Genomic DNA, 140,574 nt, shown 5'->3' with positions numbered 1-140,574 from the left:
TTCATATTTATCATATTCTTTCTTTTTTTGGTATGCAGGCTCCAAATGCACCAACCGCAGGAACACCGTGTTTTCCACAGCCTCTGACAACAACGGTAACAATTCACGTTACTCTTTTGGATCTACTTATGTTGTCTTCTACCTCCAACTTTGGATTCATTCTATTGTGAATAATATTACTGTTTTTTTTTTTTTACAAAATTGTGAATAATATTACTTACTCTACATATATATTCTCATATTTATTGCTCACAAAAATCATTCATTACTTATTTAATTTACTTATTTTTTTCAAAAATAATAAATATAAATAGAATTAATATACATGCAGAGATTCGTCTCTCCGGCTATTCCAGGCATTCCACCACCCCATGCGATGTACCAAGTAGATCCCGTTGTTCTCGTCCCTGGCGGTCAACAATCTCCTCCGCCTCTATTAGACTTCCATCCGGTAAATTTTCTTCTCTTAAAAAAAAATAATAATATCTACTATTAAATATGGTTACCTTTTTTCGTCAAAAAAAAATAGGCTTATCTTTCTAAACAAGATATAATTTTATGTGAACATGTACATTTTGTTAACCTTAATGATTAAGCCAACAATTTTTTTATTTTTTTGACAAAACCAACTTTTACTTGTTTCGTTTGTTATTTCCCTTTCCTTGAAAAACACACGGAAACGTACAAACAAAATTAAGGAATTTTATTTTCATATTATCCTTTAATGTAATTTGTACCATGTAGAAGTTTAGTTCAAGCTTTCTTAAAAAAAACTAAATGGCATGGAATTATGATATGAAGTAGTATATACTTGTAAGATATGAAGGAGTATATGGTTTAGTATAATTCCTATAATGCCCCTCTCTATCTCTCTCATCATGTCATATTTTTTTGGTCAAGTGTCATTTCTTCTTCTTATCTTTCTTTAATTTCTGCCTCTCTTTCACCAAAACACGCCGCATGCGTTCACAATTAATGCATTATTGTTCACCCGTGTCTATAAATACAAGTTTTTCTTTGTTGTTTTCGTATCTTTCTCACCACCAGTCAATTTCATGTTTTGGTAGTAACTTAGTCAAATTTCACAAAGAGAATAGTTTTGCTATTGCACCACCAACATAAATTACTTACATTTTATTTCAATTGATAAAACTTAGATGCAATGTTATAGGTGTTGATACTGTTCTTGTTCATCTCACGAAAAAACAGTTTTTTTTAATACGTTTTGAGAAGGCGTAAAAAATTGTCTTCTAAAAATAAAATTGTTTATTTGTGAGAGGAACAACATAAACAACACCTAGTTAAATATAATTAAAGTCAAATATTTTTATGATGAGCGACAAAAAAAAAATTACGCTGTTAAAATGATTATTGTCCACAAATTTCATCTCAACTGGCAGAATTACTGAAATTGATAGTGTCGGATGCTATGACCAAAGTTGGAACCCCGATTATTCTACTTTTATGTGTGTGAATTTTCAATGATTTCACTATCTACAATTAATGTTAACCGTATATATGTGTGTAACTAATGTGTTGTGTTTTGTTTGAACAGTCAAATGAGAGCATAGATGCAGCAATTAGTGATGTATTATCAAAACCATATTTACCATTGCCACTTGGCCTTAAAGCTCCAGCACTTGAAGGTGTGATGGGTGAATTACAGAGACAAGGAATTCCAAAAATTCCACCCTCTTGTGCTTGAACATATGCAAAAGGCAACGAAACCCTAATTCGTCGAATTTTCATATTCTCACTTCTTTTTGTCTGTTTGAGCAAAAAGAGTGAAGGACAATAATTAATATTATATATATAATGAAAACTTTCTTTGTTCATATTTCTATATCAAGCTAATAGACCAGCACAAAACGTTTAACTCGAGCTTTTGTTATATATTACTAAGCTAGTATATATAACCTAATGCCAAATGTGTGAGAGAGAGATTATAAGGCTGTAATTTTTGTATTGGCCAAGGAAGATGATATTATGAGATTAATAATAATGATATTATGAGACTAATATTATATAATGTTTCTTATTTCATAGACATTTTAGTAATTGATTTACATTTTAATTTCTTTAGTTTTATAAGATTAATATCATATAGATCATTTATGTTAAATTTTAAAAAAATCTAAAATTATTTGATATGTTATTGAGGCAAATCTTAACCGTTAATCTTGATTTGTCTCAATAACATATCAAACAATTTTAGATTTTTGTAAAATTTAATATAGATGATCTAATTACTAGTTAATTTTATTTTTATACATTCTGAAATCTAACTAATTAATTTTATTTTTATGCATTCTGAAATCTAACTTTTGAAATATAAAACAAAACATATATATCTTTTTTCTATTTCATTTTTTCCCTTAACCTTTTTCAAGAATGTTATTTAGTTTAATTACATATTTGGTGCCTTATTGTTTTTTTAATGTTTCAATTTGGTCTCTTAAGTTTAAAAAGTTTTAGTTTAGTCAAATTTTGGTTTAAATCGTCCATGTAGCTAACAAATTTGTATGCGTGAACAACTTAGGAGAGTGTTACATAAAAATTATATTTTAGACGAAATTAACTCAAAATTTAACAGAAAGTTATGCGAAATTAATTCAAAATTTATTAAAGTTGACATCAGTAACATAAGGGACCAAATTAAATCTTTTAAAACATAGATCGATGACCAACTTAAATCTAAAATAAAGATAAAGAACTAAATATACAATTAAGCCATGTTATTTCAAGCATGATTGATGGAGGCGCATTGGTGGGTGATGGGGGTGCAGGTAGCAAGGGACGTAACTGGGGGAGAGACATCCATGCGAGGGTATATGAGATAGTAGAAACTGTCAACATGTAATTGAGCACAAACTTTGGTGGTGTTACGATCAGATTTTTTTTTGTCATCCTACTCCATTTTTAACGCGCCCTACAAAATTATCAAAATATTCTTGTCCATTACTTAAGTAGCGGATTCTACATTTAAAATCTTGAAAATTTTATGGTAGGAATATGTTTTTTTTCAAAAATCTCATTTTTATAACGTCCTCTACTTAAGTAGCGGATGTTATAAAAATGAGAATTTTTCATGCTAGGGGGTATTTTTTTTCATCAAATTTCATATTTTTATAACGTCCGCTATTTAAGTAGAAAATTGGTAAAAATCTTGAATTTCATAAAGAGTGTTTTTTCTCAAAATTTCTTATTTTCATAACGTCCGCTACTTAAATAGTGAAATGGTAAAAATGAAAAGTCGTAAGAGGCACGAGAAACCAATAGGATGACAAAAATAAATTTCATTAACAAATGGATGATGGACGGATGGTTCAACATTACATTTGGAACATGGGCCTAATATCTAGAGTTTAATTAAGAGTATTATTTTTTGCACCGTTGAATTTCCAATTTTTACCCCTTTATAAATTAGGTATGTTGTTTGGAAATCAATAAACCGACCATGTATTTGATAATGTATTTTTTTCTTTATATGATCTCTTTCTTACTTTTAATTTTCTACACTTAAGCATATTTCAAAACTTCACATAAAAATCATTTGAAAACAAATTTGGACAACACATCATTTCTTAAAGGTACATATCAAAATATAACCAAATGAAATCTTGAAGGTACATTTGACGAAACAACTTAATCAAATATTTATTTATAAATTATTTTTAAAATTTAATTGAAAGTGAAACAAGGTGTAAAAATTATAAAGATGTCATAAACAATTGTTGGGAGGGGAGTCCGGGGAGCTCGGAAGAAAAATTGAGTCAAATGTTCTAAGATCAAAAAAGAGGGAGACGTCACATCTCAAAAAAAATAAAAATTTAAGATATTAGGTTAATAAGTTAATTATCTTATAAATCTAACATTCTTCTCATTCATGATCGATGTGAGACTTAATTACTGATACTTGAAATTCAACGATAATAAATAAACTCTAATCAAAGTCAAAATGTGCACCCACTCATCCCAAAAGGTATGTTCTTTAGCTACTTCTAAATGTTCCCATTGTGTTCTTTCAACTATTCTCCCGCCAATTATGCCACAGTCTCCAAAGCAGAAAAATGTTCCTTCAACATCACTCAAAAACAAATCAAATATCAAAAGTGCAAACGTGCTTTTAACTAATCATGCTGTTCATTGAGCTAACTTAACAATTTTCTTATGTTACTTTAATTGATAATCTAGAAGCCAAGAGGACCATGACTTTGTTTATTTTTTAAGCAAAATGTCTTAACCCCCTTCACATCAATTAAATGCCTTTTAAGCATTGGTGGTTACTTGCTAGCCCACAGTGAGTGTAACTAATTTTGCTTAATTAGAATAGTTAATAAATATTTAAACCTTGCTGGCAATAACTTGTCCAGTTCAACTAGTAAAAATACTGAAATTATAATGTTGGACATCGTGATTGGGGTTTAAACTTCGGCTCCTCCATTTATGTGTGTGTTTTCGATAACTATTGTCATTTAATCTTTTTTTTTTGGGGTACAAAACTATTGTCATTTAATCTACCTACAAGAAAGAAGAAAAAAAAAATGGTTGCACATATCCGTAAATCGTACCTCAATTGACGATGTTGATATTATTTGATTGAATGTCTTCATCTATTTTTTAACTTAAAGCTTATAATGTGTGCAAATTTTAATGATATTTACCCCTTCGTCTAGAAATAAAAATTACCGCAGCTTACAATGTAGTGCATTGCATGAACATTGCTCATCATTAAAATTAGACATGTGTGTTACACAATATACATACAATTATTTTCTGCTATAAGAGAGTCATGCATATGACAAAATTACCTAAGGTGGACTGTAAGATTAAAATTGAATGTTACATTTAATTTTGATAAATCAAATTCAAAATGCTCTATCAATCCCATAATAATCAACTTCTATAACAATTTAACATATGTTACCCAAAAACACTTAGATGAGATGACGTGGATCTCTTGCTTAACTAAGGTCCTAAGTTCGATCTCTGACTTGGGCATGTAATAATGTTAAAACTATTACAGAGAATTTGTCGTTCATTTGGGTCCCGCAAGACTCGAGAGATTAGTCATATAAGTTTCAACCAATAGAAGAGAGTATTTTAGAGTGTGTGTCAGAGAATGTGCTCTTAACATTATTCTTTTACAAATAGATCAATTATTATGAGACAGAGAAGCGCAAAATATTAAAAGTGAACAGTTCAATTTTAATAATCTAATAGTTGAAAATAGCTCTGCATAATTGTGTAATTGTACAAATCTGACAGTTCATAATTCACACTCCACTTACATTTGTCTTCCATTTTCTCCTCTTGATATGTTTTGGAACAAGCATTTACATTATAGTTACCTAACAAACTAAAAAGACAAAGAAATATGGTAGACCCTCCAAATAATTTTGAATTCACATAGCAAAAGAGTAACAAGTTAAAAAAGGAAAAAGCAAAAAAAAGAAGCATAAACTGTCATTTTTAGACCAAGACTTATGTTATGCATGCCCCTACATTGCCTATCTTTATGTCACCCATGCTGACCTTCCACATGCATATCATGACCTTATAACTCATTATTTTTCCTATATTATACCCCACATTCACTTACCCTTCCACAATCCTTGCATGATTAACCGGCCTTTAATCTATAAAAATGACCCTAACAATTTGATTCTCTCAACAGTCATAAACTCATTGTCTGTTCTATTCCATTCCATTCCGTTCTGTTATATTCTACGCAATGGCGTCTCTTGGAAACCAAATTTCTTTCTTATTGTTAGTACTTTTCCTCTCACCCCAAATTCAAGCAAGAGAAGGTAAATTCTTTAGTTTCTTTTCTCATTTCAAAACCACTCACAAAGTTGAAGATCCTCAATTACCAGCACCGACACCTGCACCGACAACAGCACCAACACCGGCACCGGCACCAGGACCAACACTAGCACAAGAGCCAGCATCAGCACCAGAAATTGGAACAACTACTATACCATCAGGACCAGCACCGGAACCCGAATTTTTAGTCGAAAAGGAGGGACATGGTTACGGTCTCTATGGCATTGATTCTAGCCAATATTCTTCAACCAAGGAAACTCCAAAAACTATAACAGACTTTGAAAATGAGCTTCTTAATGAAGATCTCAATGATAATAAGAGCTACAAAAAAGGATATCCTCAAACCAATCTCCACAACAACAATGAAGTTTACACAAAAAACTACAACAATGAAGAGTACAACAACAACAATGAAGAGTACAAGAACAATTACAACAACAACAACAATGAAGTGTACACAAAAAACTACAACGGCGAAGAGTACAAGAACAATTACAACAATAACAACAACAATGAAGTGTACACAAAAAACTACAACAATGAGGAATACAAGAGCAATTATGGCAATGGTTATGAGAGGAAAAGAGAAGGAATGAGTGACACAAGGTTTATGGAGAATGGAAAGTACTCTTACAATGTAGATAGTGAAAATGAGAATTATAATAAAGAAAATGGATATGAATCAGGGAGAGGAAGTACTGAAAATGAAGGTAACTATGAAAAAAACCAGTATCCAAATGAGTTTGAGACAATGGAAGAGTATGAGAGACAACAAGAAGCACAAGGTTACACATTCAGCAAACCATGATGAGTGTTCTGTTCTTTTTTTATATATATGACATACAAAACAAGAAAATATTAAGTAACGAGATAATTGTGATGCTTTATTTTCAAGTTTTATGCATCCATGATCTTGCACAGTTTCATGTTTTTCTGTGTGAGGTTCTATTCTATCTTCTTTGTGGAAACTATTTAACATTTTGTGTTAATGTATTTACTATTTAACAATCAGAAAGCACAAGCTTTTATCTTTGTTAATTAGTATGTTATCAAAATTCTGTTTTGGATTTCTTCATATCAATAGATTAGAAGCCTTGATTCATACCTAGTAGTAATTGAGTGTAATTACATGTGTTGATGACATTGGATATGCATTCGATCTGAAACGACCGTGCTAGATAGTATATCAAACAAAAATATTAGTGGCGTTAAAGGAGGAATATTGTTTAAGGTCTCATGTTCGAATCTTCCTGGTGCCACTTCCTGTGTTGGGTTGGTTCTATACAGAGGAAAAAAAAAAAAGGCTTTAAATAGGTACTCCCGCAAGTGGGCGGTGGGATTGGTGTCCCTCAAATTGGTCGGTCTTTGGATCGGATGCTGAGTCTTGGACTTTTTAAATCTCTCTATGTTAATCTTTTTTTCTGTCAAAATTAATTAATTTAATATAGAAAATTAAACTAACTAGAAAATAAATTGCAAAATGAGTGAGCAAAACCTAAATAAAATCTTAAGTTTGTTTCCTCCTTTCTTGGTGTGAAGGTAGAAAAACATGATTTATGTGTTTTTTTCTGTGATGATTAGAAGAAGAACAATCATGAACACTTGTAAGTTACATTTGTGCAAAAGGCATGAAACTAAAGCACTTATTATTTCAACAATTTGATGCAATCAAGCCAAGGTGGTCCAAAGTGCAATGTTTATAGCACAACTTGTGGGACCTCGATTGGGTGCAGTCAGCACCCTTGACTGCATGTGCAGTCAGTGAATTTAAAACAGTTGGATCCAGATTGGACGGCTTGTATTTAAAGATCAGAATTATTATATTTAAACTGCATTTAAATCTGAATCGTTTGATTTCAATCAGACGACTATGATGCACTGATTGCATCACAGTGAATGCACGGTATCCAAGTCTCAACTTGTGGATTAGTAAAAAAAAAAAAAAAACACAACTTGTGGAAAATACATATATTGAATAAATTGGAAAACACAACTTGTGGAAAATACATATATATTTAATAAAAGATAATCAAACTACGGGAATGGATTCTCTCAAGTGTGATTTACACTTGAGAGAATAAAGTGTAATCTAATACCATCTAAATTCATTTTCTCTAAATTTTTATATGTTTCTATCTCTTGATCAATGGTAAACCACACTTTATTCTCTCAAGTGTAAATTACACTTGAGAGAATCCATTCCCTCAAACTACTGTGAGATCACCAATAAAGAAGTGGTGCTTATCAAAAAAAAAACCAATAAAGAAGTGGCATTCCCCGACCATATTTAGCTAATCCTATAAAGCTATGGCAAAATTAAGGCAAGTTATTTTTTATGTTCCCATTTACTTTTCATGTACGCTATGGCAAGAAATTTTCTTCCACGAGTTGACGGCCGAATGCAAGGACTTGGATTCCACACGGTAGGAAAATCATGCAGTTACACGAAGTAGGCGATTTTAGTTGTTCTTTTATTATTTGGTTGGTCCAAATCACACATTAAGAAATTTAACCAAAGTATCAACTGTTGATTAAATAGGGTTATCTTTCCATATTTCTTTTTCCCAACGGCAGTCATACATAAAAACTCTATTATTTCTTTCATTTTTGTGAAGGTTGTGGGATATGTCAGTTTTGAACCACATATTTTCCTTGATTTAAAAGAGTGATAAGCTTTTGGTTTCTTAAACAATATCTAAACTGAATGAATATTACAGGATCAAATCCATGTAACCATATTTCTCCTGCTAGACAATAGGGCCTTTTGGGTAGGGAGTATGTTTGACTTTGAGAGCATACATAAATAAATATCACATTCATAGTAACGTTAACATTGTGAAGGCAAACCCGTAATGTCAGATTAATCAAACAGGATCAATGCCAAATCATTTAGATATGAAGAGTTAACTAATTCTAATTCATTGCGAGAAAAAACAAGAATAAGAAAAAGTTAACAATGCAGTAGATATAGCCAAGAATATCACAAGTTAATAGTAAGTTCTTTGCACTTTGCAGTGATGTACAATGCACAATTTGCCAATTTTCAAATGATACAAGTTTCATTAACTATGACATTTTGGTTAACCCCGCCTTTTTCGATCATCTTCTTCATCATCGTCAGAATCACCACTCTCCCGAAATCGTGGATTTTTTTCCTGCTACATCAGATCAAGTAATTGATTAAGAAATAAACATAAAGATGAGGAATACAAATAAAGCATAAGACTTCAGTTAAAGGAACAAGTTCCACGTGCTATGCAACACTATTAGACAGTGCAACTTCAACTTTTATAAATAATACTCTTAGAAATGAGTATTGGGCCTAACTCATCATTACAAAACCGGCTTGTAAGGTGAGGATTGCCTCTAGTATATAAACACTTATTCAGGCCATCCCATCTCTCAACTGATGTGGGACTTCTTAACAAATACTTCAAAAAAAAAAAAAAAAACTTTTGTATATAATTGAACAATACGACCAAAGCATCATCAAGATTTGTAGAGTTTACCGGTCTAGATTCATGGTCGGAGTTCCTCCGAGATTCATGATCTGATGATCTTTTTGAGGGCTCATTTGTGTGGTGGCGATCATCGTCTCTATATCTCTTCCTAGGGTAATCTATAATGCAAAAGAGACAAATGGAATTAAATCATTATTAACTTCAAAGGAAAATAATAAACAATACCCCAACGTTCTTCTTAAACATTTAAATTGATGGACAAAAGACATTGTGTTAAGATGAAACTACCTCTACCATGCCGACGAGAACCACCATGACCATAACCACCACCATGACCATGGCCACCACCATGTCTACCACCATCTGCAAGATTAAAATTTCAGAATCGTTAAATTTGCAGAGAATACAAGCTCATGTCAAATGAAAGAGAACTACCACAAATTTTACAATGTAAAAATAAATTAGATAGTAGAAAGGCAACCAAAAAAACAGAGGCTGGTTCACTATAAGACTAACACGTGTTGGTACTTTGGCCTGGCATACAATATTGAGATCATATGATATCTAACAAACTGAAGTCTAAAGACAATATTTAACTGAATCTTGAACCCAAATAAGATGCAGTGCAAGAGAAAATAGGCTAATTGAAAAAATGCACATAGTTGTAGGCTGCCTCATGTATTGTATAACACAGACATTGAGACATAGAAATATGCTAACTAACAATGTAAACTTAGGTATGGACAAATGAGTCGGTGAGAGTAGTCCTTAATTCGCTTTCTTTTCCAGTTTGTGTTGTTACTAATCATTCAATAAAAATCAAGCAGGTAAGGTAAATAAGTAAAATAGTAATAAAAACAATTACATAATATTTTTTTGTTATTAATAACAACTAAAATGTTGAGCCATGGTTGCTACTAGCAGCTAAAGATCCATATAAGATATAACAGTTCTGTTAAAAAAAAAAATATAACAGCCACTTACATGAAGGAATAACAGGCGGAAAAGATCCCAAAGAACCAGTGCCATAATCTACAAGATGCCTCTGTACTTCTAACTCTTTCTGAACCAACTTCCCATATCCACCTCTACGTATGAAGAATTAAGGGAAAAAAAAAAGAAAGGGGTGCATACGAGTAATTTTTGAAGTAACTTTTCGGTATAATCACTTGTTCAAGATCAAGTATAGGTATGCGAATATTCAATTTCAATTAGACCATGTAAAATCATAGTATATGTAATAAACTTGTTTGTTTGAACGTGTCAAATGTAACGTTCATTCTAGAATATTAAGAATCACACAATGATGTCAATTGCAGATAATTTATGTATAACAGTTAAAAGGATATCTGGATCATAATCAGTGCGATATTCATCACGGACCTGCAAAAATTAACAGCACCAGCCAATATTAGCCAAGAACAAAAGCAACCTTAGGAAACAAAGGCATAATAACTAGCAAATAAAGAAACAACATGGATACAATGCATAGATTAGGATATGGCAGGGAAATCTTAAAAACTATGGGTTACAACAAGATTATCATACAATATATAAAAGTCTTATATTGAAAGAAAAAAAAAACAATTCTTCAATCAAAAGACAGAACTGATATTTAAAAAAATTAGGAGGAGCCATTGTGATCAGAATAAAATAACATAACATTGAAACGAACATTATGGCAAAATATTCATGAGTTGAAATAGAGATATGATAGATATATGACAGAACATTATGGCGTCATTTGATTCATGTAGCCGACCCTACTTAATGGGATAAGGCTTGGTTGTTGTTGTTGTAAGCATTGTGTTATTATTATTCTCTTTTCTATTGGTGAAAATGCTGAAAACAAAAATTTGTAAAATACAACTAAAAATAACCAAATTGTCTACATAAACAATGGACTCGACTACTAGTTTAAAATATTCACATGCATAGTTAGTTACACAAAAGTTGTTACCTGGCCACCACTACGACCCCGACCCCATTGCCTTCCATCCTGAAATCCCCAGTCAAAATCAACACGAATAGGGCGATCATCCAGTATCGTTCCACTTATATATTTGCAGGCATCCTCAGTATCCTCGCGAGAGTAATATCTAGTAACAATTACATACAAACACATATTCATCAATCAGCACAGAATAACATTCCCAATGGCCAATAAATCACTGCAATTACCAATGCATAATTCTAACTACACTATTCAAACAGCTAAAGGTCTATTTATAAGGGAAAGGTAGTCCAACAAGTTGAACGAGGAAGATTATTTTTCCTCATAAAACAAAATCCCCCCAAAACGGAGGAACTTCAAAGCCTCAGGTTCAAACCCAGGTGAAGGCATCCAACCTAGCAATATCGGCATTTGCCAGTTGAGCTAGGACTTATAGACCAATTCTCACATCCTATGCAGGGTACAATTCAATCACTTTTGTTACAAATTAATAATAAACAAATGCATGCTGATATCTAGAACAAAAAAATAAATTAATTAACGAAATTAATATGATATGATTAGGTTTTATTAAGTTTGAATAAAAATTGTAACTTACGAAACGAAGGAAAAACCGCAAGGAGTTTTAGTGTTCTTATCCAAACCCATGATAATCTTCTTAATTTCACCAGCTCGTGAAAACAGTTCATAAATTTGTTCTTCCGTAGTGTAAAACGACATATTCCCAACATAAACGGTGGTTGAAGTAATCAACGCATGCTCAAACTCTTCTTGATTTCCAGGGAATCTTCTATCTCGATACGCCGAGATCTTCGCCGGATCCTAATTCGTTCACAAAGAAGAAGAAAATTGAATCAAATAATCGAATCGAATTAGGAAAAGATCGGTGTTGTGAAGAGTAGAGTAGTGTACCTTGAATAACGACGCCATTGCTCTGAGAAAGTGTTAACAGTTTATTGTTTCGATTTTCAGATACACGATTAGGGCAGTGAAGCTCGAGAAGACGAACACTCACGTGGATCTCTTTGACCCGAAATATAAGTCCGGTCCACAAAAGTGAAGTGAATTCTAAATTATACCCCTCTACCTAACCCTCATAACCTACAACTTTTTTCCGCAGTAGGAAACCAAGCGCTAAGGGCATCTCCAATGGGGGAACTTAGATGGGTGGCTTAAGTTACTTTTTGTGGACCCAAATTGCCATGTAGGATTTAAGAATTTGATAAGCAACTTTCACCAATTTTACTCCAATGGCATTAAAATAAGCAACTCATATTTGACCCCACCAATTTATATATATTTTTTATTTTCATTTAATTTTGATTTAAATTTTTTATATCAATTATTTTATTAATATATATGGTTAAATCCAATAAATGTTTAAAAAACATTAAAAATATATAATAAATACATAAAAATATAATAAATTTATTTTAAACGATGAGAAATACATAGCGACAATAACTAGCAAGTGACGAAAAATACGCAACAATAAGAAATACATAATAAAATAAAATACATAACAATAAATTATATAAATTAATTTTCGTTGTTCTCATGCCTGAAGTGTTCCCAAATATGCTCCACCAAATCTGCTTGAAGTTGATGATGAATTTGTTTTTCACGCATATGTGCTCGCCTTTGCATGTATGTTTCTAAAAAGAGTGGATGAGGACCATGAGATACTTTAGCCGATGGAGTGTCATTATCGACATGATCGTAATCAAAATTACCATCATGTATGTCACGTTCGTCTTCGACAATCATGTTATGCATTATGATGCATGCATACATGATATGTTTCATTGTATTCATGTGCCAAGAACGCGCCGGACCACGTACAATTGCAAATCGAGATTGGAGCACTCCAAATGCTCGTTCCACATCCTTTCTTACTGATTCTTGTCGTTTGGCAAATAATTTTCTCTTTTCTCCTTGTGGCATTGGGATGGTTTTGACAAATGTAGACCACTCGGGGTAAATTTCATCCGCTAGATAGTATCCCATATTATATGAGGTGGAATTCATTGAGTATTGTACCATGGGTGCTTCCCCTTCCAAAATGTCGAAAAACACGTTGGACGTGTTTAAAACATTGATGTCATTGTTTGAACCCGGAGTACCAAAAAAAGCATGCCAAATCCACAAGTCATAGGATGCAACGGCCTCAAGCATGATTGTTGGTTTGCCATGATCTCCTCGACAAAATTGCCCTTTCCACGCCACTGGACAATTTTTCCATTCCCAATGCATACAATCAATGGAACCTAACATACCTGGAAAGCCACGTGCCTCCCCTATTCGTAGTAGGCGTTCAGTATCTTCATTGTTAGGCCTTCTTAGGTATTGAGGCCCAAAAATTGTGTACACTCCAGTTACAAACCTCTCTAAACACTCCACCGTTGTACTTTCGCCAATTCGAACATAGTCATCCACATTGTCAGCAGGCACTCCATATGCCAATAAACGAATAGCAGCAGTGCACTTCTGCAATGGTGAAAGGCCTACTCTACGAACTGCGTCAACCCTTGTTTGGAAGTAGTTGTCATGATTTCCAAGGGCTTCAACAATTCGAAGAACACACATGCCTTCGCATTCTAAATCGTCGTCGGAATTGGTCGTCTGTGTAAATAGGATTTGAAGAGAAGTAATCATTGAATAATCGAGTATGTCCTTCTTCACGACTTCGATTTATCACCCTTCTTCTTTGTTTGGGCCTAATGTTGTTTCCAGCTTGTTGTGCTTCACGTATCAACCGTATCACATCTTCTGCAGGGTTGTCCTCACAAAATTCATCTATCATTTGATCCCATATTGCATCAGTGTTAGTGTTTGGATCCATTATGTGGAGGACGATATACGAAAACAAGAAATTTATAGAAGAGGTGAGGATGAGAGAAGTGGAGGAGCAAATTACAGGACAAATGTATGCAATATTGAAACTAGTGGAAAATGTATGCAAGATTGTTAAAAACAGTGGCTAGTTTTTATATAACGGTTAGTGGAACTGCATTTGATTTATAACGGCTAGATTTTATATAACGGCTAGTTTTTACCGGCTAGTTTTTATAACGGCTAGTTTTTTATAACGACTAGTTTTTACCGGCTAGTTTTTACCGGTTAGTTTTTTATAACAACTAGTTTTTACCGGCTAGTTTTTTATAACGGCTAGTTTTTACCAACTAAATTTTTATAAAGGCTAGTTTGTACCGGCTAGTTTTTTATAACGATTAGTTTTTACCGACTAATTATTTATAACGGCTAGTTTTTATCGACTCGTTTTTTATAACGGCTAGTTTTCCATAAATAATTAAAATTTAAAATTACAATACAATAAATAAAATTAAAATTACAATAGAATTAAATAAAATTACTTATTTCATTCCTAACTTCTCCCTAATATGATTACAATAAAATTCATGATCTTGAAGTTGCCTTTCATTCATAGTAGATGTATCCTTGAATAGGATTTCATACCACTTTGCCTCAGTCTCATCTTCCCTTGCCTTTGCTTCTGCCGCCCTTGCTTTTGCCTCTAATTCCCTTGCAGTGGCTTCCTTCTCCCTTGCGATGGCTTCCTTCTCCCTTGCCTCAGCTATCCTTAACATGATACCATTTCTTTCTGTTGCAACATTTTCCATAGTAGTTAAATCAACATTAATTGATGATGAAGTTTCTTTTAACACGCTCTTCCTTTTTGCAGCCTTTTGTCCCATTGGGCGGGCAATTGGTGATATTTGTTCATAGTCTGAAGAATCAATTGGTGTTCCCGGATTAGATGACGCGGTTGGTGTTCCCGGATTAGATGACGTGTATCCCCCACAACTAGAAACCTTTGATCTTTTTGAACAACTTTCAATTGCGGATCCCTTCCATTTTGGTTCATCTTTCAATAATCGCCATGCTTGCACCTCAACAAATTTCATTTTTGCATCTTGTGCATAAATCCTATGTGCCTCAATTAAAATATCATTCTCAGATTGTCCACTTTTATTTAGATTAGCAGCTGCTTTGTAGCAACCCGAAAATTGTTGGATACGACCATTCAACCGATGATATCGAGATTTTAGTTGACCCATTTCCCTCGGCCGAAGTTTATCGCGGTAATTGTTGTACCTTTGTGTGATTCTTAACCAAAAACCTTCAGCTTTTTGGTCGTTTCCCACAACTGAGTCCTTCGAGACATTGAGCCATGATTGAAGTAGAAGTGTGTCTTCCTCTTGTGTAAATCCTACACGAGGCTTTTTCTCGGTAGATTTTTTTTCTTCATCGATCGAAATACTTTCTAAACCAATTGGAGCAGAGAGTTGTGGTTCTGGACCAATTTGAGTGGAGTATTGTGGCACGTCCATACCACTGCTGGAACCCATTGGAGGCCTATACAACATATTGGAATTTGGTGGTGCTGGATATGATAAATATTGAGGATTATGAGAAGTGTTACTAGGTGCTGGTGGTGGTGGTTGATTTTGCAAAAGATTCATATAAGATTGGTAATGATATTGAGATGGATCCATTGAATACAAAATTCTGGCTTTATATGAAATTTTTTTGGCACAAATAGATGTTATGTTTCCGTTGATGTGCTTTGTTCAAAGCATATGGATTTTTTTAAACAGCCATTGGAAAGCCTTTAATTGATATTTATAATAAGAAAATATGTTTGTTGGATAAATTAATTTCCAATTCCTACCGTTGGAAAGCTTTAAATTGTTTTTAAAAAGTAAAACAATGTTTTTGGTTTGACACATAAATTCCAATCCTCCAATTTTTCAATAAAAATAATAACTATGGGATCCACTAATACCTATTAAAATAATGATTTTTATTGTTAAGCCACCCAAGTTAAGAGTTGCAATATGAAGTTCCATCCCCTATTTCTAAGCAACTTCCAATGCCATGTCATCCAACTCCAATGGTAAAAAAAAATAAGACATGGTTGCTTAGCCTTAAGAACTCAATAAGATACTTGCATTGGAGATGCCCTAATCCTATAACAAGAACATAAGTTTGCAAGCAAAAAATCTGTCAGATAAAGCCCTTGAATTCACCAGATTTTCAAAACCAGAAAGAAAAAGTAGATAATTTGGAATCCACAAAACTTATCTAGTTTAAAGAGTGGGGAAAAATAAAAATAACAAATCTATCGTAACATAAAATAACAAACATAGCTAACTAAAAATAAAAGATTTAGCTAAAAGATATAAAAGAAAATAACAAATCTAGTTAACTAGCTTAAAAAAATCATATTTTGAGTTTTTCAATTTTTTATAATAGGTTTGGCCTTGATCTAGGTTTGACTAAGGGCTCGTTTAAATTAGCTTATTTTTCAGCTTATATAATTTTTATGTATTATTATAAGGGCCCGTTTGGATTAACTTATTTTTGAGCTTATGCAAATAGCTTATGCAATATAAATTAGGTTTTATGTTATTTTATAAGTGTTATCTTGAATTTTTGACCATATGCATTTAATATTAATTTGGTGCACCATCTTAAATATGCCACTAAATTAAATGAATGAAAATCATAATTGGAATGTATTCATGACGGTCTAGAATGAATGTATTAAATAAGTTAATTAAAAATATGAAAATGTGATCAAATATCCTAATTAAGATTGTTTAAAGGTCTTAAATTCATAAAATGTCTTATTAATAAAGACTAGGTTCGAGCGACACTTGAAGCTAGGAGGCAGTTACTCTTTTCAAACGAGATCAAGAGATCATGGGATCATGGGTTTAGAGAGCTAACGAAGCATGTTGCACAAGCAGTTGTTCAATCTTGTGCCTATAAATAGTAGTTTCTTCAATTGGAATAAGGGTCACAATTCATATACAAAATTCACAAACCTAAAGTATTCATGCGTTCGAGAGAAAAGGGTGAAGTGAAGAAAATGTATGAATTTGTGAACCATTTCTTTTCTTTATAAACTTTTACATTTTTTATGCAATTTTAATCATTCTTTGGCAATTTATCTTTTCAAATTCTCATTCGAGTTTTTTTTTTATAAGCAAAAATTGAATGATAAGGAGTACAAGGGGTACTTAACCCTTACAATTCTTATAGCAACCATTACATGCTAATAATGCATTTTAATGGATCCTTACTGTCATACCCCAATTTTTGACCTAAGATCCCACGTCATTCACATTTTTGTCCGGAATAGTCTTTGTCTTTTCAAACGAAATTTCGGCAGAGAGGTATTTTAAAATACCTCATTTTCGTTTTGGTTCAGTACTACGAATACTTAGGGTGCTAATACCTTCCCTTTGTATAACTAACCCCCGAACCTTTTAATCTCTAAAAATTTAATTTTGGGTTTATTCGATCTTTTTCCCTTCCCTTGGATAAATTAAAGTTCGGTGGTGAATCATTTTTTTGAGAACCAAAGCTAACCAATAGCTTGGCGTCCGAAAATCACCACGACACTTACACCAATCTGAAAAAACACAAAAGACCTACTAGTTATTTTACCTATAAACCAAAACCATGAAATATAAATAATCTTGTCTTCTAAGGCTTTCCAATTAATAGCTTCTCCTCTAAAAATCACATTGTTACGCGCACGCCATATACACCAAGTGGTGGCCAACCAAATAATGTGACGAGCTTTTTCATATTTCTTATTATTCAATAAAGCTCCAAAAGAGGAAAAATGTTTCCACCCGTCATCAAAAGAGATGAAATCCACATTCATCCATTTAAAAATCCGCTTCCACAACTTTTGATAAAAAGAACAATTAAAGAGCACATGATATAATTCCTCTTGTTCTTCAAATCAAAAAATGCAACATTGCTGATGCGGATTAACAAGGATAAATTTTCTTGCCAAGGTCATTCGAGTTGGAAGTCTTGATAATAATAACCTCCATCCAAAAATGCTTACTTTGGATGGAACATCATTTAACCATAATTGTTGTAAAGCTTTCACTACATTTTCATCAATACCCACAACAACTTCGCAAGAGTGAAAGAACTCGTAAGTCGAATTCACCGAAAAAATACCTGACTGAGTAAGCCCCCATCGTATGCTATCTGTGCCATTGCTCACATTAGTCCTGAACCACGCATCATTCTCAATACCCCCAATCTTCATAATATCACGCCACCACAAAGATTGACCTTTGACATTGCTAAGATTAGAGTGCAAAAAATTACCAGCTAAGCTCCCATATCTATGCTCTAATAGTTTGGTCCATAAGGTATTATGATCCCACAAACCTCTCCACTTCCGTTTACAAAGTAAAGTTTGGTTGAAATAATTTAGATTCTTTATACCCAAACCACCTTTATCTTTTGGGAGGCAAATTGTGTCCCACTAACCCAACAAATCTTCTTAATATCAGAACATCCTCCCTAAAGAAATCTCCTTTGGATACTAATCAATTCTTGTAACACACACATCGGTACCTAGAAAAAAGAGAAAAAAATATAATGGGAGACTAGAGAGTACCGAATTAATGACTGTAACTCTTCCGCCAAATGATAAATTTCGACCACTCCAAGTATTAAGTTGTTTCTTCATAGCTCTATAGGATTCCAAGTGACCTTTCTCCTTAAGTTAGCTCCAACTGGAATTCCTAGAAAACGAAAAGGGATCGATTATACTTCACAGTGTAAAAAGGAGGACGCTGCTAACAAAAAATTATCATCAAGATTAATGCCATAGAGCTTACTTTTGTAAAAATTAACCTTCAGTCCCGATACTAATTCGAAACTTCTCAACACAGTTTTAAGCGACCACAAATTCTCCCACTTCCCTTCACCTACTAGAACGGTATCATCTGCAAATTGAAGAGTGTGAAACTGTAAGTCATCACGAACTTTAAAACCATGATAATTGCCATTGTCAACAAGCTTATGCATTAAGCGAGTGAGACCTTCCGCAACTATCAAGAAAAAAAAGGGAGATAACGGATCCCCTTGTCCCAGCCCTTTACCAACAACAAAATCCGTCGTAGGACTACCATTTACAAGCACATACATTGAGCTAGTAAAAATACAGGCTCTCATCCACTTCAGCCACCTCTGCGCAAATCCCATTCTCCGCATCATATACTCCAAAAAATTCCAATTTACCGTATCGTACGCCCTCTCAAAATCTACCTTCAATAATAAACAGTTGTCTTTTCTTCTCTTGGCAAAATCAATCAGTTCATTCACTACCAAAACTCCATCCAGAATCTGACAATTAGGAACAAAGGCCGTTTGACAATCTGAGATCAATTTACCGATAACTTTTTTTAGACGAGCCGCCAACACCTTTGAAAGGATTTTATACAAACAACCAACAAGGCAAATGGGTCTATAATCTGATAATACCTGAGGATGATCCTTTTTTGGTACTAGTGTCAAGAAAGATGCAGTGATCGTCTTTGGAAGGGAAGCACTACTGTGAAATTCGTTCAGAAACTCCATAACATCTGTTTTTAGGATGTCCCAACAAGTCAAATTCTCATTTGAGTGAATCTTGTTTAATTTACATCGTCTTTTGTAAATTGTTCTTTCAAACTGGTTTACGAAATGTTTATTTCAATGATGAACATTAAAATCTATACACAAATCACGTCCTAAGATTTACTAGTTGGTCCTGCAAGTAATTAAACTAAACTAGCGGTTGTTTACGAAAAACCAGCATAAACAATAAGTTCAAATGAAAATTATATTTTTATAAGTTATTTTATCATAAACTACTTTGACAAATTTATAATAATACATAAAAATTGCATAAACTGACATAAACGGTTTGCATAACCTCAAAAATAAGCTAATACAATGGGTATAATGTTGAATTATTTTTAGTGAAGACCAAAGTTTGGGCTTAAGCCCCAACTATATTATGCCCGTTTTTTACATTCTAGCCCATCATCTCAAGCTGGGTTTTAGTTTGGTAGAATCCCGAACCGTTGAGTGTGCAGAAACTACACAAACCCTAGAAACGTTTCCGATAACGAAATGGCATCCGTCGCCGGAAACGCCGCGAGATCGATATTCCGATCATCCTCCGCCTGCCGCACCGCGTTCCGTATCGGTGCAGAAGCTAAAGCAGCTCGTTCTCCTTTCCGAATCGCCTCCAATAAGCCAATATCGCAATCCACATTCAGGTAATTCACTACAATTTTTCAAAGAAAACTGAAATTACTCCTTCTATATCATTTTTACGAATCAATAGTAGTTTTTAACATGATTATTAGTGCTGAATTTAGTGTTAGTTCAATTGCAATTTGGTTAATTTATTTAACTGGAAATGAGTGAATTTGATCATATTTTGTGTGGAATTGTTTGTGTATGAAGGTCACCTGTTGAATTGAGCTTCTGTTTGGAATCTATGTTACCGTTCCATACGGTAACTGCTTCGGCGTTGATGACATCAAAGTTAGTAGTTTCTCAACGCAGCTATGCTTGGCTCCCAGAAGGTATTGTCTCTGTCTCTCTGATACTCAATTATCATTTGTTACTCAAAAGTTTCAAATTTTCAGCATTTCAAAGAGTTTTGTTTAGTTGCATTATTATTGTTTTTTGAAGGTTTGTCTGCAAACATTATATAATATAATTTAGCATTTTATTAGTTGAAAGTCAATATTATTATTGTAAAAATGGAATGATTGGGCTCAAGTGGTTTATGAGTTCCCCATAAGGCGGATTGTTTGCGAGATCCTGAGTTCGATTGGATTATTGGAAGGAACAATTTTGGCTAGGTTTTACTTACCTCTTGGCCAAACTCTAGATTATTGCCCCCCCCCTCTATCCTAGAACCAGAGGGTTAACACCAAAAAAATTATATTATTATCGTAATTATATTTAATTTAATATCTTGCAAATGGCATGTAAACATCTGCCTTTTCTTCATCCCTTGTTTGCTGGTTGGGACTTGGGAGTTTAGTGAGAGTTGTTTGAAGAAAAGAGGGTTTTCTTTCAGAAGATATTTTACAGCTTTTTCGGACTTAGAGTAGTATTATGTTATTGTAGTCCCACTCTATGGGTCACTGGTGATCATTTTTAATGCCTGACGTATGGGTTTTACTTTTGAATTAGGTAGCTAAACATCTGTAGGATTCCTTGTGTTCTTTCTTCAATTTATTTTTCTGGTAAGTTGGTGTCTCTTTTTTGAATTTTTGGGTTAAACTTAATGGAGTCTTTTTGCTGTTGATATGCAATGCATTCAAAATAGAAATAAAAATACACATATTATTGGGAAAAAAAGTGGTTGATATACCTAATATGTATAATGTATCTTTCTATAACTATTAATCTTGTAGCAAAGATTGATAGATTAAGTTTTTCATTGAGTCTTCTGCTTTCCCTACTCTCAAGCAACTCAATCTTTTAGTGAAGCTACATGCTCCTTTTGTTTGTAGGCAAAGAAGAGACTATTTGAAGATCAAGAAGCAAGGTTGGGATGACATGGACCTCTTATGATGTTGGGCTTTAAACAAAAAGAAAATCGGATTAAGAAAATATGCTAGATATCTATCACTAATTATTTTATACATTTAGAGCAATTGTGTCTGCTCATGGATTAGTGAATATCATTAAGCTGGATTCTCGGTTTACTTTGTTTTAGGAAATAATTATTTCTTTGTTTTTATCAATCATAATGTTCAAATTTTTATGCATCTTGAGTACAATTGTCGGGACTTTGAATATATGATAGTGGGTCTTTTTATCATATTCAAAGTCCTAACTATATTTCTTCTTATTCTAAAACATACTGTATAACGTCAACGAATACGAATACATTACATTCTAGTTAGAGTTTCGCTTGAATTCATTTTATTTCCTGTGTTTGTTATGTTTGATTATTTGAAATATTATATTCATCTATTTTGTGTGACTTAGCTGCTAATATCATATCTTGAAATCCATAACTGATTCAATTTATAGGATTAATTGATAATAAAGGTATATGCTGATCTCTTTTGTTTAATCAGATTGCAATGATGATGTGTGATAAATGTTCTGAAGATCGAAGCAATCTTTTATGTACTATCTACTTTGTGAGAGTATCTTGACTGAGCCATTGGCGGGTCAAATTGAGTCCAAAGGCTGAAAGGAACTTTTGAAAAGCTAGATCACCTGTAACTTTGTTGTTTCTTTTCTAGTCTAGATTCATAAAAACCTACTAAATCCACCAGGATTTTAGTGTCTAAAGTCATTAAACTGAAATTGTATTGCACAATGTTGGATAAGTTGTCTTTTTGACCCTGTTCTTTAGAAATTCCATATTGAATCAGCTAGGTGATGTTTTAATGAATGTAAAATTGGAATATTTAGCAACTTTTATTTGATAATTTTTTACAAGGCCATTTCCTCTATGGCTGGTTTAGATTTACTTTCTCCTTATCAATTAATATGTCTAATGAATTTTGGTTGTGCTCCGTGTGAATTTTGCATACGGGTATCTTTAGGCTAAAATATCATTAACATATAAATTTTCTGTCTTTGAATTACTTTCATTTTTATCTTTTTTGCGTACGTGTGTAGTAGTTTGTCAATTTTCTCATTTGTCTTGTCTTTTTTAACTTTCAGAAGAAGAGGGTTCATGATGTGATAACTACAGAGTGCTATTCAGATTATGCTCTCAAAAGTTGGATTGATATTTGATAATTGTACCCCAAAAATAAGTTGGATTGATAATGTAGTGCACTTAGTAAAATACTATGAGCTTTGGATACTTGACCATTATTTGTTGGCCATGCCTCCCCTCCATATGATTTTGGTGTTTTGCATGTTTTCTTGAGTGGCTTATAAATGAAACTCGAGCTTTGGGAGTTATGGTTTTATTATTATCACTTAAATTTCCAAAAAGCCATCCTTATATGATATTAGGGGTCATTTTTCAATCAGTCGTCTCAATCTTCCTAAACATTATACTTTAATATTGAAATTTACAACCAAAACTTTGGACTCAAGTAGTTGATGAATTCATCGTTCGGGAGAATCTGAATTAAGAATCAGTGTTTTTTCCCATTTTAATTAGTAAGTTTGGAAGGGTTTGATTTTAAAAAAAATAAAAAAAATGAGGATAAAAGTATATACTGTATTTTTTTTTTTACTTAATATTTAAACTATTTGAAGTTCCTCAAACAAATAATATAAATAACTACTCTGATGACTTAAATTAGTTAACTCTATTAGAGGAAATAGGCAACTTAATGTGTAATCATCGTTTAATTTAGTTACTGAAAACAGAATAGCTTGCGTATTAGTTTTGCATTAGTGTAGCGTGATATCACTCTTCTCTTCTTAGATTGATCTTTACACTTAATAAACAGTCTAATCAAAAGTCTTAATTTGATCTACTGTGAATTAGGATTAACACAAAGAAATAAGAGGTCAATAAAGAAAATAGATGTTACTTAATTAAATATTCAACTAATCACCACATTAGTATTGTAAATATGTCGTTACAAATAATTCAGTCAAAGTAATAGGAATTAGACCTTTCATCCATATGCTAACTTCAAATGTTACCTAATTGAAGTGACGTTAATCGATGGTATGAGAATCAGGGTCAACCCCGACTATTTTGAAGTCTTATTGGTATTAGATATGAATTAATTATTTTGTGTGTTGATTGTTAACACAAACCTCTCTCTACCTTAAACAGCCATAAAAATACCTACCTTTTTTCTCTTCATTTCACGTGAATACCAAAAAAAAGAACATTCAACTTTTAATATTTTTTTTTTCTTCAAAACTATTTGGTTAAATTGCACTTTTGGCCCCCTAAGTTTCAGAAACTTGCAATTTTGGCCCCTTATGTTTCAAAATAGCACTTCTAGCCCCTTAAGTTTCAGAAAGTTGCGATTTTGTCCCCCTATGTTTCAAAATAGCAATTTTGGCCCCCTAAGTTTCAGTAGTTGCGATTTTGGCCCCCTATATTTCAAAATAGCACTTTTGACCCCTTATCTTTACCCATTTTGCAAAAGGTCAATTTTGATCGAGTCAAAGTTGATGTGGCAAGTCACTTAAGTGACTCAGCTGCCACGTCAGCATTTTTTTGTCATCTTATAATTAAAAAAACTAAAAGACTAAAAAAATAAAAGGAAGAAGTCACGTGCTTTAAATTTATTTTTTCACTAACACACATATAATCTCAAATCCTAAAGAATTAACCTAATCCTTCGTGACGTTTATTCAAAAGGATTTCTCACTATACGTAAAAAAAATAACCTAATCCCAAATCCAAAAATAGGAAACAATGGAAATTGGAAACCCTTCGTGCTTTTTATTATGTCATTTTGATTATGTTATTTTGATTATGTAATGACTTCTTATATGTAATGACTTGATTTGTTATGTCATTTTGATTTAGAAAAGTGTCTTGAACTTCTATTTTGAATGTAATTTCTTATATGTAATAAGTTTGACTTGTTATGTCATTTTAATTATGTTATTTTGCCTCTGCAGTTTATGCTTAACAGATTTATATATTATTATGCCACATCAATTTTGACTTGGTCAAAATTAACTTTTTGCAAAAAGGGTAAAGATAGGGGGTCAAAAGTGCTATTTTGAAACATAGGGGGTCAAAATTGCAACTTTCTGAAACTTAGGGGGCCAAAAATGCTATTTTAAAACATAAGGGGTCAAAATCGCAACTTTTTGAAATTTAAGGGGCCAAAAGTGCTATTTTGAAACATAAGGGGCCAAAATTGCAAGTTTCTGAAACTTAGGGGGCCAAAAGTGCAATTTAGCCAAACTATTTTCTTCTACTTCATTCTTAATCTACAACAACACTGAACAATTTTCATATTTTTGTGTTTTTTTTTTCCTCGACCGCCTCGGGTGCCGCGGTCACTTCATTCTAAAAATATTCGTTAGTCGTTACCAAATTAATTTCATTTAAAATCAAGTGTCTATCGAGGCTAGAGGTGGGAATAGGCTAGGCCGAGCTAGGCTTTGCCAAGCCTGAGCCTGGCCTGTCAAAAAATCGAAGGTCTGAGCCTGGCCTGTGGCCTATCATAGGCTTAAATTCTAGGCCTGAGCCTGGCCTTTTGAAAGTCTGATGTGGTCTGTTAGCCTGTTTAAAAGCCTATTTCATATGAACATATTTAAATAAATAATTATATTTATTTTGAAATATACTTATGAACTAATAAAATAATGTTCCATTTGATATTTTAGAGAATTTGACTATATATGTCATCATATTTCAATTCTAGTTTATAATAATACATTTATATATGTTAAAAACTAATGTAGATTAATAAATTTAAATTACTTAAAAAGTTAATAGATTTATAATTTAATCAAAGTATAAATTTTAATATATAAATAATAATCGTAATAAAAATATTATTCATGTTAACTTAAATAGGCCGGCCTAGTAGGCCTCAAAGGCTTTTTTAATGGCCTGCGGCCTGGCCTTTTTAGCTAAATAGGCTTATAAAAAAGCATTGGCCTGCTCTATTTAAAGAAATAGGCTGGCCTGGCCTGAGCCTATGTAGGCTAGGCCTTAAGGCCATGTAGGCCGGCCTGGCCTGTTCCCACCTCTAATCGAGGCATCCAAACACACATTTGGTGCCTTCAATGTCGTAATAGAATTAGAATATAGATGATGCTAATGCTAAGGAACAAAAAAAAAATAAATTATATTGAAAAAAATAAATTACTTTTAAGACTTTTAAATCACTGACTATACAACTTTTAACACAATTTTACTATTTAAATTCTTAACAAGTGCCTAGACAACATTTTCCAAAAAATAATACTAGTATATATACAACAAATGATTTTACCCAATACCAACATTTTAGTAAAAATACAAGTAACTTCTATATAACACAATTGTTTGTTTATTACACACTCAATTGATTAAAACATCCTAACTAAACACTTTACTTCAAGCTCAATACCAAATCAATTTTTGAAAATCAATTCTATTGAAAACAGTAGCACATGCTACCTTCAAAAATGCATTTGGAAACCTATAGTAATTTGCTCAAAGAGAACTGTATAAACTTTGAATTCATATGGAAAATATTTAACAATATTTATGGTTGCATCATATATAAGCACAAGGGTTATCAATTTTCAAAAATGACCTGAAATGCAAATCTTAGCATCAACCACAGCAATCTTAAGACTAAAAATAAGCAAAGACTGCACCATATTCTGCACAGCAGTATTGTTCAATGATCAAACTAAGAATTGGAACCTGTCGAAAAACTCAAAAGATTTCACTTCAAAGCTACAACCATTTTTCATCAACGTACCGAATATCTATCTAATGAAAGATTGTTATCCTTTCTAACTTTAAAATTTGCAGGTTCTGTGACCTCTATATCTCCCCCCTCCCACTTGTCAACTACCAGCCTCATAGATCCCCTGAACATGTCAATCTTGGCATTTTCCAGAATCACTGTTGCACCAGGTTTCATGATGTCCACTGCATTAAAATAAACAGACTAATCATTGTTATAATACAACTGAGCCAAACTGATTTTTCTTCCAAAACAAGCAAGAAACTATTAAACAAAGCACAAATGTGTTAAGGAATATAAAACGTAACACCCAGGGCTAATTACGATACACTAACATTTAATCACTGTATAGGAATTTACTGATACCATCCAATGAATTTGGTAATTCTATGGATGCATCATTGCAATGCTGCAGCTGGGATATATCATATGGCTTCCGATGTTGTTAATCCCAGATAGAATCGCGTAGCACCGACCCCCTAAAATGTTATAGCAGTATAGCGGATAGTGGGAAAGCCGCTACTGCAAAGACTAAAATACAGAGTAAATGGTCAAAAACAGAAAACTACACAATTAAAGAGACCATCATACTTAATAATTAAAGAACCTAAAGTACAAAGCAATAAAACTTAAACAAGGAAGAAGAACATAACAGACGGGCAACCTCTATTACTGGCGGTGGCTCGCAGGGTAAAAGCATCACGCCGAACCCTACCACCGCTATGTTATTCTGCTATAGCAGCATTATGGACAATATAGATGGGATCCATAAGTTATGATGTTTCTACAAAGCTTATTCAGGAAAACTACAGTTAGGTCACTGACTCTTGAATATTGTTAGAAACCATAAGATAGTATCACTTTAACATGACACCTCTCATCCTGTTAATATACTTGAATGCATTAATATCTCACAATCCACAATATGCATAAAACCAGGTCCCCAAGTTTAAATTCTCTGACGCTGAGACAATAAAACCATATAAAATCAACAATTTTTAAATCAAAGTAATATTTCCATCATTGACACAATCAGTGAACAACAAAAACTCAAAAAGTTTTCATTGAAGTAAGATAGGTTCTTTCACATGCCTTAAAAACAATTTCAAGTCCTAAGTGCTTAGAAATGGAACTTAAGACTGAAAGTAATTCTATCTTCAAGTCAACAACATTACATATCCAATAACACTTAAATTGTACACAAACATATAAACACAACGCAACGGTTAAACAGAAAACACACACAAAAGATCATACCCTGTTCGTTGCGAGCAGTGAAGATTATGGTTCCAGTTTCGTCTCCAACAAGGCATTCGGCTGTGCAGGACACCAATTCATCGCTATCGCTGTAGATAGTCTTCACCAGTTCAGAGCTAAGAACCTTAACCGTTAGAGTGTATCTATCAGTTCCCGGTCTCAGATCCATTACTCGGTCTTGAGAATCTCTCTCTTTTGATTCAAACTCCTGCACTAGGTCATCAAGTTGCTTCTCTTTAGACTCAAGTTCTTTAACTTGTTCTTTCAATTGCCTCTCTTTTGATTCGAGCTCCTCCTTCTGGCTTTCAAAGTGCTTCTTTATAGATTCCATCACCTTCTCTTTTGACTCAAACTCCTCCATTCGGAAGTTGAAAAGCTTCTTTTTCAATACAAACGCCTTCCTTTGGCTTTCATATTCCCTCACTTTTGATATAAACTTTTCTCTTTGGCCTACAAATTGGTAATATTGTGACTCTAACTCCTTTGCTTGGTTTTCAAAGTGCTTCTTTATAGATTCTAGCTCCTTCACTCGATCTTCAACTTCTCTCTTTTTTGATTCATGCTCCTTCACCTGGTCTTCATGTTGCTTCTCTTTTGACTCAACCTCCTTCATTCGGCTTTCGTAATGCTTCTGTTGTGATGCCAAATCATTCACCAGCTCCATCATTTGGCTTTCAAAGCGCTTCTTTTTAGATTCTAGCTCCTTCACCTGACTTTCAAATTCTCTCTTTTTTGATTCATGCTCCTTCACCTGACCTTCATGTTGCTTCTCTTTTGACTCAAACTCCTCCATTCGGAATTTGAAAAGCTTCTTTTTCAATACAAACGCCTTCCTTTGGCTTTCATATTCCCTCACTTTTGATATAAACTTTTCTCTTTGGCCTACAAATTGGTAATATTGTGACTCTAACTCCTTTGCCTGGTTTTCAAAGTGCTTCTTTATAGATTCTAGCTCCTTCACTCGATCTTCAACTTCTCTCTTTTTTGATTCATGCTCCTTCACCTGGTCTTCATGTTGCTTCTCTTGTGACTCAACCTCCTTCATTCGGCTTTCATAATGCTTCTGTTGTGATGCCAAATCATTCACCAGCTCCGTCATTTGGCTTTCAAAGTTCTTCTTTTTAGATTCTAGCTCCTTCACTTGACTGTCAAATTCTCTCGTTTTCGATTCATGCTCCTTCACCTGGTCTTCATGTTGCTTCTCTTTTGACTCAACCTCCTTCATTCGGCTTTCAAAGTGCTTCTGTTGTGATACCAAATCACTCACCAGCTCCATCACTTGGCTTTCAAAGTGTTTCTCTTTAGATTCTAGCTCCCTCATTTGACCTTCAAATTCTCTCGTCTTCGATTCATGCTCCTTCACCTGGTCTTCATGTTGCATCTCTTTTAACTCAAACTCCTTCATTCGGCTTTCGAAATGCTTCTGTTGTGATAACAAATCACTCACCAGCTCCGTCACTCGGCCTTCAAATTCTCTCTTTTTTAATTCATGCTCCTTCACCTGGTCTTCATGTTGCTTCTCTTTTAACTCAAGCTCCTTCATTCGGCTTTCGATATACTTCTCTTTTGTCTTAACTTCTTGCACGCGCTCTCCAATCAAGCCCTCCGTCAAACAAATCCCCCCGTCCTTCGCTACAAAATCCTCGACACATTCTTCAATTCTGCCCTGCATTTTCTCACGCACTTTGTTAGTTCTTTCAACACAAAGTCCTTCATATTCAAGATTAACTCGGTACCCCTTAATCATAATATGAGACGCGAAACGTCTACTCAAATTTAACTCCACACATATTCGCGCGAATTTGTGTAAACAACGTAACCTATCATCAACCTTCAACATTACTCCCAAAGTTGATCCAATCCTCCAAAGAAAACTTGGATTACAAAGTTCCATAGGAAGCTTGAGTATTCTAATCCAAACAACAACCCTTTTTTCATTGGTTAGCGAAAAAAGCGGCCTCCAACGCTGCAGCACTAGATAGCAATCATCAGCCACCTTCCAAGGTCCTTCAAAGAGGACATAATTGTAATCATCTTCAGCTGTGAAATTCACAGAAATGAAACCATCTTCCATATCTGTTACTTTGATAGTTCCATTTCTGATCCAAGAACGTTGAAGATGATTTTCTAATGCTTGAAAGCTAACATTTTCCTTACCAATGATTTTCACGATGAGAGTGTGTTTCCATGGATTTGACCAGAGAGAGATTTCTTCGTCGGTGATCGGAATATCCGGACCTGCATCATCGTTGATTGCGCCGGCAGCATTGATTTCGTTCTCGAGGGTGAGAAACCCTAACAGAGGGTTTACGTTGTTGCCCATTTTTTTTTCCCTCTTTTGAATCCTCTCTATTCAGAGTTCAAATTTCAAACCTAATTTTGGTATTAAGAAATTGAAATATTTGAATTTTTTTTACTGTATTATTCATTTTTGTCTTCAAATTTGTTTTTAGATTGTTAATTTAGTTTTTAGAAGTATTTTTCGTTAGTCAATTTAATCCATAAAATTACTCACGAAAGAGACACTAACGATACACTTGCAATCTTGATATATTTAAGTACCAATGTGACAGCTAATTACACTTTTAATAACTAAAATGGTGTTTTGACTATTTTTTTTATGAAAGATCTATTTAAAATTTTGAACTAGTTGAGTTCAAAATTTATAACCATATGAAGCTCTAAGACCCTTACTATTTGTTAATCAATCAAAATTCATCATTTATATGATTTTTGAAATAAATTTAATATGTATATATGCTTGTCTGTAAGCTAATCAATCGGCATACTATACCGCCTTTTATCATGAGTCGTACTTACAATACCTTAAAGGAAAATGTTACTCCCTCCCGTCCTTATTATAAAAAAAAGTTTGTTCTCTAGATTAATAGAATATTTGATGTACCTAGTTCATAATATGATCTAGATACATAAAATATTCTATTAATCTAAAACGCAAATTTTTTCTTATAATAAGAACCGGAGGAAGTAATTAGTAAGAAATTTCTTTTGCAAGAAAGAGAAGAATCTTATGTGGCATCATGTCACTCTTCCAAATGATAACGACACACTACCCATTGTATGATCGGCTAAAATCTAATTGGTCAAATTCCCTAAATTTGTGAATTCTTCTCTTTGTTGTTTAAATTATTCTTACTAAATAGCATTGCTCTATCGTTTTTGAAGAAGCTAAATTTGTCCACCCAAATTGACACCAGTAAGAATCGAACCTGAAACCTTATGAGGAGGACACTCCCAACTCCCAAGTCAATACCATACTAACTAAGAACTTAGATTGTAAATGAATTTAAAAATTATAAATACATCCATATCCATAGAAAACTGATTTTAAAAATGCACCATTGTTAATTCTCTTGCTAAGATGCCGATAATAAATTAATCTAAAGTCTAAAGACGCATTTCTGCAGCTTGAAATCTATTTGACTAGATTTGGTTATGATTCCAAACATCAGGTTACCGGTAAGTGCAAAAAATTGCATGTACCCGAAAATTTAACACTAAATTGTAAATTCTACAAACTTGAATTTTCAAAAATAAACCACTTCGTTCAAAAAATACTAGTTACCAAATCAATTTCATTTAAAATCAACTGTCTATCAAGGCATCCAAACACATACTTGATGCCTTCAAAAATGCGTTTGCTGGGAAAGCCTAGTGGTTTGCTCAAAGAGAACTGTAAATATTTATGGTTGCGTCATATATAAGAACAAGGATTATCAATTTTCAAAAATGGCCTGAAATGTCAATCTTAGCATCAACCACAGCAATCTTAAGACTAAAAATAAGCAAAGATTGTACCATATAATAACCTGCACATCAGTCAATTGTTCAATGATCAAACTAAAAACTGGAACTTGTTGAAAAATTCGAAAGATTTCGCTTCAGAAGCTACAGCCCGTACCACTTATCATTTATCATCAATGTACCAAAATATCTATCTAATGAAAGATTGTTATCCTCTCTAACTTCAAAATTTGCAGGTTTTGCGACCTCTATATCTCCCCGCCTGTCAACTACCAGCCTCATACGTCCCTTGAACATGTCAATCTTAGCATTATCCAGAATTACTGTTGCACCAGGTTTCATGAGGTCCACTGCATAAAAGTAAACAGACTAATCATCGTTATTATACAACTAAGCCAGAGATATTTTCTTCCAAAACAAGCAAGAAACTATTGAACAAAGCACAATAAGATGTGTTAAGGAATATAAAATGTAACACCCAGGGCCACTTACTATACACTAACTTTTACGTGGCGTGCAAATACACTATTTGAATCACTGTATAGGAATTTACTGATACCATTCAATGAATTTGGTATCTCTATGGATGCATCATTGCAACGCTGCAGCTGGGATATATCATATGGCTTCCTATGTTGTTAATCCCAGATAATGTCGCATAGCACCGACCCCCTAAATTATAGCGGTATAGTGGGAATGTGGGATAGCCACTGTTGGAAAGACTAAAATAAAGTGTAAATGCTCAAAAACAGAAAAAAGCATTGCGCCAAACCCTACCACCGCTATGTTATTCTGACATGGCGGCATTATGGACAATATAGATGGGCTCCAAAAGTTATGATGTTTCTACAAAGCTTATTCAGGAAAACTTCAATTATGGCACTGAGTCTTGAATATTGTTAGAAACCATAAGATAGTATCACTTTCACCTAATTCCTCTCATCCTGTTAATATACTTGAATGTGTATTAATATCTCACAATCCACAATATTCATAAAACCAGGTCCCCAAGTTTAAATTCTTTACCGACAGACAATAAAACCATATAAAATCAACAAGTTTTAAATCAAAGTAATCTATTTCCATCATCGAGACAAACAGTGAACAACAAAAAGTTTTCATTGAAGTAAGATAGGTTCTTTCACATGCCTTAAAAACAATTTCAAGTCCTAAGTGCTTGGAAATCGAACTTAAGACTGAAAGTAATTCTATCTACAAGTCAACAACATTACATATCCAATAGCACTTAAATCGTACACAAACACATAAACACAATGCAACGTTAAACAGAAAACACACACAAAAGATCGTACCCTGTTCGTTGCGAGCAGTGAAGATTATGGTTCCAGTTTCGTCTCCAACAAGGCATTCAGCGGTGCGGGACAACAATTCACCGCTATTGCTGCTGTAGATAGTCTTCACAAGTTCAGAGCTGACAACCTTCACCGTTAGAGTGTGTCCATCGGTTTCCGGTCTCAGATCCATCACTCGGCCTTGAGAATCTCTCGTTTTTGATTCGAACTACTTCACTCGGTCATCAAGTTGCTTCTCTTTAGACTCAAGTTCTTTAACTTGTTCTTTCAATTGCCTCTCTTTTGATTCGAGCTCCTCCACCTGGCTTTCAAAGTGCTTCTTTATAGATTCCAGCAGCTTCTCTTTTGACTCAAGCGCCTTCATTCGGATTTTGAAACGCTTCTTTTTCAATACCAACATCTTCATTTGGCTTTCATATTCTCTCACTTTTGATATAAACTTTTCTCTTTGGCCTACAAATTGGCAATATTTTGACTCTACCTCCTTTGCTTGGTTTACAATGTGCTTCTTTATAGATTCTAACCCCTTCACTCTATCTTCAGTTTCTCTCTTTTTTGATTCATGCTCCTTCACCTGGTCTTCATGTTGCTTCTCTTTTGACTCAACCTCCTTCATTCGGCTTTCGAAATGCTTCTGTTGTGATGCCAAATCATTCACCAGCTCCGTCATTTGGCTTTCAAAGTTCTTCTTTTTAGATTCTAGCTCCTTCACTTGACCTTCAAATTCCCTCGTTTTCAATTCATGCTCCTTCATTTGGCCATCAAATTCTCTCGTTTTCAATTCATGCTCTTTCACCTGGTCTTCATGTTGCTTCTCTTTTGACTCAACCTCCTTCATTCGGCTTTCGAAATGCTTCTGTTGTGATACCAAATCACTCACCAGCTCCATCACTTGGCTTTCAAAGTGCTTCTTTTTAGATTCTAGCTCCCTCATTTGACCTTCGAATTCTCTCGTTTTCGATTCATGCTCCTTCACCTGGTCTTCATGTTGCATCTCTTTTAACTCAAACTCCTTCATCCAGCTTTCGAAATTCTTCTGTTGTGATAACAAATCACTCACCAGCTCATTCACTTGACCTTCAAATTCTCTTTTTTTCGATTCATGCTTCTTCACTCGGTCTTCATGTTGCTTCTCTTTTGACTCAAGTTCCTTCATTCGGCTTTGGAGATACTTCTGTTTCAATACCAAATCATTCTTCAGCTCCATCACGTGACAAAGTTCTAACTCTTTTGTCTTAACTTCTTGCATGCACTCTCCATTCAAGTCCTCCATTAAACAAATTTGCCCTTCCTTCGCGACAAATTCTTCAATTCTCCCCTGCATTTTCTCACGCGCTTCGTTAATTCTTTCACCACCAATTCCTTCATATTCAAGATTAACTCGGTACCCCCTAATCATAATATGAGACGCGAAACGTCTACTCAAATTTAACTCCACACATATTCGCGCGAATTTGTATAAACAACTTAACCTAACATCAACCTTCAACATTACTCCCAAAGTTGATCCAATCCTCCAAAGAAAACTTGGATTACAAAGTTCCATAGGAAGCTTGAGTATTCTAATCCAAACAACAACCCTTTTTTCATCGGTTACGAAAAAAGCGGTCTCCAACGTTGTAGCACTAGATAGCAATCTTCAGCCACCTTCCGAGGTCCCTCAAAAAGGACATAATTGTAATCATCTTCAGCTGTCAAATCCACTGAAATGAAACCATCTTCCATATTTGTTACTTTGATAGTTCCATTTCTGGTCCAAGAACGTTGAAGATGATTTTCTAATGCTCGAAAGCTAACATTTTCCTTACCAATGATTTTCACGATGAGAGTGTGCTTCCATGGATTTGACCATTGAGAGATTTCTTCGTCGGTGAACGGAATATCAGGACCTGCATCGTCGTCACAATGTTCCACCTCGCCGTCGTTGATTGCGCCGGCAGCGTTGATTTCGTTCTGGAGGGTTAGAAACCCTAACAGAGGGTTTACGTTATTGGCCATTTTTTGTTCCCTCTTTTCAATCCTCTCTGTTCAGGAGTTCAAATTCAAATTTCGTATCTAATTTGGGTACAAAGAAATTAAGGCATACATTGCATTTTTGTCGGTAATTCATGAATGAATGTATTAAAGCAAAGTAAAAATTGTGGAAGAGATTGTAAGATTTTTGAAAAATGATACTACTAGTTTTTTTTTTTTTTTCCTTAAATATGAAAATGGTATTTGCAAATTTTGATTTTGGTCTTTATGTTTTATTTTAGTCCTAGGAATATGTTAAAGTTCAAATTAGTTCTTATAAAAATATGTTAAAATATGTTAAAGTTCAAGGTTGTGACATACTCCCTCCGTCCCAAATTATAAGGGAAAAAACTCCATTTTTTTTGTCCCAAATTATAAGGGAAAAATCATTTTCAAGAATGTTTTTTTCCTTAATCTCGTAAAATTAAATGCAAATTGCATTTAATTTTCTCTCTCTCCCCTTTTCTCAATAAACAACAACCAATAAAAATCATTTTTACATCTCCCAGACAACTTATTCCAAGAAAAACTCACAAAAACATATTTCAAATTATCATGTTTTACTTTTTCTTAATAAGTGTGATTTTTGTTTTTTCCCTTATAATTTGGGACGGAGGGAGTAGTAAAATGATAAAGATTAGGAGAATGGATTTTTCACATTTCTGGATTTTAAATTTGGTTTTAGCAATTGAACAAGTTTTGGTTTTTATCCCTTTAATTTGTGCGAATTTTGATTTTTGTTTCTGCAATTTGTCAAATTTGCACCCTCTGATCACGTGGCAGTGGTCCAGTTAGTAGATTCTGACCATATCGGCGTTTTTATGTGATATGGTCACATTTAGGACTAAAATCAAAGTAATTTAAAATTACAGGGATAAAATGAAAGGATTTTTTTTGCGACTAAAACTCAAATTCACTAACATTACAAATCTGGAGGCATGAATATTCCAGACACTAGTAAAGTCAAATTTTTATGTGGTTAAATATAATATTGAAAACAAATATGTGGAAGTTGGCAGATATAGAATTGTTGCTACCATTATAAAAATAAAATAAAAAAATGTTGCTACCCGGAAGTATTATAGAAAAAATTAAACTTATTCCTCCACCTTGTATGGAAGATGGTCCTGATATGCGGTCCTGGATAAGTGATCCGAAAGGCAACTTTACCATATCAATTGCCTACAAGATGATATGTGGATTTCACATTATGGAAGCTGCACCTATAAGACAATTTGGAAACTCAGTGTACCGGAAAGAGTCAGGTGCTTTGCGTGGCAGGATTTCGCATGGTCGATTACCTACTAACAAAATGATCAGTAGATGGGCAAACAATGCACTGTATTATTTTTACTGCACAAATACTGAAGAATCAATCTTGCATGTGCTAAGAGATTGCAAACTACCTTCTATGTTGTGGACTCACTTGCTTCACATAGAGGCAAGAAATTTGTTCTTTGTTGGAGACTTTAAAGATCGGGTGAGTGTTAACCTCATTACTACTGGATGGAAAATAGAGCAATTAGAATGGAAGAATGTTTAGGCTACAACATATTATTTCCTTTGGCAATGGAGGAATAAGGTTGTCCATGATGATACATATCAAAGATCTTTTCATCCAGTTAGCCAAAAATACAATATGTTCAAGACTATCAAGTTTGTGCCATAAATGGAGTTCAAACAGAAGCAAGTCAACGTGTTGCAGTTCAGGTTCGATGGATGTGCCCGCAACAAGGATATCTAAGTTTGAATACTGATGGAGCTGTGAAAAATGGATGTCTTGGGTATGTGATTTTGCGAAAGCCTTGGGTCCATGTAGCGCATTTGTTGCAGAATTATGGGGAATTCTTGAAGGAATAAATATAGCAAAAGATAGAAATATAATGAGGATCGAGGTTCAAGTTGATTCTAAGGTACTGCGATGTTTGACAAGTTCAAAGAATGACATCATCCGCAGTAGAAGATTGGTGCAAAAGATTCGGGAGTTAATCGAGCAAGGCATTGAAGTTCAATTCAAGCATGTGTATAGAGAAGCAAATAGGGTTGCAGACTGGTTAGCAAACCTTGGATGCAATCCGGCCAAGTACTTATGATAAGTGTGTAATCTCCTTCTTTGGGCTTCTTAAGCACCTTTCAATCCAAAAAAAAAAATTGAAAACATTACATATTTATTTCGACTTATCTAACTCAATCATCGTTGTAAAAACATTGTTAGAACTAGACTAGATTGAGCTAGGTATTTTTATCGGTTAAACCATTGACTCAAAATCTTGTCGTGGTTCAATTTATTACTGAAATCCTAATAGATTTGATTGAATAGGCAACTTGGTGCCTAAATTGTTACCCATTTTTCAGTTAGTCCCTATTTTTAAAAAATAGCAAAACAGTCCCTAAGGTTACTACATGCCAGCCCAATTTCAACCTCCTGTTAGCTTTAGACGTTACTCATGACTACATGCAACATTTAAAATCGACTCTGCATATACAAAGCCTTAATTTCCATCAAGCCAATATATTCGCTAACTTTATTTTTCTTTACAATCTCAGCCATTAGATTAAGGCAAGAGAGGTGACAGGTCAAATTAAGGCAGAAGAGGATACAAACTCCCTATTTTTCTTTACCGCGATTGATTTTAATTAATAATAAAACTTATAAAAGTATAATTTATACAACTTTTAAAACACACCTTACTTCAAGCTTAATTGGAAACAAATCAATTTTAAAAATCATGTTTGTCAAACTCTCTTCCTCCAACCAAAACTTGACTTATTTTATGCTACGATTAAAAATAGTGTCATTTACGAGAACAATAACACATGCCCTTCACAAATGCATTTGTAGAGAAAGCCTGGTGATTTTCTCAAAGAGAACTGTATACACTTTAACTTAGTAAGTAAATATTTAACAATATTTACGGTTGCATCATAAGCACAAGCATCATCGATTATAAAGATTACCTAAAATGAAAATCTTAGCATTAACCACAGCAATGTTAAGACTAAATAAGAAAGACTGTACCATATAAGAATCTGCACAGCAGTCAATTGTTCAATGGTCAAACTAAAAAAATTGGAACCCCTTGAAATTCGAAAGATTTACTTCAGAAGCTAAAATCACTCCTCAACGACATTGACCAATTCATATTCAATCAATGAAAGATTGTTATCCTCTCTAACTTCAAAATTTGCAGGTTCTGTGACCTCTATACGTCCCCACTTATCAACTGCCAGCCTCATCGATCCCTTGAACATGTCAATCTTGGCATTACGCAGAATTATAGTTGCACCAGGGTTCATGAGGTCCACTGCATAAAAATAAATGGATTAATGATCATTATAATACAACTGCGCCAAACTGTTATCCTCATCCAAAACAAGCACAAGGTGTGCAAAGAATGTATCAACTTGATAACTTCAATAATTAATTAAATTACTATACCCTTTGAACATGCTGAACTGATATCATCTTCGAAAAAATAGAGCATGAAACAAGAGCAGTTAAACAAAGCTCAAAAAGATGTGCAAAGAATAGAGCAAAAGAGCTCAAAAAGATGTGCAAAGAATAGAGCAAAAGAGTATAGTAACAATACAACCATAACACACGAGAACGGACCAAAATCAGAGAATACCAAACAAAAACAAGTGTTTCTACTGTCTACCGTTCTTGCTATATAGACTTCAAATGACAGTAACATCACATGCACAAAACTCAAGGCCAACCATATTGTCTACACATTTTTGTTCCTCCTCCAATCATAACCAAGTGATGTCATGGACAAATCAGACAGCAAAGAATATTTATAAACTTTCACCAAATGCCAAACACATCGTAACACCATAGGTTTAACACTTGAATAGGGATTTATCCATACCATCAATCAAATTTGGGCAACACAAGGACCGGCCAAAGGGTAAGGCTACTAAAGCCCTTGCTATAAGCCTCCAACAACAACAAAAAAATTGTAAAACAAAAAGGCTTCATACTCGGACAAAAAGACCTTTTATGATCAAGTTTGCTTTAGGCCCCACTCATTATTGGGTCAGCCCAATGGTATTGGTAAGGCTACTAAAGCCCTTACATTTTAGGCATCCACAAAAAAAATTGTAAAACAAAAAGGCCTCGTATAATAAAGTTTGCTTTAGGCCCCACTCACTATTGAAAATTATAGGGCCAACTCGATGCATCATTACAAAACTAGGATACATATGGGATCCAAAAAGTATAATGTTTCAACAAAGACAGTCGATCGTTTACATAAAGCTTATTCGGGAAGCTTCAGTTAGGGCACCGAGTGCTAACATTGGCAGAAACCATAAGACAATACAATATCACTTTAACCTCATTCCTCACATCTATCGATAGACTTGAATACAATCTAATATCAATCCACAATATACATACAATCAGGTATCCAAGATTAAATTCTCTAACAGACATTAAACTATGACACGCCTCGGATTAGGCGTGTCCTGGTGTCACCGACACGACACCCACATTTATGATTACATTGAATTATTCAAATTATTATTGATGCCAACCTGTCCGGTGTCCGTGATTCATAGTAAAACTCGAAAAGAAAAAATGGAACTTAAGAGATCAAAATAATCTACTTTCAAAACAATCTACTTTCAAGTTCCAACATTTACAGAATCAGAGATCAAAAAAACGCAATCATCCAAGTCCTAAGTGCTTACTGCTATGAAATGGAACTTAAGAGTTGAGACTGAAAGCAAGAAATGTACCCTGTTCATTGCGAGCGGTGAAGATTATGCTTCCAGTTTCATCTCCAACAAGGCATTCAGCGATACGCGTTGGGCGAGAAGCTATCAGAGACGATCGACCACCGCGGTTAGGGACAGTCTTCACCGGAGAAGAATTAACCACCTTCACAGTCAGAGTGTGTCCATTTGTTCCAGGTTTCAGCTGATCAACCTTCACGAACACTGGTTTTCGCTTTTGTGTCGCCATTGATTCGCAGATTACGTTTCAGCCTCGTGTTTGAAAGAATCAATCGATCGAAGCTGATTGTACGAATCAACTTGGAAAAAACCCTAACCCTAGTTTCTATTAGCTTTTGATTTTGGATTTGGGGATTTAATAATTGGGCCTAATAATTGGGCTTAGTTAAGCTTGTTGAAACACGTGTTCTAGCAAACTCAATTTAAATTGTTGAAACATAACATTATACTTCCTCGATTTAAGAATAATTATTGAAACCAAATTTTTATTTGAAACTTTTATAAAAAAAAATTTTGTAAAATTGTTTTATATAAAATTATTTAACAATACAAGAATCTATTTAAAAAAAATCTATAACAAACAAGCCTGTTTGTTTCAGCTTTAAAAAAATAGATTTTTTCTTTGTATTTTTTAAAATAGATTTTCAAAATATTACAACTTTTTTTATATTTATTTTTTCTAAATTGAAACACTAATTTTGACATCATATAATCTAAACACACATTATTGAAGATCAAAACATAGTCAAAATCACAATTTTTTCAAAAAGTTGTATTTCAAAAATGATTTTTATGAAAATCTATTTGAAATAGCTTCAAAATTAAGTGATTTTTCAAAATTTTGATATCCAATTTATTTTTTTTTTCATAAAATGATCAAATACCTAAAATAACATTTGAAGAATAACTATTCAAACTAAATTTTCATTTGAAGCTTTTATAAAAAGTTTCTTTGTAAAATTGTTTTTACACAAAATTATGTAACACTACAAGAATCTATTTTAAAAAAATCTAAAACAAACAGACACATAATAAGATACTATAACACATGATAAAATTGTGTTGGAGAGATAATATATTTTATATTTGAAAATAAAATGAGTATTTTTTGTATTTTTTTTATAGTTGTCTCGTGGTTTATTTAAGGACAAAAATTCTAACATTTGTTCCGTCTCTTACTACATATTTTTTCCAATTTCTTAATCAATTTTCTAAATCAAACAGCATAAATAAAAGTTGTCCCGTATCCTAATTTTTAGCGTATCAAAATCACTTCATTACGTTGATCACTTTATGTTTCTTTCTCTTTTTTCATCACAGGATTTTTTATTATTCTCCAACATGCTTTATTATTTTTCATACATTGTTTTTTCATACATTGTATTACAAATGAAGAAGGCATTGAAGATCTCATTTATTTTTTAAATTAATATTAGTAGCATACTCGTGCATCACAACTTTGAGATTGTGGAATCGAAAAACCATAAGAAGAAAGTATTGAAGTAATTTTTTTTTATATTTGAAATTATCTTTATAAAATAGTTTGTACCAACAAAAATATGATTAGAGAATGTTAGTGAGGGTAAAAGCATATTTAATAAGAGTATTATAAAAGTTTCTTAACAATAAAATATTAACTTGACATGTCACGTAAGATTTTTGGTTCCATAGACTTAGCAAAATTGTTGAATTAATTTTTTTTAAAAGCGAGTACCGTAGAATTAAAATATTAATTTCATGAATTGACAGTGTAAAAATGAGAGAGAATATGAAATACGGATAAGGCTAACGATGATCCGAGTCAACTCGTGAATAATTATAAAGTTCGATTTGATGATTGACTCATTGAACTTGGTCAATGAACAAAATTAATTAAACTTAAGTTAAAAATTAAGTTCGTTAAATAAACGAGCCAAACATAAACTATACATAGTTCGACTAGTTAAATCATACACGTAAATGATCTTTTCAATTCCCTTTAAACCTATAAATAGCTTGATACCTTGCATTTTAATTTTTTTTTTTAAACTTTGTAGTACGTATTTATTCATTATACACATGTGATGAATTATTTTCATTTAACATTTTCTGTTTCTTTTTTTAAAAAATAGTTTGTCAGGTTAAAAATATATTTTTCAAATTTTGATTAAAAAAATTGACTTTAAAATCATTTGTTTATCAATATTATCTCAGAGTTTAGTCTAGGGGATAAAGATTTGGGTCAGTGTAAAGTGTAAAAATTAAGAGTTATGATTAACCTTTGATTTAATAATTAACCGTTAATATTATTTATTTTACATTTTAAAGTGAATCGTTTTTTTTTGGAGGAGGCGGATATCCGGGATAATTAAGGAAGGTAGAGCAACAAATCCCAACTCATGTGTCCTTCTATGAGACTAGTTTCAAAGACGCTAATATACAGTAATTTGAGTTTAAACTTGAAATTTCACACTTTTTTCAAATGTGAGTTTAAGTACTAAACTATTAGACCAAACAAAAATTACTTGAAGTTAGATTAAAATTATAATTTTTCTTCAGAAAATTATCCTAAAGAATTTTTTCCAAAATAATCCACTTTCCTTTTGTTAAAATACCCGTTACATAATACTAATGAATAACTTTTATAAAAAAAAGAAAAGAAGTAATAATAACAATTAATTGAGAAGTTTAAGGAGTGATGATGCTATAAAATTGGTGCACGTTAAGGACTAGGTGACAAGTGAAACAATGTAAAACAAGATTAACACAAATCAACAGAAACACAACTCATGTGTAGACCAAGTAAAAGTCAATTTAGCACATTTTCTTTAAAGCATTAAAAATATCTTCTAAATTAAAATCAATTAAAAATGAAAACAATAGAGAAATAATTATGAAACACATTATAATTCAAATTTTTGAAATATACTCAAAATTTACAACACATCCTACACATAATCACTTTAGAGTGCCTATTCTTTCGGACAACCAAGAATTTCCTTCATGGTAAAACTGATCAGAGGTTGTTATCTATAATTTTACACATGACTAATTATAGAGTGAAAAAAAAAGTATTATTTAAACACATGCATCTCCTAAAGAAAATTAAGTTGTGACCAATTAATATCACAAACTAAATATCACCAACTTCATATATATTATCATTTTTAACAATGGCAAAGACAATGTTGGTTGTGTTTCTTAGTGCTCTTTTAATTTGTACATTTTTTACTCAAGATGTTGAGGCTAAAAAATTTATCGGTTATGGAGCAATTGGACGTGACATTAGTCCTGGATGCAGCCCAAAACATCCTGAACTTTGCAAATTCCATCCAGCTAATCCATATCGCAGAGGTTGTGAGGCAGAAATGAGGTGTCGCGGAGGTCCATCGGCCGAAAAGGAGGAAGAAGAAGTAGAAGAAGATTCAGATCATTCTCATATTCCAATTCCAGACTTACCAAGAAAAATGCTTCCTTGATACAAGTTGTTGCTAAGATTCATTTTCCTCTAAAATAAAACGTTCACCTATGTGTACGTCTAATGTAATCTTTGCCATTCATCAATAAATCACTTATATATTGATTATTTCATTTTATATTTGTGTAAAATTTTATATGCGACTAATTATAAGTTTTCAGTCTGATGGTAAAAATATATAGTTTGCAAAATTATGTGACTTGACATTGTCACACAAAAAATGTGAAGTCTCGCATTACTTACAGAAGTGAAAGGAACTCAATGTTATATATAGAAATCTCTTTATTTCAACACACCTAAAAACACTTAAAGTTTATATTTTTTTTTCTCTTATGATTTTGTTTTAGAATGGGGTGAGACTGAAGTCTATATGTTATAACAATTTTCACATAATGTTTATTTTTCAGTTGTCGATTTTGATAACTGTCGAGATTTTCTCCTCCGATTTTGAAATTTCCACATTACATTCTTGTATTGAGATTATGTTTTTTTTATTTTCTCTACGCCTATTTTTTTCCAACAACGTGCCATTTAAATTTTATCGTATGAGTAATAGAGTAGATTATAACATGTCGAATATTAAGATAATGCAACATAAATATAACATGCCGAATAACATTTTAATTTTTATTTACACTTTTTCTATTAAGATAATGCAAAAAAATTAATAGAGTAAATTTAATGTGTCGAATATTTATAAAAAACTCATATTAGTTATTCATAAAAAATATTATTTATTCATAAAAATTCATATTTAATTCATCGCTAAATAAAAAGAGAGATTTTTCTATAATGTATTAAAGATGACAGCGGAAAAAATTCAAAAATTTTAAGCACAAAAAAATATAATAATTGATATTTTCATCCATTTTTAAAATAAGTTAAAATATTGCTAGAGAGACTTCTATAATGTACTAAACATGACATCAGAATTTTTTATAAAATTTTTTGAATGATAAACATGAGTTGATTTAAAAGCATGGACCAAAAGTTTAAGTTGTGACGAAAATTATTAGGAGGATTAAAATTTGCTAAAAAAATATAGGAATAAAGATGAAATTTGAGATATTTATTTCAAAATATTTGACCTACTCACTTTTTAATACAATTTTTTACAATATAGTACCATCTAATTATTACTACTTTCACAACTCTCAATTCAACATTTTGTAGTATTTATGACACCAATACTTTATAAATGTACTATCTTTTAATAGTAAAAAGAAGGTTGAGTTGCTCACAAACAAGCATTGTGATGATGTGACACTCTATAAGAAAAGTTTACGATATCTATTAAAATCTTTTCATATTTCATATAATAGAGTTACTCTAATAATAAATAATAAACAATAATAATATATTAAAAAAAAAAACTAACACAATTTATTGTTGTTGAATTGAGACAAAAATGAATTGCAAGCAACGAAAGGTGGAACGATGCATCATATTATTGTTTTAATTGCATTGCAATATATTATTAAAATATATATATTGTATGCAATTTCCTATTAATGCAATTGAAAACAAAGATGTGAATCATTATTCATTCAAATTACATTTATAGCAACCGAAAATTATGTAATGTCCTAGCTAGTGGGATAAGGATCTTTTTATATGGAATTGTTGTTTGTAGTGATTTCATCTTCTGTGCTAAAGTGATAATGAAGGAAACAGTTTGTGTTTAATTAATAGTTCATCATTAGTCTACGAGTTATCATTAAATATTTTAGAGTATCTATCTAAAATGTCCATTAAGTCTATACATTTCAATATCATTTCTTAAAGATACAGGATATAATCTGTTCTTTATACATCTTAATTTGCACCCTCACGTTTTGCGGTTATTTTTGACAGACGGATTCTTCTGACAATTGGGAACAGTAAACAACTCTATTCTTAAGACGATCAGGCAGGATACCAAATCAAAATAAGTGGCACTGAAGCTCCAGTAGTTTCTGAGAAATTCTCAAAGGACTTATCGGTATGTAATTCAAATATTTCGGGTGTAAAACACTTGTGAAACGTTCCATGAGCTTAAGTTTTTGTTGGTGCAATATTTGACATGTACATATATATAGAATTTTCATTTTGTGCATTATATTATTCAATAGAATACTACATTTTTCTGAGTTGATCTTAAGGTTATTGTTGTTTCTTGTGTTTAACAAGTTATGTTCCATTTTCTTTTATGGATTATCTACAGATCAAAGTTCCATGTGGTCTCTCAACACAATTTGTGTTAACATGCTCAAATGGATCTTCTCATCCTCTAAGCACATATAGCGTCCGGTAAGGTTTTAAATTGCGGTTGCGGTCGTGGATGTGGTTGCGGTTGTAGGTGTTGCGATTGCGGCTAACGCGGACACTGCATGAAATTGCGGCCGTTGCGGCGTGAAATAATTTTTTATCCGCACAAACACAATTTCATCACTCAATTCTTTTATTAAAAGTAAAATATATCCTCAGATCCATAATTTTCATCTTCACATAGCCAAACACAATATGAGTGAAGGGAAGGGAAGAGTTACATAATACATACCTTGGCATAGAGGAAAGGATCAAAGGAAGCTGAAATTGATGAATATTGATATTCGGTGAAACAACTAATTGAACTCACACAACAACTCATCTAGTCATCTCCTCGACAACTCATTGAGACATAAGAAGATAGAAACTCTAAAATGAAAGGACATAAAGGAAAAAATAAAGGTGAGATTCTCGGAATTTTTACGAAAAGGAATATTGGATAGAACCGTTGCGGTAATTACATTTCCTGGGTTTCACTTTCATGTCGAATTACATGATAGGTCCCTTGTAAATCACTTAAAATATTTGATGCTCGTAATAATATATATGAGTATAAATATAGGTTTAATAGAAATTATCAGAAAATAAACCATTTTAACATATGAGTGCCAATTCTTTCGGACAACCAAGAATCTCCTTCACGGTAAAACTGTTTAGAGGATGTTATCTTCGCAGATAATTTGGACTATATTTAGTTAGTAGCTATAATTTTACAAATGACTAATTATAGAGTGAAAAAACTATTATTTAAACGCATGCATATCCTAAAGAAAATTAAGTTGTGACCAACTAATATCACAAACTTCATATATATTATCATTTTTAACAATGGCAAAGACAATGTTGGTTGTGTTTCTTAGTGCTCTTTTGATTTGTACATCTTTTACTCAAGATGTTGAGGCTAAAAAATTTATCGGTTATGGAGCAATTGGACGTGACAGAGGTGTTGGATGCAGCCCAAGAACCCCTGAACTTTGCAAATTACATCCAGCTAATCCATATCGCAGAGGTTGTGAGGCAGAAATGAGGTGTCGCGGAGGTCCATCGGCCGAAAAGGAGGAGGAAGAAGAAGTAGAAGAAGATCCAGATCATTCTCATATTCTAATTCCAGACTTACCAAGAAAAATGCTTCCTTGATACAACGTTGTTGCTAAGATTCATTTTCCTCTAAAATAAAACGTTCACCTATGTGTACGTCTAATGTAATCTTTGCCATTCATCAATAAATCACTTATATATTGATTATTCCATTTTATATTTGTGTAAAATTTTATATGCGACTAATTATAAGTTTTCAGTCTGATGGTAAAAATATATAGTTTGCAAAATTATGTCACTTGACAGTTGTCACACAAAAAATGTGAAGTCTTACATTACTTAGAGCATCTCCAATAAGGATATCTAAGAGAGTTTCATAGACTAATGATACGGTACCTTAATTTTTTTATCATTGGAGTTCCATGACGTGGCACAAAGGGTTTCAAATAGGGTTGGGAATAGGCCAGGCGGCCTACAGGGGCCTTCGGCCTGACCTGTATAAGCCTGGCCTGGCCTGGTTATTAAAAATGTCAGGCTTATGCTTTGAAAACGGCCTGTTTACATAAATAGGCCAGACTTAGGTTTCTAAAAAGACCTACGAAGCCTGATAGGCCGGCTTGTTTATAATAATTATTATTTATATAATATTATTATTTATATCTTATAAAAAAATATTATTTATAATAATAATTATTTTTCGTAATCGTATTTGTTATTTTATTAGTTTTTAATTATTGTGTTAATCATATTATTAGCTTTTTCTTAATGTTGTAGAAATTATAAAAATTTAAATGTGAACTTTTTAAGGTCTGTTTAGCCTATTTAAAAAAACTATATAGAGAAGTTTTAATGTAACACATGCTTTTAAACAGGCTACAAGGCCAGGCCAGACTTTTAAAAGGCTCAGGTCAGACAAAAAAAAAACATTTGATAGGCTGCAAGCCAGGCTCAGGCCTGAAAAAAAATCGTAGGCCAGGCTTAGGCCTGTCAAGGCCTGGCCTGGCCTGTTCCCAACCCTAGTTTCAAATTAAAGAAAATTAAAGAAAATTATACATCCCCACATCGTATCAACTTCAAAATCGATTTTAGTAAACGTAGAAGCTCCAATTTGTAGCTTTGGCCAGAATCAAGTCTAGGAGGCAAAATTGATTTTCATTCATTTTCCCAAACATGTTGCAGAAGATTGAAATCGCGTCTGAGAGGGTGAAACGCGCGTTCAAGCCTTCCCAACGTCAAACCAAACACACACTCAGTGTTATATATATAGAAACCTCTTTATTTCAACACACCTAAAAACACTTGAAGTTTATATTTGTATTTTTTTTCTCTTATGCTTTTGTTTTACAGTATTTGATATGTAGTTCAAATATTTATTTTGGAGTGCGTGTGTATTGAGGTCATGGGGTGAGACTGAAGTTTATATGTTATAATAATTTACATAATGTTTATTTTTCAGTTGTCGATTTTGACAACTGTCAAGATTTTTTCCTCCGATTTTGAAATTTTCACGTTATATTCTTATATTGAGATTATGTTCTTTTTATTTTCTCTACGCATATTTTTTCCAACAACATGCCATTTAAATTTTATCATATGAGTAATAGAGTATATTATAACATGTCGAATATTAAGATAATGCAACATAAATATAACATGCCGAATAACATTTTAATTTTTATTTACATTTTTTCTATTAAGATAATGCAAAAAAATTAATAGAGTAAATTTAATATGTCGAATATTTATAAAAAATTCATATTAGTTATTCATAAAAATTCATATTTAATTCATCGCTAAATAAAAAGAGAGATTTTTCTATAATCTATTAAAGATGACACCGGAAAAAATTCAAAAATTTTAAGCACAAAAAATATAATAATTGATATTTTCATCCATTTTTAAACATGACATCAGAATTTTTTTAAAATTTTTTTGAATGATAAACATGAGTTGATTTAAAAACATGGACCAAAAGTTTAAGTTGTGACGAAAATTATTAGGAAGATTGAAATTTGCTAAAAAAATATAGGAATAAAGATGAAATTTGAGATATCTATTTTAAAATATTTGGCCTACTCACTTTTTAATACAATTTTTTACAATATAGTACCATCTAATTATTACTACTTTCAGAACTCTCAATTCAATATTTTGTAGTATTTATGACACTAATACTTTATAAATGTACTATGAATATAAATATAAGCCTAGTAGAAATAAAAAAAAAATAGAAAATTTTATTCATATATGAGTAAAATAATATGTCCCATAGGAATCACTAAACAAATAGACATCTTTTTTTTTTTAATTATTAAAGAAGGCTTTTTTTTTAACTCGTTACGGTTTCACCCGATTTAAAAATAAAGTTCTTAGCGTTCACAAATTTTAAGCTAATTAGCGCTAGCTTTTGGATACATATTTAGCTTCAGCTTTAGCGTCCATTTTTGTTAATTCTAATTCTAATTGGTGTCAACATGAACGCTAGTGTTTAGCATTAAAACTTTTACTCTTGGTAATTTTTTGGACGGTAAATTGATGCTAAAATACTCTTAGCGTCCAAAATTTGTCTTTTAGCGTCTGTTTTTCATGGAATTTAAAACAAGTACATAAATCTAAAATGAAAAAATAAAATGATTAAGAGAAAATACATGAACACAACATACTCCGTAGTATTTTAAGATAACATTATTAAAAAGTGTGAAATAAAAGATATAATGATAGAATAATGATTTAGTTACACTCTAAACCGCATGTTAAACTATTATTAGGTAATTAATTTTCACTTTGCCAAGAAAACACTTGTGACCAATTAATTAGAATCTCCTTGAATTTCTATGATTAGAGGTTGTTGTCTTTGCACATAATTTGGACTATTTTTAGTTAGTAGCTATAATTTTACAAATGACTAATTATAGAGTGATAAAAAAAGTATTATTTAAACGCATACATCTCCTAAAGAAAATTAAGTTGTCACCAATAAATATTACTAACTTCACCTTAGACTACTTAATAAAAAAAATAAAAATATCACCAACTTCATATATATTATTTTTAGCAAAATGGCAAAGAAAATGTTGGTTCTGTTTCTTAGTGCTCTTATGATTTCCTCACTATTTACTCAACATGTTGAGGCCAAAGAGATTGGTTATGGAGCAATGGGACGTGACAGAGGTCCTGGATGCAGCCCAACACATCCTGAAAACTGCAAAGATAAACCAGCTAATCCATATACAAGAGGTTGTGAGAAAGAAAACAAGTGTCGCGGCGGTGCGGCAGCTGAAAATTAAGGAGGAAAACATATAATCTTCTCTAAATCCAAATTTACCAAGAAAAGTGCTTCTCTAATACAAGTTGCTAAGATCATGCATGTACCTCTAAAATCAAACGTACACCTATATAAGGTGAACGTCTGATGTATATTTTTACCATTGTTAAATATGATTTTGGTCTCCATAAAATGAGGATCTTCTAAATTTATCTCTAACTAATAAGTAATCATGAAAAGAAAAGAAAAAAACATTTTCACTTTAAAAATTCGTTTTCTCATAAACTTGTAAACAAAACTCTTATAACTCTTATTCCAAATTTCTTTTATATATCTAACATTGTTTAGCCATGACTAATCAACGTGAGTATATTAGACACGCGAGATGGATTTTATCTCGCATACTAACAATATTTTCTACTCATGCAAGAGGAATTCGTCGAGAACCAAAGATATATTTTCTCACTCCGTATCGCCTGTGATCGAACCACCAACCCACATTAACTCTCTTTTTTTGAATCTGAGTTAAGTATTACTAAGGTAGTGTTTGACCTGACTTTTTTTCAACTTATAATCACTTAAAAGAAGAAGTAGGGCCAAACACTATTTCAAATAAGTACTACAATTAATAAGCAATTTATTTTTACAGATGAAAATTGAATAAAAAGTAGATATTTGAAAAGTTAAAAATACCAACTTAATTTCAAACACGCCTGACTTATTTTCCTTATCCCCACCAATTGTATGTATTTCCTTTTATTTTAATTTTTTCTGACTTTGTTTCTTGCCATTTACTGTGTACCACTATCATTGGATTGTTTCTTTATCCTAGCATGGGCTTGCAGTACATTACTTTTTAGCTAATTGCTACCATTTATTTTCTAAAGGTGCTACCTTTTTTTTTTTTTTTTTAATGAAACGTATTAATTGGAGTATTTGGTTACGTTATACTTTTGTTTTTTTGGTTACATGTTACTAGGGGTATTTACGGTTCGGTTTGGATCGGTTTTGAGGCAAAAACCCATCCAATCCAAAACTAAATTTATTTGCGGCTCGGTTCGGTTTTGGATAACAAATAAAAAAATCCAATTCGATCAGATCCAATTTTATGCGGTTTAATTTGAATCGGTTTTTGGATATCCAAATTATAACTTGTAATTTTTTTGACGTTTTTGACGAAATAAATATTAAGATATAACATATAATATATTAAAAATTAATATTTTGGAACGACAATTGTCAATTATATTAGAAACATATCGAAAGGTAAAAAATAAAATAAATTAAACTAACAAACAATATTAACAAAATTTAAAATAAACAAAAAATAGGGAAATGCATTATATATTCATACTAATAAAAAGATAAATAAGGATTAAAATATATGTATGCGGTTTAGTTCGATTTTGATCGGTTTTGGAAAATCAATCCGAAGTTCGATCCGATCCAGCGGTTTTCACAAAAGAAAATCCAAACACATCCAAAAATATTCGATTTTTTGCGGTTTTCGATTTTTTTGGATTGGTTTGCGATTTTTATTTGGATTGGTTTGGATTTGAGCATTCCTACATGTTACATTTTATTTTTATTAACAAATGAAATGTTAATATTTAAATAGCAGTATAAAATTGACAATAAATAAAACGAAATGGTAGTATTTAAATAATATTTTACTTATAAGTGTATTAATACTTGATTATTATGACCCTTTTAAAAAATTAAAAGATTGTTGCATTTAATAATATTTAAAGGTGTTTACTAACTATTTATTTAATGCCAAACAACTTTAACTTTATCTTTTAAGTCAATATTTTCAACTGTAACTTTAAGTTTTTTAAGTTCAAAAAAAGTCGGGCCAAATTGAGTTTCCTTTTCTTCTGTTTCCACCACATTCTTTTTGATGTTCCTTCTCACCACCTACTTGTGCTTCTCCATCTTGTAATTGCTCCACAAATTCCCTCATTTTTAAAATTCTCCAAATTTATTATTCAAATGAGGAATTTATACAAAAGCATTTGCATTCCCTAAAACAATTCCATGACCTCAAAACATTTTCTCATCCAAACACACTGTTATGAAAGCTACTCAGTCTCAATTTATTCACTTGAGGAAAATGAAAGCTATGTTCCATTGATCCTTATTCCATTGCTACAATTTGCTCAACTCCAGAAAACTCTATCTCAAGCATTTCAAGATGTCCAAGATTTTTCAATAGCAGCAACTTATTTTCCGGTATATAATAGTTAATTTTAATTTTTATAAACGACATTTTATTCTTTGTATAATATTTGTTTTTTTTAAAAAATTATTAATGACAACTTGTCTAGTGTATATTAGTTATTCATAAAAATATGTATTAGTTATTATGAGTGATATTTTGTTTAGTGTATATTAGTTATTCATAAAAATTCATATTTAATTCATCCCTAAATAAGATGACCACGAAAAAAATTCAAAATTTTTAAACTCAAAAATATAAAAATTCATATTTAATTCATCCATTTTTAAAATAAGTTAAAATGTTGTAAAAAAGATTTCTATAATGTACTAACCAGGACAACGAAAAAAAAAATTAAAATTTCAAATGATACATATGAGTTGATTGTTGCTAGAGAGATTTCTATAATATACTCCCTCCGTCCCAAAATATAAGCAAAAATTGGTCAATGAAAGTTAATGTATTTGGTTTAAAATTTAGTCCAGATACATTCACTTTTGTTGACCTCCTTTTGCTTATATTTTGGGACGGAGTAGTACTAAACATGACAGTGAAAAAATTTAAAATTCTGAAGGATACAAATGACTTGATTTAAAAGCATGGACCAAAAGTTGTGACGAAAATTATTTGGAAGATTAAAATTTTCTAAAAAAAATTATAGGGATTAAAGACGAAATTTGAGATATCTATTTCAAAATATTTGACCAACTCAATTTTTAATACAATTTTTACAATAGCACTATCTACTTTCAACCGATCGTTGGTTGGTCAAGTGCTGATTGTCGCTGAACTTGATAGGGAGAACCACAGTTTGACCCCCCGCATTTGTGATCGAGAGGGGGCTGAAACCACTTGATGCTAGAACTGACGCTCGAACCAAATTAGGCGGTCAAGTGGGCCGAATACTGGTGGTGAAAAAAATTAATTTTTTATTTTATTAATTTCAGAACTTTCAATTCAAGATTTCGCACTTAGTATTCATGACACCAGTATTTTATAAATGTACTATGAATATAAATATAAGCCTAGTAGAAATTAACAAAAAATAGACAATTTTATTCATACATGAGTAAAATGATAGGTCCCTTGTAAATCACTAAAAATATTTGATGCTCGTAATAATATATATGAGTATAAATACAGGTTTAACAGAAATCATCAGAAAATAAACCATTTTATTAACATATGAGTGCCAATTCTTTCGGACAACCAAGAATCTCCTTCACGGTAAAACTGTTTAGAGAATGTTATCTTTGCAGATAATTTGGACTATATTTAGTTAGTAGCTATAATTTTACAAATGACTAATTATAGAGTGAAAAAACTATTATTTAAACGCATGCATATCCTAAAGAAAATTAAGTTGTGACCACCTAATATCACCAACTTCGTATATATTATTTTTAGCAATGGCAAAGACAATGTTGGTTGTGTTTCTTAGTGCTCTTTTGATTTGTACATTTTTTAAGCAAGATGTTGAGGCAAAACATATCGGTTATGGAGCAATTGGACGTGACATTAATCCTGGATGCAGCCCAAAACATCCTGAACTTTGCAAATTACATCCAGCTAATCCATATCACAGAGGTTGTGAGGCAGCATTGAGGTGTCGCGGAGGTCCATCGGCCGAAAAGGAGGAAGAAGAAGAAAAAGAATTTGTTCGTTTTCCAATTCCAGTTCCAAACTTACCAAGAAAATTGCATGCCTGATACAAGTTGTTGCCAAAATCATGTTCCTCTAAAATAAACGTTCACCTATGTATACGTCTAATGTAATCTTTGCCATTCATAAATAAATCACTTATATATTGATTCATTTAATGTAATCACATTCCTCTAAAAAACATTTTCATTTTAAAAATTCGTTTAATGTAATCATTTTCACCGTATACAGAACTCTTATAACTCTCATTCCAAATTTCTTTTATATATCTAAAATTGCTTAGCCATGACTAATCAACGTCAGTATATTAGACACACGAGATGAATTTTATCTCGTATACCAACAATAATATTTTCTCCTCATGCAAGAGGAATTAATCGGGAACAAAAGACATATTCTCTCACTCCGTACCGCTGCCTTGTGATCGAACCACCAACTCATATTAACTCTCCTTTTTTGAATCTGAGTTAAGTACCACTAATGCTAGTTGAGTTTCCTTTTCTTCTGTTTCCGCTGCCACCACTGATTCTTTTTGTTGTTCCTTCTCACCACCTACTTGTGCTTCTCCATCTTGTAATTGCTGCACAACATGTTGCTTTAAGTATCTGAATAATACCAGCAACATAAAAGCTGCAAGCAAAATCATATCATAAGAATCAACCATTACAAACTTTCTAAATCCATATAAATATCACAAAGGTTCTAAATTCATATATGCAAAATTAGTTGTCCATAAATAAATAACTAGGATTTTACGATTCATAGTGGCAGTAACCACCCCTCGGTTGCAACATAATGATGATGAAACTTGGGAAATTGCAGAATATATTTCAACACAAATATGTAACATCAAAACAAATATATAACACATTGTCTTATATTGAGGAAATCAAGAACGTCGTAGCGCAAAAAATAAGAAGTTGAACAGAAATTTGTGCTAGGAGCGCCTTGTGCTAAGAGAGTATCAGGTGTTAGTTAAATAAATGAGATCATAATGTGTGGCAGAAGAGAAAAACATGGTTATCTTTGCTTGCACTAAATAACAACTAACTAGGACATTTTTGCAGAATGCTGTGAAATAGTATAAATTATATCCGAGTTTATTATGTTATAATTGCTTATGCATATATTACCTGTAAAGATTCGAGTTTTGATTGAAGATAGATTCCAGAATGTCAAGAGTATGAATGTCATCACTTTCTTCTTGTGAGTGCAAGCACACCATGTATCCAACAGCAATAATTTCAAACCTTCAGCTGCATATGCATAAAACACAAGCTTTCAACTATTGAGCACAAAATGTGGATAGACAGATACCTACAAAAGTTCCAATAAGTCGGCGTACTCATGAAGTCATACATACCTCTCTTGTCTATCTGACTAGTGTAGCAAGAATAAAGTTTTGGGACAGTGAAGCTGACAAAAAAACCTGTTTGTATGTATATGTATTAGCATTTTAACTATGAAAAGAACTGAACTACAATGGAAATCGGCTTTTCAAAGAAAAGGTTATATAGATGATAGAGTTCATGATGTCCTTACCAATGGCACATAGCCTTCTGATTGTAATTAAGTGGCCAAACTCAGCTCCTAGTAGAAGGAAAGGAATTACCTGCAACCAGAAAATGATTTAAGCAATTTGTTAGCAATTATTATATGGATCTGATTAGATAAAATAAATTTCAGAATCAGAACTTTGTGGATTACTTTAAGGGTCATTGAGGGTTCTCCTGAAAACAGAACTCTAGTCTTTGAAATTGCAAAATTTAAAGCGGGGAGAATCAATCTTGCAAGACGCAAAACATCATCTTCTTTAAGCTTGACATAACACTTCTCTTCAACAGTTTCACTGAAATACAAACAGAAAATCATACACTAACACTCAATAAAAGAGATAGTTTAGAGAATAATTACATTACAGCACCATCTATTGAAACAAAATAGTACCTTTGAGAAATTGAATTTGACAAAAACGAAACACCCAAAATGAGAATCGCCAATTGTGACATGGCCGATACAATGCTGAAATATCAAGTATGAACACCTCAGATCAAAATGATTAAAGAAAAAACAGTTAACATTCAATTCCGTCCCTAAACTATCAAGCTTCCTCCTATTTAGTCTCTGAACAATAGGAATCTATAAATATACTCTCTAAACTAGTCCCTCCCTGTCACTATTATAAACAAAGTTCACTTTTTAAGATCAATGAATAACGGGTATAACTATGGTCCGTTTGGATATGACTTATTTTTAAGCTTATGAAAATAGTTTATGCAAATAAATAAACTTTATGTTAATTCATAAGATTTTAGTAACAAAAATTGTATTTTTATAAGTTGTTTTCTCATAAACTACATTGAAAAGCTTGTAATAATATATAAAAACTTATTTATTTGCATAAGCTCAAACATAAGTCAATCCAATTGGGCCCCTAGTCTATAGGAGGGAGAATTCTAAATGTATTAAGTCAGCCCTAAAATTATCGGTCTCTTCTATTTTAAACGACCAAATAAGAGAGAAAATGATAATTTAACGATGAAATTGAAGGTTAACTAAAATAAATTAAAAGGTTATAAGAAAAATTGCAATACCTAAAATTGAAACCTTGAGAAAAGCATGAAGATAAGAGACAAAGAGAACCAATCCCAAACCAAAATGTTGATTTGGAAACATCTTTCCACATAACCAAATCACTCACCAGCTGCCCAATTCGGTCGAAATCAACTCCATTCTCTTCTTCAATTCCTACACACACAAAAAATAAATAAATTAGGGTTTCATTGAAACAAAATCAAAATCAAAGATAGTTAATTTCAAATTCGAATAAGCATAGCCTCATGGGAAATATTATGCATACTTGGAGATGAGATTGAAGGTTGAACCAAATTAGGTTTTTCCTTCTTAGGTCGACCTTTTCTCTTTCTAGGTTTTCCAATTTCTTCAATCAATCCAGTTACAGCAACAGCATCTTTATTATTCTCTTCTCGAATCTCAGCTTCGGATGATCTTGGTTTCCTTGGTTTTCTAGCATTGTTGATTTGAGTGGTTCTGGTTCTGCCACGGCGTTTTACTGCGGATGGTTCCGGAGACTCGTCGGTAGCCATTTCAAGACGGTCGGATAGGCGTGTTCTTGATTTCTTCAGAGGAGAAGGTGATGGGGATGGTGATGGGGATTCGATGGGGGTGAGAGGAAGAGGGTTTTGGATTGGTTTAACGGTGGTGATGATGGGAAGCGGTGAAGATGATGAATCCATTAGTGGTGGAAGAAGTGAAGAGTGTTTATGAGATGAGAAACGAAGGAGAAGCTTTCAGAGAGTGGTGATTGTTCCTTCAATTTGAATCCATTTTTGGGTTTACTAGCCGTTGGAGAAATCAATGATGTACTGGTTTTGTTTATTTTTCCTTTTTAATTAATTAATTTTTTAATTAGTTTATAACTGTTTTTGTTAATATTAAAATTAAATATACCAAACAATGAATTGGTCCAATCGATTTCTAGTTCATGTGTATCGAGAAAATTCGGCTGAGAGAAGATAATCTACCCTTGTGTGCCCTACATGTTTTCTGATCGAGATTAATCATTACTAACAATGGTGAAAATTTCGTGTCAATGTCATGGTAACAAAAATAAAATAAATAAAGTACTTCTTCATTCAATTGAAATTCAAATATTAATTTCCTATATTATTGTGAGTTTAATCTCTTCCGTTCACGCTTGTTGTAACGAGATCAAATCTAGCATGGTAATTTTTTCCAATAAAAAGTTGGGAGCTCTCTTTGAATTTGCACTGATAGTGTCTAACTACAATTTTATTTTATTAATTTTTTTTCTCAAATAGCCTAGTAGCAAGCATAACACACCATAAGCACGAAGAAACGTAGATTCAAATTGGAACTCCAACATAACAAATGTTCTATTAATTATCTTGAAACAGATCGTAATTTTTTTTTTTTTAAAAAAAACCCTCTATTTAAGGCGAATTCTGCCGTGAACCACCTTCATATAGTCTACGATAAACCAGTATTTAAAAATCCTTAGAAAATCTAACCACATTCAACGACGTTTCATTTTTAAGACTACGATGATAGCATGATTTATGCTAGTTCAATACAATTAAGTTATCTCAATCACGAAATGAGAAAAAAATTATGTAAAGTATTACTTTTATAAATTTAAGCATGAATGATTAATTATACATTGGTTAAGAATGAGCTAAAATGAGTGATAAACAAAAGAGGTGATCTGTATATTCAATATCGTAAGGATTTGATTAGGTCTTAGAGATCGTAAGGATTTGATTAGGTTTAATGGTTTTGAGCTCTTACAATAGGGACCAGAATCATCGGCGGTAGAAAATGTAACAGTTGCACACTATAATGGATCTAAACCATTGATTTGGGGATCAAACAGTTTACATTATACCTTCATAAAATAAGTAGTAAACAATCTCTACCATTCATTTAAGATCGGACGACTTATATTCAGTACAACAGACACTCAGCGTAATATTCAAATCCCTTACAATTGGGCAGGGCATTTGACTTGTTGTTTGGTATAGGTTGCAAATATCATCAGTCATATTTATGAGAGTTGTATCATACTTGTACTTGATGGAAAGAACTCAAAGTGTGAGTTATTAGTCTCACATTCGGATTAAAAATGAGTCAAATAGACACCTTATTACTTTGAAGGTTTAGATAGAGACGCCGAGGGGCGTACCTACCAAATCATAAGACCTATTAACTAATTGCATGCCGAAGGCTGAATGCTTTTAACCTGCTAAGGCCCTCTTCAAGATCAGAAGGGTCAACAGCAAGACTAATCCGAAGCCAATTCTTTAGTCCAACAGTAACGCCTGTACAAATATTATATATACACATCAATAATCATGACTTTTTGTTTATGAAATCAACAATTCCGAGATTCTGATGAAGATGACTAGAAAACTTTTTCTTACATACCCGGAAGAAGAATTACAGATTCCTCTTTGGCCAATTTGACACAGAAATCCACATCATCAATAATGCCTTTAACTTGAGAAAAATTAATCTCTACCTGCTCATTCAATTTACTCTTAACAGTTTTAGAGGTCTCAACAATGACATCACAACTGCAATTGCGGCCTCATTTGTATGCATGAGACCACAATATAAAGGTTTACAACGTAACTGCAACGGCAATTTAAAATCATTGTCACTTACCATAGCAGCCATGGCTCCTTCTGGTTTGTGAGGGCATGTCAAGCAAGGAATCTCCTTACATACATCATCAAATATGTCTGCAGCTTCCCTCATCATATTAAGATTTTTTAAATGGAATTCAGCTTTTGTTTTCTCAAGAATTTGAGGTACTGCTGCCTGCAAATTTCTAATGAATTAGTTTCTGTAATTATACATGTATTAAGAAACAAACTTTATAACACTATTTTTTTGTTACTCTTTGTATTTTGCTTATGCTAGAAAATTGGTTACCTGCATAAAGGTTAGAGGGTCAGAAGTGATCTCCAAATAGCTGATGATATTTCTCACTATCTGGTAAAGAACAAAAACAATTCTGAAAGTTAACGAGCCAAAATCGCAAATTTGTGAAAGTTAGGGGGCTAAAAGTGCATTTTAGCCAATAAATCACTAACCCCAGTTTTTTGGAAAATTTTGTTGGGGTCACATGTGGCTATCCAACCAGTTCTCCAACCAGGAACTAACCATCTTTTTGACAAGGAACCAATTGTAATAACCGGAACTATCGATGAAAACACTCCCATGGGAACAAATGGATTGTTTCCAAACGCCACGTGAGCATAAACTTCGTCAGAAATTACACAAATTCCAAGTTTCTTTGCGGTCTCAGCAACCTACAACAGTCCTGAACAATGTTCACATTTTGATTCCAACTCTAAGGAGATTGTAGATTATATACTAAATTACTATATTGAGTAGATGAACATTTTGTTCCTTTAAATTGTGCAAGCATCGAGCAATTTAATCTTTCGAATTTATGAAAACTCTAAAATTCGAATATATTACTATGTCTATACATGTATACCTTTTCTAAATGTTGATATGTGAACACATTCCCACATGGATTGCTAGGATTTATGAGGACCATGGCAACAGTGTTATCATCTGTCATAGCTTCAAGGGAATCAAGGTCAACTTCCCAACCTTTCTGAGGAAGAAGATCGAAGTAGCGAACTTCAAGTTGACAACAAGCGGCACGAGAATCATATTGTGGGTAGCCTGGTCTTGGAAGGAGAATGTTGGCCCCAGGACGTGCAAGAACAGGTAAGATTATATCTATAGCTTGTGTTCCGCCAACAGTGAGAAAAACATCTTCTGGTGATAACTGGTATGGAAGATCAGAAGAAAGATAATTTGCAATAGCCCTGTGTTTTTGGAAGTTTAGAATGTTACCAAATCAATACAAACCTGTTAAAAAGATTAGTATTGCAAGGAATGTAGTATAGTATACTCTCCAATTTAGCTTAAAAACTGGATGTCCTTCACTACATGGTGGTCTTAATTAGTTCGGATATGATCATTTGCATCCACTACGTTGCTGCCACTATGGAGTTGCAATGCGGTTTTTTTCCATGATTACTGATGACACCCAGTCATATGATGTTTTTAGGGCCATTTTTGTGTCGTTTTTAATTACTTTTAAGTCAATTCGAGTCATTTAGACAGGCTTTAGGTGATTTTGCAAGAAGTTGAAGAATTAAATGCATAATTCAGAAAAACAGGTATTTCAAGCCAATTATATGAAGAATTTCAAAGAAAATTGAAAGATTCCTAACACTGCTGCCCGAGCCTAGCGCAGGGTGTACTGCGCCTTGTGCGGAATGAAGCAAAAAGCGAGATTTCAAGTCTGTTGCCTGCGCCTAGTGCAAGATATGTTGCACCTCGTGCAGCTTCGCAACACCAGATCAGCACAATTTACATCAATTACCAATCACACTACAATTGTGGCCCAACGCAGTTGCAAACACTGCCACAACCATAGTATTGCAGGTGCATCATGTGATGCGGTCTGCAATTTAAATCCTTGAGGCGGGTACTTGGCTGCACGGATGATAACTTTTCATGGTTTTCGTCGGCATCTAGAGATTGGACTAACTAGTACTACTCTCGTTACTAAATCTACATTTCTACTTTATACATGTTAGAAGTCCCACATTGGTTAGAGATATGGCATAGATAACTTTTACAAGGGTAGTGCAATCCTCCATTGCCATATCTCTAGCCAGTGTAGGACTTCTAACAATACATGCTCAAACAATCTAAGATGAAATTCAACTATATCTTTTCTACTGTGATACTATCCCAATTTTCTCTCTAAAATTTTACTTCTTTGTCCTAGTATGTATAAGCTATTTCTATGACAAAAAGTACAACAAAGTATTTCCATCATGACGAATTTATGGAAATATCATAAACCTGATTAAGCTCTCGCAAACAATCTCACAAGTGTTTATATCAGTAAATAAGCTGAAACAGTCATTATTTCACTAACCTTTTTGCATCAGGTAAGCCAACAGTGGGAGGGTAACAATTGAAGTTAAAAGATTGAGCTGCAGCAGCAATAGCTTCATGAGCTACTGGAGTAGTTCTAAAAAGTGGATTATCTGTGGGATCTACACGACAGAGACGAATCAAGGTTTTGTTGTTATCATTATTGTTGATAGAGTCCATAAGCATGTTATAGACCCCTCTAACAGAAACAGATGTAGTATTCAACCCTTTGTTCCCTTGAAACTTCCACTTCTCACCATTTTCTTTCTCCATTTGAGATTGGTCAACAAGTGATGAAGAAGGAGTTAAGTGATTGAGTAGAGAAGAAAAATGGCAATTGGCTAGTGTGAATGAATAAAGACAAACTCCACTTGTGTTTTATCACTTTACGTAAATGTTTGGTATGTTGTTAGAATCACGGCGGTCTACTGTAATTTTGCATAAACTATAAAGTGTGACACATCTTATAAACACGTAATTTTACGTCGCTTCTACAAAATTACAATTAGTTTTTATGATTATGAGTGCTCTTGTCACTTTTTGTTTTCTTCCTCTTTGAAAACAAGGAATGTGTATACTTTTAAAACATGCTTTTTAAAAATTAAAATAATAAAGTTATAGTCTTGTAAGTACAACTCTCAAGGATATATATGCATGTGTCGATTGACTCAGTTCCAATATGAGATTTTTCATTTTTCTACTTTAAAGTGCATAATCTTAGACTATTTGATAAAAAATAATAATACAGTTATATTTTTAAAATAAATACATTTCCTTTTCTCTCATTTTACAAGCAGTAATATTGATAAACTTTATGACTAAAAAATTAGTGACCATAGAATAGAAGTCTAGAATGTAAAAATAGTACCATCAATCATATCAATAATTGCAAAGAAAATAATCATAATAGTCCTTTGATATGTGTCAATGTCACCAATAAGAGGTGTATTAGAAGAGTTGATAATGTGATTTTCTTTCGAAAAAAGAATTCAATTGATTGATGAAATTGTCTATTTAGAAGGTAGTTTAGTTTGGTAAAAAAAAATACTAGATGTTCTATTGTCGATTTAATGATTAGTCTCACAGCGGGTTCAAAACCTTGAGCCCTTGAGGCACTTATTCGGGGTCAAAGATTAGAAGAAGAAGAAAAAAGAGAAAAAGGAAAGATCCATGTAAAATAAATTTGAGGTTAATAAATTTATTCGGAATATTTAATAAATTTAAGGATGAAAATAATTTTATTCAAGGTTAATAAATTTATTCATGAAAATAATTTTTTCGGAATATTTTTTGACGGAATTTTTCCGAAATATAAGGATGAAACTTTAAAGTGGAGGAAAACCCAAATTCGAATTCAAACTCAATCAATTAGATTTTTTTTTTGGTCAAATTTGAGATGAAACAGACGTGAGACGTATACCCGCATCTATAAGTTATATTGTCATTCTTGATTAGCATGACCCAATTTTTTTAAGCAAACTTATAAATGAAGGCATATTCTCATTCACACAAAGTATATGCTCATTCACTATACATTGAGTTTTTATATCAAATAAAATATTATTAAAAAGTATTTTACTTCCATTTTTTTGTCAATTAATCCAATGATTAGAATTTCAATTTTTATGATAAATAAGTGAATGTTTTTTCATATGTTAGAATATAAAAAAAAGTGAATGTAAGAAGGTTCGAATTGTTTGATTGTTCAAACAAAGTTTGAATTTTATCAACTGATCTATGCTCATGATACATTTTTAAATAATCAATAAATACTTTTATACCAATCGATCCTTTTTAAAATGTTATAAAATTCAATATGTAAAATATAATTTCAAATAGTTCAATATTAACTAAATTATTAACTAATTTTTTTTAATAGTACCTTCGGTGATTAATATAAGAGATACTTTACTTTTTACTTTTTAGATTAATTGAAAATCTAATATATCTAGTTCATTATAGATTAAATACATTAAATTATCAATAAATTTAAAAAATAAAATCTCTTTCATATTAAGAATCGAAAGGAATACAGCTTCATCATCGTAAATAAAATATTACTAATTGAATTGAATGTTAAAATGAAAAAGTCAAATAATTTATAAAAAAAGGAAAGTAAAATTGGTATGGGTGGGTCCAGGTGCTCGAAAAACCCAAAGCCCAAAGGAAACGAAAGCAGCCATTGACGCAAACCATCTGAATCTGAGAAACACGCGTAATCCATAATCATCATAATCATCATTTACACATAGGTATGCGAACGCATAATCCATTTCAGATGCTGTGTTGTTATCACAATCCAAATTCAATTGCACTCAATTTTCTGTAATTTCTTTTTCGTTCACCAACTTTGCATACATTCTTCCAATTTCATTCATATACGTTTAGGTTAATCATCACGACTTTACTGTTAATTTTATTTCCATTCTTATTACAACGTTTCAGTTTTGCAAATTTGCAATTAGGAATTAATTTATATGAGCACTGAAATAGTTCATCTTGTAATTCATTGATTATTAACCAAGTTTAATTTGGAATTTTACGATCTATGCTGAATTTTTTTTAGCCTTAGCTTAGATTAGGCTATGAACGATTTTCATGTGTTAAGCTTTGGTGTTAAATTGTGCATGAATCTCATCATTTCGTTCTATGTTAAATTGTGCATGAATCTCATCATTTCCTTCAGCTTTAGTTTAATTAGCTTTAGATAGAGTGTTATTCGCGTGCTGAATTTGTTTATAGCATTTTGCTGTTATAAATAAGTCAAGAATAGAATGGCATCTAAGCATTTATTGGATAAGCTATTTCTTATAATAAAAGAGAAAATATTGTTAAACTGTTTTCGTATACGTTATTCTGGAGACCATATTGGAATAAGTTGAAAACAACTTTTCATATAAGCTATTCGCTATAAGCCGGTCCACCATAAGCCAACATATCGGTTATCTGTTATGTTTTGCCAAACAGAGCCTATGTCATAACTCATATATAATATAACTATATAAGCCCAAATAAAGTGTTCATAAGTCAATCGAAACACAGGCTTAATATGCTAATGTTGGCTACTTATTGAGCTGCTCGGTTTGTTTTTCATCTTTGGTGATATGCTTCTCTGGTTCTATTTTTCATGACATCATGATTTATGTTCAAATCTGATTTTTTATTTATTTTTATCTCCTTGTTGCTTGCAGAGTATGACTGTTTGAGATTTTTTCAAAATTGTTCTCTTTGAGCACTGCAATGGAGGTGTAGAGGATATCTATCTATCTATCCATAATTAGATGCTCAGAATTTGACAATGAAGCGTTATGTTTACATCGACGATGATGAATCATCTCATGATCTTTACTGTGATAATCGAATATCAAATAGAAAATATACTTTATTGAACTTTCTTCCAAAAAATTTATGGGAACAGTTCAGGTAAACTCTCTGCTGATGCTTCTTATTACTCATTGTCATTATACATTGCAAGTTTGATGGCATTGATGCACCCACATTAGCATTTCTGCACACCTTCAAGGGTCTCCATCACGATATCATTTCCTGTCGTCTTTGATACTAAATAACCAGGGCTTAGTTACAAGGAGGGAAAATTAATTTTATTGGATCCTCTGTTTGTACATGTATCATATATTCATATAGTTTGCACTAGGGAAACATAATTTAAAAGAGTGAAGGAGATGTAGGTCAAAAATAAAACATAGCTGCAATTTTTAATGTGGAGGATTGAAACAGTTTTAATTTGACATTAATAGGGATTCAGCCTTCTTTTTGTATACTGTCCAAGCTTCCTCAAGTGTTATGAAAGATTATGGAATGTATTTTCCTTAAGGCAAAATGATTTTTTCTTGGGTGGGAAATGTGTGTCAAATTTCTAATGAAATTTAAATATCCATTAACACATGATTTTCCCCCTTTTTTCAGCCGGTTCATGAATCAGTACTTTTTGCTGATAGCTTGCCTGCAGTTATGGCCTCTCATTACTCCAGTAAATCCTGCCAGTACATGGGGTCCACTTTTATTTATATTTGCAGTCTCTGCATCAAAAGAGGCATGGGATGATTACAATAGATATCTTTCAGACAAAAAGGCTAATCAGAAGGAAGTGTGGGTTGTTAGGAAGGGCGTCAAGAAACTTGTAAGAAGCATATTTTATTTTTTAAAAATATTTTTGTTCTGTGTTTCTTAGCTCAATCCAGTAAATATATTTTAGTTAAGTGCAGAGCAACCCAGCAGTAAAACAAGTTAAAAAAGAACTTAGCTTACAGTTTCATGCAGTTGGTCATCATTTCAATAACTATCCTTCATTTTGTTTTTTAGTTTATAAAGGAGTATAATCTGTTGGTTTTTTTTTGAAGATATTGTCACTCTTGCATTTTGGTATGATTTACTTCGATTTTAATTAAAATCATTTGCATAAGCTACCTGTTAGTGGTTTTGATATATAAGGAATTATTTATGAATGTTTTTCTGTATCAATGTTGTAGGTAGTAAGGGTTATGTGAGTTTTCTCATTTTAAATGAGAAAGTGTTCCTATTTTTTCCGGTAAATCTAATTTGTATTTGGGGGTGGTTTCATTGATGGCGTTGCAGATTCAAGCACAGGATATTCATGTGGGTAATATAATATGGTTACGTGAAAATGATGAAGTTCCTTGTGACCTTGTTTTGATTGGCACGTCTGATCCCCAAGGAGTTTGCTATGTAGAGGTAATTAAGTCATGAGTCATGCTAAAACTGGTCCTCTACCTGTGTGTGGCATTGCAGTAAACATAATTCCGTTATTCTCCTTTTTCTTTTTCCCTCTTTTTGGGTGGAAAGAACAACACAATTCATTACGTCTATTTCAAGGACCTTATGGTATGATATTATGTTCAGACTTCTGCACTGGATGGTGAAACTGATCTAAAGACACGGGTCATACCTCCTGCTTGCATGGGAATCGACGTGGAACTATTACACAAAATTAAGGCAAGATTTTATCTATTGTATTAGTAACTACAGTTTGTAGAACAATTTGAAGTTTACTGTCAATAGTAATTATGCATGAAAACTTATTACTTACTCTTGTTCTTTGTGTGTGTGTCTGTCTAGGGTGTAATAGAGTGTCCCAGTCCAGATAAAGACGTCAGAAGATTTGATGCAAACATGCGTTTGTACCCCCCATTTATTGATAATGATATATGCCCTTTAACCATTAAAAACACAATTCTTCAGTCATGTTACTTGCGAAATACTGAGTGGGCATGTGGAGTTGCTATCTATACAGGCAAGTCCATGTATAACACATTAAACACTTAGAAGTTAGAACCCTATACTTTTTCAGCAAGTTTGAATTTTATCTGTTATGTTGTTTGCTTCAGGTAACGAAACCAAATTGGGCATGAGTAGGGGTATCCCAGAACCAAAGCTCACTGCCATGGATGCCATGATCGACAAGTTGACTGGTGCTATATTTGTATTCCAAATTGTTGTTGTTATGGTTCTTGGCATAGCGGGTAATGTTTGGAAGGACACAGAAGCAAGGAAAGTATGTCATGATTTGGAACTTAGTTTCTTATGCACCTATAATTGTGTCAAATCCTATACCTGTCAGGAGTTGTTTTTGTGGTCTTTGTATTGCTATTTTGTCCTTTCATTTAGTTGTTCTTCCATGGAGGGAGCTCACATCCTTTGCAATTTTTGTTTTTGTTTCTAGTAAGACTAGGTTGGCTTGTTTGTTGCTTCCTTTCAGTTTCACGCCGACTCTTTACTCAATTTTATTCTAGATGAAGGTCTTTGGTTTATTTTAGGATATAACTATCATAATCTTTTGCATCATTTTGCTATTGTATCCCCCCCCCCCCCAACATTTTACGCATGTTTAATCTTTTGACATGTTTCAACGCCTTGCCTGTGATTATTCTCTCGAAATTCCCATGTTTTGAAATGTTATGTTATAGGTTCATGGAGGTGAACCCTCATGTTTTTTTCTTTGTTTTTGTTCCAGCAATGGTATGTTCTTTACCCTCTTGAAGGCCCTTGGTATGAATTATTAATAATCCCTTTGCGGTTTGAGCTTCTTTGTTCCATCATGATACCCATTTCAATCAAGGTGAGCCAGTGGTATGGGTTTTGGCATTACATTCCATTATATAATTCAACGTGTTTTTCATTTATATTCTCATTTAAAAACAACTGTAGTAAAAAAATTGAGAGGTAGTGGTAATCTTTTGCTTGAAGAAGGGATGATCATATGAACTTATTGAAAGGATGCCATTAAAACTTATGTTCTTACAGAATTTATTATTCTGGACTGATAATTATAGTGCTAATACCAGTTATTATTTAATCTTGGATTATTTTAAGTTTGGCCATATCTAAGGTTGATACAGGCAATCATTCCATCTCTGGCAGGTATCTCTGGATTTAGTGAAGAGCATTTATGCAAAGTTTATTGATTGGGACCATCAAATGATTGACCTAGAGACTAGCATTCCATCCCATGCAACAAAGTGAGTAGTTGAAGGATCCTGATTACCAACTACTTTGATGAATTAGAACTTTAACACATTTTTTGATGAATCATGTTTGTCATATGTGACAGTACAGCGATAAGCGAGGACCTTGGACAAGTTGAGTACATATTGACGGACAAAACAGGCACCCTGACTGAGAATAAGATGATATTTAGAAGATGTTGTATTAGTGGCATTTCCTATGGAAATGAGAATGGAGATGCATTGAAAGGTGTGGTTGATTTGTGAAAGTCTTCATTTGTGTTGGTTACGTAATTACTGTATTAAAACCTTTTTCTTAATTCAATTGCAAGTTACCATGCCTGATTAATTACATCCTGTGATATGCAGATGTAGAGCTTCTTAATGCTGTTTCCAGTGGCTCCTATGATGTTGTACGATTTCTTACAGTTATGGCAATATGTAATACTGTCGTACCCACACGCAGGTGATTCTGCCTTCACCCTTGCTAGGACACATATATGAAAACTGTTAAAACCAACATATTTCTTAATTATGACATTTTTATTAAACCTTGAGGATAACCATTTTAACTTTCACACTTGTTTCTTGTACTGTTGTACATAGCAAAACTGGAGATATCTTGTATAAGGCACAGTCTCAGGATGAAGATGCTCTAGTTCAAGCTGCTGCTCAGCTGCATATGGTTTTCTTCAATAAGAATGGAAACATCCTCGGTACATTGTACTTGCTATTTCTTTTGGAAGCATGGCTAATTAGTTGGCTACTTGGGCTCATATATTCATGTTCTTCAATAATATTTCAGAAGTCAAGTTCAACACTGCTATACTTCAGTATGAAGTCTTGGAAACCTTAGAGTTCACCTCTGATAGGAAAAGAATGTCAGTAGTGTTGAAAGATTGCCAAAATGGAAAGATCCTTCTCCTGTCAAAAGGAGCAGATGAGGCTATTCTTCCACATGCTCGTGCTGGTTAGTTTATTTGTTTTTTGCTTATTTGTATTTTAACAAAATCAAGTATTACTTTCATAGGATTTCTCTTTCATTTTTTTTTTCACGACTGTTTGCCAGTACCTTATCCTCAAAGTCCAACTTCATTATACTTTTTCTTCTTTTCATATGAATTGGCCTGCTACTGGCTTAGAACCAGTTGAAATGATTTCAGACGAGTAGGAAGCAAGCTATAGAGATTTAACTCGCATGACTTATTGTTAGAACTTGCAACCATTTTGTTATATCCTTTCCCTTTTATTCCCTTTCAATCTGACCTACATTACCTGTGTTAAAAAAAAAAACTGACATATTACATGTACAGTCCTTTTTGGTTCATGTTCATTCTATCTGACCTTACATGGACTGGGACAAATCAATCCAATCTGATCTAAGTCCAACCAAACCTAATGTTATAATTAAGATGAATTAGATGGCTTCAAAGCTGACTTAACTGATCATGGAGCAATATGGCTGATAAAACTGAACTGTAACAACTGATGGATTACCCAGAATGTGATTGCTTTGATACCTGCATTTGTTGAGCAGTAATTTGGTTGTACGATTGACACCATTACTTACTGCAGGGCAGCAAACCCGGAATTTCATTGAAGCTGTGGAGCAATATGCTCACTTGGGATTACGTACACTATGTCTGGCATGGCGTGAGTTGAAGAAAGATGAATATCAGGATTGGTCTTTGATGTTTAAGGAAGCCAGTAGCACTTTGGTTGATAGGGAGGTAAAGGGCACACTTGTTACTGATTTTATTTTATATAATGTTAAGAACTTGCCTTCTTAGTTTAATATGTTTCACAGTGGAGAGTAGCTGAGGTCTGCCAAAGAGTAGAACATGACTTGGAAATTCTTGGTGTTACAGCAATAGAGGATCGTTTACAGGTGAATATGCTGAGAGAAATCTATTTTAGATACTCCTTACCTAGCGGGAAATGACTTGACTGTTGTAATCTGATTTAAGATAGAATTTTTAAAACCTTCTAATAGTACTGAATTACTGATTTTAGATAGTTAATTAAAGGGATAAAGGGGAAAAGAAATTAAAAGGACCTTCCCTTGTGTGTTTATGTGATGAATGACCATCCATTCTTTTTTATTTGATACTTTTCAGGATGGAGTTCCTGAAACAATAGAAACACTAAGGAAAGCTGGAATAAATTTTTGGATGCTAACAGGAGACAAGCAGAATACTGCAATACAAATTGCCTTGTCATGTAATTTTATTTCCCCAGGTAGTGCACATTTGAGATCATGCAAAATATCGTAGTTTTATTCTGTGTCGTGTAAATAGTACCCTTTTTGTGTTTGTGTTTGTTCAAAGAATTAAGCTACATAAAGAGTCTCAATATGATCCATGGTTGCCCTACCATTCTCTTTGTTTATGTAGAAACAGATGGACTTATCTGTGTGTTTACGTCACAGATCTCTTCTCTTTCTCTATGTCTCATTTATTTGAGAAGAAGCGTACTAGTTCCTTTGATTGATCTTGATTACAAAAAGGCTCCAGTTAAATATTTCACAGCTTTTCTTTATTCACTCTACCCCTTTACACCTATTGGATATGTGCTTTTTACTTGTCATCGTTATTTGTTTGTTTATTATTCTGAGGGATAATTTAATATTCAAAACAACAATTAGTTTTTTGAGATATGTGTTTTATTTTATTTTTTTTTGGGACCAAATCTGATTAAAAAACTGAGATGAGTGTTGAAGTTTTAAAGGATCTGGGATATGAAACAGGTGAGTTATGCTGTACTAAGCATCATAAAACAGTTTTTGTGTCGGTATGAATTTAAGAACAAGTGTCCAGCTCATAGCCAGGAAAAAGATACATTTGTACCCTTCATTCAAACTATCTACACCACTTCGATAATTTCAACTGCATAAAAGCTTAAAATTAGAAAGTATCTAGAAAACCTTTGTTTTGAAACTATCTCAAATCCTATCATAAATTGATGTTTCTGGCACACAGCTTAGGTTATCAACATAGATAAACACAATAGGCTCAACCGTAATTTACCTAAACTGCTGTGCTTGTAGTCCCATTTTTGAAGAGCTCGAATATGTGAAGATGTTCATAATTTTATTGTTCGATTGTTTATGCATTCTTCTTTGGAAGGTTTTTAATTTATGGCGGTAATACTTAATAGCCTTTTTCAATTACCTCCCCTCTAAATTCATAGAACCAAAGGGACAGCTTCTACTAATTGATGGCAAAACAGAGGATGAGGTATGTAGAAGTTTAGAGAGAGTGCTTCGTACAATGCGGATAACTACCTCAGAACCCAAGGTATGCTTACTTACTATCAAATTAAAATCCATTGATTGGGAAGCTTCGCTTACTTGATGTTCTTTTTCTTGTTCATTATGGTTTTTGAATTTTTTGGTTTCTTTTGGACTCTGAAGGATATCTTATTTGCTCGTGGAAGTTTTTGTCTTTCTCTTATTTACTATTTTCTTTCCTATCTAAAGTAATAACAAAATTTAGTTTTAGACTGCTTTTATTGTATGCATACATTGGATGTTCGTACTAGATCATTCTTTTTAGTAAATAAGTATAATTCGGATCAGGATAAAGGTTTTGAAGTTAATCTTTTCATTGTTCTTCTCCATCAAACAGGATGTGGCTTTTGTTGTTGATGGCTGGGCTCTTGAGATTGCACTTAACCACTACCGTAAAGCTTTCACTGAGCTGGCAGTATTGTCAAGGACTGCTATATGCTGTCGTGTGACACCATCTCAAAAAGCACAGGTGTTTTTTGACAACATTATTTGTGTATAAACTTATGTTGACTTGTTTTAAGAAGCTATGTTTTTTACATTCATTTTCTCGGTTTCTCTTCTCCTTTTTATATTATAGGCTTGTCCTATCTTGTTTTTTTTAATTAACTTATCAGAAGACACGATAAGACCAAATATCTTGTGCCTCCTCGTTGTGGAACATAATACTGCAGTCGTATTGTTTCTGTTAATGCATGGCACTGGTGTGACTTGTATACCACTACTTGCTGCAGCTTGTACAGATCTTAAAATCATGTGATTATAGAACATTGGCAATTGGAGATGGAGGCAATGATGTAAGGATGATACAACAAGCAGATATTGGTGTGGGCATCAGTGGCAGAGAAGGATTGCAGGCAGCAAGAGCAGCTGATTACAGCATCGGAAGTAAGATGTTGTATAACTTTCTCATTTGACATGATAATATGTATTCTAGTTTTTAGATAGTTTTCCATGTATCTTTTTAGTTTCTCCAATTTAAAATTTATTACATTATTTTCAGCAATCATAATTTGATTCAACAATCTTTTGAAGGTTTATATTTTTCTGTGGTTTGAAATATGAGGTAGATATTAGGTTTCTCATTCTTGTTTTATCTGCAATACTATCAGATCTCAATTATGATTCTTTTGCTAATTCGCAGAGTTTAGATTCCTAAAGAGACTAATTCTGGTTCATGGCCGGTATTCATACAACCGTACAGCATTTCTTTCCCAGTATTCTTTCTACAAGTCCTTATTGATATGCTTCATTCAAATCTTGTGAGTTTTCTACCAACAGTGGTCTTCCTTTTTCTTTTCTTCATTAAGAAGTAAACTATTTTGAATATAGATGCCTGTAGAAAAATATTTTGTTTATTATTTCAATTTGTGTTAAGAGTACAAACACTAATGTGTCAATATAAAGACAGGCTCTAACTAATGGGGCTAATACAAAAAATATACTCCCTCCGTCTCATAAAAAGTGTCTCATTTGCATTTTTCCTGTCTCAAAATAATTGTCACTTTTGAATACCAATGCAACATTATTATTTTTTTCCACTAATTATACCCTTATTTATTGAATTTCACTCCACTTAACTACATTAACAACAATCAATAAGGGTATTTTAAGTAAATGATACTAATTTTACCATTAAAATCAACACAACTGATCATTTTCTTAATAACAGTGCACAACCTAAATAGGACACTTTTATGAACTGGAGGTAGTAATAAGACATATTTACAAAAATGCCCTTGCAAGTAATAAGACATATTTACAAAAATGCCCTCACAAGTAGCTGAGGAAAAAAGGAAACATTAACAGGGTGTTTTTCTTTTCTCCCTATCTTTTTGTGGTTGTTTTGTTTGAGTTTTTTGTGGTTATTGTTAATGATTATGATTGTTGCATTGCAAGAGAAGTACCTTTCAATTTCTTTCTAGTCTTAAATTGTTAAGGTGCTGACAAATTGTTGCATTTCAGTTTTTCATTTATTTCAGGCGTCTCTGGAACCAGCCTCTTCAATTCTGTTAGCTTGATGGCTTATAATGTTTTCTATACTAGTGTTCCTGTTCTAGTTAGCGTGCTTGACAAAGATCTTAGTGAGGAAACTGTGCTCAGGCATCCTCAAATTTTATTCTACTGCCAAGCGGGAAGGTTTGCCATTTTTGCTGCTATTTTGGTTTTTTTTTTTTAAATGCTATCAAGTTTTCTCATGTTTTGCAGAGATTCCAGTTCAGTACAACTGAACTTTCTTTTAATATCTATAAGTTTTTATGACAACAATCAAAATTTATTACAACTGAAGATCTTTTTTTTTTTGACAAAAAATGAAGATCCTTTTTTAACAAACCAAAATTTAAAAATGTTGAACTTGCACTGGAAACAACTTCATAGGTGAACATCAAATTGACTTTTGATATTGAAACAGGCTTCTAAATCCTAGTACATTTGCCGGATGGTTTGGGCGATCCCTCTTTCATGTAAGTGTTGTTTATATATTTATACATTACTGATTCGTAGGAAGCTTATCATCTTGAGCTGTAATGTATTCCATGAGAAACAGAAACAAGTTCTGCTCTAAATCTATTATTTAATTACGGGAATATTTTATGTCTGCACAGTTCCTAATTTTTTATTGGTTGTCATTTACAGGCAATAGTTGTATTTATAATAAGCATACATTCATATGCCTATGATAAGAGTGAAATGGAGGAGGTTTCAATGGTTGCACTTTCTGGTTGTATATGGTTGCAGGCTTTTGTAATAACAATGGAGACCAAGTAAGCTTAAATATTATTAATGCTTCATATAATGCAACATCACTTTGATTCTTCAACTTTAGATGCTTTTCTGTTAGTAATGAGTTAACAAAACTATAGCTTGTTGTTTAGTTTCCATTCTTAAATGAAAATGACTTATTTTGTTGGCCATTTTTTCCTGGTAAATTACACTTCCCTCCCCTGACCTCCATCTAATTTTAAAATTTACACTCTCCTCACCGGGGAGATGAATATGTATCACAGTTTAGCCCGTCTTAATACAAGATATTTTTCTCTTTGTAATTCTCAGCATCATGTGTAACTTAGTTTTGAACTCATACTATTGACTTTGGGACTTTGAAAAATATAACAAGGAATTTGAGCGAATGTTTAATGCTGGGTATTTATAACTTCATTTCATCTTTTTAAGTCCTAAAATCAATGTTAGGATATTCAAAATTAGTCACTGGTAACACTAAGTTGTAGAGAAAAGAAAAATGTCTTGAGAGGCTTGTTCACATTTGTTTACATCCACATATTGATTAATTTATATTTAAATGGACTAACTGTAATCCTTTTTATCTCACAAGTGAGGGGAATGTAATTTTCAAAATTACAAAGTAGTATAATGTAATTTTAAAAAATAGAGGTAGTGTAATTTAAGCATCTCAAGATAGGGAAGTATACTTTTCTTTTGCTTGGTTGTGATGGTAGTTTAATTGGTAACAGAACTGGGAAAAGATCACTTAGTTTTGAAGTACTTGTTAGTAGCTTGAACCTACTGGAAAAAATTATATGGTTTGATATCCGACCTATCTTTTTTATGGCTGCAGTTCCTTTACAATATTCCAACATCTTGCTATATGGGGTAACTTGGCTGCCTTTTATGTCATCAACTGGATCTTTAGTGCCATTCCTTCATCAGGGATGTATACAATTATGTTCCGGTTGTGTCGACAACCATCATACTGGATAACAATTTTTGTAAGTACCGCTCTTCCTTTTCTTCCTTCACGAGATATGCGTACATGATTATTTTGTTTTTATTATTTCCTTTATAAATTTTTGTAAACAAAAGCAAAGGGAAAAGTATAGTGACATTTTTGTAACTATCAGTAAAATATAACAACTGAAAATGCAAACAAACATACCAAACATAATCCCATTATTTCCTTGTTTTTTCCTTTGTTAGTTCATGAGATGAGATTTCACAATTAAATCTTGTACCAAAATGTTATACTTGATAGCATATTCATCTGAATTCTTTCTTTCTTTTTTTATAAAATAATTCAATTATTTGTTCCTTTATGGAATAAACTAACAAAGATCATGCGACCCTAGTGAGGAACTTAGTTCATACACATTTTATTTTGGATAAGCATGTTATTTATTCATTGCATTGATTATGTTTTGATGGGAACTATAAATCCATACAGCTCATGACGGCCGCCGGGATGGGTCCAATTCTAGCCCTCAAGTACTTTAGATATACATATAAATCAAGCAAAATCAATTTACTTCAGCAGGCTGAACGCCTAGGGGGACCAATTTTGTCTCTTGCCACCATTGAGCCTCAGCTCAGATCTATGGAGAAAGATGTTTCTACCTTATCAATAGCTCAACCCAAAAACAGAAATCCTGTATTTGAACCTCTGCTCTCGGATTCTCCAAATTCCACGAGAAGATCTTTTGGAGCAGGATCACCATTTGATTTTTTTCAGCCACAGTCGAGACTATCGCTGTCTAACAACTACGCAAGAAATAGCAAGGACAAGTAGAATCAACAAGCAGTTGGAAGAGCTCCATATGCCGCAACTTAATTTGTATATCCCTTTTTGATAGAAACTAACAAAGTACATTGTTTGTTCATTGTATACTGATATTTTTTTTGTAAATTGGCTCCTTTAAAGTGCCATAATATATAACTGCTTACATAAAGTTAGAAGTAAATAAATGCTCACATATCTATAGATTCTATCTGACTAACTTTACTATTATTTAGATTTCCTTTCTAATGTTTTCTATTTTCCCACGGGAGACATTTAACTGTTTCAGACTCCAATAAATCAGTAAAACTTTTCCTTTTCTATCTTTGGAAACTGGAATTATGTTTCTTTTATGGAAAGAGCAGTATAATACAACTTTTAAGCCTTTCAATTTCAAGAACAATGCAAAGGTTAAGGGCAGCCCTTTGAATGCAAAGTTTGTTGTCATTATCTTCTAAGGAAGCATCTGAGGCATGGTAATTTGTGCAGATATGTCAACATACGAATCTGCAGATGCATATAGAGTTAATTTACTGACCATTTGAATGCTGCCATGGAAGAGGAGAACCTAATCCACTAGGACCATGTCCTCTTCAACTGCATATTGCATGGCAAGGTAGCATCGATTGAATTAACCACATGTCATGCTGAGACTTGAGAGTCTGTCGGTAGTTGTGTAAGCATTCTGCATGCATATGCATAAATTTAGCCTATCACCAAAAATTTATTCACAGGTGCCAGCAGTGTACCTACTCATTCACGGGCAAGAATATCACAAGCATTATGTATGGGCTCAATGTCCCACATAATTATAAGCTTAAATGTATACATTTGATTCTGTATTTTAAGTGAATGAAGGGGAATGAATTAACTGGCATTGAAGGGGACCTCAAACGTTTTTACTCAAAGGGGGTCCTCAAACTTGAACACTAGTACACAATTGATCGTTTTTGCATTGGGCAGTTTGTTTCCTCATTGAACACCATTTCCTTTCGTCTGAGTTTATCCGAACCTTACCAACCAGTGTGTCCAGTGGAATTATTTACTTCAAATACCTACTGCCCTAGTTGTCTAACTACCCTATAGTTGTCTATCTGTCCTTTTAAGGAGGGATATTAAGTTTCCAACATGCATCAGTTCAATCATAGCCCCATGCATTTAGGATTTATAAGCGAAAAATATTCGTCACATAGAAATTCATAAGTGAAAGTGGGGTTGTTTGTCCTTTCTGGCCTAATACCATTCAACGTTTTCACTTGACTCATCATTTCTGACTCGGAGTCCGAGTGTTCCTTGAGCTATGTTTGAATTGATAAAATAAGATGGATTAAATGAAAAAAGATGAAATAAAATAATGTTCTATACCATTATTTACCTTTAATTTTGTCCCCTCTCCCAATTTGAGAATTAAGGGATGAAATGTAAATTTTGTTTGCTCCATCATAAAATATCCTAAATAATGGAAGATTTTTTCGACTCTATTCGACTTTCCTCCAATCCATTATATTCCACTGATCCAATCAGAGTTTTATGGAAATGGATTACATTGCAGTATGTAATCAGGTGCAGCTATGCATTCATAGAGGTTGTGGACATCCGATTAAAATCGGAAGGTCTAGAAAAAGCAAATTTAATTTTTATTTATTAATTTTAAAAATATTTTGTTTAAATTAGGATTGTCCAATCCCGATGCATGAATGTGTGACAACACTTAATCTGCATCATAAATGTTTACTTATCCTTTTGTACATTTTACCTTGAGTATTAGGTACTGTCCAATATGAACTATAATGGACTGTACTTAAACTTGTTTAAAACTTTGAAGTTTTGGTCCTTCGTGGCCTTGCAGCTAAGACAAATGTTCTTATCGGTTTTGATTAAATAAAAACCAGCAATAATGAATATAAGTTGAATTTTGAGACAGTGATATTATTTTTCTTGTTTTTTTCTTAATCGGCGAGGACAAATTATACTGAGTTTCTAATTACCACGAGAGTATTGTTAATCGTTGTTAAGTAAAACTGTCTTAATATTATGGTGTCTTGTCTTTTAAGGTATCCCTAGCTTCTGTCCAACGGAGGAGGGACCATGAGGGACCACCACAGGTACAGGTCGATATGGACCTCTCTAACACCATCAAACAATGACTAGCCTAAAGTATAAGAAGCAACGATAACAACAAACTTGAAAATATTCTTCAACAAATTTCACTTTTTTTTTCTTCCTTTCATAATTATTCAAATTAAACAATTAAACTTCTCAATCTTTCTTACTAGTACTTTAGAGATATGGATTCCTAGCCGTAGGGAATGCCACAGTTACATGCAATAATTAATGCATACTATAGTCGTTGATTTGAGATCGAACGGTCTAAATCAAATATTTAAAAATCAATCTTAATCGTTGATTATGATCGGATCGACGAAAACAGTTACGACGCAGTACTACAACATAAGTACATCCTTTCCATTTCAAACACAAACAACCTTATAAAATAATTGGAGATGGAGGGCAAAATGTACTCCAATCTATTTTCTTATTTTTCTAACAGAAAAATCAATGAAAAATGTATCGATCTTAGGTTGCTAACTTGCTAATAAAGTGTCTTAAAAAAAAAAAAACTTGCTAATCAAGTCTCATACGAAAGCTCGCCTATGCTGCATGGCCACGTCAAATCAAATAAATGTGATGACAATACTTATAATGTACTATGACATAATCAACTGTGCATGAGGGACCGAGCCAATTAAATTTGTAAATCAGACAATTAGTAAGAATTTTATGGGTGCGTTTGATCTGCTAAAAAATAAGGGACAGGACAAGACAACTTATGTTGTACCGTGTTTGATTTAAAATCTGTTCCTGGTGCTGGACAAACTATGAGCCAAGGGACATGACAAAAACTGAAATTTTTGTCCCCACAGAACCTCGGGACAACTTTTTGTCCTCAGCACAACTTGTCTATGGTACCAAAATAATCTTTTGTCCACCAAAATCGTACGACACAAAGTTTGTTCAATACCTTAAACGTTTGCTCTGTGCTGTACTGTTCTGTCCAGTATTTATATTTTGCAGATAAAAAAGACCTAATATCCATTAGATAAAAAAGACCTAATATCCATTTCATGCAATTGTATTCATAATATAATAGTACTATTATATTGCCCTCCAGTTTCATGGAGGAAAGAGGAGTGCTAGCAACACACTCTTTAACAAACACACTCTAACACACTCTCTTTTATTGGTTAAAATTTATATGGGTCCCATAAAAGTTATATGGGTCCACATTTTTTTATGGGACCCATGTGAATTTCAACCAATAAAAGAGAGTGTGTTGGAGTGTGTTTGTTAAAGAGTGTGTTGCTAGCATTATTAGAATTTGGCTGAAGATAAATAAAATTGATTGACATTGGTTCCTAAAGTAAAAACTTGTTCTTTTTATTTGTAATGCTTGAGAGAACGATTTGGTCGATATATTTATCATGTGATGCTTGTGCACGCTAATGTTTTATAAAAAAAAAAGATTTGGTCGATATATAATTTGAAGAAAAAATGCTCATTACATTAAAATCAACTTATTTGTTTTATCTACTTTTATCAAATTGACACCGATCAAACCACTATCTCGGTCCTACTATGGAATTAGATATGACTTTAACTTTTAGTTTTAGAAGAACACATTATTGCTAATATTTTTAGATACCAATCCACATGAATCACATCATATAGAACTTTTTTTTGGTCGGCAAAATAATTTTATTAGGCACAAGCAAAGTACAAGGTGTACTAAGTGGCACAAAAAAGAAGCATACAATCAGCATTTTGTATATAATTATGAGACCAAACCCTTCAAAAAGATAGAAGTCCTCGATCTTTACTCGATTGAAAATATGATTGGACAACATAGATAGTAATATAGGCATCTCTATTCTGGTTTTATTGGAGTGTTTACTAGTGAACCAAATAGCTTTGAAACGTACACTACTAGTATAACATGTGTCGATTTAAATTCAGCAAAAGTTATCATATCCAAATGAACTCTATTAACTTTGAAACAAATGAGCTGTGATAACGATTAACTTATCATGATCATGATCATGATATAAGTGGTTCAAGTGGATTGGTTGGTATCTAAAAATTGTATAAAATAAGAAATGAAATTACTTTGTGAACGAAGTTGAACTTTGCAAAGTTTAATGCCTTTAATTTATTTTTATGAGTCTTGTGATTTTAAGGTTTCATTACAAATTTTGCTTTAGACCTTTACATCGGTTGGATTGGCCCCGATCCTCATCATTGACATAAATTATCCAAATCATCATAAATCATTTGAAAAGTGCCTTCAGTCGATAAAGAGTCAACTCATATACCGTAAAAGTGTGAGTTCAACTTTCAATGTTAACCATGAAGACCTAACAGACTATCTGTAAATATCTTTTTAGACGTTTCTTGAACTTCGAGGTCTATAGCTTGAATAGGTGAATGCAAAATGTTCAACTCGCTTAAGTTTTTATTTTTTATTTTTTTTTTAAAAAAAGGAAAATGTACATAATAACATTTGTCCAAAAAAGTATAAAATACATAATAGAGTGTATTAAATAAAAATTATTTAAGTTTTTTTAAAGGCATTTATTTAATTTTAGACTATGAAGTTATGAATGAGATGTTTAAGATAACTTCAATCAATATAGTATAGACTTAATATTAAGTCGATGAAGACAAAGGGGTCAAAAACCAAAAGACAAATTAGCAAAACAAATGTACTACATTAAATTGATGCATTGCATGCATACCTCATTATGTATGTATGTACTATTGTATAATAATAAATAAATAAATAATAAATAAACATACATATCGTGATCTAGAATTTTCATGTCACCCTATGATGGCACACATATATTTCTGAATATAGAACTTGTAATTGAATTACACATAGCCAAAACAAGTGACCCTAATGAATTAAGAAACTGCCACATACCCTCTTTTGCATGTTACTCTCAAATTCTACTTAGCCACGCACCCCCCTTCTCACCCCATATTCCCATCCTTGTCACCATCCTTTCTAAATTTTCTCTTTCTCTCCCTATATAATAACTCTTTCACCTCTTCTTTCCCTTCACAACATAACACACATCACACTCTCTCTTTACTATTTCTACTATTTCCACCTCCTCTTTCATTTTTTCACACTTCTTTTCTATTTGCACCTCGCTATATCCCAAAATGACTACTATTTGTGCTGAGCAACAACAACACAAGTTTCATTCTTCTTACCAACCCCTCTCCCCCAAAAAATCCTTAAGAGAAATTGATATCCCACCAAGAAAACTCCTCACCCGCCGTAGCACCACCGCTGCCGACATGTTTTCCGACGACACCATCCTTCAAAAGTTCCTTCCACATAATGATTCTGACTCTGATTCGGACGATCCTTACTCGTCCGATCATTTTCGTATGTACGAATTCAAAGTCCGCCGGTGCACTCGTAGCCGGAGTCACGACTGGACAGACTGTCCATTCGCACACCCAGGTGAAAAAGCTCGCCGCCGTGATCCACGGCGGTTTCATTACTCAGGAACAGTATGTCCTGAGTATCGTCGCGGTAGCTGTAACCGCGGTGATTCTTGTGAATTTGCTCATGGAGTTTTTGAATGCTGGCTTCATCCTGCTAGATACAGAACAGAAGCTTGCAAAGATGGTAAAAATTGTAAGAGAAAAGTTTGTTTCTTTGCACACACTCCTCGTCAATTAAGAATCCTTCCGGTAACTTCTTCATCTTCTTCAAATGAACATTTTTCATGCAACAAGAAAAATAATAAGATTTTGAATAACCATGTTGCTTCAAAATCAAACAATTGCTGTTTGTATTGTCATTGTGGTGGTAATGGTGCTAATGACTCTCCAACTTCAACACTTTTTGGTATGTCTCATTTTTCTTCGCCGCCGGCGTCACCTCCTATGTCTCCGATGAAGCCAAGAAATGGTGTTTCATCTCTCTCACGCTATGGCTCTTCGATTAATAGTAACAATCTTCGTTACAGAGACATGCTTATTGATCTTTTGGGTTCATTTGATGGTTTAAATTTCAATGAAGGTTCATCTTCTTCTTCTTCTTCCCCTGTTTCTGGTGCTAAAGCACTTCAGAATCAGATACAGAACAATATGAACATGGGTTATCTTGATATTCCTCTTAACTCTGAGGAACATATTCAGAATCAGAATCAGTTTATTGTTTCACCTTCTTCTTTTGATAATCAACAGCAACATTTCAATATTCTTTCACCAATTCATCAGAATTTGACAGTACCAAGTTTCAATGATATTGATGACAATAACATGGTTAATAACAGAATGATGTTTTTGGGAAATAATGAGAATAATAAGGTTGTTGTTGGTGGTGGTGATGCTCCTGATCTTGGATGGGTTAATGAGCTTCTGATGTAGAAGAGTGTTGAATTTGAAGATGATGAATGAGAGTTTTGGATTAATTTCTGAGATTTTCTCAATGGAGTGAAGTGTAAATATGAAGAATTAAGTGATATTACATATTTATCCCTGCAATTGTCAAAAATAAAACTAAGCATATTATGTTGTTTAATAATTTAAGGTTATTTTTGTAATGTTTTTTCATTTAAAATTAAAATGTTATTATTTGTTTTTCTTGAATTTGAGGTTGTAGTACTATGTAAGTTATGCATTTGGATTTGATGTTCGATTTTGTATAAAATGGAATATTTTGATACATGTGTTTTTGTGCTTTAATTTTGATTGGTGACTATTACTATGTTACGTGGTAAAAATCTAGGGCTTATAGAGAGTGGAGAAGTTCTTGGGATTGGGTATTTTTTGGATGAAATGAATAAAGGAATATTAGGACACATGGCCATCATGCAATGTTTGTCGTGGTCGTGGCAATTTACATTGCAGAGCCAGATTTCATGATATCTTACAATATTTTATACCAGAAATAGGTAAAGAGAATATAGTACTATCAGAAAAAAGGTAAAGATATAATCTCAATCAAGTTTACTATAATTAGTGTCCAATCGGCAAATAGATATATAACATCCCACAATTAGTAATTTTAGAGATAACACGGATTTGGATTTAACTGTTGGGTCATGCTAACCGGTGCCCCTGGGGCACTGGTTAAGGAAACCAAAATTAGAAAGTTTTGAAAAGAAAATAACACTTTTTAAACTTTCGAGAAGTTGACTGCACAAATTCCAATGCCAAATTACTATTTTTGCATCCTTAACTAGTGCCCCGGGGGCACTGTTTAGCATTTTCCTTAACTGTTTAGCAATGATGAAGGGTTGAGATTATATTAGTATGAAACTGTTAAATCTGTACTGCTTTTTATGCGAGTTTATTGGGGTTATACATGCAATTGATAGGACTACGAAATGATCTCAATTTGTTGAGAGCGTAACCACGTCAATTGGACTATCATTTCATAGTTTCATGTGTAATAAATTTAGGCTGTTGTTGGACGGTTTAAGTTACTTGCATAGTAAAACAATCTTAACCGTCTAATCAGATCAGGATCAGCTGTCACGCAGTCTATTCAGATCGAGAGCTGTAACCGCGTGACGCATAAATCCGCAATTTATACCTTCGAAATAGGTAGGTTGGATATCTACAACAAAAAATTGCTTCCTTCCTTAAATTACAAAGTAATTGTTTTGTTTGCAGGGATTTGATTCTCTCGTGCTTCTGATTTTATATGTTAGAGTTTACTATTGTTTTTGTTGATGTATTTTAAAGTTCATTGTTCACTTTAGTTCTTTTTTCCTTCATCATGATTTTATTTCATTAGATTTTTCTGATAAAGTTTTTAACTAAGTATGTTTATGTTTTGTTGGTCAAATGATCTGGTAGCTAGAATTTCATCTCATAAGATAAATAACTGGAAGTACCAGAATTTAGGGTTCGAAACCACAATTTCTACATATTACCTGCAACGCCTCTGACAACTGAGTTATATTCACCAGGACTATATATTATTTATGTTGATTATTTATATTGAGCTTTTGCATAATCTTCTCAATATTTATAATTTCTCTTATTTTTCCTTAAGTTAATTTTAAGTAACATTTTTTTGTCAGGTAGCCAAGTGATTAGAAATTCCACCTTTTTAAGATGGATAAGTGGAGTGTCCGGGATTCGAACCTCAGCACGTACATATAAAATACTGATGTCCTTACCAACTGAGCTAAGCTCACATGAACATTTTATTAACAAAAAAATGTGTATAATATAATACTATATATGAATTATAATGAGGGAGCGTAAAAAAAATGGGAAAAAAAGTTTAAGAAAATTAACTCTATTTTAAAATTATGGTTCAACTGCTAAACAAGTGAAGTGGTTGAACCTCACAAATAAGATGTGATTCACATACTCATGAAGTGAGGAAAGGTAAGAGAAATCATGAATCCTCCATAATTCAAGGTAGTTACTAGTCAATAAGAAGTGTTTAAATCAAGATATTTTTTCATCAATTAATGATTTTAGGCATATATCCACCATCATCCTGCTCTATTCTCTCTAGACCAGAAATAATTGAATTAATCAAACATTATTGATGATGAAAACTATATAACTGAAAACTGTTACACTTTATCGACACAAAACCCATAGACAAGCTGAAGTTTAGGTGAAATGCACTTATGAAAGTAAGAACCTTTTCATATCCCCAAGACCCCAACCCAACCTCAATTATCATCGCTAACTCCATGAATTAATTAATGCGTCCCAAAATAAATGACATATTTTTGACTTTGTGTACTATTTTCATATGACCTATTTTGATCATATTTTTTTACTAATGTATAAATGCAAATATTAGCATATGAAATATTTGATTTGTCTCGGTAAGTATTTTCAAAATATATAATTTTATAATTTTTAATAGAATATAATTTAAGATATTAACTATTAAAGTTGTACATTAACAAACGTGACAGTGGTCAACTAGATCATTTATTTTCGGACGTAGGGAGTATATTATTGAGATAATGTCACTTCTTCTTTTTTTTTTTTTTGATAAAGATGAGGGCCTAAGCCCAAAATTCACCTTTTTATGGTCAAATATATCTAAAAGTTCTTTAAGTTTTGCGTTTGTAATAGTTAGGTTATTTAAGTTTTTTAGGTAATAAATAAATCTTTTAAATTTTTTAGCTAACAAATCGATCCTTTAAGTTTCTAAATTTTTGCACTATAACCCTTTTCCAGCTATCCTTCCTTCTAGTTGGGCCTCAAATGTCTTGGGCTCATGGTTCACATCAGATTGAACCTCAAATTCATCATGGTTAACATTAGAATTAAGGATCACATCAACATTTTTGTAAACGTAGGATAACTCGAAGGGTAATAATGCAACAAATTAGAAACTTAAAATACATATTTTTTTACCTTAAAAACTTAAAAGATCTAGCGGTTACAAACATTAAACTTAAAATATCTTTTGACCTATATTTATTATGTAATGAACTAAAAAAAAGTGAATTTTGGTTTAACATCAAATTACTTTAATATATCACAATAGCTCGTAGTGTCTTCTTTTATTGACCAACAATAGCTTGATATAGGAAAGAAGATTAACAAGTATAGAAAAAATAAAATGTATTTCATTAATTACTCATTTTAAACCCTTTATTTTATTTTTCACACCTCCCATTTTCCACCAAGTACACCTCCATTCAGTGATTAATCCTGCGGAAAGACAAAACTCTCATTAATAATTAACATAATAAACAAAGTGAATATAAAAGAGATGATAGTGTATTGGAAAAATATTTAATTACTTGGTACAATTCATATTGAAAATAGGCAAAGATTTTGGTTCATGACATTTGTTTGGAAGATCATTAATACGAGAAAGATCAAAACGGATATCTAAATCATTTGCCAAATTCTCAATACACTCACAAATAGTTTCAACATCCTTATTCAGTTTAGCTACAGTTTTGCAACAACGTGATGTTGGATCAGTTTCATAAGTTGCAAGGTACCTAAGACATGTTACAAATTCCCAATACACGTTATCACAAGATATTGATGAAGAAATTGGACACATTGTTATGAGAAAAAGAGTAATGAAAGCTACAAGGTGAGCCATATTGTAAAATAAATATTGTTTGTCTAGTTGAGTACTTTGGCTATGATATATAATAATGTCTTTGAAGATATTTATATATCTCATACAAAGTATATAAATCAAGCACGTATTGTAGATATTTTTTATATAATTTTTTATGTACCTAAGAAATGTGCAAGTTTCATCATGGACACATGAATTATGGAAAGTTGTTAAGAATTTTTTACTAGAAAAATTTCCAACACTAATCCAATTTTAGTGAATTGATTCATTCAATTTATTATGCAGAGGTAGGTAGCCTCTAAACATGTTTATATTTGGCAGTGAATATTCCTTTTTCCATGTTGGAAGGAAGCTCATACGTGGCATTTTATACATGTGGCAAAGACATGTGTGCGCGCGCACACACACTGATATTGTCGTCGTGTGACACATGTTCCTTACCAAGAATGTAATAAAAATGACACAAACCAACAAGTTGCTCGCTAAGAAAACATGAGAAAACCAACATAGAATGTAACACAAGTGGTAGATACTTGAATCCCTTAACTATTTGGTCCTCGCTTAAAAAAAAACAAACTATTTGGTCCTGAGTTTGATCTTCGGCTAGTGCGTATGTAAAACACTTGTTGGGAGAAATCAACTCCTTAAATGAATCTCAATTACCGCAATTGCGCGGAAGATACATTTGGTTTACCAAAAAAAGTTACAATCCATCATACATTCAAAACACTAATTTTGAAACACTTAAATTTCATCTGATAATTAACACTAAAAATTCTATGAAACTGAAATTATAACCAATATTTTAGGAAGTATATATCTCTAAAACTTATTGAGCATATCACAATGGTAGGATAACTTATGGTATTTAGTATACTATAGAATAACTTTATTCACTATTATGAGGTGCAACTAGGAAAAAAGACTTGAGGCAACTGGTCTTTTGTATTTTCTGTACACACACAAGAAGTTCATTCCATTGTTGTCCATCTCAAACACCTGCCAACCAAACCAAATACTATAATGCCCTCCTAGACCTTCCTCTTGTATGCCAGAATCTGCAACGAGGGAAAAAAAAGCTTTTCATTTACATAGCACCGAAACTTCTGACACATGTACTTATATTGAATTAGTTTATTTTCTCAAATTTATTATCAGTGTCGACGTGTCATTGTTTGTGCTTCATAGGGGAGGGGAAGAAACACCTTAATACTCACCAAATGGCCCCTTTTAGATATGCTTTTGGATCTAATCTCTGCCACAGTTTCATGAGCTTGCAAAACTTCTAGTTCATCTTTTTGTGGATCTATAACCAGTGATGTTAGCTCATCACAATCCGGGAGTGAATTCTCATCAGTTGACTTGTCACAATTTACACCGCTGCATCCTTTAACTGCCAGTATCTCAACTTCTTCAGCTTTCAAAGGTGTCTGACTAGCAACATACTATGAATAAAATACAAAAAGATTAGACAATCAATCTTAAGAAAATAAACACCAGTTCATTGACAAAGCATATTATATAACCACTTTTATCGAAAGAGTTAAACAGAGCTAATATATTGACAAAGCATTATGGTGGAGGCATAGATTAAAGTTGATAAAAAACTATCACTGCCAAAAAAACGAGTACAAAGTTCGATTCCTACTCATCAAAAAAACTATCACTGCCAAAAAGTAGAGATCAAAGAAAAAGAGGATCTCACTTCATAAAGGTTCTTGACAGACAAAGTTGGTCGGCAACTCAGGTGAAGCTTCTCCAAACTTGGTGTAGTTTCTTTGTCCGGAGAAATAAACATGAGATGAACTTCAAACTGTAAACAAAAATATAGCATCTATTTGTAAATTCAACAAAAATAAGAATACAAGTATAATAAAGAAACAATTAGTAACATATTTCATCGGTCCATTACAGGGGGAAAAGGATAATAATCTATACCTCAGCAATGTTTTCATCCAAGTTTTTGAGATGGTCAACCAACTTAGACATTCGACCACTGCGGGAATTTTTGCTGTTACTACCACCACCACTTCCATATCTCGTGTTGCTCCGAAAACCACCCCTACCCCAAGTAAGCTTTCTAGGTTTTGTCACCTGCCTTGAAGTTCCTCGATTTTCTCTATTTATATCCGTATCACTTTCTACGCTTCCACCATCAGGACTTGCCAGTGATGATGAGGGCTGAGAGGGGCGAACCCTGGTCCATCTCTTTCGTTTTCTCTGTCGGTGTTCTGTGCCGCGCTCATCGCCAGAAGACGAGTCTCTGTCATTATTGCCATTTTCGTCATTTTCAGATCCTTGAACATCAGTCGTTTGATTTTGTCTCCTAGACTGAAGGTTTCTTTGATTACGCTGTGATCTTGTCACAAATGAACTTGAACCTGGTGTATCTTTACGTTTCTTGCCTAGTGCTTCAGATTGCCGTTGAAATACTTTTGCTATTGAAGCTTGAATCTGCCAGAAAAAAGCTAGAACGCTAAGATTTAATAACTCAAGATAATGTTGATGATGACTGATAAGTTTCAAAATTAATAAGGAACAAACATTAAATTAATATTCATTTTATAAGATATGTATTCAGTCGCTATGTTACGACAGCCATGTAGATAGTCAACAACTCAACATTAATCAGTAAAACATGGGTTATTGCTAGTGTAATTATTGTGCACAATAATTAAGCTGAAAGCATGCATATATATAATATATGTTTACTCAATAAACATTGACCTGCTTATTTCGGTTCTTCTCCTCTTCACGAAATTCAAGCTCCTGCAATTGGACAGAGTGGTATCACCAGTTAAATTTTACAAAAGTTGCATGTAAACAGGACCATGTATATATTAGTACAAAGTAGTGAACATGTCAAATTATACCTCTTCCTCATACTTCTCAATATTTGGATATAAAACAGCAATAAGGGCATCATAGTTTGGATCATCTCTCAAGGAGCGACGGCTGGCGCAGTGTGTGCGGCAAGCAGGACATTCATTGTTCCTGAGATGATACATATATGATAAATCTGATCGCATACAGATATTGCATTGTGTCTTCTAATAAGCATGTGCACGACACAGACAAGGACTTCAATTGCAATTATCAGTAGCATATTAAATAGCTAAGTAAATAAAGATGGAATGGTTCATGCGACTTACCCCAGCCGCATTGATTTGTCAATGCATTCCCTGCAAAAGCGGTGCAAGCATTCCATAACAGTTCTTGTTTTCTTAATAATACCTGTTTCAAACACAAAAAATGCATGGTGAGTCTTCGAGAAATCAGCATTTAGGAAATGTTTTCCATAATTCAAGCATAAATTAAGCTGCAGGTTTGAAGGGAAAAAAATCATAATAAAATTTGAAATTGCATGGAAGAAGGAAATCAATCACACTATAGAAACGACATCTAGTGCTAATAAAGTATATGAAACTTTCCATGTCATTCAAATAGCATGCCCCATTTATAGAAATGAGTTAACAATTTTTTACCTTTTAAATCAGAGTTCACAAGTAATTAGTGTATCGAATGTATTCCAAGTAACAAATGACATAAACAAGATTATGAAAAAACCTCTAAGCTTAAAATAAATTCCATTATCGACAATATTTTTAAGCCATGGTCACTTATTTTGTACAATTCTCTATATTAGTTTTACAGATAAGATAATTCAAAGCATTTTCTGCACTTCAACTTTCTGTTCACGGCTATTTTGAATTCAGCTGTATTATCCTTGCCATAATAAATATCAGGATACAAAAAAAAAATATTGCATTAAAACCCCATTTGAAAATAATGTGTAGAATAAAATTAGGAAGGATAGTTGGAGTTCCAAAGTTAGATGAAACTAGGAAATTGATTATTCAACTGACACTTATTCTTGTCAAAATACAGATACATTTCATCATTGCATCTAACACATCAAAGTCATTCATGAGACTCAAATGAGTGAACTTATTCTACTGTTACAATATATAGACCAATAAAGTATACTAAAAAATCAGCATCCTTCATATAATTACAATTGACAAGCATGACATACATATATATTCCTTCACTATGATCGAATTTCTAAGAATGGTGTACGTAATAGTATTAGACACAATAGAAAATATGGAACAAAATATACAAGCAGGATTAGCAAATATAAAAGAAGCATTAGCATAGAAGACTCTCCCTTGCACATGATCTTGAAATGAACAATTAACTGAATGCTACTATGCATCATTGGGCACATAGAGTTGATAATAGCAGGATATATATCCTACTCTAGAGATCAGGTAAATGTTAAATGTAGTAAAACTCATAATCACATACAAGTCACTGCCCAATATACCAATCAGAAAGGTTGAACAAAAACATACCGAGGCAAATTGGACATTGGACATCTTTACGAATATTCGCAAGTTCTATGTACACATATCTGCAAGCCAAACAAGAAAATGAGCATATACTTACATAAAATCGATAGAAAGAACAATTTAATATGGGATGCAGGATACACACACACACACACACACACCTATCAATTTGGATGTTAGAAAATCATGTCCCTAGATTGCCGATATAATAAATAAATTTATCAGCTTTTTAATAGTTGGGACTTGGACACAAGTAACACTACAAGATGGTAACCACCCTCCTTGATTATCTAAATTCTCTAAGCAGCTCTACTAAAGAAATTTCACTCTTAGCAGCCATTTTTCACAGAACAGTTAATACTGTCAGTAGCAGCAGAAACACAGTTTGCAAACTTGGCTGCAGACTTGCTGATAGAATTGAACATTCAAAAAAGGTTGATTTTTCTGGTGGCTTTGTGAGGTGTGGTCCAAAGAAGGATGGTTTTCATGGTGGTTTGAAGGAGATGGTGAGTGTGGGTGGAAGGGAAGATGGTGAATGGTTTCACCACAGTGGTTTTGTGAACAATGAGAGAAAAGGTGATGGTACCATTGAATAAATATGAGATTGATATTAAAGTTTTGATCTTTCTTTCATGGGGGTAATGCATTTAAATTCTGAAATCTAGGGTTTGGTGAACGGTAAAGGGAAGAAGATACCAAGAGGAAGAAGATAAACTTAAAACCATGGAGGGGTTTTTCCAAAATTTCAAATTTTGGTTTTTTTGAAAGGGACAATCTAACATGATTTTTTAATAAAATAAATAAAATCAAATAATGAGTCAGATTCTAATGTCAATGGCCACATAGGCACATAATGTCCACATCAGCATCAAAAGTCAAAACGGACAAACATGTTTAATGGAGCTGGACAGAAAACTCAAAAAACGTCAACAGTGCGCACCTTATGAAACTTAAAGGACTAATTTGGTACAAATAACTGAATAAATAATATAAAGGACGGCCGGAGCAATTTTGCCTAAAAAATATAAACCAAAGCAACACGATATTCTGAATTATCATTTCCTAACACATCGTGTAGAAACATTTGGACTTTGCCAACAAGGTAACATACTTCCAAACATGCCAAATTTTTATCATCGACTTGTACTGCTAAACAGCATGTTTATAATCATTAACTCCTTTCAAGGATAATATTCATAAGAAGAGAAAACTATATTTAAAGTAAATCTTCAATTCTTCATCCAAAACTTAAATCAGAACAATGTCACTCAAAACTTCTTTTTTACCAGATGAATGTACACATGTCATCCTTCCAAAACTTCAAGTATACTCACTAATCAACATGTTCAAGACAATATAGCACTGACCAAAATTACGATAAAGCATCAAATTACCATGAATTTCAATATTTTGGATGGCAAACACATCTGAGGTACTGAGACAATGATACGGAAGGGGTACTAAGACAATGATACGGAAGGGGTACTAAGACAATGATACGGAAGGGGTCAGGTTGCAGATCGGGATACATGCCTTTTAGGTTCAGGCACGCCTATCAGGCTTCATGGATAACTATGATGAAAAACAAAAAGGGCAGTGATCTAACTTCCTGATGATATATGCTAAAGGGGTAGAATAGTCTGAATATGAAAAAAATAACTTGGTGTTTTCTATATCTTCAGATGTTAACACATTTCTCCAGTGAAAGATGCACTTTTTTGCCCCTATAGCCACCAGTGCTATCAAATTGCGGCCATGCGGATTGCGGTACCAGTTTTTTTTTCTTTTCAAATCACTATGGCCAATTTGTGAACGATGATATCTTATGATAACAACCATGCACATACATTGAAGGAATGCAGAGGAAAACATGCATGTCATTGATGGTGAGTTTGGTAGAATCACAATAGACCACCATAATTTAGAGAAAAAAAAAAGCTAGTGAGTATGTTTCGATGAGCGGTGAGTTTGCCAAAATCACGGTAACACAGTGATTTTGTTGAAGCTCCAAAATGCAGTTTTGCCGAAATTGCAGTGGTTCACTATAATTCTACTTATCTCACCACAAATCACAACATGAACAACAAAATCACACTGCCACAATGATTTATCAAACTCACTGCCAATCCAAAGATACACCAAGCAACAACACCGATTATGAAATGAATATATGACAATCCTTAAAAACAATTAATTGGTTTTGAACATTTACCATCCAAATCAGCACAACCAGTTGACATGATACAAACAATTTTGAACTCTACTTAACCTAAGAATTTTCATGACTGGTAAAGTTCAACAGTTGTATGTATCTGTAGCATAACACAGTGAAGAAAATAATTCATCCAAAGAGATCATAGATGTTGATTGATGCGAAATCCAAAACTGAAAAATAGTGGACTAAGTAATCAAAATCTACACCAAAATAATTACTTACTTCGATCAAAATCTAGCATGCAAATTAACAATGACAAATCAAATGAGAAAAGATTCAGAAAATACAGACATCACAGCTCAAATGACGCGAACCGATATCATCAATTCAACAACACAGACACATAAACAGTAAAATTCACAACCAACAGCTACCTCAAAATAGAGAAACAACGACCACAAGATCAAAAAATGAATCTAGTAAAAAACAAAAAAAGCACCAAACAGAAGTTAAGAAGCAATGCATATGAAAGAGTGAGAGAAAGAGAGAGTACTCAGGCTTTTCTTCATCATCAGAAGATGGGTCTTCATCGGAATCTGAAAACAGAAAAAGATGAAAACTTTAGAGCATGAAGAACCACAAAACCAAAAACAAAGCTCAACCCAGTAAACAAAAACCAATTGGGTCACTGAAAAAACCATGTGATCAAAAAGCTAAACGAAAAAAAAAAAGAGCTTAAAAAAAGCTGAAACATTACCCTGTGATTTTTCTTTGTCATCGTTATTGTGCTGCTCATCTTCATCACCACCATCATCATCTTCAGCCTCTTCTTCATCTTCCTCTTCTTCTCCTTGCTCATCTTCTTCCTCATCGTGCTCTTGCTGATCATCATCATCATCATCATCATCTTCTTCTTCTTCTTCATCTTCTTCGACTTGGTGCTGTTGTTGTTGTTGGTCGATGAAGAGTGGGTCGCGGTTGTTCTGTTGATGTTTGACATGGCGAGAATGGTGAACAAGCTGTGAAGTTTCTTCATCGTCCATGAACTCAGGTAAGGAACGCTTCTGGGCTGGCATTGTTGTTCAGAGAGAGAGAGAGAGAGAGAGATTGTTAGCTCTCTCGCGAGTTGAAGAAGAAAAAGAATGAGATTGAGATTGAGGTATTTATTGTAAGGTTTTTTATTTTCCTTTATTTTTCTTTACTATTTTGTTACATTGGTTCGGGTGGAATTGGACTCGGATCTCGGGTTTGGTCTCGTTGGAGAAAATCTTTACTAGGATGCGACTCGAGACTGTACTAAACGTCGTCGTTTTGGTTACGTGATATAAATTGGTTTATAAGTTAATGAATGTGTCATATTTATAATATGATGACCAAAATAGTAATAGTTTTTATGTAATTGTATTGGTTGCACAATTGAACTTGGATCTTGAGTTCGATCTTGATGGAAAAACCTTAGTTAGGAGGTGAGACTCTGATAATGTTGTTGTTTTGGTTTCGCGATGTAAATTGGTTATAAAGTTAGTGAACGTGTCTCGTTTATATATGGTAATTAAAATTATTACTTAAAGTAATTGTGTCGTTCTTGTGACCTTAATTAGTTGGTAGGACGACGTTGTAATATGCAGAGGATGAAGTGAGATTTTTCACATATTCATTGTATTGGGTGAAATTATTTTAGTCATTAAATTAATTGACAAAAAAAAAAGATTTGATTCGAGTGAAAACGAGTTTGAATGTCAGATTGAAACTTGACGAAAAATCTTAATTAGAAGGTGAGAGTCTACTAAACATCTTCGTTTTGGTTTTACCGTATATATTGGTTCTACTAAACATCCAAATATGACATCTAAAATAGTAATAATAATTATTGTTATACTAGGTGGATTTGAGTAGAATTAAGCTTATAGACTCGGTATCAATTTCAATTGAAAAACCATTGAGACTCTTCTAAACATTTTTGTTTTAATTTCGTGATATGGATATATGTGTTGGTTCATATAAAATTAAATTTATATCTTAGTTTCAATTTTAAAGGAAGAATTTTAGTAAAGAGGTCGTCATCCCTATTTTGAAATATAAATTAATTACAAAATTAGTGAATGTATTCCATCTATATAATATGGTTACAAAAATAGTAATAATAACTTTGATGATTTTGTTTTTTTAGAGTTTTTATAAGTAGAACTTGTAGAAGATGTAATATACACGGCCCTAATGGATACTCTAACTCTACTTATCTTGAACATCAAATACATGCAAAATTAGCAGCATTGTTTTCAATAAGAGTATCAAAAAGAGTATCACAAGTTAATGATTTGTATCTTAATTTTTTTTTATTATTGAAGTTTCATGATGTGACATAGAGAGTATCAAAATTGATGATACGGTAGGTATTGTATCATCAATTTAATATCATTAATTTCAGTTAAAAAAATAAATATAAAAGAGATTATTTGTTAATAATGTATAATACTCAAAGTAGTATCACATTTGGAGCAAAATATGTATAAGTTGCATAAGTATTACATGACATTGTAGAGATCACTTATTAGTAATGTATCATGCCCAAAGTGGTATCACCATTGGAGATGCTCTTATAGATAGAATATAAACAAAAAACTTCTTATGAGTTTACCTTAGTTGACAGAGATATCACATTATATATGTAGAGATCGGGATTCGAAATCCGGACATCCCACTTATTGATCCTAAGGGTAAAATTTCTAACCATTAGACTAGATGACAAAACACATATATAAACAAAACTTTGTACATTTAAGGTTTTTTTTTAAGCAATTGTACATTTAAGTTAGGGATGTCAATTTGCATCTATTAATGGAATTTTTCATCCGAATTATCTGTCGGAGCTTCGAAGTCAGGGATTAATGATAGTCTATAAAAGATTTTTTTTTTATAATTAATGTCACTTTATGCAATTAGATAATACTTTCTGGTTACTATCACTTTTATTATTATATAAATACTTTTAATAAAAATTTGACCACTATTTATTACTATATAAATACTTTTAAATCTTGTGAAAAAAATAAATACTTTAATTATTTTTTTAATAAAAATTTGACCACTATTTATTATATAAAGAAAAGTTAATTATTTTTGAACCGTATAAAAATATTTTATATTATCAGTGCATATCCATTAAACTCATAATTAATTATCTTAATAAATGTGTAACCGGTTAATTGTACTAGTGTCTTTAGAAAAAGGTAATAATAAATACTCACTCCGTCCCTTTTTATAAGATTTTGTTTATAAGATGTAGTCTGACAAACTATTCGTCTTTTTTTTTTATAAGATTCTTTTGCAATTGTCGGTGACATTAATTTTTTTTTTCAAAATTATTCTTATTTACTTTATTTTTTGAACAAACGAAAATGAATCATATATATAAATCAGAGACCAAATAGTTTTCTCAGTATAAGGTGTGCCGAATACAAAAAGTTATACAAAGTGTCAGATAGCATGAAAAAAAAAATTAGTCGGGCTTCGACCCTCTTTTGTACCACAAAAAAAAAATAACATTAGTCGATTCCCAAACATAACAAGGGAGATTCGACCACCAACTGTGTAAGTTTGCAACTAGAGTCACATTTGTCATCTTCAACCACCAGAAAGGGTAAATTTTAACTTTGTCTAATAGTTGAGATAATGTCTTTGCCGAATAACTGAAGAGGTGATGATTTCTTTTATTCCATAGAACTCAAACACAAACGAGCTATATAAGCTACAAAAAAGACCGCCGTGCTCGACGGCCACCTGCTGCGTCGATGAACTGAAGAAAATGGTCAGATGGACTTTGAGGGTCCACCGAAAAAAAACTAACCCAGGACTGAATTGACGACCATAAGGAACCAAAAGTACCACATTCCTTCGTCAGCCCTCCTCCATAGCTACCTTTGAAAAGGGTTAGACCAAGCCTAGTAATTAATTGAATAAGAGGGAAAAAGGCCACTCAAGTCTATATCTAGAAAGGAGGCTGGATTGGAAGATTGAGAGATCCGAGACTGTGCTTGCATGTTTGCAGAGAGGCTAGAACATTCCCTCCACTAAAATAGAATAGAGGTAACATGTATTCGCCCTTGGTCTGCAATACATGGATCAAGGGCCTAGCTAATGCGTGAAACACTCTACATGTGGAGTATGGTCCCAAGACCGAAACTTAAAGGAATTGACAGAAGCCTGCACAAACGGTAGAACATGTGGTTTAATTCGATACAACATGCAAAACTTTACGGGCCCTTAATTATAAAGGATTCTTGAATGTATTTGGCCTATTTAATTGTAATACATCCATTTTTATTTTATTTTTTGTCCTATTTAAGTCTTTTATCTACACAAATATGCATAAGTTGATTTTTTTTCCCCACCTTTTTATTAACTTTTTTTGAAATAATAGTTTTATAAATTACTTTATTTTTTAAAATAGTTTTTTACTAAACATAAAGAATTTTGTAAACCAAATGATTATCTTCATCTTCAGAAAAGTCCATATTCAGAAGTCTCTTGTAATATCAAAAGCAAAGTGCAAAAGCAAAACAATGTAAAACTTGAATCCATAAATACTTGAACAAATATAAACAAAATCATCATATATGTAAAATCTAAGTAACTTAATTGTATTAATTTCTATTATTCTCAAAACATCGTTCAATGAAACATATTCCAATACAAAATTAAATGAAACAAAAGGGTAATTAAGAAAATGCAATCACTTTTTGATTACATCCAAAAATTTAAATGAAGTTAACTACTAGTACTATTTTTAACCTGTGTGTAATTGTTTAAAAAAAAAATAAAAACCTGTGTGTAATTAGTTACTTCTACTTATAATCAAGTCCAGAGAGAGTGAGTATTGATGAACTATAGAATGACCATGTTGAGTTAATCCTATTGATATTAACACTAAAAGGCTCACTAAGCAGATGGTAAAGCGCGACGGCAAGTTGGACACTCCATCTTTATATCCATCCATATTTGCAAGCAACCAGAATGGAAGAAATGATCACAAGGTGTCACCTGTGCAAGTAAGATAGTGTTCATTGGTCTCAATTCAAATTGTAATGAATTAAGCCTATGTTTGATATCACGGTGGAACACCAGAATCACGGTGTTTCACAGTAATTTCACGGAAGCTACACTATGTAGCAGTGTAGCTTTTGAAAAATTACGGTGGATCGCCGTGATTCTGGAATATCCACCGTGATACCAAAGATATGCTGCCTAAGTTTAATATGAAAATACAAAGGTTATATTTACTTTGACATACCATGCAATCACTAGTTCTGCGAAAAAGATCAATGTCTGTCATGCAAATAACACATTCTGTAGCATGTCTTTTAGTATGATCAAACTTCCTATGATAGTTGTATTTCTCAGGTAGCATCTATACAAACATGAAGATAACTTAGACAGAGAGAGAAGCATTCATGAAAATTCAGACAAAAAAAGTAAAATGCTGAATCATGTTTTATTTTCACTTAGGAAAACTTAGAGGCAGTGACTATGAAGCATTGACACAGACACCGGACACGATAAAGACACCGACACATTGACACCAATAATAATTTGAAAAAATGACATAATTCAATGTAATCGTAAGTGACGGTGCCTGTCGGTGTAGGAGACATGCCTAAACCGAGGAGTGTCCGTGCTTCATAGGGCAGTGATCCATAACTCGGAGTCGGGGATTGTATGGCAAAGATGAATAACAAGAATACTATGGAGCAAAGTTAACAAAAATAGAGCCAAATATACCGGCATGTTGTCAAATAGCAACTATAGTGCTGCGGATTTTGAACAAATTTATATTGTTCTGCAATACGCTATTTAGTACAATGTCTTGTCAAATAGAAGCTGTAGCGGTGTTATAGTACGCTATTTTTCGCGATACACAATTGACAAGACTGAGTATATGAATCAAGTATTGTCATTGTTAAAATTAAGTTTTTAAGCAAGGACAATTAAATTAAGGATTCTGAATGTGTTAATGGTTGCAAAGTTTCAAGAGTCAGATCTAACCTGACGAGGAATGAACCAACGCGGTCCAAGATAGTGCTGAAGGAGAAGAAACACAGCTTGAAGCCCAAGAAACACTGTCAAACAAACACACCAGTTCTTGTCTGGTTCGATGTGCATGAAGTTGTTCGGGAAACCAAATATATATAATGGGATTGCGAGCCGAGTAACAGTTATTCCTAATATATAATGAGGATCCAAAGGTTTGCGTGAATCATGAAAAACATTGCGGATTATCTGAGGTATCCAAAAGGTATACATAAGAAGAAGAATCAGTTTCATATGATTATGTAACTCATACATGCTTATAATGCCTGCCATTAACAGTGTCCCATCTGCAAAAGAAGCTGAACTGTTAAAAAGTGTTTTCCTATTCTTAAAAAAAGAAAATTAAAGCCGAAATTAATCATTTAGCAGAGAGGAAATTTAATTTCAAATGACTACTTACATAAACAACTGTGTAAAAGTGAAAGCTCACGCCACATTTCATGCCTCGGAGCCTCGTAACCTTCTGCGTTAATCAAAGACCTACTACCTGCCTTCCAAATGGCAACGAGATATCTCGTCTCAAAAATTGAGAATAGCACAAACTTGAAAAATGCAACCGTTGCAAAAGCAATTAACAAGGATTCTACAAGATAGGAAGCATCAACAATTTTTCAGCCATACATATAAAAACCAAAGTGTATGAGTGCCTATACGAATGTGATCACGAGCACGGAATAATAATCAAGGCAATTTTCCATAGAGTTTACAACTTGTGAAACATTCTAACTTACCAACTATCATTCCTATAGTCAGATGTAAAAGGGTAAAATGGGCATCCATTAACGCCTGTTGACCAATCATTAGTATCGACACCTTAGCAGCTCCCTGTAAAGTATTTCTGAATCATATTCATCTTTGATAATCATACTTATAAGTAAGTTATTAACTTATTATTAAAGTACAAATCTATGATGTGCATTTTCAAATAATGTATGGTACATTCATCCAAATATTGAAAAATTTATGTTAGTTTCAATGTTTCATTCATTAAGTTTATGACAAGTTAAATTTCAAGTGTACAAAGTCTTACAGATTGAGTGCCGCTATGCATGATTTGACGATTCAACAGAAGAACTTGCAAGGAAGAGACCTGGTATATTTATATTAAGGAGTTCACGGTGTAACGGAAAATAACAGTCATAAATCTCTAAGAATATTCATTAGTGAAGGATACAAAAGTAACCATCAAAGTATAGTAGACTGCTTTGTTATAGTCGACATCAATTCTTATAACAGAAGTCGCATTTAATAGTAACGGTGACAAGCAGTTCGCGCCATCATCCACCGGAGGACTCTTCATTAACCCTTCGAGAGAAAAATGGTCTTGCTCGCTTTCTATAAGAAATAATACAAAAAATGTGATAAGTCATATGAACAAACGCATTTCGATGTATATAAGAGAAATGAAAAGGAACTAAAAGGATTATTCCAAGTACCATTTTTTGATGATGGCAAGTGTGAAACCGTCGCAGAAATTTCGGCATTACAATGTTTCTCCAATTCATGCATCATAGCTGTAGTGAGGGGAAAAGTAGAAAATAGTAAATAACAACTTAAAGCAGAATCTCCTTTCTAAGCATACAGATTTCTTAGATAAATTACAATGTTTTCTTCTCCACATCTTATCTCGCGACGAACCTTGCAGTGTCTGAGATGAGAAAGCTGCAAGCTGTATACGGCAAGACATATAAATAACAAATAAGTATTCAGAATGCTCACTGTTGTTTTCCTATAAAAGAAGTTTGTTGAGTATGGATTCGATAGTTACTAGACGATATAAAATGTAAATAAAGAACGATGCATAAAGAAAGATAGTTACAAGACGATATGGATTCGGTAAAATATAATCTTCATACTGATTCAACTCTCCTTCTTTTCCACTGCAACAAGAGGAAACAAGAAAAATTCTTCAGCAAATTCAGATATTGTAGTTTTTTCTCTGAGGAAATATCGGTATTTCCTTGTAAACATGATTTGACTATTAATTAGAGACGATTGAACAAGTACGAAAGATCATTTGAAGACTGATTAAAGATGACATATGCCAAATTAGGATGAAAAGAAATTTAATATTCGAAACAATTATGATCTGTACATCATATTATTAATGATATCGACGAAATTTACCTGTTTGTTACCATTCTGAGCTGTTTAAAAGGCCATATGTATACACCTTCAAAGCTGATTTGAGCACCACCATCACCATGCTCGTTGTCAAACAAATCATCGAATATAACTATTCCCTAACAGAAAACGAGCGAAAGAGAAGAAAATTTCAGGCTAAGAATTATTTTCTAAAACAGTAATAAGTGCTTCACACGTGTGTGAGTTGTACGTGGTATTTACCACTTCGTCTAAGACAAAGAAAAAGGGTTTCACATGGCGCAAAACTAAATTTTTTCCCTCTATATGACACATGAAATAATTTCTCGGAAATTAGCTATATAGATCAAAATCTCACATGGACATAATGTACTCCAGTTATCGTCGTACGTGTACTACTTAATGTGATTATGGAATTGCCATTTGTTCTTCCGGTGTCTGGAAATCTTGAGGAGCTGTTTGCGGTATCTAAAAATTTCCAAGTCCCTGCATTTCAAGATGTAAACATACAAATATCTTCATAATCTCAAACTTTCGAACTCTTTCCAGAACAAACTAATTAACAAAGTAAGATTGCACAAAATTACTTTTAACATTACATGATTATACAAATGCCTTAAGTTCATTTAGTTAAGATTGCTGATTTAGTTTTATATTCAATCATAAGTCCTCTTAACATATATCAAACTATGCATGAAGTAACTTTTAAGGAAGACCTGAATTGTGCATAAGTGCTTACACAAAACATTTGAGCAACAAGTTTAAGCTACAAATTAAGGATAACAACAAACCACACATACACAATACAAACCTTTGTATGTTCCTGTTATGTTCCATTCTGAAAATGGACCTACGACACTTTCGTCCTTTCTTGTTAATCGAAACTGAGAGAAGCAATAACAATAACATGCAAATTAATGAGTTCTTCAGATGGATTTTGTCTCAATCAAAATGAATCAATTCACATAATGTCTTGCAATCAAATGACAGTCCTTAGAGGTACTACTAACATAACAGTAAAAGGCATATATAGGATTACATTACATGTGCATTTACTAACTCAAACATACTTAAGAGTTAATCATGGAAGATAAATTTTAATATGTAACAACATATAAACAAAACTCCCACACAACTTAATTTAACCGGTAAAAATCAAAACGAAAGCACAAAATTCTCAATACCACAATTAATAACTATGATGCACCAACATAAATATTGACATCAGACACGACACTGACGGTTTGACACGTCAACACGGGTAATAATTTGAAAGTTAAAATTTTGAAATAATTGAGTCTAACCACACGTGTAGGCTTTGTGTCAGTGTCATACATTGTCATGTGTCAGACACATCAGACACACATTTAACGTGAAGTGTCGGTACTACATAGTTAATAGTGCGGACACATATCCACATGTTCATACTTATTACATTCTATATTCCTCAATCACCATAGTCAATACTATATATTATAGAAAAAAGCAAATGGAATTAAAGTAAAAAGAAAAATTCTTATAAACAAACCTGATCATCCCTTAAGGGTCTGAGACCAGACACAGGACAAAGTAAAAACAGAACAACCCAACAACCAAATACAACATGGAACAAATTTTCATGCCACATTCTCCTCTGAAACAGCAAAAGTTCCAATCTTTGAAAGTCAACCATATAAAATTCCAAAAAAGTCAACTCCAATTCAAAAACACACTTCTCAGTTAAAACTGATTATAGACAATAAAACAAAACCCAACATAGCAAAATAGCTTAAGAAAGAAAGAAAGAGTTCAAAAGGGTTGCTTCAAAGTGAGTGGAATGAGACATTCATCAAATATAGAAAGCGAAAGATCAACGGCTTAATTAATTGGTTACCAAATGCAATTTTACACCTAATGTAGCTTACATTATACTACTAAACAATAATAATCAAATAATAAAAGAAAAAGTTTGTTGTTTGTGAAGTTTTATTGCAACAGGGTGGTTGAAGAATTTGCTGGGTTTGGTTTTTTTGTTAAGTCTCTATTATGAAGGTTCATTGCATCACATATATATAGGTTAGGCAGCTAAAAAAAAATAAAAATCCATTAATGTATAAACTAGATATGGTAATTGTCTAATTGAAATAAATAAGGGATACGTTTGAGAAATACATTGCTATGTATTAAAACTCTTTTTATCACCCTGACCAAAAAAAAAAAAAAAAACTCTTTTTATCACTGTACCAAAAAAAAATACCCTTTCTTATTATAGATACATTTACTTACATTACATGATTGATAATATATATAATACTTTTTTTAAGCAAGAAATATTTTTAAGCCAAAAATAACTCAAAAGACCAACCGTTAGTTGGTTCAGTGCCGATTGACGTTGAACTTGGTAGGAAGGACCACGGTTCGATCCCACACAACTGCGATCGGGAGGGGACTGCAACCACTTGATGTCAGAACTGACCCCAAATCAGATTAAACTGATGGTAAAAGCGAAAAAAAAAAAAACTCAAAAGAGACTAACATGTAATAAATAGTAATGATGAATAATTTAACATGGAATTAAATTGTTTCTAGTAAGTTTTTTTTTTTTTTTGTACATTATTGTTTCTAGTAAGTTATTACTAACTAATTTGGGTCTAAAAAAGTATAGAATTTTTTTTTTTTGAATAAACTCATCCATGAATTTAACCCTTTTCTTCACTTTTCATTTCAAGTCAAGAAAAAAAAGTTTATAAATGCCCCAAGGGCCAACTCGGCAATGCCCTGTCCCTACTCCGATTTTTAAACGAGTTAGATAGGACGACTTAAAGTATCGAGTATGAAGTTTTTACCACTATTTTTAATAATGATTAATTTTTGTCAAAAATCTATAATATTTCGTAAGGTTCAAATCTATAAGAATCTTTGTCAAATTTGTGACTACTCACCTAAGGTTCAAATATGACTCACCTAAGGTTCAAATATGAAACGGGGTTCTCTGCTATTACTACATGAAAGTAATTGTGTAACTTGAATACTCGGATTGCAAATCAAAGATTGAGACTTTTTTTTTTTTTTTTTATAAGCAAAGATTGAGACTATTATCGCATGTAATTGAGTAGAACTATAAATGCAAGTAATTCATATTGTTGATTCCTACTCCTCCGTCCCAAAATATAAGACTTCATTAACCACTGCATGTATGCCAATACATCATTTTGATTACGAATATCTTTAATTCTTTATTAATAAAAATTATAAAAATTTGATATTTTGAAAATATTCATCAAAACAAATCAAACAAGATCTTATATGATAATATTTACATTTATATACTTTTAGAAAAATATGGTCAAAACAAGACATATGAATAATTCATTTAGTCAAATGAAATCTTATAAAATGGAACGGCGGGAGTATTTAATTAACTTATATTTTATTAGTAATTTATGTTTTAGATACATTCAATTTCTATTTTATTTTTTGTAAAGAATAAATTTAATTTTTTGAATTGAGACAAAAAGAGATTATTCGTTGTATGATACTTTGATAAATAATCTTGTCATATTTTTTTTTACATTAGTTTAAAGACCCGTGCGAATTTTTTTTACATAACTAGTTTAAAGACCCGTGCATTCGCACGGGTCAATTGACTTTTATTCGATATTTGAATTTGTCACTATATTAATGTAGAAAATTTATTTAAAATTAAATTTTTTTTGTACATATTTATAATTAAATATTTAAAAATTTGTTATATAATATTGTTAAAATATAAGTGGAATTATTGTGTTAATTATTTCTTGTAAACTTATTTATTTAATTTTTTATGTTTTAGTGACAAATAATAGTCCCGTGTATATTCTTAATAAAAAATTAGAAATTTTATTAGGAATATTTAGTGTAATTTAGTAAGTTTGATACTAATTAACTTTATTAGTATATTTTTTTAGTATATTATTATTAATGGTTAGTAGTAAACTTTGTAATAATATTGTTTATGTTTCATTTATCAAAAAAATGTGTTTATGTTTATTTTCTTTTTTGATGAAAAATATTGTTTATGTTTCTTTTTTTTTATTATAGAGTAACTTTTTTTTTATATTCCTATTTTTATGTGGTTTTTTCTTAGTTTTTCTATATTCTTTCTATATTCTTTTTTTATTGACTAAATTTCCTATAATTTTTTTATTGTTTTTTTTTTCTTCCTATTTTTATTTATAGATTGTTATATTTTGTTCCTATCTATGATATGTTGTGTTCCTATATTTAAGCATATAATCTTTCTATATTTTTTTTAATATTTTTTTAGTAAAATTGCAATGAGAGATATAAAACTTGCAATATGGTTAAAAGTAATAAGGATAAATTAGTAATTTTGGTGGTAATCGATTTTAATATATTAGTAATAGATATAACGATCTAGGTTTTTAAATATTTATTTAAAATAAAGTTGAGAAAGATTTGTACAAAAAAATGTTGAGAAAGACATTATATTTATTTGTTTTAAATTTATATTTAAAATATTGTGATTTTATCAAAAATATGATAAAATATAAATTTTATATTTCAAAATATAGTTGAAATATAAATTTTATTTTGATTAATATAATTTCTTTTAATGTTAAATTATTTGATCTATAATTTAATTTCCATTCATGGATATCATATATAGGTTATGTAAGCTTTAGGTGTGACAGTTTAGATAGAGATTAACATGGCAAATTCATTATAAACTTTTATAACATATGGTAGGATCTTAGTAATTTTATTTGGGTTCAATTATGGGTTTTCCGTTTCACCCTAGCTTGCTCAATTATTTGGGTGGAATTTGAAATGGACTCCAAAATAGTTATTGATCATTAGAGGTGGGAATAGGCTAGGCCGAGCTAGGCTTTGCCAAGCCTGAGCCTGGCCTGTCAAAAAATCGAAGGTCTGAGCCTGGCCTGTGGCCTATCATAGGCTTAAATTCTAGGCCTGAGCCTGGCCTTTTGAAAGTCTGATGTGGCCTGTTAGCCTGTTTAAAAGCCTATTTCATATGAACATATTTAAATAAATAATTATATTTATTTTGAAATATACTTATGAACTAATAAAATAATGTTCCATTTGATATTTTAGAGAATTTGACTATATATGTCATCATATTTCAATTCTAGTTTATAATAATACATTTATATATGTTAAAAACTAATGTAGATTAATAAACTTAAATTACTTAAAAAGTTAATAGATTTATAATTTAATCAAAGTATAAATTTTAATATATAAATAATAATCGTAATAAAAAAATTATTCATGTTAACTTAAATAGGCCGGCCTAGTAGGCCTCAAAGGCTTTTTTAATGGCCTGCGGCCTGGCCTTTTTAGCTAAATAGGCTTATAAAAAAGCATTGGCCTGCTCTATTTAAAGAAATAGGCTGGCCTGGCCTGAGCCTATGTAGGCTAGGCCTTAAGGCCATGTAGGCCGGCCTGGCCTGTTCCCACCTCTATTGATCATATAGTTAACTTGAAATTCACTCGTGTAGTCAATTCTAGTATCAAGTGGTTACAACCCGCTTCCGATCGCAGTTTTGGAGGATCGAACCGTGTTCCTTTCCTACTAAGTTTGACACTAATTACCACTGAAACCAACTAACGATTGGTAAGTATCCTTAAAATATTGTTGAAGCAATCAAATAAAGAGACAATTTTTGTATAAAAAATTGTGTATTTTTACTTCAATAACTGTTTGACTTATATTTTCAAGACAAAATTTTCTTTATAGGTTACTTATGGCACTTTTTTTTATTAATTCAAATAGCATCAGTGAACATTTTACAATACTCGAAAAACTTTATATCTTACACTCAAAAACAAAGAAGCGTTAGCATTAGGGTGTAAGCTTATAGTGTTGTGACTTGTGAACAATGCGTGTCTCATGAAGCATGGATATGGGAGCTTAGATTAGGAAAAAATTCTTTGTGGTGTAAAGTTATGACTAATGAAAGGAAGAGCCAGATGCACTTGACTTGATTGTATTCATTGTAGAAAAGAAACTCAAACACTATTGCATGTATTGAGAGATTGCTCTCAATTAAGCACATGCTTTGTGGTTGAATTTGGATCCTAAGCATGAGGCAAATTTTCTTTGACAATAATCTCATTGAATGGGTGGACTTAAACGTCTTAGAATTGAGTGTTGGATTTAACTCATCTTTACAAAACCGGCTTGTAAGACGAGGATTGTCTACGTCCAACACTAGTATTGAGTTCGGTGTGTGGATATAAATGGTGGATGACTCAATTGATCTTGGAGAAACTCTGATATCATTTTAAAATTGGGTCACTACCTTAAAATCTGATTTTGTAGGGTTGAGTTATACTCGATACTCAATTCTAAGAAAACGTGAACTACATATACTACTTCTGTCTCAAAATATAAGACCTCTTTAACAAAAACATATCAATTAAGAAAAGTAATTTTTAAGTTAACCTTGTCAATAATGCATATTCTATTTTAAAAATTACCCTTTAATTATTAAAAGAGTGAAATGATGATATTTTATTTTTCTTTATGTAATTAGGAATATTTTTGTGCAATTTTAATTAATGTATCTTAAAAAAAAAAATCTTACAAAATAGGACAACAAAATTTTGAAAAATATGAAAATTAAAAATTTTAGAAAAATGTGGCTTAAGAACATATGTTTTTTTGGAATAAGCTTAAGAAAGTTGATTATTTTTTTTTTTTAAAAAAAAATATAAATAAAATAAACAGAATGCAAAAATTGGCAATGAGACAGGGTCGAAGTGGACACCGTCAACCTAATATATAAAGTATTAATACTTTGTCCAATCTAATATATAAAGTATTAATACTGCAAAAATAATATGGGTACTATGGTAATTTCCTATATTTTGAGGTGTGCCACAACCACCCCTGACTCAGCTACTAGATGCAGAGGCCTTAATTCGTGGAAATAATGGAGAACGACTTGGTAGATTTTCCAAAGGTATTGGCGTGGAAGTGCTCTTACGTACATAGCTGAGCTTTGGGGTGTTTTGCTTGGGCTACAAATGGTTCTTGATCGAGGATTCGCGACAAGAACTCTTCTCACCTTTTTTTAACCTACAAAATACATAAGTTCTTCAACCAAAAAAAAATTTTCTCTTCAAAAGAACATAAATTATTTTATGCATAGTTAAGATAAATTGTATGGAAAAATGTGTTTTTGGTCACGGTAATGATAGCAGATATGGGTTTGGAAAAAAATCTTCTATTCCCTGTAATTTGTTTGGAAAAATTAAAACAAAAATAAATATATTCACTAAAAAACTATATACCATACAAGGTGTGTCACAAATAGAAAAATACATGAATTAATATCAACCCATATAAAAGTCAAAGTAATTACAACACAACACCCAAACAAGATGCAACAATCAAGAATCTCAAATTCCTAAGCACGCGAGAGGATAGGTACACCATTGATAAAAATAAAAGCAGAAATCTTTAACATTAAATACGAGCCAACTCCATGGAAAATTATTTTCATCCTAAAACATTATGTATTTCTCACATTCCTTTAGCGGTTTACTTTTCTCTTTGATTGTGTGTTTGGTCATTTCTGAGTGCTATGCTGATATTAATGCTAATCCCAATGCTAACCAGAACCTATCAAAGTTAGTGATTGATGCAGGTTCTGGAAGAAATATTCCAGATACATTGTTTGGAGTATTTTATGAGGAGATTAATCATGCAGGAGCTGGGGGATTATGGGCAGAACTTGTGAATAATAGAGGCTTTGAAGGAGGAGTTGCTGCCAATCTTCCCCCCATTTATCCATGGAAAATTATTGGAGAGAATCAATCATCCATTACCGTATCAACTGATCTTTCCTCTTGTTTTGAGCGTAATAAAGTTGCATTACGCATGGATATTCTATGTCAAGGAATATCTTGTCCAAGTGGTGGTGTTGGTATTTCCAATCCTGGTTATTGGGGCATGAATGTTGAACAAGGGAAAAACTACAAAGTAGTTTTCTTTGTTAGAGCACTTGGTCCAATTGATTTAGAAGTGTCATTTGTCGGAACAAACGATGGTATAAAATTGGGTTCAACGAACGTAAACGTCGATGGACTTAATGTTACAAAATGGAGTAGGATGGAGAGAATTATTAAAGCTACAGGTACAAATCATAATTCTAGTCTACAAATAACAACAACAAATAAAGGAGTATTATGGTTAGATCAAGTGTCAGCTATGCCTTTGGATACATATAAAGGTCATGGTTTCCGAAGTGATCTTTTTAAAATGGTGGCAGATTTGAAACCAAAATTTTTAAGATTCCCTGGTGGTTGTTATGTCGAAGGAGATTATATAAAAAATGCTTTTAGGTGGAAAGATTCAGTTGGGCCATGGGAAGAGAGAGCTGGTCACTTAGACGACATTTGGCATTATTGGAGCGATGATGGACTTGGTTATTTTGAGGGTCTTCAACTAGCAGAGGATCTTGGTGCATTACCTGTATGGGTGTTCAATAATGGTTTTAGCCATCACGATGAAGTTAGTACTGATGCAATTCAACCATTTGTGGATGAAGCTCTAGATGGCATTGAGTTTGCTAGAGGTCCTCCCACATCACGATGGGGTTCTCTTAGAGCTTCCATGGGACATCCTGAACCATTTAATTTGAGATTTGTTGCTATTGGAAATGAAGATTGTGGTAAAAAGTACTATGAAGGGAATTATATGAAATTCTATGAAGTTATACGACGTACTTATCCTGATATCCAGATGATATCAAACTGTGACGGTTCTGATGTACCACTAAACCATCCTGCAGATATCTATGATTACCATATTTATACAAATTCTCAAGACATGTTTTCCAAGCATACCAAGTTCGATAAGTCACCACGATCCGGTCCAAAGGCATTTGTTAGTGAGTATGCTGTTTGGAAGGAAGATGCAGGTGTTGGAAGTCTTTATGCAGCTGTTGCTGAAGCAGCATTCCTTATTGGAATTGAAAGGAATAGTGATGTAGTTAGTATGGTTTCATATGCACCCCTCCTTTTAAACACAAACGATAGAGGGTGGATACCAGATGCAATTGTTTTTAACTCTTATCAAAGTTATGGAACTCCAAGTTATTGGGTTCAACGACTCTTCACTGAATCTAGTGGAGCAACCTTACTTAATTCAACTCTCCAAACTTCTTCTCCTGCAATTGTTGCATCAACAATTAAGTATAAAAATTCTCAAGATGGAAAAAATTATCTAAGAGTAAAGGTGGTAAACTTTGGAAAAGACATTGAGAATTTAGGAATTTCAATAAACGGCTTAAATACAAATGGGCAACCATCTGCTTCATCAATGGTGGTGCTTACATCCTCCAATATAATGGATGAAAATTCCTTCTCAGAGCCAATGAAGATTGTGCCTCGAAGAACAATATTTGGGAATGCAAGCAAGGACATGAATGTTAAACTTTCTCCTTATTCGGTTACATCATTGGATCTATTATTTTAAAATGTTAAGGTGAAATATTGCTTTATTTTTTGATAGAATAAGAGAAATACATATATTTTTTGTAGATGAAATTTAGTTGAGGAGATGAAGCCCGAATCTAATAAAGAAGGAAAAAACCTTAGGGCTAAAAAAACAATTACAAAAAATACATTTAATTTCCTTCAAGAGCACGGGTGGACTCAAAACGAAAACCTCTATATGTCTAGATTCAAGAAATGTATATATTTCTATTACATGTGTATATAAATTATTATTATTATTATTATTATTATTATTATTATTATTATTATTATTATCACCATCTTTGAGAATCTAATTCTTGATCTTGTATATTTCTAGCTAGCATATATTTTTTTATTGAAAAAACCGTTTAGTTAATACCAAGGTAATTAAAACCGGACCGGACATTAAACCGGCGTGCTTATGGGTTCAAGGTTTAATAGGTCGGACCGGGATTCAATCAGATGGAACCGTTTTTATTATATATATATATATATATTAAAATAATATATAAAATAATAATTACCATTGTTTTTTTTAAAAAAATTATTCATCACATTTTATGTTGATTATTATATTTTACTTATGTTCTTTTTTGTCAAAAATAAAAGCAAAAGAATTATAATGTGAAGTTAATTACTAGAGTAGATAGTAGACACCCCATAAAATAGATCTTGGGCCCATCTACAAAAGGCCTACCAACGTTGAAAATTTTAGTAGAGTAAAATGAAGAAAAGTGTTATTTGTACAATCAATTTTGGACAATATTTATCGATGTTTTCTCTCCCCACCCCCCGTGAATCTTTTATCCCCCTGAGTTTCCAATTTTGCCCTTGAAAAAACTTCGGTTCGTAGAAACCGAAGTTTTTTTTTGCCTTGAAAACAAATTTCGGTTTCTAAAAACCGAAATTTACTCTGAATTTGCACTAGAAAAAATTCGGTTTCTGCGAACCGAATTTTTCACAAGGGCAAAATTGGAATATTGGGGGTATAAAAGAAACACGGGGGGCCCGAAGAGAAAACATCATATTTATCTCTCATACTCATGAAGAAGGAACAAAAGGTTGTCCAACCAAGTTGTAGCAAAATATTTGTATAAATAACACAACTCTAAAAGGAAATCCTACTTGATATTCCTTCAGCCGCCACTGTAGCTTATTCTTTTTTCTTTATCTGTTAAACTCAAACTCTATAACTCATCTCTTCTTCCTCTGTATACAAATAATCATGAATCATAGTCACTCACACTACATTTTCCTTCATGTTTTAATCAGCAAAGATCAGGATGCAATACAAATGTCAATGAGTTGTTTTTTTGAAGATCACCAAGAATATAATTTCTCTTCACTCCTTCCTTCTTCTCATACTCAAAAATTATTTTTTTTTTTATTTAAGAAAAACTGAAACACAAACCAACCTGGTAAATCGCGTGAACCGTCGGTTTTACCCCGATTTTCCCAGTTTCTAACCGATTTACGGGTTTATCTTCCGATTTTGTGCATGAGCAATTTTCAGGCTAAGTCGGACCGGATGCATGTGCGGTTCACGGTCCAATCGGTTAAACCAGCCAATCTGGTTCGGTTTTTATTACCATGGTTAATATGCATTATCACTTTTATATTCTTGAAAATTTTTGGAAGAATTTAAGAAGGATTGCACAAATAATAATAATAATAATAATAATAATAATATTTGTCCCGTCAACAAAGAAAAAAACCACAATATTTGTCGTAGTTGTTCACAGTATTACTAAATTATCCGGATAATTCATAATAAAATAAATAATTAAAATAAGACAATAATAAATAATTGAAAATAAAACTATACACATAAGATAAGTTATTGAATAAATAATAAATTTAGAAGTTTTACTAAAATAGACATTTGAAGAAAATTGGGGTATTACAGGTTTCTTTGCATGTAGGAGGAAGATTGTGTGAGTGGAATAAGTCATTAATATTTTGTAGCGGGGTCATTTATCCGTTATAAATGGAGTAGCGTAAGGATATGGTGAGCTCGTTGAGAAATCATTTATCCATTGTGAGTGAAGCTCTATGAGGATAATGCACCTTAACAAGGATGACAGAAGGGTTGTTGGACTTAAGACGTGAATGCACCATTAGTTTTATGGACCTTTAGACTATGTTTGGATGAGAGAATTTTTTGAGGTAAAATAATGTTTTGAGAGAATTCAAATGATTTGAGGTGAATTCCATTGTTCGGATGGAAATTTGAAGAATTTTCAAAATTATGGCAATTTATGAAGTATTTTGTTCAAGTTAAATTTAGAGAATTTTAAAATGACACCTAAAACCAAAGAATTTGAAATTTCTTATTCTCTATAAACTTTTAAAAATTACTAATTGATCGTAAAACCTACAATTAGCCGAAAAACCTAAAATCGACGATAAACGCTAAATCGGCCGAAAATCCAAAAAATCAGCAGAAAAAACCTAAAATCGGCCAAAAGCCCAAAAATCAACTATAAACCCTAAAATCGGCCGAAAACCCAAAAAATCGGCAGAAAAACCTAAAATCGGCCAAAATTCCAAAAATCGACTATAAATCCTAAAATCGGCTGAAACCCAAAAAATTGGCCGAAAAACCAAAAATCGACCGAAAATCCAAAAAATCAGCCGAAAACCTAAAATCGACCAAAATCCAAAAAATCGACTATAAACCTTAAAATCGGCCGGCAACCAGAAAAATCGCCAGAAAAACCTTAAATCGGCCAAAATTCCAAAAATCGACTATAAACCCTAAAATCGGCCGAAAAACCAAAAATCGACCGAAAACCCAAAAAATCGGCCGAAAACCTAAAATCGGCCAAAATCTAAAAAATCGACTATAAACCCTAAAATCGGCCGGCAACCCGAAAAATCGGCAGAAAAACCTAAAATCGGCCAAAATTCCAAAAATTGACTATAAACCCAAAAAATCGGCCGAAAAACCAAAAATCGACCGAAAACCCAAAATCGGCCAACATCCAAAAAATCGGCTGAAGAATCTAAAATCGTCCCTAAACCCAAAAAACTCGGCCGAAAACCTAAAATCGACCAAAAATCCTGAAATCGGCTATAAACCCCAAAATCGGCCGAAAAACCTAAAATCGACTATAAACCCATTTTTCAGCCGATGTTAGGGTTTATAGTCGATTTTTGGGTTTTTCGGTCGATTTTTTGATTTCCGTTTGATTTTAGGGTTTATGGTCAATTTTTGGGTTTTTTTTTGCCGATTTTAGGTTTTTCGGCCGATTTTTTGGGTTTAGGGTTGATTTTTGGGTTTTTGATTAATTTTTTGGGTTTTCAGCCGATTTTATAGCTTATAGTCGATTTTAGGGCTTTTGGTCGATTTTAGGTTTTTCAGCCGATTTATGGTTTTTGACCGATTTTAGGTTTTTCCGTCGATACTTTCAGTTTTTTGGCCAATTTTTGGGTTTAGAGTCAATTTTATTAAAATAAATCAAATTAAATGAAGGAAATTTATTTACATTATCCAAACAAAGAATTTTATAATTGATGGAATTTCAACACTTTATCCAAACAATGAAATTTGAAAATCAAGGGAATTCAATTGAATCAATTGAATTGCCTAGTATTTAAAATTCCTTGAATTTCTAGAATCTCTCATCCAAACACACTCTTAGGCAGTCAGAAACAATTTTAAACACGAGGTGTTAGCTGAGTGGTAAAGAACATAATCTTGCAACTTCAAGATACATAGTTCAAAATCATTGTGTCACCGTAATCAATATAAAAAAAGAATTGTATTTTTAACATTTTTTTAAACATTTTTCATATAAATTTTTTTTTAAACATTTTTTTTGTGTCCTTTTCAATTCATTGCTTATCATAATTTTCATATAAATATAAAATTGTTCTACTATGTACATAAAAAATTTCCGTCAAAAAAAATGTACATAAGAATTAATTTTTGAAAACACAGATAAATATATTCACTAAAAACCTATTTACCGTACAAGGTGTGTCACAAATAGAAAAATACATGGGTTAATATCAACCCATACAAAAGTCAAAACATGTACGACGCAACACCCGAGAGGATAGGTACACCATTGATAAAAATAAAAACAGAAATCTTTAACATTAAATACGAGCTAACTCCATGAAAAATTATTTGCATCCTAAAACATTATGTATTTCTCACATTCCTTTAGCGGTTTACTTTTCTCTTTGATTGTGTGTTTGGTCATTTCTGAGTGCTATGCTGATATTAATGCTAATCCCAATGCTAGCCAGAACATATCAAAGTTAGTGATTGATGCAGGTTCTGGAAGAAATATTCCAGATACATTGTTTGGAGTATTTTATGAGGAGATTAATCATGCAGGAGCTGGGGGATTATGGGCAGAACTTGTGAATAATAGAGGCTTTGAAGGAGGAGTTGCTGCCAATCTTCCCCCCATTTATCCATGGAAAATTATTGGAGAGAATCAATCATCCATTACCGTATCAACTGATCTTTCATCTTGTTTTGAGCGTAATAAAATTGCATTACGCATGGATATTCTATGTCAAGGAACATCTTGTCCAAGTGGTGGTGTTGGTATTTCCAATCCTGGTTATTGGGGCATGAATGTTGAACAAGGGAAAAGCTACAAAGTAGTTTTCTATGTTAGAGCACTTGGTCCAATTGATTTAGAAGTGTCATTTGTCGGAACAGACGATGGTGTAAAATTGGGTTCAACGAACGTAAACGTCGATGGACTTAATGTTACAAAATGGAGTAGGATGGAGAGAATTATTAAAGCTACAGGCACAAATCATAATTCTAGTCTACAAATAACAACAACAAATAAGGGGGTATTATGGTTAGATCAAGTGTCAGCTATGCCTTTGGATACATATAAAGGTCATGGTTTCCGAAGTGATCTTTTTAAAATGGTGGCAGATTTGAAACCAAAATTTTTAAGATTCCCTGGTGGTTGTTATGTCGAAGGAGATTATATAAAAAATGCTTTTAGGTGGAAAGATTCAGTTGGGCCATGGGAAGAGAGAGCTGGTCACTTAGACGACATTTGGCATTATTGGAGCGATGATGGACTTGGTTATTTTGAGGGTCTTCAACTAGCAGAGGATCTTGGTGCATTACCTGTATGGGTGTTCAATAATGGTTTTAGCCATCACGATGAAGTTAGTACTGATTTAATTCAACCATTTGTGGATGAAGCTCTAGATGGCATTGAGTTTGCTAGAGGCCCTGCCACATCACGATGGGGTTCTCTTAGAGCTTCCATGGGACATCCTGAACCATTTAATTTGAGATTTGTTGCTATTGGAAATGAAGATTGTGGTAAAAAGTACTATGAAGGGAATTATATGAAATTCTATGAAGTTATACGACGTACTTATCCTGATATTCAGATGATATCAAACTGTGACGGTTCTGATGTACCACTAAACCATCCTGCAGATATCTATGATTACCATATTTATACAAATTCTCCAGACATGTTTTCCAAGCATACCAAGTTCGATAAGTCACCACGATCCGGCCCAAAGGCATTTGTTAGTGAGTATGCTGTTTGGAAGGAAGATGCAGGTGTTGGAAGTCTTTATGCAGCTGTTGCTGAAGCTGCATTCCTTATTGGAATTGAAAGGAATAGTGATGTAGTTAGTATGGTTTCATATGCACCCCTCCTTTTAAACACAAACGATAGAGGGTGGATACCAGATGCAATTGTTTTTAACTCTTATCAAAGTTATGGAACTCCAAGTTATTGGGTCCAACGACTCTTTACAGAATCTAGTGGAGCAACCTTACTTAATTCAACTCTCCAAACTTCTTCTCCTACAATTGTTGCATCAACAATTAAGTATAAAAATTCTCAAGATGGGAAAAATTATCTAAGAGTAAAGGTGGTAAACTTTGGAAAAGACATTGAGAACTTAGAAATTTCAATAAACGGCTCAAATACAAATGTACAACGATCTGCTTCATCAATAGTAAACTTTGGAAAAGACATCGAAAACTTAATGGACGGCTTAAATACAAATTTGCAACCATCTGCTTCATCAATGGTGGTGCTTACGTCCTCCAATATAATGGATGAGAATTCCTTCTCAGAACCAATGAAGATTGTGCCTCGAAGATCTGTATTTGGGGATGCAAGCAATGGAATGAATGTTAAACTTTCTCCTTATTCAGTTACATCGTTGGATCTATTATTTTAAATGTTATGGTGAAATATTGTTTTATTTTTTGTTAGAATAAGAGAAATGTATATATTTTTTAAATATGAAATTTAGGTGAGGAGATGATGCCCCAATTTAAGAAAGGAAAAACCTTAGGACTGAAAAAACAATTACGTAAAAATACATTTACTTTCCTTCAAGAGCATTGGCGGAATCAAACCGTAAACCTCTATATTTCTAGATTCAAGAAATGTATATATTTCTATTACATATAAATTATTATTGTTATTTTTATCTTTGAGATAATCTAATTCTTAATCTTAGCCTATAACATCTTTTTGTTATTTTCTGTGTTAGGTAGGTGAGCTTTGCATTTCTTTTTTAATTTTGTAATTGTTTTTGGCTTTTGATAGCAGACTCGTTTCTATGATTTTGGTGGTCTATGGGCAAACTTATAATTTGAGCTTAATTTGAATTCTTAAAAAATATTGAATTCAACTGTTAAATTTTTTTTTTAATGAAATTACTGCCATGTCAACAAGCACAAAAAAAATAATTGACTCATTATCATTTTCGGGTGATTGTATTCCTCGTCATTATCATTTTCGTCACATTGATTTTTCCTAATGCTACAATGCTTTGTTGGAAGTGTCGACTCTATAACTATATATAAAATGCAAGACTTTTGACAATATATATTCATGCTAGATGAAAAATCTTCATTTCTATATTTCTCAAAGTACAACATTACACCCTCCACTTTTAAAATATAAATAATTATTCCTAACGATGCATTATTGTAAATAGAAATTTAAAATATATTTAAATTAAAAATCTTCAAAATCTATTTAGGCATATTATTTGTAACCATTAAATTTTTTGGTATTTAGGGTCTGTTTGGAATAGCTTATTTTTGAGATTATACAAAAAACTTATGCAAATAAATAAGTTTTTATTATGTTAATTTATAAGATCCAATTAACAAAAATTGTATTTTTATAAGCTATTTTTTCATAAACTATCTTGACAAATTTATAATAATACATAAAAAATTTATTTATTTGTATAAGTTATTTTGCATAAGCTCAAAAATAAGTATTTCAAACAGATCGTTATTTATTTTATTTATTTTGTCATATATAATATTAATATACCCCTAAAAAATTATTTTGGAGCCCTAATTTAAAGGGGTCTAGGGCGTCGCCCTCATCGGCCTCCCTCAGTGTGTGTTGAGAGGTTCAAAATATGTGTGATGATGTACTCCATTTATAACATGATTGTGTGGTAGAACACAAGATATTCCTAATTAACCAAACTCATAATAACTCTCCTAATACTCCCATAGAACGAACAATCAAAGAAAAGATATTATAAATATTCAATTTCTCCACAACCACCCATGCATAGAGTTTTTATTCATGCATCAACACCGTTACATAAAGGACATTATTACTATTAAAGTACAACAAATTAAACGACCAAGAAATTGGGCTTGATTGTTTAATGAGCTTCTCTCAAAACGAATCGTTCGGGAGAATTCAAATTTGATTTATGGTGAAAACAATTATTAACTTGAGTTTACTTAATTACTTGCAGCCGAATTCTAAACTACCGGAGTCTCATTTCCTTGAAAACCAGAGAGTTAAATACCAAAAAAAAATTAAACATGTTCATGGTTCCCCGGGACAATAACTGGTTGTTGACTCCTCAAATGGAGTTGTTGGTGAGTTCTCTATAATCTTATGATCTAATATTTGATTTGTAAGAGATAAGTATTTAACAACAACATATAAAAAACGGACCAGATAAGCTTTTAAGGCGTCGAAACTTGTGTCGGACAATAGATTTTTTTATATTGGTAATTTGTACAGAAAATTGTCTTTGTGATGTAGTAATGGACACTACACATTGTACTATATAGTGTATATAGTGACATAAAGCACTATATTCGATATTCATTCATTCAATAATAATTTTTCCTTTTCCTTTCCCCTTTTCTCTCTAGAATTTAGTTATGAATTCAGTTACATTCATCTTTGCTTTTCAATCCCTTTCCGTTGCACTCTGATCTTTCTTCTCCGATTGCTCCGTCATGCCTCCTCGTGGTGCTCCGGCTGCTCCGGTTGATCCTGTTCTGGATCAGACAAGTCCTTTTTATGTTCATCCTAATGACGGTCCCTCCTCCATCACTGTCACGCCAGTTCTGAACGGTTCCAACTATCACTCTTGGGTGTGTGCTATGCGTCGAGCTCTCGGCGATAAGATGAAGTTTGATTTTGTCGGCGGTTCAATTCCGGTTCCAATCGATCCGTTTGATCTGTCTCTGCGTGCTTGGAATCGATGCAATATGCTCGTTCATTCTTGGATCCTCAACTCTGTATCCGAATCGATCGCTCAATCCATTGTGTTCATGGACAACACAATCGATGTGTGGAACGACTTGAAGGGACGTTTTCCGATGTGCAACTGCCGCGTGAAATGCAATTGTGATGCAATGCGCAATGCTCGTACCAATCATCACTTCGATATGGTTAAGTCTCAGATCCTTCTCATGGATCCTCTTCCTCCCTTGAATAAGATCTTCTCTATGGTGATTCAGAATGAGCGCCAAGGTAATTTCACTCCTTCTGAAGACTCTAAAGCTTTGATTAATGCTACGAATTTTAGGCCTTCTAGTTCTGCTTCAAGTTCTAAGAATTCCAGGTTAAATTCTTCTGCTGGTAAGTGTGTTTGCACCTTTTCTGGTAAGGACAACCACATCATTGACAACTGCTAAAGAAGCACGGCTTACTGCCACATCTTCAGAAGAAATCTCAGGCTCATAATGTTGCAGCTGAGGGACACGATTGTGATAGTGATTCCATTGCTACATCTAAGCCCTAAGCTGCTAGCTCTAGTTCTGCTCCTATGACACGGGATCAATGGGAGAGGTTAATTGCTCTAATTAAAAACTCTTCACTGAGCGAAGGTTATATTTCAGCTTCCTCAAATTAGGTTGATTCTTCCAATGTCACTGGTCATACATCAGTGAATCAAGGTATAATCTCAACTTCTTTCGTTAACCATACTACTCCAAGTACGTGGATCATTGATTCATGTGCTAGTCACCATATTACCACATCACTCACTTGGTTTCATTCATATAATGAAATCAATCCTATTAGTGTTAGGTTACCTAATGGTACTTCTGTTTATGCTAAACATAGTGGTCTAGTGAAATTCACTAATAATTTTGTGTTGCACAATGTGTTATGCATACCAGAATTTTCAGTTAATTTGCTGTATGTTTCTAGTTTAAGTCAGTTTTCAAATTACTCAGTTATTTTCAATAGTATGCAATGTGTAATTCAGGAGCAAGGAACTTGGAAGACGATTGGTTCTGCTGAAGTTGTAGATGGATTGTATTACCTCAATCACAAGTTCAAGCCAGTTTATGTTTCTGCTATATCCAACAATGAACATGCTATTTTCAACATTCCTAATAAAGCCCTATGGCATTTTAGATTAGGCCACTTGTCCTAATAAAGCTTTCAAACCTTATGAATTGATTCATTTTGACATTTGGGGTCCTCTTTCTATTAAATATGTTCATGGTTATACTTATTTCTTAACTGCAGTACATGATTTTAGTAGATTTACATGGGTTACTTTAATGAAATATGTTCATGGTTATACTTATTTCTTAACTGCAGTACATGATTTTAGTAGATTTACATGGGTTACTTTAATGAAAACTAAAGCTGAAGCAAGACAAAGTGTTATAAATTTCATAAACTTGATTGAAACTCAAAATGAATGCAAAGTAAAGATTGTTCGAACTGATAATGGTCCTGAATTTTTAATACCAAATTTTTATCAGTCAAAAGGTATAATGCATCAAACTAGTTGTGTAGAGACACCTCAGCAAAATGGAAGGGTTTGGCAGAGGCTTAATCTACCATTCCAATTTGCCTAAAAGTTTTTGGTCCTATGTTGTCATTCATGCCACTTACATCATAAATAGAATACCTTCTCCTCTTTTACAAAACAAATCACCTTATGAACTTTTGCATAATCATTCACCTGATATGAACACTTTAAAAGTCTTTGGTTCTCTTGCTTATGCTTCTACTTTACAAGCAAACAAAACAAAACTTGAACATAGGGGTAAAAAATGTATTTTCTTGGGGTACAAGCAAGGTGTGAAAGGCACTATACTCTATGATCTACATTCCAAAGAATAAATTAGTAACTTTGGTGGTAATCGGTTTTAATATATTAGTAATAGATACATGAGTTTTGGTGTGGACTTTTCATAATACCAATAATACCCATGATTTTTTTTAGTAGCAACAAAAATCTTTTATTAATAAACTCACCATAACATCATAAGACACAATTTTTTTTAGCAGCAAAAATCTTTTATTAACAAACTCACCATAACATAAGATATATTTTTTTTGGACATAATTTTCATAAATATTGTTTGTGATGGAATATTTTCCTCACAAAATTAATGTCATGTGTTTGTGATGGATAGGTTGTGACGGATTTATTCGTCACAGATTTCCTCACTGATGTAAAATTACAATATTTTGCCACTAATTTCGTCACTATTAGTGAGGGATTTGATTCACTCTCAAATTTCCGTCACTAATTTGCAGTTATTTTGTAGTGTGAATTGTCACCTTTATAGAAATAACGCATAACATTTTTATGGTAAAAAAAAATTAATATTATTGTGATATAGTATGTAAAATATAAGACACATGGGTAACCATTTTATAAAATATTTATGAATTTACAATACAAATATAGATAAGGTAAATTTTATTTTACGCTACAAATATTAGCTCAATAGTAAGAGCTTATAACTTTGAGGTATAAAGTTTTTTTTTTTTTAAACTTGGTATCCGGCCTTAAGACCAACTAATCTAAGGGGACTAATCCCACCACCCACTTGGGGGACCCATTTAAAGTCAGAGTTTTTTGCTCTGTATGGATTTGGAGGTATAAAGTTAAAAAAAAACTGCGTACCATTTTTTTTTGGTTTACCATAATATTGGTACGAAGTTTCCATCGCCATTAGCGATTACTAATCTCCGTCAGGGAATCTATGGATATACAAGGTGGGTTCTCTCATTTCAATCAAAATTTCTCCATACACATGAACTACTATTGAATCTCTGATCACATGCTTAATGGAACCAAGACTCTTATAATTTGGACCAGTTCATTGTTGGTAAACTCGTACCACTTTAATCATTGTGTGTATCATAATTTTAATTTTAAATTGTTTTTTCTTTTGGTGAAAATTTTAAATTGTTCTACTTAGAGCATAATATTTTTTTAATTTTAAAACACCAAAAAAAATTATATTATTCACCAAAAATCTACTTACCGTACAAGTGTGTCACAAATATAAAATTACAACAGTTAATTGTTTTGAACGGAAAACTACTAGAGTTAATATCAAACCATTCAAAAGTCAAAGGAATTACAACATCCATACAAAGCAATACAAAACTATTACTCCTAAACACCCGAGAAGATAGGTACACCATTCATAAAAAAAAAAAAAACTAAAATATTCCATGATTAAAAAAAATAAAAATATATTGGACATTTTATTTAAGCCAACTCCACGACAAATTATTGACATCCTGAAACAATGAATTTGTTACATTCTTTTAGTGTTTTTTTGATTGTGTGTTTGCTGATTTCTGAATGTCACGCTGATGCTAATGCTAATGTTAATGCTAGTTGCATCGTATCAAAACTAGCGATTGATGCAAGTTCTGGAAGGCATATTCCAGATACATTGTTTGGAGTATTTTATGAGGAGATTAACCATGCAGGAGCTGGGGGAATATGGGCTGAACTTGTGAGTAATAGAGGTTTTGAAGCAGGAGCTAGCTCCGATGGTTCCATTTATCCGTGGAAAATTATTGGAGAGAATCAATCATCAATTGTTGTATCGACTGATCATTCTTCTTGTTTTGAACGTAATAAGGTTGCATTACGCATGGATATTCTTTGTCAAGGCAAATCTTGTCCACAAGCTGGTGTTGGTATCTCCAATCCTGGTTATTGGGGAATGAACATTGAAGAAGGGAAAACGTATAAAGTAGTCTTCTATGTTAGATCACTTGGTCCAATTGATTTACAAGTTTCATTTATCGGATCAGACGATGGTGCAAAATTAGGTTCAAAAAAAATAATGGCTCATGGACTTAATGTTACACAATGGAGTAGGATGGAGAGAACAATTAAGGCTAAAGGTTCGAATCATAATTCAAGTCTACATATAACAACAAAAAATAAAGGGGTAATATGGTTAGATCAAGTGTCAGCTATGCCTTTGGATACACATAATGGTCATGGTTTTCGAAATGATCTTTTTAAAATGGTGGCAGATTTGAAACCAAAATTTTTCAGGTTTCCTGGTGGTTGTTATGTTGAAGGAGATTTTATAAAAAATGCCTTTAGGTGGAAAGATACGGTTGGACCATGGGAAGAGAGACCTGGTCACTTAAATGACATTTGGCATTATTGGAGTGATGATGGACTTGGTTATTTTGAGGGTCTACAATTGTCAGAAGATCTTGGTGCGTTACCTATATGGGTGTTTAATAACGGTCTTAGCCACCATGATGAAGTTGGTCCTTCTTCAATTCAGCCATTTGTGCAAGAAGCTCTAGAAGGTATTGAGTTTGCTAGAGGTTCTGCCACGTCACGATGGGGTTCTCTTAGAGCTTCCATGGGACATCCTCAACCATTTAATTTGAGATATGTTGCTATCGGAAATGAAGATTGTGGTAAATTATACTATGAAGAAAATTATAAGATATTTTATGATGCTATAAGGCATACTTATCCTGATATTCAAATGATCTCAAACTGTGATGCATCTGATCTTCCACTAAAGCACCCAGCAGATATCTATGATTACCATATTTATACAAGTTCTAACGACATGTTTTCCAAGTATACCAAGTTTGATAAGTCACCGCGATCTGGTCCAAAGGCATTTGTTAGTGAGTATGCTGTTTGGAGGGAAGATGCTGGTCATGGAAGTTTGTATGCAGCCGTGGCTGAAGCTTCATTCCTTATTGGAATTGAAAAAAATAGTGATGCAGTAAGCCTAGTTTCATATGCACCCCTCCTTTCCAACGTAAATGACAATGGGTGGATACCAGATGCAATTTTTTTTAACTCTCATCAAAGTTATGGAACTCCGAGTTATTGGCTACAACAACTGTTTATTGAATCTAGTGGAGCAACCTTTCTTAATTCAACTCTCCAAAGTTCATCTACCTCAATTGTTGCATCCGCCATTCAGTATAAAAATTGTAAAGATGGACACAATTATATAAGAGTAAAAGTAGTAAACTTTGGTAACACTACTGAGAGCTTAGGGATGTCAATAAACGGCTTACAAACAAATGTGCAACCAACTGGTTCTTCAATGGTGGTACTTACATCCTCAAATAAAATGGACGAGAATTCCTTCTCGGAGCCAATGAAGATTGTGCCTCAACGATCTTCTCTTGCGAATGCAAACAAGGACATGAATGTTGAACTTCCTCCTTATTCAGTTACATCATTTGATTTATTAATTTAAATTAATGTGGTGGAATGTTGCTTTATTTTTTTTTTATAAAATGGGATATATATATATATATATATATATATATATATATATATATATATGAGGAGAGATCAAATTACACCGGTGTAACAGTTGAGTAATGTTACATCGCTCAATAACGTTTTAACGAATACAAATTTTACAAAATCCTCTGTTAGATTGACAGTTTATATGATATAGATTATCTATGTTAAGTTTTACAAAAATTTTAAATTGTTAGATATATTATTGAGATCAATCAAGATTAACGATTTATGTGTTTTTATTAAATACCGTCAATCTTGATCTTCCTCAATAACATATCAAACGATTTTAGATTTTTATAAAACTTAACATAGATGATCTATAACACATAAGCTTTCAATCTAACGGTGAATTTTGTAAAATTTGTATTCATTAAAGCTTTATTGAGCGGTGTAACATTACTCAAATGTTATACGGGTGTAATTTGATCTCCCCCTATATATATAGATAGATAGATAGATAAAATTTAGAGTGAAGAGATGGTGCCTCAGTCCGAAGTAGAAAAGACCTTAAAGTTCAAAAAATACTTACAAAAGAACTTATATACTTTCTTCCGATAACACTAGCGGGCTCAAAATTAACGGATTATGCGTTTTTATTAAATATCGTTAATATTGATCAATCTCAATGACATATCAAACGATTTTAGATTTTTGTAAAATTTAACATGGATGATCTATGTGATATAAACTTTCACTCCAACGGTTGATTTTGCAAAATTTGTTTTCGTTAAAGCGTTATTGAGGGGTGTAATATCACACTCAAATTTTATACCGGTGTAATTTGATCTCTCCCCTATTATATATACACACACACATAGGCTAGAATTTAAACTCGAAAATTCCCACTTATTTATATTTCTAGCCACTAGACTACTTGACCAAAAATAAAATAAAATTTTACATATTTTTTTGGACAATTTTTGTTACATAGTTTTAGTTTTAATATTCATGTTATTTTGACAGGCTGTATGTTATTAAATTTAAATACAATTTGGTGAAAAAAAATATGGTTAAGAACAAGTTTATAGAAAAATGGTTAAATATGTTTTTCGTCCCTACATTTTATCTTATGATTAAAAATAGTCCTTATATTTTTTTTATGGTGAAAAAAAATCCTACAATTTTTTCCGTTAACAAAATTGTTCCTTGCCGTTAATTTTGCAAACAGAATGCTGACGTGACATAGTATGGACACGAGTTTTTAGAGTTAAATATGTATTTATTCCTTATTACCTTTTGTTTTATATTAAGAAGCGGTGTAAAAAACATAGAATTTATCTTATCTTATTATACTAAAAGCAAGGCTGATTTGTCAGCCCTAATTCCTTTGCTAACTTGCAACCCTAATCTTTGTCCAATTGGCTTTTGACATTTTTTTCTAGCAGCCAATACAATCTTGACACACCTAGGTTTTAATTTCATTTTAGGTTTTGCTGTGTTGCTTTTCATCTAGGGTTTGGAGGACATTCAAATAGCCATCTTACATGTGGCTCTAGGTTTGCTTATCTCTAGGTTTCAATCTTCACATTCATTCTAGGTTTAGGTTTATATGAATCTTACACATCTTACACATGGCTTAATATAATTCTTTGCATGTCTCATGGCTGATTTTGAGATTGCTGGTTTAAAGAAACAATTGGCACAAGTAGTTTATGGAAACAATTGTGGTTTTATTATTTCTTTCCCAGTGTTTTTTCATTTGTCAAGTTTTTCTCTCTCTCTCTCCCCCCCCTCTCTCGTACGCTCTCACTCTTTCTCCTCACACTTTCATCTCTCTTTCTCCTCCCCATCTCATCCTTCACCATAACATCCACACCACAACCTCCACCACCATCTACAAATGAATCACTCGTAAGAGTGAGGGAGTGGCCGAGTGAGAGAAGCCGGCGGGAGAGAAGTTCTGGCGAGGAGGAGGAGTTCCGGCCGAGAGAGTTCTTGTGGCCGTTTGTGGTGACACGGCGGTGCTTGGCAACGGCGGCATGAAGCTTCTTGCTCCTTCTTTCTCCTGGTTCGATCTCAAATTGTATGCTCTATTTATTTTATTTTTTTTCGTTGCTTTTTTTTTTGTTGTTGGTGAGGATGTGGTGGTTATGGTGGATGGTGATGTATCTCTAAATTCATCTTCTAGATTTCATCTTTCTCAATTTGTCAATATTCATCTCTCTAATTGGTTTTCTATGTTGTTTTTTTGCAGGCTCCATAGAAGGATAAGGCTCCTCCATAGAAAAATCACTATGACCACAATTTCAGAAAGAGGTAAAGATGATTCTACTAATTTTTGTGTGTTGGTGGTTTTTTTTAGTTAAATTTTTTACAGTATGTGTTTGTTTTTTAATGACTTCTTTTGATGCAGATGAATGATGGTTGGGTTGGTTTGGAAAAGGCACCTGATGGATCTTTCAAGAAGAAGATTCTGGATTAGTAATTTTCAAGTTTTTTGTTTCTGTTCTTTTGGGAAATTTTTGTTCTTGATTCTTAAATGTAGTTTTGGGTTTTTGCAGATTAGGGGTATGGCTTTTGTCTAGGGTTAAGCCATCAGAGATTTTTTTGAAATCTATATCAAAGGAAGTTACTGGTGTTGAAGTCATTTACCCATCAAGGTTGGTTGGTGTTAAATCATAATGTGTTGTTCTGTTAAAGGTTTTCCTTTCCAATTAGGGTTTTTAGGTCCTTATTTGCATAAAATCAATTTATGAAGCCAATTTTTTCCGACATTTCTAATTTCTTTCATTGAAATGAAATTTTGCAGACAAGTAAATTTTATTTTTGTTAAACATTTTGAGAATTATAATTTTGCAGACAAGTAAATTTTATTTTTGTTAAACATTTTGAGAATTATTGTCAGTGATTATTGTTCTTAATTACTTCTGTTTAGAGGCCTGTTATATGCTATTCTTTTGTTCTTTTTCAAATAGTTTTTCATCTTTTCCTGGGTTTGGAAGAAAATCTAGATGGAGGATGATAAACAACAATGAATATTGTTATCGTCTAATTTCATTGCAATATTGTTTTATACTGTTTTCTAATCTTGAATTCTTGAATGATAATTGCAGGGTAAGGGAATGGGTATTTTCCGTAAGAGAAGGAACAATTGTGAAACAGTACCAAGTAGATAAGTAAGGTATTGGATGCCACCCTTGAAGATTTGGAGTAAGTGCCCCCCTGCCATTTTAATTTGTATTGTCCTTAAGCTTATACTTAAATACTTTCTCTTCTGAATAGGTTTTCTAATAAACACTGAAAGGAGAAGGAACTTTCATATAGGTCTATCCAAATCTCAACTTGATCTATGTTGTTCATGTTTCCTTACTTCTTTTTCGTCCTTGCTCTACTTTTGCAAATTGTGTCAATATTTCAGATATTACATGCCTTTCCTAATACATTTGTTCATCTTTTTATTTTGATTATTACTTTTATTATATCATTGTATAGGACTGTAGTCTGAGCATGTAGGTCTATCATTTGTTCACCTTGCTAAATTTGGTTGTATCCATAGTTAATGCTCCTACATTGATGAATGGCTTCTGATGACTACATAGTGAGGGACATACTATGTGAACAGATACGGGTCAAACAATTGAACATAATACTGTGTTTCTCTATATAAATACTAATAGAGCAGTCATAAGTCAGATGTTATTCATTTTGTACATGTTATTTCCTCTCTTTTTTCTCTGTCAATTCTCTTATTTATGAGGCAGCTATAAAATTTATCATTATTCTATTTTTTTTTTATTTTTAGAGTTGTGGTCATGAGTTGAAGAAGCAAGATCTCATTTCATCTATTCTTTCTACAAATGCCGGATTATGGTATCAAAATTTTAGTTGTGTTTTTAGTTTTACAATTTAAGGAGTCAATTAATGTTTTATTTGACACTTGGTTCTTGCTGCTGTATGCAGGACACATCTATCAACTATGATTTTGGATAGAACTGGTTTATGTATCAAGATTTCTTCAAAAGCTGAATGTAAGGTCTTGGATGCCACCCTTGAAGATTTGGAGTAAGTGTGTTTATCTAACTCAGTGCACTTTATTCAATCATTTTTTGTAGTGTACTTATCCACTTGGTTGTTTTTACATTGAGATTTTGATAATTTCCGATTTTGTAGTTTTTTTTTGTGTGTAGGTTTTGATATGTGATTTCTTGAATCCATCATGGGACAAGAGTGAGTAACATGAAATTTGATTTGAGGGTAGTTTTGATTCAGTTTCAATTATTGCTTTTGACAGTGTCGCTTCTACCGTCAAGTCTGCAGTTGATATTCAAACACCGGGTGATCTTATAACTCTTACTGCTGCAGCTGCAACAGGTACTTGCTTAATCTTACTATGAACTGACATTATCTACGGTTTGGTTATTTAAGCAGTTCAATCTAAGTGCTTTTGCTGCATTATATTTCCATGGACCTCTCTTCCACTTTTTTGTTCATGCCTGTAGTCATGTCTCAACATAATCACTTTGATCTATACTATTTTTAACCGTTTCAACAAAGCAAGGCTCTAAAAAAAGTTATCAGTTTATCACTATCACAAAGAGCAACTATTTCTGGTTTATACTTTAGTTTGTGCTGTTTAATATGATTTAATTTTAATATAAACTCTCTCATTTGGTTCTTGGTATGGAGTTTGGGGAATCTATGCATACATGCAGGTGATTTGAGTCAATCAGTATCACTCTGGCAATTATGTTTTTATTTATTTTTAAGAAAAGAAAAGGGGAAAGTAATTATTGGATAGTTATGAGAGTGAGAGGCCAAGCTCTCTAATTCTTGGAAGGGATTCATTTAGTGATTGAGCAACTTGAATTTCTATTTTCAAATGAACTCATTTCATTTAGTTTCTTTATGTAATTCTTTGTTTTTTCTATTTAATTATCCTGGTCGGTGGCTAATTTATAAGTGCAATACACTTCTTATTGGTGTAGAAATGTTGTTGTTTCGTTTTGGCGTGGGCCTGTGATTTTGATATGGATGCCGGTTGGTTTTACCAGATTTGCACTAGGTGTGCTTCCAGGATCAATTTTATTGCAGGACAACTCTATTGTGACAAGTGCAAAATGCCACGAACTACGGTACCTAGGTATGGACTTTGCAGACACTGCACATTTAACCAAACATATGCTTGGCATTGCTATTAGTTGGTGTTTAAACAGAGTTTTGATCTTATTGTTGGAGATATGTTGTGGCTCTGTCTGAGTTTGATACTGATGCATGTTAGTTTTATCAGGCTTGCACCAAATGTGCATCCAAAATTAATTTCATTGGAGGCCAGTTTTACTGTGAAAAATGCAGGATGCCAAGAACTGCTATACCTAGGTATAGATTTCATAAACACTGCATCTCTCTTTAAATAATCACTTGATGTTGTTAATTGGACATGATATCCTTACCTCATTTTTTTTTTAGGTTTTTAGGAAGAACTGCACAAGACTTGCTTGATGCAGCATTTGCAGATAAAGGATGGATTTTGATCTAGCTTGAAGGTTTTGATCATCTGTTATAAGAGGTAGTTTCTCTTCTTGCATCTCTTACATTATGATCTTTTTTTTTTATTTGCGAAGTTAATTAGCATTTAGCACATGTATTATATGTTCTTAATGTTCCTGAATTTTCATCTATTTGATGTGAATTGCAATCAATTACAGTTATACCGAGACAATTGATACATAGGAATTACGGTTATACCTGAGGAACTTGATTAGTCATTTTTGTTGAACAACCGTCAACCAACCAGCAACAACCAAAAAATGCACTCACGGTGATCTTTTGCACACACACATACATATGAAAGTTCAGAATAAACATTACACATTGTTTGAGATGTCATGCTTGGCTATTAACATGTTGATATTGTTTTGCAGGAGATAGCAAAAAAGTGCAAATTTTGAGGTAACGAGAAATACAAACGAGAGTTTAAAGATGGTAAAGGTAAATTTAAAATTGAATCATATTCGATTACACCTCTGATATGTCTATTTTGTTCTTATAAAGTAAAAATTTGAGTATGAATTCTTTTTGGGAGTTGCAACCCTAAGTAGAGAACATTTCTTAGTTTTATTCTATCATTTTGTTATGTGCTTAGAGCCTCTAAGCACATACTGCTTTTATTATTAAATAAAATCCTTTCCAAGAACCATATCCTAGACCTGTCCATTCCAAGAACCTGTCTATTCTATACCACACCAGATTTGAATTCAACCTTCAAAAAATAGAAATAGAATTCAACCTTAAAAGGTCATAATTAATAGTATTATAGTAATAATAAGTGATTCAACTTTATTACTAGATCACACTATTATCAAAGAATACTGGCCAGATTTGGTTTTCTCTAAACATTGGGCTGCCTCACACCTGTACCCTCTTTTTGGTCATGCTCATGTAACAATTTACTTAGGAGTACAGTAATAAAATTTTAGATATACTGAACCATAAAATTTTAGATATACTGAAGCTATAGACCAATTCATTCATGCTTAGGTCAGGTCCAGCATAACAAATGAGTCCAAAGCTGATCCAAAGATGAATCCAATACCATGAAATACAGTGGATAAAGTGTTTTAGGAAGTTATTGATTCTTTTGATTTCTTCTCTTTTATATTTTGGTATTCTTTAAACACTATCAATTATCTTTTATGTGATTTCATCATCATCCCTTGAGGAAGTTTTCTTTCCCAAAAACAAAGATGAAAAAACGATCAAAAGCAGGTAAGAAAACTCATTTTGTTTTTCTTGGTAAACATGATTACAGAATGTCTGCTGTATATATTTATCTGAAATTCTGAATTTTGATGAAATCATATAATATAGTCAATTACTTGAAGAGTCAGTGACTGAATTTTCCTTACTTATTTCTCGATTTCTTTCGGCATACCTGGCAACGGGAATGAATGAACATGTAGTACACACAACAACGGCAGCAGAATCTGCTTCACCAATTGGAGCTATAGGTGGTGCTGCTGAGTAAAGGAAATAGACTATAGGCGCTTTCGTATGCTTTGAGTCTGTATTAGGTGGTAGTTTAATTAGTGTAAATGAGAATGTTAGCAAGTGAAGCTATGGCTTTGAAGAGATATTAGTAGTTTATTTAGAAGGAGCTTTATCTTTGCATAAGGATTGACTATTAACAGTATTTTATGGCCTACTCTTGACTTGTGTTAGTGTACTTTGGTCACTAGGATGTACTTTTTAATGTATTGGTGTCTTTGTTTGAAATATTTGGTACTCTCTTAATGAAATGTATCCAATCTTCGGCTAATAGTTTGAAGTTTTATAATTTAGATTCACCATGTTTCAAATCAATTATTTCATGGTTCCTAACTAACTTTCAGTTTCCTTTTATTAATGAAATGTGTTCAATTTGCATTCAAGGTTTTCAATTTTATAGTACTCATATTCCAATTCAATTTTTTTTTTTTTTGTGTTTTCTCTTTGAATAAGTTCAAATCTTTAGTGTTTTATCATTTAAATAACACAGTTGGAAGGGTTTGAGAATGGATTGTCAAAGTGTCAAACAATGTAAACCTTTAATATGATTATAATTTCATGGCATCAGTCAATTCAACTTTGAAGAGCATCCGTTTGTTGATAAACACATCCGGTGCTCGTGGATATGAAGTAGAGTTAGGATCCTATATAGATAAACAGCCAAAAAGGACATTACCACAAAAAAACACAGATAACAAACACATAAAAGATTAAACACAGTTACACAAAAAAAGTTACGTTGTTCATAGAATCTAGCAAATCCTGGGCCGTGATGAGAGAGAAAATATTGTGTAAAATGAGAGTCATATTGATGGAATACAAGACCTGGAAAATCACATGATCGAACATGACAAAAGTTATTGATCCTATATTATCAATCACCTGGATTGTAATTCTGATTATCTCTGCGTATAGAGCTTTTAAATTTTACTCCGCTTAAAGGCCAAAATTTAATAGAGTTTCTTAGTCTCCACACCGTATATTAACCTCTATATATCACTTGGGTCTCACAATTTGATGTCTTACTTTATTACCCGATTTATAAACTTTTGGGTGTCGATCGAGATTCACAATTTTTTTTTATTGTTCTCCGATTATCAATATATATTTGTAATTTTTTTTTTCCATTCTAATATAGAGGTTTTGTATCTTTCTAATATATATGCCTGTAATTTATGGGCGCTTTCTATAATTTATGCACGCTGCATATAGAGTTTAAAAAATTGTCTCTGCTTAAACCCAACTTTTAATAGATAGTTTCTTAGTGTCTACACCATATATTAACCTCTACATATAACTTAATATCTTTATAATTTTTAAGATAATCGCTAAAACTATGAATTTAATAGAGATGCTTGAAGTAATGGTATTGCAATTAAATTACTAAATGTGGAATGAACCAATTTGATTAATATCGATATGCTTATGTCTAGCTTATTTTGACCCATAGCATTCATGATTGGCAACAACCATGATTGTTATATAAATGAGGTTACTACAAACCCGTGCATCGCACGGGGCGGTTGCTAGTTGTTACTGAATTTGGTCCATACTATTTATTTTACATATGGAATGTTTATGACAATTGTGGGTCTCATTTTTTATTTATAAAAAAAAAACTTGAAAAAAATAGAAATTCAAACCTTCATCTCTCTAAACCCGGCTCCACAAATCCTTCATCTAAATCTTCCTAAAAATTTCATCGGTCTCCAATCAACTTACTAAATCCTCCAAACACAAGCCAATGATCATGATCCAATTGACGCTTTCCACGTTTTACTCGAACAAGAGATGATCCGTGACACATGGCGAGATCATAATGATGTATAAGTTATATATTCAAGCACATACACGATTGATGAAATACGCTTCGCGGTGTTTTTACAGTTGCATACGTATAGGGATGTCAATTTACATCCACCAGAGCGGATTCCTGCGGGGATTGCCTCGTTCGGAGTTCCGAAAAAATAGTTTTTTTCGTCGTGGGGACGATGATGGAGGTAAAAACTCCCCCGTGGTACTTTGGGGCGGGGATCGGGGAAGACGCATCTGTCCCCGCGGATTCCCTGAATCCGTCCTTATATACTTAACTATATTATTATTAATAATAATAAAAAAAAATATAAAACTAACTAAGGAGTGTGTCCATTATTTTTTCCAACAATTTTGAGATATTTTGGTTATGAATTTTTGTATGATTATGCATACTTTGCTATACATTATGGAATATTTTGTCTATATTATGTTTTGTATGATTATTAGTAGCCAAATACTTTTGCAATTAATGTTTTTTGCTTATGAGTGCATTATGTGTTGTTTTTAATTTTTTAAAAAAGAAAGATGCAAAATATTTGTTTTTCTTTTATATATAAATAAAATAGAAAAAAATATCATCATCCTAATGTCATAATTTTTACCGAAAAATATAGAATTTTGTTAATATTCGATATCAATGGATCTCCGCGGGTACCGTGGGGATCTTTGGGGATGGGGATAAATATTCCCCCATGGGGACGGGAATGGAGGCAAAAACTCCCCCGTAGACACTTCGGGGTGGGGAACGGGGAAAGTTTCCTCCGCACATTCCCCGCCCCGTTGTACGTTGGCTTTCAACCGTGTTGTAGCGGTGACGTAGTTGAAGGAATTGTTGTGGCTTGTTGCTGGAAGAGGTGGTGGTGATGACAAAGGAGAAGCGAAGGGTGGTGGTAATAAGATGAATCTTGTTGTGACTTTGCACAAAGAAATATTAATTTCAATTAATAAATATTTTTAATATTCTTTTAAGTTTTATTTTTTTTTCTCTTTTTTAACAAAAAAATAGGGGCCCATAATTGTCACATAAACATTACTCCCTCCATCCCAAATTATAAGAGAAAATAAAAAAAAATCACACTTATTAAGAAAAAGTAAAACATGTGAATTTGAAGTATGTTTTTGTGGGTTTTCCTTGGAATAAGTTGCATAGGAAGATGTAAAAACAATTTTTATTGGTTGTTGCTTATTGAGAAAATGAGAGAGAGAATAAATTAAATGCAATTTGCATTTAATTTTATGAAAATAAGGAAAAAACATTCTTGAAAATAATTTTTTCTCTTATAATTTGGGACAAAAAAATGGGCATTTTTCCCTTATAATTTGGGACGGAGGGAGTATGTTCGTAAAATTAATGGCATAGATCAAATTCAATAACAGAATGACATGTTTTCCATATAAATTGACTCTGATCGGGACTCGATCGTGTAACAACATCCACATAAAAGTTGTAACCTTGTTTGGCGCTATACATTTTCAAATAGCATTAAGAGTGTGTGTTTGGATGTGGATTCTAGAAATTTAAGGGATTTTAAATGCTAGGCAATTCAATTGATTCAATTGAATTCCCTTGATTTTCAAATACCATTGTTTGGATAAAGTGACGAAATTCCATTAATTGTAAAATTCTTTATTTGAATAATGTAATTGAATTTCATTCACTTAATTTTATTTATCTTAATCTTAATATAATAATTATAATAAAAAACTCGGCCTGAACCCTAATATCGGCAGAGAATTCTAAAATTGACCCTAAACCCAAAAAATGGCCGAAAAACCTAAAATCGCCCAAAACCCATAAAATCACCGATAAACCCTAAAATCGGCCGAAAAACCTAAAATCGGTCAAAAATCCTAAAATTGGCCGAAAAACCCAAAAAAACAGCCAAAAACCCAAAAAAATCGGCCGAAAAACCTAAAATCGACCAAAAACCCTAAAATTGATTTTAGGGTTTTTGGTCGATTTTAGGTTTTTCGGCCGATTTTTTTGGGTTTACGGTCGATTTTAGGTGTTTCGGCTGATTTTAGATTTTTTGATCAATTAGTAATGTTTAAAAGTTTATAGAGAATAAGGAATTTCAAATTCTTAGCTTTTAGGTGTCATTTGAAATTTCTTAAATTTAACTTAGACAAAATACTCCACAAATTTCCTTCATTTTGAAAATTCTACAAATGAATTATCCAAACAACGAAAACCTTTATTTTTTTAAAACTAAAGAGACTCCTGTAAAAAAAAAAGAGTTTACATGAAACTAAAGAGAAAAGGCTCAAGGCCTAACCAAGTCAACTTCTAACCCATAAACAAGCTAAATGGTTAGACAACCACAAGTTGAAATTATAATCAAAGTCATATTTACGGGTCGGTCACTACTAAAAAACGTAAGCATAACTTTGATTATGATTTCAACTTGTGGTGGCCGAAGACCCATAAGCAAAGCACGACTTTACAAAAGTGAAAATGATTGATTCGCAAAAGATACAAATCTTGTGAGTACTTCTTAGTTGGCAGTTACATAGACATTGATATATTGTCCCTTCGTTACTATTATAAAAAAATATTTTTTAGGTTCATTAGAAAAATTGATGTGTTTGATTAATATTATACCAAATACTTCAAATATTATAGACCAAATACTTCAATTTTCTAATGAACCTAAAAAGTGGTTTTTTTTGCATAAAATAATGATGGGGAGTAGGAGTTTTAATTTTTGTATAAGATTCAATTTAGTGTAACCGAAATTAATCTATCCCATATATAAAAATGTCAGAGAGTAATATGATATTATTTTTTAAACTTAAATGCATATTTCGTCTTCCTATTTTAAGAAAAATGAAATTTTGTCTTTCTAGTTTATTTATTTTTTTTGGTCAAGTGGTCTTTCTATTTTGAAAACTGGATTTATATCCCCCACGGCCCCACCCCTTACTCTATTTTTTCGGAACTTTGGTCCCACGTCTTATTTTTAAGTCATTTTTCTACATAATATGGTCTATTCATTTAGAGAAATGATATATCAATACAAATTCTAGACACAAATCAAATAAATATACATCTTTTTATTTTTTAAATAATATAATATTTTTTATAGATTTGCGTGCACACTCATTTTCTCTTGTATTTATACGTCGTCAAATATGTGTTGACCAAATTTGTGTTTAAATAACACAACTCATTCATTTATGGCATGTCGATGCGTATTAGGTCACACCGATCAATATCTATGTAAGCAAAAATATACCCAATAAATAATGTCGCATCATAAATAAATACTTTAACAATCAAGATTTTTAAAATTCAATATCTCCAAGACTTTTAAATTTTGTGGGATTATCGGAATGAGGTGTATTGTTAAAAAAGTCTTGAAGATTTTAAAAGATTTTGTAGGAATACATTGAATTTATGGGATTTTAAAAGATTTTATTAAAAAAACTTTTACAATCAAGATTCTTAATTGAGGATTTTAATGGATTTATAATACAGATTTTTTAGATTTCAAAGTATTTTATGGAATTCTAAGATTCTCCATAAATTGGCATATTCTTCCTGCTTTTTGTTTGAACCCTATAACCGATGTAGCTATATTTTCTCGCACCGGAAATTTATCGGAATGGAGATGGTGATTTAAAAATTATGAACCGCAATTTTATTTTATTTATTTATTTACAATAATTTATTTAAAAAAAGAAAAGTTGCATTTGAATCAAATTGTAAAAGAACAACTACACCAAAAGTTGTAAAACAACAAGTAAATGTTGTAACAAAATAACAATGAATCAATCATACAAAATAACAATGAATCAATTTACAAAAGAAAAGTTGCAGAAAGAATTTTTCAGCGTCAATACGTCCTAGACCATGTTTGACAAAAATATACTATTCATTTATCTTGTTTTGACTGTATTTTTTTAATAATAATATATAAATGTAAATATTAGCATATAAGATTTCTTTCAATTTGTTTTGATGAGTATTTTCAAAATATTAAATTTTTATAATTTTTAATAATAGATAATTAAAGATATTAGTGATCAAAATTGTGTATTAGCGTATGTGCAGTGTTCAGAGTCTTATAATTAGGTACGTGGTAGTATATAGCATGATGGATGAACAATATTTGAAACGGTATATCAATTGGCATTCAAAAGAAATTACCTAAAATATCGATTGAAAAGTTGTATGAGAAAGAATTATGTAGTCCTTTTGTCGGTCAGAAGAAAAAAGTCTTGAAAGATTATAAAAAGTAAGGGTTTGAGTGAAATTGTTGGATGAATGATTTATGTGTATTTTTTAACTAAAAAGTCTTTCAAAATACACATCACGGAAGAATCCATCAAAATTGGTAGACTTTTGAATACCAATGAACATTCTATAAATAACAAGAAATCTCAATTGAATACCAACAGATTTCATTGTCCTGAAAAGAAAATCTTGATTGTCTTAATTGAATACCACAAGATTTATTTAACTTTTGTAAACGTCTTGATTAAATATCACAAGACTTTTTTATAAAAAAGTCTTTTAAATCCTCTGAAATCTTGATTAAATAAAAAATCCTCTGAAATCTCAATCTAATGGTCCATTTGGCCCTTCTTATTTTCATCTTCTTAAAAGTAGTAAAAAGGTAAAAATTGTGTTTGACCCAACTTATCCTTATTTTCTACTTTTTACTTTATTTCTCTAATTCTTTTAAGGAGAAATAAGGGCAAATACAATTTTTTACTTCTCTATTTCTTTCAAGGAGAAATAGAAAAGTAAAAAATAAGTAGGGTCAAACAGAGCTTAATATAGATCTCCCTTAGCTAATGAGCATTAACCCTCATTTTTTGTGTGAACACATGCAAATATCTTTTTTTACAAAGTTGGATGTTATCAAAGACGGTGAATATTAAATTATTATTGACCTTTGATCATATGTGGATGGATTTGCTAAGTTTGTTAAGATTTAGATTTTAGTTTGTAAACACGATATTATCGATTGAAAGTTTTATATGTATCTTAGCTAGCTAGTGAGCATTAATTACCCCTCGTTTTAACTTCTTTTTTTTTTAACGAAGCAAATTAATGCATTTCATTAATCCTCATTTTAACTTTTAATCCACCAATAAATTTCTACTTTTTTGCACACACTTTCTCTTTCGAATAAATTTAATATATTATTTTTTAAAAAAACAAAAATTTAATATGTTTTTTGACAAACAAAAATAAAACAAATTTTAGTTTAGTATATGAATGAATGAAGTTTGTTTTACCGTAAATAGAATTAAGAAATCGTAACCAAAAAAAAAAAAATTAAGAAATCTTTCAGTTGTTCCAAATCCAATAAAAAATTATGCAAGATTAGTATCGATTATAAGTCATCCTAATCCTTCCATTGCTCACCCTTTGTCCTCTATTAATTTTTTTTGACTAACCCCTATTCTCTATATGTTTTTGTTTTTTTTTGGTAAAAATACATTGAATCAACTTTTTTTTCCTTTTGATAATTGAATCAACCTTCTTTGAAAATTGTGATCACATTAATTACATATATATCTTATAAATTGGAAATCGATCGTTTTTTTCTAGAAAGAAATAAAATTTAAAAAAGAAATTATTTTTTGACAAAAAAATTAAAAAAGAAATTAGTTTTTTTTTTTTTGACGGCAGAAAGGAATTACTAGTACTTTAGAAATACAAAAAAGGAATTAGTTTAAATTAAAAATAGAGGAAAAAGAGGAAAGTATAGCATTTGTGATATGATAATAATAAGTAATTATTAATAACAATAAGTATAGGAAAACGCGGAAATTAATAACAAAACGGTCACCTCTATCTTACCTCACTATATATAAACACCCTTCACTCTTTTCACTTCTCAACTCAATTAGAATCATCACACTATAATTCTCTCCAAAAAATACATAGCTATATTTTATACTAGTTTTAAATATTGAGAATTTATTCAATGGATATGATGAGGGCTAATTTTGTTTTGATTATGTCAATGATCATGCTTAGTTTTTCATTGTCATATGGTTACAAATTTAACGTTGGTGGCAACGATGGTTGGGCAGTGAAACCTTCAAAATGGTATGGTCAATGGGCTGAGAATAATAGGTTCCTAATCAACGATACACTTTGTAAGTTTAAAGTTTCAATTTTTCCTTTGATTTTTTTTTTATATCTTAAATCTCAATACTTTATATATCAATCATAAATTGAGTAGTTTTCTCTTATGAAACAACCATAATTTAGTATAAAAACTATAGTAAAAATCAAAACTTTGCATACATGATAATATTTCTCTATGAAGGTTTTTTTGGGTTATGAAGCAATCGATAATTTTGTATGATAAAAGTCAAAACTTGGGTTGGTTTTATTTTCTTTAATTGTTATAAGTTTTCTAAAATTTTGCAGTGGTAATCGGTTTGGATAGTAAGTTGTAATTGTTGGGTGGGTTGAATTCCCAGCTTATTGTAAACAAAAAAAATTACAATTTCTTTTTGGTTAAAATTGTTTACAAAATCATATCTTTTGAGTCTTTCTTTTGCAGTTTAGATGGGTAAGTTTTTGAGATTAAAGTCTAATATTTGATCCAAAAAATTATTCTATGATTTACTATTGATTTTATGTAATTTTTGGTGACGATGTTTATTGGTCATGCAGATTTTAAGTATACCAAGGGATCTGATTCAGTGTTGGTGGTAAGCAAAAAAGACTACTACTCATGCAACATAGGGAATGCGATCCAGAAATTGGACGGTGGAGATTCAACTTTCACATTTGACAAATCAGGTCCTTTTTTCTTCATTAGTGGAAACGTTGAAAATTGCAAACAGGGTGAAAAATTGATCGTTGTTGTTTTGTCACCAAATCATCGTAAACAAGGTCCATCATCAGCACCTTCACCATCATGGAATTCCCCGTCACCGGCATCGACACCTGTATCGAATGCTCCTTCACCAACATCGAAGGCTCCTACACCGGCATTGACTCCTTCACCGACACCTAAATCAAGTGCTCCTTCACCAACAACGAAGGCTCCTTCACCTGCATTGACTCCAGCACGGACACCAAAATCAAATGCTCCTTCACCAACATCTAAGGCTCCTTCACCTGCATTGACTCCAGCATCGACACCTAAATCAAATGCTCCTTCACCAACATCTAAGGCTCCTTCACCAACATCGACTCCGGCATCCAATGCTCCTTTACCAACATCAAAGACTCCTTCACCATTATATACACCGCCATCGGATGTTCCTTCACCAAAATCTCCGACCCCATCTCCTGCTCAGTCGGGTTCTACAAGGTTCGGTGGTTTTGGTGTTGGATTGGTGGTTGCCTTGATCATTGGAAGCTTTGCTATTTAAAATGTTAATTATATATGGTGCATTCAAACAAATCTAATTCTTATTTTGTGTTTCTAAGTTGAATTCTGCCGGCTGTATTTTGTTTAGTTTGTGGTTTGAACATTACTATAATTTGTGTTTGAATTTTATGGAATATACTTAATTGTTTCTTTGAAAATTGTTCTATTATTCAATTTTGTTTTAATTATTTAAAGTTAGTGATTTTTTTTTTAAACATGAAAGTTAGTGACTTGAAAAATTTAGTGACTGGAAAAATTCTTGACAGATTTTTTATGTTCATGATAATTCCAATGAGTAACCAAATATTACAAATACTTTTATTGTTGTGAAATTTTCTTTGGTCAAATTAACAAATAAATGTAATTTTCTTTGGTCAAACAAATAAATGAAATTTTGGATGTTGTGTAAATTTTTCTTGATGCATCGAATCAAAAATATCATTGACCCTTTTAAAAACTAACTCCAAAAATATCTAGATCATATTGTATAAATTAAGATCATATCTCTATTATATAGTACATATTATAATTTTATATGGTAATTAATTTCTTAATTTATGTCAAATAAATATGATAAATTTTAAATTGCTATACATAGTATAGTACTATAATTTTATTCTCTATAAAAAAAAAGTTGTATAATTTTATACTATAATAATTATTTTATTTTTATGAATATTTTATTTTTTGACGCAATGAATATTTTATTTTTTGAAGAAGTCGTAGTTTATTTTTTTAATACATTTTTTTCTTTTATTTAACATTGCTTTTTCTCGTGTCAAAAAAAAAACATTGCTTTTTCTCAACAAATTATTCAACTAAAGGGGCTTCTATGTGCTTTGGCGGTGGTGGTGGTGGTGGATCTTTAGAGTCATAGATACAAGAATCGTAAGGAATACTCCATGTTAGAGTTATTATTGATTTTTATTGTAAAAAAAAAAGTTATTATTTATTTATTTATTTATTTTGATTTTTATAAAATTTATTTAATTTTTTTGACAAATAAAATTTATTTATTTTCTGACATCAAATTTATTTATTT

General features: G+C 32.4%; 22 protein-coding genes, 1 long non-coding RNA gene and 2 pseudogenes across 46 annotated transcripts in view; 13 read left to right on the top strand and 12 right to left on the bottom strand.

Annotated features, from left to right (window-relative positions):
* LOC123897993 (probable transcription factor GLK1) overlaps window positions 1-2,026 on the top strand; it is a 5,994-nt gene extending 3,968 nt beyond the window's left edge. Inside the window, exons 5-7 of the mRNA XM_045948835.1 lie at window positions 39-95; window positions 332-451; window positions 1,556-2,026. Coding sequence (XP_045804791.1) covers window positions 39-95; window positions 332-451; window positions 1,556-1,705 — 327 coding nt within the window. The 3' untranslated portion in view covers window positions 1,706-2,026. The remainder of the gene's footprint in view (window positions 1-38; window positions 96-331; window positions 452-1,555) is intronic.
* A 3,576-nt stretch (window positions 2,027-5,602) lies between these two features.
* Window positions 5,603-6,819, top strand: LOC123899922 (TBC1 domain family member 5 homolog A-like). The gene has a single exon (XM_045951187.1). It carries the CDS (start codon window positions 5,735-5,737, stop codon window positions 6,632-6,634), a length of 900 nt encoding a protein of 299 aa, XP_045807143.1. The 5' UTR covers window positions 5,603-5,734; the 3' UTR covers window positions 6,635-6,819.
* A 1,943-nt stretch (window positions 6,820-8,762) lies between these two features.
* On the bottom strand, window positions 8,763-12,307 carry LOC123899489 (nuclear cap-binding protein subunit 2-like). 2 transcript variants are annotated; one of them, XM_045950633.1, is made up of 8 exons: window positions 12,154-12,307; window positions 11,840-12,063; window positions 11,248-11,386; window positions 10,637-10,670; window positions 10,272-10,379; window positions 9,576-9,650; window positions 9,336-9,445; window positions 8,763-8,984 (listed from the first exon to the last, which is right to left on the bottom strand). In XM_045950633.1, exons 1-8 carry the CDS (start codon window positions 12,169-12,171, stop codon window positions 8,907-8,909), a joined length of 786 nt encoding a protein of 261 aa, XP_045806589.1. In that variant the 5' UTR covers window positions 12,172-12,307; the 3' UTR covers window positions 8,763-8,906. The 2 variants fall into 2 exon arrangements, with proteins under 2 accessions (XP_045806589.1, XP_045806590.1); XM_045950634.1 differs by having other exon boundaries at window positions 8,763-8,981.
* A 333-nt stretch (window positions 12,308-12,640) lies between these two features.
* LOC123899488 lies at window positions 12,641-14,058 on the bottom strand (annotated as a pseudogene).
* Window positions 14,059-14,615: 557 nt separating this feature from the next.
* LOC123896572 (glutathione S-transferase T3-like) lies at window positions 14,616-15,758 on the bottom strand. Its single transcript, XM_045946946.1, has one exon. It carries the CDS (start codon window positions 15,756-15,758, stop codon window positions 14,616-14,618), a length of 1,143 nt encoding a protein of 380 aa, XP_045802902.1.
* Window positions 15,759-20,106: 4,348 nt separating this feature from the next.
* LOC123899657 (protein NUCLEAR FUSION DEFECTIVE 6, mitochondrial-like) lies at window positions 20,107-23,019 on the top strand. Of its 7 annotated transcripts, none has more exons than XM_045950846.1 (4): window positions 20,107-20,348; window positions 20,539-20,660; window positions 21,603-21,637; window positions 22,774-23,019. In XM_045950846.1, exons 1-3 carry the CDS (start codon window positions 20,200-20,202, stop codon window positions 21,620-21,622), a joined length of 291 nt encoding a protein of 96 aa, XP_045806802.1. In that variant the 5' UTR covers window positions 20,107-20,199; the 3' UTR covers window positions 21,623-21,637; window positions 22,774-23,019. The 7 variants fall into 7 exon arrangements, with proteins under 7 accessions (XP_045806802.1, XP_045806803.1, XP_045806804.1 ...); XM_045950847.1 differs by lacking the exon at window positions 22,774-23,019 and adding an exon at window positions 22,176-22,554; XM_045950850.1 differs by lacking the exons at window positions 21,603-21,637; window positions 22,774-23,019 and adding exons at window positions 21,280-21,332; window positions 22,176-22,555 and having other exon boundaries at window positions 20,108-20,348.
* Window positions 23,020-26,079: 3,060 nt separating this feature from the next.
* On the bottom strand, window positions 26,080-30,054 carry LOC123893753 (golgin subfamily A member 6-like protein 1). Its single transcript, XM_045943552.1, has 2 exons — window positions 27,711-30,054; window positions 26,080-26,638 (listed from the first exon to the last, which is right to left on the bottom strand). The coding sequence occupies exons 1-2, from the start codon at window positions 30,031-30,033 to the stop codon at window positions 26,457-26,459; spliced, it is 2,505 nt and encodes an 834-aa protein (XP_045799508.1). The 5' UTR covers window positions 30,034-30,054; the 3' UTR covers window positions 26,080-26,456.
* A 1,417-nt stretch (window positions 30,055-31,471) lies between these two features.
* Window positions 31,472-33,011, bottom strand: LOC123898152 (uncharacterized protein At4g28440-like). The gene is made up of 2 exons (XM_045949044.1): window positions 32,789-33,011; window positions 31,472-31,825 (listed from the first exon to the last, which is right to left on the bottom strand). The coding sequence occupies exons 1-2, from the start codon at window positions 32,958-32,960 to the stop codon at window positions 31,620-31,622; spliced, it is 378 nt and encodes a 125-aa protein (XP_045805000.1). The 5' UTR covers window positions 32,961-33,011; the 3' UTR covers window positions 31,472-31,619.
* On the bottom strand, window positions 32,997-34,334 carry LOC123896571 (spindle pole body component 110-like). Its single transcript, XM_045946945.1, has one exon. It carries the CDS (start codon window positions 34,332-34,334, stop codon window positions 32,997-32,999), a length of 1,338 nt encoding a protein of 445 aa, XP_045802901.1.
* A 3,421-nt stretch (window positions 34,335-37,755) lies between these two features.
* LOC123897763 (uncharacterized protein At4g28440-like) lies at window positions 37,756-39,843 on the bottom strand. The gene is made up of 2 exons (XM_045948517.1): window positions 39,545-39,843; window positions 37,756-38,106 (listed from the first exon to the last, which is right to left on the bottom strand). Exons 1-2 carry the CDS (start codon window positions 39,768-39,770, stop codon window positions 37,916-37,918), a joined length of 417 nt encoding a protein of 138 aa, XP_045804473.1. The 5' UTR covers window positions 39,771-39,843; the 3' UTR covers window positions 37,756-37,915.
* A 2,810-nt stretch (window positions 39,844-42,653) lies between these two features.
* LOC123899985 (protein RALF-like 20) lies at window positions 42,654-43,086 on the top strand. Its single transcript, XM_045951262.1, has one exon. The coding sequence runs from the start codon at window positions 42,694-42,696 to the stop codon at window positions 42,997-42,999; it is 306 nt and encodes a 101-aa protein (XP_045807218.1). The 5' UTR covers window positions 42,654-42,693; the 3' UTR covers window positions 43,000-43,086.
* A 3,047-nt stretch (window positions 43,087-46,133) lies between these two features.
* Window positions 46,134-46,442, top strand: LOC123896570 (protein RALF-like 20). The gene has a single exon (XM_045946944.1). It carries the CDS (start codon window positions 46,134-46,136, stop codon window positions 46,440-46,442), a length of 309 nt encoding a protein of 102 aa, XP_045802900.1.
* A 7,289-nt stretch (window positions 46,443-53,731) lies between these two features.
* LOC123898282 (reticulon-like protein B17) lies at window positions 53,732-56,817 on the bottom strand. Its single transcript, XM_045949195.1, has 8 exons — window positions 56,349-56,817; window positions 56,083-56,236; window positions 55,436-55,510; window positions 55,196-55,337; window positions 55,031-55,100; window positions 54,852-54,917; window positions 54,622-54,744; window positions 53,732-54,118 (listed from the first exon to the last, which is right to left on the bottom strand). The coding sequence occupies exons 1-8, from the start codon at window positions 56,743-56,745 to the stop codon at window positions 53,931-53,933; spliced, it is 1,215 nt and encodes a 404-aa protein (XP_045805151.1). The 5' UTR covers window positions 56,746-56,817; the 3' UTR covers window positions 53,732-53,930.
* Window positions 56,818-57,924: 1,107 nt separating this feature from the next.
* On the bottom strand, window positions 57,925-61,375 carry LOC123898869 (probable aminotransferase TAT2). Its single transcript, XM_045949891.1, has 7 exons — window positions 61,002-61,375; window positions 59,535-59,874; window positions 59,125-59,343; window positions 58,964-59,023; window positions 58,694-58,849; window positions 58,454-58,547; window positions 57,925-58,347 (listed from the first exon to the last, which is right to left on the bottom strand). The coding sequence occupies exons 1-7, from the start codon at window positions 61,271-61,273 to the stop codon at window positions 58,232-58,234; spliced, it is 1,257 nt and encodes a 418-aa protein (XP_045805847.1). The 5' UTR covers window positions 61,274-61,375; the 3' UTR covers window positions 57,925-58,231.
* A 1,708-nt stretch (window positions 61,376-63,083) lies between these two features.
* On the top strand, window positions 63,084-75,482 carry LOC123899681 (phospholipid-transporting ATPase 2). Of its 3 annotated transcripts, none has more exons than XM_045950892.1 (25): window positions 63,084-63,252; window positions 64,192-64,423; window positions 64,928-65,141; window positions 65,597-65,713; window positions 65,882-65,974; window positions 66,098-66,272; window positions 66,367-66,533; window positions 66,993-67,097; window positions 67,400-67,497; window positions 67,590-67,732; window positions 67,852-67,948; window positions 68,089-68,198; window positions 68,288-68,452; window positions 69,058-69,212; window positions 69,290-69,370; window positions 69,600-69,720; window positions 70,672-70,778; window positions 71,109-71,240; window positions 71,503-71,656; window positions 71,913-72,030; window positions 72,734-72,907; window positions 73,182-73,233; window positions 73,406-73,533; window positions 74,346-74,496; window positions 74,949-75,482. In XM_045950892.1, exons 2-25 carry the CDS (start codon window positions 64,299-64,301, stop codon window positions 75,288-75,290), a joined length of 3,324 nt encoding a protein of 1,107 aa, XP_045806848.1. In that variant the 5' UTR covers window positions 63,084-63,252; window positions 64,192-64,298; the 3' UTR covers window positions 75,291-75,482. The 3 variants fall into 3 exon arrangements, with proteins under 3 accessions (XP_045806848.1, XP_045806847.1, XP_045806849.1); XM_045950891.1 differs by having other exon boundaries at window positions 63,142-63,325; XM_045950893.1 differs by lacking the exon at window positions 63,084-63,252 and adding an exon at window positions 63,255-63,388.
* Window positions 75,483-80,405: 4,923 nt separating this feature from the next.
* Window positions 80,406-82,023, top strand: LOC123900116 (zinc finger CCCH domain-containing protein 61-like). Its single transcript, XM_045951440.1, has one exon. It carries the CDS (start codon window positions 80,505-80,507, stop codon window positions 81,723-81,725), a length of 1,221 nt encoding a protein of 406 aa, XP_045807396.1. The 5' UTR covers window positions 80,406-80,504; the 3' UTR covers window positions 81,726-82,023.
* Window positions 82,024-84,837: 2,814 nt separating this feature from the next.
* On the bottom strand, window positions 84,838-85,426 carry LOC123893584 (non-specific lipid-transfer protein 3-like). Its single transcript, XM_045943335.1, has 2 exons — window positions 85,091-85,426; window positions 84,838-84,998 (listed from the first exon to the last, which is right to left on the bottom strand). The coding sequence occupies exons 1-2, from the start codon at window positions 85,402-85,404 to the stop codon at window positions 84,986-84,988; spliced, it is 327 nt and encodes a 108-aa protein (XP_045799291.1). The 5' UTR covers window positions 85,405-85,426; the 3' UTR covers window positions 84,838-84,985.
* Window positions 85,427-86,161: 735 nt separating this feature from the next.
* On the bottom strand, window positions 86,162-93,041 carry LOC123898634 (putative E3 ubiquitin-protein ligase RING1a). The gene is made up of 10 exons (XM_045949647.1): window positions 92,654-93,041; window positions 92,450-92,492; window positions 89,745-89,803; window positions 88,539-88,620; window positions 88,260-88,380; window positions 88,114-88,155; window positions 87,325-87,840; window positions 87,092-87,199; window positions 86,604-86,831; window positions 86,162-86,444 (listed from the first exon to the last, which is right to left on the bottom strand). The coding sequence occupies exons 1-10, from the start codon at window positions 92,970-92,972 to the stop codon at window positions 86,418-86,420; spliced, it is 1,545 nt and encodes a 514-aa protein (XP_045805603.1). The 5' UTR covers window positions 92,973-93,041; the 3' UTR covers window positions 86,162-86,417.
* A 3,444-nt stretch (window positions 93,042-96,485) lies between these two features.
* LOC123898003 (transmembrane E3 ubiquitin-protein ligase FLY1-like) lies at window positions 96,486-102,090 on the bottom strand. 2 transcript variants are annotated; one of them, XM_045948845.1, is made up of 14 exons: window positions 101,615-102,090; window positions 100,898-100,970; window positions 100,445-100,572; window positions 100,111-100,226; window positions 99,803-99,863; window positions 99,586-99,652; window positions 99,420-99,497; window positions 99,158-99,318; window positions 99,014-99,073; window positions 98,715-98,808; window positions 98,384-98,566; window positions 97,939-98,270; window positions 97,187-97,303; window positions 96,486-96,936 (listed from the first exon to the last, which is right to left on the bottom strand). In XM_045948845.1, the coding sequence occupies exons 1-14, from the start codon at window positions 101,756-101,758 to the stop codon at window positions 96,835-96,837; spliced, it is 1,716 nt and encodes a 571-aa protein (XP_045804801.1). In that variant the 5' UTR covers window positions 101,759-102,090; the 3' UTR covers window positions 96,486-96,834. The 2 variants fall into 2 exon arrangements, with proteins under 2 accessions (XP_045804801.1, XP_045804802.1); XM_045948846.1 differs by having other exon boundaries at window positions 96,571-96,936; window positions 99,622-99,652.
* A 5,518-nt stretch (window positions 102,091-107,608) lies between these two features.
* Window positions 107,609-109,606, top strand: LOC123896569 (annotated as a pseudogene).
* Window positions 109,607-113,567: 3,961 nt separating this feature from the next.
* LOC123896568 (alpha-L-arabinofuranosidase 1-like) lies at window positions 113,568-115,767 on the top strand. Its single transcript, XM_045946943.1, has 2 exons — window positions 113,568-115,498; window positions 115,574-115,767. The coding sequence occupies exons 1-2, from the start codon at window positions 113,728-113,730 to the stop codon at window positions 115,765-115,767; spliced, it is 1,965 nt and encodes a 654-aa protein (XP_045802899.1). The 5' UTR covers window positions 113,568-113,727.
* A 2,053-nt stretch (window positions 115,768-117,820) lies between these two features.
* Window positions 117,821-119,250, top strand: LOC123896567. Its single transcript, XM_045946942.1, has 2 exons — window positions 117,821-118,448; window positions 119,048-119,250. The coding sequence occupies exons 1-2, from the start codon at window positions 117,821-117,823 to the stop codon at window positions 119,248-119,250; spliced, it is 831 nt and encodes a 276-aa protein (XP_045802898.1).
* Window positions 119,251-121,378: 2,128 nt separating this feature from the next.
* LOC123896566 (alpha-L-arabinofuranosidase 1-like) lies at window positions 121,379-123,331 on the top strand. Its single transcript, XM_045946941.1, has one exon. It carries the CDS (start codon window positions 121,379-121,381, stop codon window positions 123,329-123,331), a length of 1,953 nt encoding a protein of 650 aa, XP_045802897.1.
* A 1,349-nt stretch (window positions 123,332-124,680) lies between these two features.
* LOC123897560 lies at window positions 124,681-130,639 on the top strand. 14 transcript variants are annotated; one of them, XR_006805082.1, is made up of 14 exons: window positions 124,696-125,392; window positions 125,579-125,640; window positions 125,738-125,984; window positions 126,438-126,534; window positions 126,607-126,648; window positions 127,127-127,194; window positions 127,285-127,386; window positions 127,616-127,695; window positions 128,376-128,464; window positions 128,612-128,700; window positions 128,791-128,890; window positions 129,030-129,142; window positions 129,246-129,312; window positions 130,284-130,639. It is a non-coding gene; the product is annotated as an uncharacterized LOC123897560 (long non-coding RNA). The 14 variants fall into 14 exon arrangements; XR_006805084.1 differs by having other exon boundaries at window positions 124,693-125,392; window positions 128,310-128,464; window positions 129,246-130,639; XR_006805076.1 differs by having other exon boundaries at window positions 124,694-125,392; window positions 127,512-127,695; window positions 129,246-130,639.
* Window positions 130,640-138,058: 7,419 nt separating this feature from the next.
* LOC123898699 (early nodulin-like protein 2) lies at window positions 138,059-139,537 on the top strand. The gene is made up of 2 exons (XM_045949713.1): window positions 138,059-138,300; window positions 138,827-139,537. The coding sequence occupies exons 1-2, from the start codon at window positions 138,126-138,128 to the stop codon at window positions 139,531-139,533; spliced, it is 882 nt and encodes a 293-aa protein (XP_045805669.1). The 5' UTR covers window positions 138,059-138,125; the 3' UTR covers window positions 139,534-139,537.
* The last annotated feature ends 1,037 nt before the right edge of the window (window positions 139,538-140,574 follow it).

The sequence above is a fragment of the Trifolium pratense genome, linkage group LG7, assembly GCF_020283565.1.
Source record: "Trifolium pratense cultivar HEN17-A07 linkage group LG7, ARS_RC_1.1, whole genome shotgun sequence".
In the NCBI taxonomy this organism is placed as follows: domain Eukaryota; kingdom Viridiplantae; phylum Streptophyta; class Magnoliopsida; order Fabales; family Fabaceae; genus Trifolium; species Trifolium pratense.
This window is presented reverse-complemented; position numbering and strand designations above follow the sequence as displayed.

Bases quoted from the DNA above. Each gene is read 5' to 3' on its own strand.
- LOC123899681 (XM_045950892.1), top strand. From the start codon at position 64,299: ATGAAGCGTTATGTTTACATCGACGATGATGAATCATCTCATGATCTT. The intron at 68,453-69,057 runs GTTAGTTTATTT...TACTTACTGCAG, and splicing joins TCTTCCACATGCTCGTGCTG to GGCAGCAAACCCGGAATTTC. The intron at 71,241-71,502 runs GTGTTTTTTGAC...TACTTGCTGCAG, and splicing joins CACCATCTCAAAAAGCACAG to CTTGTACAGATCTTAAAATC.
- LOC123897763 (XM_045948517.1), bottom strand. From the start codon at position 39,770: ATGGCGACACAAAAGCGAAAACCAGTGTTCGTGAAGGTTGATCAGCTG. The intron at 38,107-39,544 runs GTACATTTCTTG...ATTTTTATGCAG, and splicing joins CACCGCTCGCAATGAACAGG to TGGACCTCATGAACCCTGGT.
- LOC123898152 (XM_045949044.1), bottom strand. From the start codon at position 32,960: ATGGATCTGAGACCGGAAACCGATGGACACACTCTAACGGTGAAGGTT. The intron at 31,826-32,788 runs GTACGATCTTTT...ACTTTTATGCAG, and splicing joins CACTGCTCGCAACGAACAGG to TGGACCTCATGAAACCTGGT.
- LOC123898282 (XM_045949195.1), bottom strand. From the start codon at position 56,745: ATGGATTCATCATCTTCACCGCTTCCCATCATCACCACCGTTAAACCA. The intron at 56,237-56,348 runs GTATGCATAATA...TTGTGTGTGTAG, and splicing joins ACCTTCAATCTCATCTCCAA to GAATTGAAGAAGAGAATGGA. The intron at 55,101-55,195 runs GTAATCCACAAA...TTCTGGTTGCAG, and splicing joins AACCCTCAATGACCCTTAAA to GTAATTCCTTTCCTTCTACT.
- LOC123899985 (XM_045951262.1), top strand. From the start codon at position 42,694: ATGGCAAAGACAATGTTGGTTGTGTTTCTTAGTGCTCTTTTAATTTGT.
- LOC123898003 (XM_045948845.1), bottom strand. From the start codon at position 101,758: ATGGTTGACTTTCAAAGATTGGAACTTTTGCTGTTTCAGAGGAGAATG. The intron at 99,074-99,157 runs GTATCCTTCACT...TAAATATACCAG, and splicing joins ATACTTTGATGGTTACTTTT to GTCTCTTCCTTGCAAGTTCT. The intron at 97,304-97,938 runs GTTAGATCTGAC...ATGTTTGTATAG, and splicing joins GTTGGTTCATTCCTCGTCAG to ATGCTACCTGAGAAATACAA.
- LOC123899657 (XM_045950846.1), top strand. From the start codon at position 20,200: ATGGCATCCGTCGCCGGAAACGCCGCGAGATCGATATTCCGATCATCC. The intron at 20,349-20,538 runs GTAATTCACTAC...TTGTGTATGAAG, and splicing joins ATATCGCAATCCACATTCAG to GTCACCTGTTGAATTGAGCT. The intron at 20,661-21,602 runs GTATTGTCTCTG...TTTTGTTTGTAG, and splicing joins CTATGCTTGGCTCCCAGAAG to GCAAAGAAGAGACTATTTGA.
- LOC123900116 (XM_045951440.1), top strand. From the start codon at position 80,505: ATGACTACTATTTGTGCTGAGCAACAACAACACAAGTTTCATTCTTCT.
- LOC123896571 (XM_045946945.1), bottom strand. From the start codon at position 34,334: ATGGAACTTTGTAATCCAAGTTTTCTTTGGAGGATTGGATCAACTTTG.
- LOC123893753 (XM_045943552.1), bottom strand. From the start codon at position 30,033: ATGGGCAACAACGTAAACCCTCTGTTAGGGTTTCTCACCCTCGAGAAC. The intron at 26,639-27,710 runs GTATGATCTTTT...ATTTTAATGCAG, and splicing joins CACTGCTCGCAACGAACAGG to TGGACATCATGAAACCTGGT.
- LOC123896570 (XM_045946944.1), top strand. From the start codon at position 46,134: ATGGCAAAGACAATGTTGGTTGTGTTTCTTAGTGCTCTTTTGATTTGT.
- LOC123896572 (XM_045946946.1), bottom strand. From the start codon at position 15,758: ATGGATCCATCTCAATATCATTACCAATCTTATATGAATCTTTTGCAA.
- LOC123898869 (XM_045949891.1), bottom strand. From the start codon at position 61,273: ATGGAGAAAGAAAATGGTGAGAAGTGGAAGTTTCAAGGGAACAAAGGG. The intron at 59,875-61,001 runs GTTAGTGAAATA...CCAAAAACACAG, and splicing joins GGCTTACCTGATGCAAAAAG to GGCTATTGCAAATTATCTTT. The intron at 58,850-58,963 runs GTAACCAATTTT...AGAAATTTGCAG, and splicing joins ACCCTCTAACCTTTATGCAG to GCAGCAGTACCTCAAATTCT.
- LOC123898699 (XM_045949713.1), top strand. From the start codon at position 138,126: ATGGATATGATGAGGGCTAATTTTGTTTTGATTATGTCAATGATCATG. The intron at 138,301-138,826 runs GTAAGTTTAAAG...TTGGTCATGCAG, and splicing joins CCTAATCAACGATACACTTT to ATTTTAAGTATACCAAGGGA.
- LOC123899489 (XM_045950633.1), bottom strand. The intron at 10,380-10,636 runs ATATCCTTTTAA...AATTCTTCATAC, and splicing joins TCGCACTGATTATGATCCAG to GTAGAGGTGGATATGGGAAG. The intron at 9,651-10,271 runs GTAAGTGGCTGT...TTAATCTTGCAG, and splicing joins TCCGCCTGTTATTCCTTCAT to ATGGTGGTAGACATGGTGGT.
- LOC123899922 (XM_045951187.1), top strand. From the start codon at position 5,735: ATGGCGTCTCTTGGAAACCAAATTTCTTTCTTATTGTTAGTACTTTTC.
- LOC123896567 (XM_045946942.1), top strand. From the start codon at position 117,821: ATGCCTCCTCGTGGTGCTCCGGCTGCTCCGGTTGATCCTGTTCTGGAT. The intron at 118,449-119,047 runs GTAAGTGTGTTT...CAAATTACTCAG, and splicing joins CAGGTTAAATTCTTCTGCTG to TTATTTTCAATAGTATGCAA.
- LOC123896568 (XM_045946943.1), top strand. From the start codon at position 113,728: ATGTATTTCTCACATTCCTTTAGCGGTTTACTTTTCTCTTTGATTGTG. The intron at 115,499-115,573 runs ACGGCTCAAATA...AAAACTTAATGG, and splicing joins GAACTTAGAAATTTCAATAA to ACGGCTTAAATACAAATTTG.
- LOC123896566 (XM_045946941.1), top strand. From the start codon at position 121,379: ATGAATTTGTTACATTCTTTTAGTGTTTTTTTGATTGTGTGTTTGCTG.
- LOC123893584 (XM_045943335.1), bottom strand. From the start codon at position 85,404: ATGGCTCACCTTGTAGCTTTCATTACTCTTTTTCTCATAACAATGTGT.
- LOC123898634 (XM_045949647.1), bottom strand. From the start codon at position 92,972: ATGCCAGCCCAGAAGCGTTCCTTACCTGAGTTCATGGACGATGAAGAA. The intron at 88,621-89,744 runs GTATGTTTTTGT...TGTTTGAAACAG, and splicing joins CCAATGTCCAATTTGCCTCG to GTATTATTAAGAAAACAAGA. The intron at 86,832-87,091 runs GTGAGATCCTCT...TTTTATTCATAG, and splicing joins CTGTCAAGAACCTTTATGAA to TATGTTGCTAGTCAGACACC.